At 40.7% G+C, this 144,179-nt stretch overlaps 2 protein-coding genes and 1 non-coding gene across 4 annotated transcripts; 1 reads left to right on the top strand and 2 right to left on the bottom strand.

Annotated features, from left to right (window-relative positions):
* Positions 1-31,018: 31,018 nt before the first annotated feature.
* Positions 31,019-127,769, bottom strand: TBC1D4 (TBC1 domain family member 4). 2 transcript variants are annotated; one of them, XM_056109836.1, is made up of 20 exons: positions 127,674-127,769; positions 121,068-121,613; positions 118,981-119,070; positions 115,181-115,285; positions 108,389-108,521; positions 100,721-100,812; positions 100,329-100,439; positions 97,545-97,664; positions 88,347-88,421; positions 86,075-86,301; positions 84,094-84,258; positions 69,893-70,053; positions 67,267-67,476; positions 63,313-63,471; positions 58,141-58,299; positions 48,519-48,763; positions 44,713-44,872; positions 41,863-42,032; positions 36,596-36,772; positions 31,019-33,481 (listed from the first exon to the last, which is right to left on the bottom strand). In XM_056109836.1, the coding sequence occupies exons 2-20, from the start codon at positions 121,566-121,568 to the stop codon at positions 33,248-33,250; spliced, it is 3,294 nt and encodes a 1,097-aa protein (XP_055965811.1). In that variant the 5' UTR covers positions 121,569-121,613; positions 127,674-127,769; the 3' UTR covers positions 31,019-33,247. The 2 variants fall into 2 exon arrangements, with proteins under 2 accessions (XP_055965811.1, XP_055965812.1); XM_056109837.1 differs by lacking the exons at positions 69,893-70,053; positions 84,094-84,258; positions 86,075-86,301; ... (7 more) ...; positions 121,068-121,613; positions 127,674-127,769 and adding an exon at positions 68,012-68,082.
* LOC130019219 (craniofacial development protein 2-like) lies at positions 54,244-54,813 on the bottom strand. The gene has a single exon (XM_056109838.1). It carries the CDS (start codon positions 54,811-54,813, stop codon positions 54,244-54,246), a length of 570 nt encoding a protein of 189 aa, XP_055965813.1.
* On the top strand, positions 113,107-113,211 carry LOC130019462 (U6 spliceosomal RNA). Its single transcript, XR_008791790.1, has one exon. It is a non-coding gene; the product is annotated as a U6 spliceosomal RNA (small nuclear RNA).
* Positions 127,770-144,179: the final 16,410 nt, after the last annotated feature.

The raw sequence follows: 144,179 nt of genomic DNA, 5'->3' as shown, positions 1-144,179 counted from the left end.
TTATTAACGCCTTTTCAAAGATGAGAATATTTTCTGTCTAGTTAGATGCTTTTTCATTGTGCTTGTTTCCCTGGATGTGCAAAGTGATTTTTAAAACAGTTTGCAAATAATTTGGGGAAGTAAGTTATTCTTTAATGGAATAGTTTCGAGAGAGAGAGAGAGAGAGAGAGAGTGCAAATAGCAATTTAAAAAATCCAGAAGTATGAGTTTGTCCTGTTTCAAGAACAGCAATGAATCCACTAATAAAAAAGAAAATGAGCAAGATCAGACAGGATAGACAGAGGTAGATGGGAACTAGGTTATATGAACATGGATATAACATATTAGGTGAGGCTTTTTGGACATTATTGTGATGACATGGGAATCTTTTAGAGGAACTCTGAAAAAAAAGTTTGGAATTCTCTGACTGCTGACTTGAAAATAGACTTTAAAAGTTACAAATAGAAACAAGAACACAACTTAGAGATGATTTTGCAAAACATCATGTGGAATTGGTATAAAAACAATGGAGTTGGTAAGTGAAAATAATATTTAGGAAACATTCCAAAGGCAGAGTCAATGGGATTTGCTGATGGATCAAATAAGGAGTTGAAGAGGGAAAGAGTGAAAAATAACTAGAATTTTTGGCTAGGAATTATCATCATTGAAGACTAATGGAAAAGTAGTTTGGCAGAAGAGTTAAGACTCTGCAAATTAGAAATTGGACATTTAAGAAAAGAATTTTGGAAGGAGGTTAAGCCTGAACATATTATCTGTGGAACTCTTCAGCATATGGTATTAAGTCCATTCTCCTTTATAAGTTATCCAAGAGTGCTTTTGTTTTGAAGTCTTCAAATTTATGAAGAAATGTCAATTTTCATACCAAAATTTAAACTCATAGTATAGATATTTTTGAATCTTTTACATCTGTCAAAGAAGAATCTCAGCAGATATGAAAAAATCATTTCTATCATGACAGATGGTTTTCTAGATAGGTTAGGTCAAAGTCTGTATTACACTTCTAAAACAAGAAGTTGACATTATTCTTCTTATTGCTTTTTTCTACTTTACAACAAATATTAAAAATATTTCACATTACATATAAGTAACAGTGATCTAACATTTTTCTAACATAAATCAGTATGCATACATACTGCTATATAAACTTTAAAAATTACAAGAAAAATGAAGAAATACTTTATCGATATTGGTAAATTTAAAACTTCCTTTCATTGAATCCCTCAGCCCCACCACTCCCTTTGAATTCAATGTTAACATTATTGCAGAGAGGGGCTGGAGCAATCAAATAGCAAGACATTGCACTCAGCAGACTCGGGTTTGATCCCCAACATCCTAAATGGTCCCCCAAGCACTACCAGAAGTAATTCCTGAGTGTAGAACCATGAGTAGCCCCTCCTGTGTACTCCTGTGTATTGCTGGATGTGATCCCCCCCCAAAAAAAAACAGTGAAACAATACTGTAGAGAATTAGAAGACAACATAAAATTATCTTGAACAGAGGTAGCCTCAAAAGCTCACATTTAGCTTCAAACTTAAATTCATGGATTCAGAGCTTCAATGTTGACTAATTTTATGAAACTCTAAACAAGCCACAAAGACACTTACAGAAACCTACAAGAACTGAAAGGATTCTCACTATAGCAAGATAAAGGCACTGTACAGTGCCATAATATACCACCATAATAGAAACAAACAAACAAAAAGAATAGAAACAAACAAACAAAAAAGAACAATTCCTCCCAAGAAATCCAGCTTGAGCAACTCTCTCTGTGAGTGTGTTACAGCTTGACCCAACGCCTTCCCAAAATAGAAGAAAACAAAACACATTACACTACAGGAGCAAGATTACCTGAAAGATGTATTTATCTATTGAATATTCTCAATAAACTTGAAAGAGAAATGGTCTGAGAATAGGTATTCATTTGAAGTTAGAGTGAATGAGTAGTACCTTGTATCTCTAGAAGTTCTTTTCTAATAATTGAAACCCAAGCACAAAAATTTATAAGTCTACAACTGTACCTCATGGTGTCTCACTAATAAAAATTTTTGAAAAAGTGAATATAGTATATGGAGTTTTCAGACAAAATATTCTGTTAGAATTCTGTAAGTTTTTATGAGTAACCACTCCCACCTCCAGAAGTCTTATCTGCCATCTTAGAGGGCAAATGGGGAGTGGTCTGGGAAAAAGGATTTGCACTCATCTGGGGAATAGAAAGTAACATAATGGGAGACGAACGCCCAAGAATAGTTGAGATAAGTACCAGGTCTGCTCCATGGCTTGGAAGTCAGCAACACATGCGGGGGAAAAGGCAGCTCAGATAGAGAAGAAAACACCAAGTAAAGGGTATTTGGAGGACTTGCTCGGGATGTGAGATGCATGCTGAAAGTAGACTAAAGACCGAACAGAACATGATGGCCATTCAATACCTCTATTGCAAACCACCACATCCTAAAGGAAAGAGTGAGCCAAAGGGAATGCCCTGCCACAGAGGTGGGGCGGGCTGGGGGGAGGATAGGGTGGAGGGGTGGGAGGGCTACTGGGATCATTGGTGGTGGAGAATGGGCATTGGTGGAGGGATGGGTACTTGATCATTGTATAACTGAAACCCAAGCATGAAAGTTTGTAAGTCTACAACTGTATCCTACTGGTGTTTCACAGAAAGAAAGAAAGAAGAAAGAAAGAAAGAAAGAAAGAAAAAAAGAAAGAAAGAAAGAAAGGAAGAAAGGAAGAAAGGAAGAAAGGAAGAAAGGAAGAAAGGAAGAAAGGAAGAAAGGAAGAAAGAAAGAAAGAAAGAAAGAAAGAAAGAAAGAAAGAAAGAAAGAAAGAAAGAAAGAAAGAAAGACTCCAAACTGACACCCCCACCCTGCTGGCCTTGTGCATCCAATCCCCCACCACAGTCTCCAACCAACAGAAACAACTCCCAAGTCTGTGATTCAATGATTCACGAAATAACCTAATGGATAAGGCATAATAATACAAACCATCTCTCGCCCACTGAATTCTGTGACATTTGAACCACAAACAGCCTCTAGCCAGGCTAATGAAGTTCCTGTGGTTGAACATTTCCCCTTCCAATACCCTCCCCTTCCCCCCCAAAAAATTCCTTAATATCTTCTCCTTAACTTATTTTAAACAGTTTCACACACAAACCATAGCCAAATTAGAAAATTAAACCTAGCATGCAGCAGTGTGCTAAACATTTGCGGAACAAGCACGTGGAAAGTACAAAATTCAGTTTGGTTCATGAAATTTGTCAAAGCAATTCTCTTCCATCAAAATGGACTAAAGACCTCAACATCAGACCAGAAACCATAAGGTACATTGAAGACAAAGTTGGCAAAACCCTCCATGACATTGAAGCTAATGATATCTTCAAAGATGCCACGTCACTGTCTGAGCAAGTGAAAACAGAGATAGATAAATGGGACTATCTTAAACTAAGAAGCTTCTGCACCTCCAAAGAAACAGTGACCAAAATACAAAGACAGTCTACAGAATGGGAAAGGATATTCGCCGAATACACATCTGACAAGGGGTTGATATCCAGGATATACAAAATACTGGTTAAACTCCACAAGAAGAAAACATCCAACCCCATCCAAAAATGGGGCAATGAAATGAACAGAAACTTTCTCAAAGAAGAAATCCGAATGGCAAAAAAGCACATGAGAAAATGCTCTACATCATTAATCATCAGGGAGATGCAGATCAAAACCACAATGAGATACCATCTCACACCTCAGAGACTGGCCCACATTCAAAAGAACAAAAGCAACCGATGCTGGCATGGATGTGGCGAGAAAGGGACACTCCTTCACTGTTGGTGGGAATGCCGACTAGTTCAGCCCTTCTGGAAAACAGTATGGACGATTCTCAAAAAATTAGAAATTGAGCTCCCATTTGACCCAGCAATACCACTCCTGGGAATATATCCCAGAGAGGCAAAAATGTGTAGTCGAAGTGACATCTGCACTTGTTTGTTCATTGCAGCACTCTTTACAATAGCCAGAAACTGGAAGAAACCTGAATGCCCAAGAACAGATGACTGGTTAAAGAAACTTTGGTACATCTACACAATGGAGTACTATGTAGCTGTTAGAAAAGATGAAGTCATGAAATTTACATACAAGTGGTACAACATGGAAAGTATCATGCTAAGCGAAATGAGTCAGAAAGAGAGGGATAGACATAGAAAGATTGCATTCATCTGGGGGATATAAAGTAACAAAATATGAGATTGATAGCCAAGAATAGCTGAGATCAGCACCAGGAGGATTACTCCATAGCTTAGTGGCCAGTCGGGCATTCTAGAGGAAAGGGCAGCTCAGATAGAGAAGGGAACACCAAATAAAGGGTGTTTGGAGGATCCTCCCAGGAGGGGAGATGCATGTCGGACTATGGACTGAACATGTTTGCCACTCAATGCCTCTTTTGCAGACCACAACACCCAAAAGGAGAGCGAGAACACAGGGGATTGCCCTGCCACAGAGGCAGGGGGGGATGGGGGGATGGGGGTGGGGGGAAATCCATGGTGGTGGAAAATGGGCACTGGTGGAGGGATGGGTATCTGATCATTGTATAATCAAACCCAAGCACAAAAAATTGTAAATCTACAACTGTACCTCATGGTGTTTCACTAATAAAAAAAATTTAAAAAAAAAAAAGCAACTCTCTTCCAATTGGACTCCTCTTCCTAATACAATCATTTTACTCGTGCAGGGAGTGTGCAGTTCTCCCTGTCCTTACTGTCTAAGCTTCAGCACACTGAAGTCTGGGGAGTCAGTGGGAGGCTCCCTTGCCATATTGTGCTTATAGTGGGGATCTCAGCACTGCGTTGAGCCGAGCATATTCTGCATATGTTGTCTGTCTCCAGTGTTTGGACAACCGTCAGCACAGATGACAGGGGAACTGACGGGTTACATTCAATCAATCAATAGTTGACGATGTTCTTCTCTTCTACTTTGCACTTAAAGAGCAAAGCGTAGATCTAGGGCTTGTTTTGGTTTTTCAGGCATTTTAAGATGAAATCAATGACTAAAAAATCGTGTTTTTAAATAACAACACGTGAAAGAGTTTACCTGAAAAGATGTTGTCAGCCTTTGTCGTAGATGCCAATAGATCTATCAACCCCCACCCCACCAAATTTTTAGATTGACAGTAAAATATGTAAACACACACCAACGCAATATTTTGTTCTCTTTCTGCAACATGATTGTGAACTTTTCTGTTTTGTGCTTTATAAAAAAAAATATGATAAAATCCAAATAGAGGGCAGAGTTGGAAACCATTTAAATTCAATATTCACGAATATCATAACAGCAACAAAATTGAGCAAATGACACGAAATTGTATGTGTTACTTGCTACTAGCTCCAGCATTTCAGAAAGTAAGTAGGTAGTGCAGGTGACAAAATATTTTTATAAATTCATCTGTAATTGAGTTTTAAGTGAAACAATGGCATGGTTTGCTTTCAAAGTCATTTCAGCACTGGCATAGGTGACATATCATTTTTATTCCAATGTTTTAAATTTGTTTTATATTTTTTAAATTTTACTAACAGTTAGTATATACAAATTATATTAAAAAATGGTATGAGACTATTATCCAAGGCCAGGGAAAACAGGGGCCAGGAGGACTGGTCAAACATTGGAAATTACCACAAGTGTGTGTGTGTGTGTGTGTGTGTGTGTGTGTGTGGTACTAGGTAATTAAGATAGAGATGGGTCCAGTATGACAAAAAATAGTTTGAAATGATCACTTTGGATAAGAACTGAGTGTTGAAAGTAGGTAAAGGGCTATACAAGATAACCTTTCAGCATCTGTATTGCAAACCATTTTGCCTAAAATGAGAAAGAAAAAGAGAGAGAAGAGAGGTGCCTGCCATAGAGGCAGGCTGGGGTGGGGGATTTTAGGGGGTGTGAGGGAAACTGGGGACATTAGTTCTTGTAAATCACACTGGATAGGTGCTGAAACATTACATGACTGAAACTCAATCATGAACAGCTTTGTAATACTCTATCTTGTGGTGATTCGATTTTTTTAAATGTAATTAATAAGACAAGTGTTTGCAGTATGTGTGTGCGTGTGCATGTGGAGAAAAAAATTGTATAAAGCATTTATTCCCAAATCTCCTGTATCTAAAGATAAACATACAAGGTATCTTAGAGTAAATTTTCACGTTTCAAAGGAGCCATCTGATTAATTCCACTTAATTAAACAAAGGTAAGGCTAATAGACATCTACTGCCTGAGGAAAAGGTATGACAGAACCTTCTGGAGTCTTGAGAACATATCATCCTCTGTATATCCCTTAATATCAGAGTCAAGATGTATATGAATTTAAGAACCTCCTGGGAGGGAAGAAAGATGAACTAATATTTTCCTGCTTTGAAATTCAAATTCTTAGGACCTGATGTAGCCTAATGGTAGGAAACTACCCAAGAGTTTCAAGTGCAGAGAGGTAGCCTTGGCTAATCCATTCTTGCAAAGAGAGAGTCTAATGGTCTGGGAAAGGCCTTGTCTAAGCACAGCATGAGGCTGATTCTAGAAGTTCCTGGCAGCCCAATCTGTTATATGAATCCAATTAAACAAGCACTGCACTGTCTGCACTGTCCTCTCATTGCTCATCGATTTTGCTCAAGTGGGCCCAGTAACGTCTCCATCATGAGACTTGTTGTTATTGTGCTTGGCATATGAATACACCACAGGGAGCTTGCCAGGCTTTGCCGTGCGGGCAGGATGCTCTTGGGAGCTTGCTGGGCTCTCCGAGAGGGCCGGAGGAATTGAACCCAGGTTGGCTGCATGCAAGGCAAAAGCACTACCTGCTATCGCTCCAGCCCAATTAAACAAGCACAGAGGAGATAACCCTGGTATTCTGAGCAAGGTGGCCTGGTCTGGTCTAAATCCCTGTGCCTGTCTACACAGATATCAACAGGTTACTACCCCATGGCAGCAGGGGACAGAGACACACTGGGGAGCACAGCTAGAAGTGAGGAGTTCAATAAAGAGGGGATGGAGAGGCAGGAAAGAAAACATGTGGATCCAATCATTCAAACAAACCAATGACTTCCTAGGACATGGGTTCACCATTGAGCCTATCAGATTAAGCCCCTGTCATTCCTGAACTTTGGGGTATGGAAAGTTCTCAAGAAAACTGTGGGAGTTCTCTTCTAAAATTAAATTGTGGTCTCCAAAAACATTTCAGAAGACAAGTTTGTTTCTATTTAAGCTGATGAAATGACCACAGCAATAACAAGTGTAAGTATACATGTATTTTAAAATAGAGTATCAGATAAAATATAGATTCCTACAAAGTCCTGGACACCACTTAGATTTTTTGTTTGGTTTTGTTTTGTTTTAATCTTTAGGGTCGCCTGGGCAGCCATCAGTCAACGGTCTCCCAGGCTGGCCATTTATGGATTGTTCTAACACCACAACCTTGCATTCCCAACAGGTGAGCAATTCTTGTCAGAGATATTAAGGACAGTTAGTAAATATGGCAGCATTCAAAGGGTACATCAAGAGCAGAGGCTGGGGTATTTTACAGAGTTACCAGAAGGCATTCTTTTTTAAAAAAAAAAAAAAAGAATCAGCAGGAAGGGTGTTTGTCTTGCACGCAGCCAACCTGGGTTCAATTCCTTCGCCCCTCTCAGAGAGCCCGGCTAGCTACTGAGAGCATCTCGCCCACATGGCAAAGCCTGGCAAGTTACCCGTGACGTATTCAATATGCCAAACAGAGTAACAAAAAGTCTCACAATGGAGACATTACTGTGCCTGCTCAACCAAATTGATGAACAACAGGATAGTGACTGTGAATGAATCACCTTGAGATATAGTTACAGACTTACAAACTTTGATGATTATATTTCAGTCATACAATGATCAAGTATCCATTTCTCCACCAGTGCTCATTTGTGGCATATAAAGTAACAGAATAGGAGACTAACACCTAAGAATAGTAGAGATAAGGGTCAGGAGAATTGCTCCATGACTTGGAAGCTGGTCTCATGTGCTAGGGGAAAAGGCAGCTGGGATAGAGAAGGGACTGCTAAGTCAATGATGGTCAGATGGCTCACTTGGGATGAGAGATGTGTACTGAAAGTAGATATGGACCAAAAATGATGGCCGCTTACTACCTGTATTGCAAGCCACAGCACCCCAAAGAAGGCACTCTTAAAATAGAAAGTCTTCCAAGTTTTCTGTTCTAGCCCTCCCTTCCCATTTCACCTCAGCCTTGGAACTTCCTTGAAACCTGCATCTCCGGGTCCAAGTTGGGATTGGCAGGGGGGCAGGAGAAGCTCAGACCAGTTTCCCCACCAGGACCAGTGCTGGGGTGGGCTTTAGGCAGAGCTTTGCAGACTCCATTCCCCTTCATGGGAAGTTCACACAAAGCTCTAAACACGGTTGCATTTCCTGACTGTTGGCTTCTGATGGGAAAGTTCTAAGTGCTTGGGCACCTACTTAGGTTAAGGGAAAAGAAGGCGCCCATGGGCTTGAGAATAAAGGGAGCCTTTCACCCAGAACCTTCATGGACGACCAGATGGTCCAGTATCCAGTGCCAGGATGAGCGAAACCCTTCTCGGCTGAACTGGAGCCAGTGCTGACTAGACCGCTTTGTGGGCCCACCGCCCACTGCCCACCCACCAATCTCTCCCTGCCTCTGTTCTTGTCCCAGTGAGAGTCACAGCCCTACCTCATGACACCTGAGCTATTTGTTGTTTTTTAAATGGTCTTTGCAGAGGATGGCAGGTTCTTCAGGTGTTCAGGTCTGACCCTGTCTGGGCCGGGTGCTGTTTGTTTCTTTACCAACGAAATGGCGTGTCGGATTTCGGAAGGGAGAACGTTGGGAACAACATCCATCCTGTGGAATTTGGTATGTCGGCAAGTGGACATGGCTATCGAAGAGATTTGAGTAGAAGTCCTGGATAATCTTCTCCATTGCCGTTCTGGAGGATGTGATGGATCCATCAGGACGTTGGAGGGCAGTCATCTTGGTCTTGTAGTTGGCGAAGGACAGGCGGGCGTTACGAATACTTTTCCCGGCTTCTGCCGCATCTACCAGTACTTCTGCTCTTCTCTCTTTGAGGTCTTGATCGCATCTCTGCACTGCTTTGCGAGCTCGGACGTTAGCTTGCGGTTGCCTGAGGCATGCGCCAAACCACGCTGGCGAATTAGCTCAAGAGTTTTCAAAAACAGGCGTTTTTTTTGTGGCTATCTCTCTCTTGGCGTTCCTCGCACATTCATGGAGGTGCTGAACCAGTCGATCGTATTCCTCATCAATACACTGGCTCAGCTCTTCACTCGCTACCTGTCTGAATGCAAGGTTCCGTCCCAATGGAAAACCAGCAGGACTGTACTACTGTTCAAGAAGGGAGACATCCATGACATTGGCAACTATCTCCTTATCTGCCTATTGTCTGTCATCTACAAGTTGTTCACTCGAGTCATCCTAAATAGGATTGGCAGAACATTAGATGAAGGACAACCATGCGAGCAAGCAGGGTTCCGCAAAGGATTCAGCACCATCGATCATATCCACACAATAACCAAACTCATTGAGGTTTCTCGGGAGTTCAAGATGCTGCTCTGTTTAACATTCATTGATTTAAAGAAGGCCTTTGATTCTGTTGAGACAGAAGCGGTCATTGAAGCCCTAGCCAATCAGGGCATTCAAGCCCAATACATCAAGATCCTCCGTGAGCTGTATTGCGGATTCACTACCAGGATCTCACCATTCTACAAAGAAGTGATCGTTGATGTTGAGAGGGGTGCAGCAGGGTGATACCATTTCACCGAAACTCTTCAGTGCCACCCTAGAGAACATCATGCGATGACTGGAATGGGAAGGAATGGGAGTGAAGATAGATGGTCAGCAACTACACCACCTCCGCTTTGCTGACGACATTGTTTTAATAACACCAAACATCAGCCAAGCGGCACAAATGCTGGCCGACTTTGACCGTGAGTGTGGAAAGGTAGGACTACAGCTGAATCTTAGGAAGACAATGTTTATGAGAAACAGCCTCATTCTTGATGCCCCATTCACTCTCAACGGAACAACCATCTCCGAATGCAACAGCTATGTGTACCTAGGTCGAGAGGTCAACATGACAAATGACCTGGCACCCGAGCTGCACAGGAGGAAGAGAGCGGCTTGGAACACCTTCAAGAACGTCGAAGAAATAGCTAAGAGGACGAAGAACCTCCGGCTCTGGGCACATCTCTTTGATTCCACTGTTCTTCCTGCATTAACATATGCCTCAGAGACCTGGGCCCTACGCAAACAAGATGAGAACGCTATTCAGGTCTCCCAAAGAAGAATAGAAAGAGCTATGCTTGGAATATCACGTTTCACTCAAATGAGAGAAAAAATCCGGAGTTCCGACATCCGTTGATGATCAAGAATCAGGGATGCTGTCTCATTTGCCAAGGTGTCAAAAATAAGATGGGCTGGTCATGTAATGAGATTTAAAGACGACCGCTGGACTAGAGCTGTTACTGACTGGATTCCACGGGATGTCAAAAGACCGCGTGGCCGCCAACCTACCAGATGGTCAGACTTCTTCGTGAAGATCATGAATGATCGGTTTGAGGCTCTTCATGTTCCCAGAGCGAACAGATGCCATTGGGCTACACTAGCACGTGACAGGGACAAATGGAGACGTTACTGGTGCCCGCTCGAGCAAATCGATGACTAACGGGAAGTTAAGTGATTAAGTGATTAAGTGATTGCAGAAGAAGTGCCCTGAGAAAGGGTAAACTTGTAATAAATTGGAATTTCAAATAAATATTATGTACTTGTGTTTATTTTTTAAAAAAACACTTGGATGTATTATGCATTGATTCATTTATTCTATAAGCATTTCTCAAACACTTAAAATATGCCAGACACTGTATATACTATTAAGCAATGCAATGTGGAGGCTCCTTTGTTTAATAGAAAAAGTAGTAGGTTACAACAAATTTGGTACTTTCAGTAAATGAAATCATTTCTAGACAGCAAGGCCATATTTATATTATATAGAAGTGGCTCTGTTTCTTATTTCTCTGATCATTATTCAATCTCTTCTGATTTGCCCATAATCCTGAAAATCACAGAAAGAAAAAAAAAACTCAGAATGGTGAAAGTTAATGCTATGATTGGATTTGGTTCTTTGTCACTGGTGAATCAGTTAAAAGTCGCTTTGAAAAACTTCAACCTCTGCAACAACAATAATAGCCCTTAGATTTGGTGAGCATCATCCATATATGTAAGGCAAAAGCCTTCCAAACTTTTCTCTTTCGTCCAGTAGAAGAAAGGAGGTGGGAAGGCACTGAAAGTTTGGTGGTGTGCATGGCGAGAATTATACACATGTAAGGGTATGACATAGCCATGATATGGTGCAATACTGCAAATCAAAGATTAATTATAAAAACATTTTAAAGGTTCAAAACAATTATAATAAATAAATGAAACACTGTATTTTTTGTTTCTTGTATGTTAACATCCCACATCAAGGTGTCTATTGGTAGACTGTAATGAAAATATGGTTTTTTTTATGTCTTTTAGTTTTTGTTTTTAGTTTTTGGAGCATACCAGGCAACACATAGGGGCTACCCCCAGGTCTGTGCTCAGGAATCATCCCCACCATGCTTGGGGCCGTGTGGCCTAGCAACGAACTCGGCGCTCTAGTAAGCAAGGTATGCGCATACCCAATTGAGCTACCACCCCAGCCCAAATGGAAAAATGAACAAACAAAGCTTAATTTTTTAAGTAGTGAGTGTATATAAATAGTACTTCTAGTAATTCAATCTCTGGGTCTCCACCATCTTTCCACTTGGTTCTGAACTAAAGAAAATCCGGTTTGGGAAACATTCTTTGTTTCCCGGGACAAAAATAAAGACTGGCCTTGCCCCAGTCAAAGACTCTTCATCGCCCCCTTTCCTGTCGCCTCGGCCCCTTCCTCCCTGGTTTATGCTCTCATCATAGTGAAAAATACTATTTCTGGAGTTACAAAGGAATGCTTTCTTTTGATCTTTTTGTAACCTTCTTCTCAACCCCTCTTTCTCCTCAAACACACCATCAGAATCTCTCCTCTGCTTCCCAGATTCAAAATGGTGTTTGGGTCCAGAGGTTGAAGAAAAGAGAAGACGAATCCCAGCCTTCCAGTCTTACGTACGAAGAGTGATACCTGCCTCTCGGCTGCATTATTTTCTCTCTTTTCCAATGATGCATTATAGAAACATAAATAATAGAACTGAGCTCTAGAACGTCGAGTTTTATAAGCAAATAATTTTTTTAGGTCACTTGATGGATGCTCATGTAAATTTACCCGGCCCTAACAGCAGCTGCCCACTCAATTTCCCTTTAAAATTTCACAAATGTGTGTGGCAATAATTGTAGGTCCACTGGCAGATGATCTGTTTTTACAAAGTGCAGGAGCCACCATCTAAAACCTATAAACTGTCACAGTCTGTCATCATTGCAAAGATTCAGCCATTATTTAAATTAGTCTGTAAATGAGTTTTTTTTCCCTCTGTGATGGCTTTTCAGATGGTCATATGTCACAAGCAAGTCACAATAAACCAACGTTAATATTCTCAACCCATTAGTCCTGCCCATAATTTGGTGCTTTCAAGAAAGCATACTGATGATATCAAAAAGATTTTGTCTCTGTTTATGACTGCCATGAAAAAAAAAATCTAAGGAAACATTTTTGACATAATTACCTGAATGTGAGCTAGGCATAAAGATTTCTGCAAATAGAAAAAAAATAAACAAGGCTCACTTATGAGCTATGTTATATCCTCAGAGAGAAGTCACTCTTTGAATCAAGACAAAGATAATCTTTTATACTTGTTAGCATTCAAAAGACTGAAAAAGACAAAATTATACTGAACCTGTGCTCTGTGTTGGTATAGCACAAAGTTTCCTCCTGAATCCCATCTTACATATGGGAAAACTGAGGCTCTGGATGACTTGCTAAAGATGACAACAGACTTTGTAATTGATAGAAACAATCAAACCACAACTTATCTCAGGCCTTTAATCTTCAGCAGGCCTCCTGACTCAAGTCTGCTGTGAAATCTTTTCTCACTTGAACCCTTCTTTTGCATAATGAATTCATTTTCAAGTGTTTCCAAAAGGTGAGCAGTCAAGTGCCAGAGACAGAATTCTCCCACTTCTCAAGCCACACATTAAAATTACCTGGGGAGGGTTTAACATTCCTGATTACTGAGCTACCTGCCCACCCATCCAAATAAATCAAAATATCTGAAGGTAAGAACAGATGTTAGTTGGAAGCCTGCCTCATGAGCTGGGGTAGAAAGCAGCTGGAATAGAGAAGGGAGCACTAAGTCAATGATGGTTGGAGGGATCGTTCGGGATGGGAGATGTGTGCTGAAAGCAGATAAAGGACCAGATGTGTTTGCCTCTCAGTTTCTACATTGCAAACCATAATGCCCAAAAGTAGAGAGAGAATATGGGGGAAATTTTCTGCCATAGATGCAGGGGGAGGGGTGGATGGAGGCGGGGGATACTGGGGACATTGATGGTGGAAAATGTGCACTGGTGGAGGGATGGGTGTTCGATCATAGTACGACTGAAACTCAAACATAAAAGCTTTGTAACTGAATCTCACAGTGATTCTATAAAAAAATAAAAGAACAGATGTTAGTGCATGCATGCGTGAGTGTGCATTTGTGTGTGTGTGTATACACAATGTGTGTATGGAGAGAGAGAGAGAGACTTTAAAATTCCCAAGAGATGACAGATGACAACATGTAGCAAAGTATACTTTTCCCCCCAAATCGCTGGATGGAATATCCCATAAAGCTTGTCTAAGAATTGACCCTACCCTGGAAGATTATCTTCATTAGCTAGAGGTAGCTCTCAGGTACCCACTTTTCTTTATAAAGGCCCTCAATAATTCTGGTGCCTGCACCCATTGTGAATCATTGTCTTGGGAGTTAGGAAGCATGTATTTGAGTTAGGAGAACCTGTTATTGGCAAGTCAGCAACCTACCAAGTGTGACTCTTGACAAGTTGGTGGACCTCTCTAAGCTTCACTCTAAGAGGAGATCACAGCTAGCACCCAACCTGGCGCTTGAGTTATACTGATGGTTCTATGATACAAAGGCTGCAGTCATCAAAGTTTGCTTCCTGGACAAGTAGTTATGTGGCCTCACTTAGAATTTGGTCTGAAACACAGTTTTAATCTCACGCAGACCTGTTGAATCTGAAGGGATCTGCACTGGGGCTGGCCAGTCTCAGTTGATGTTTTGTATGTGAAGCTTAAATCCTGTTCCCGTGCTTACAAAGTGGCTAGTGTGAAGCAAGCGGGCAGAAGAACTCAACAAATGGTAAGTATAAATGGTACTGTGATTGAACATCTTTGTTGTCACCCACATTTGTGTAAAAAGCCTCCAGAACATAGTTTAACAACCTCCAAGATAACAGCTGGCAATGAAATTCATAAGCAGGCAGGAAGAGCAGACTCAATGTCAAGGTTACTGCTACAATTATCAACACAAATGGTCTTTGTCTTCATGAGCCATTCAACATTCCTGGTGAATTATGACCATCTGAGCACATCATTTTCTGCTTAAAAAAATCTATCCATAGTTCTAGTTTCCCAAGTACAGAGTCTAAAATCAGTCTTTTCTTTTCTCAGAAACTTGTGTATGTAGCTCTTTCCCACCCCATCTGTGCCCCTGACATGTTTGACTCACGGTTCCCTCCCAACCCAACCCTGACTTTTACATACTCTTGACTATATTGCTCACATATCTAGTAGTGGTCTTCATTGGGCTGTGTTGCTCAAGCTCATTCTGCATGCCATGCTCCCCAGAATCATGGTGGAACTCACACATGACTTATATGTGTGTGGTGGGGGGGGGGGTCATGAGTCATACTTCCTGTGTATGTGTGAAGTATGACTGCATACTTTATACTGAGGTGTACTCACTTCTATTTGAACTGCAGTGTTTGCTGGGGTGGCAACCTTTGAGTGGTGGTGCTTGCACACGCCTGCCTCAGTGAGGCTGGCAATAATTAGCTGCAGCAGGAATCTCAGACAGTTGAGCCCCAAGGATGCTCACACACACAGCAGCAGCACTGGGGATCAAATTCATGGTCTTCTAAGCCACAGAGTTTCCCCCTGAGCCTGCTTTTTCAGACTTTTCAGGTTCCACAGTTTACAAATACAGTTAAGAGTTAGCGTTGCCAAGGACAGTAGAGACAAGGGCCAAGAGGATCGCTCCACGGTGAGAAGTCCCTTGCAGGAGTCGGAGGGAGATGGCCACTGGGATAGAGAAGGGATCATTAAGGCAATGATGGTTGGAGGGATCACTCGGGATGGGAGATGAGTGCTGAAAGTAGACTAAGGACCAAACATGATCCTCAGTATCAATATTGTAAATCATGATGCCCAAAAGTAGAGAGAGAGTAAGAAGAAAGGTGCCTGCCACAGAGGCATGGGGTGGGATGCGGTGAGGGCAGCAGCAGGGATACTGGGGACATTGGTGGTGGGAAATACACAGTAGTGGATGGATGGGTATTGGATCATTGTGTGACTGAAACTCAATCATGAAAGCTTTGTAACTGTATCTCATGGTGATTCAATTTAAAAAAAATTTTAAAAAAGATGTAGAGCTGCAAAGCAATTCTTGGGAAAAAGAAAATGGGAGGAATCAACCTCCCTAACTTCAAACTCTACTACAAAGCAGTAATAATTAAAACAGTGTGGTACTGGAACAAAGGCAGAACTGCAGACCAATGGAACAGGGTTGAATACACTGACATCTCCCCTCAATCATATGATCATCTAATCTTTGATAAAGGTGCAAGAAATGTGAAGTGGAGTAAGGAAAGCCTCTTTAACAAATTGTGCTGGCATCACTGGACGGCTACATGCAAAAAAAATGGGCTCAGAACTCTGCCTAACACCATGTACAAAAGTAAGATCAAAATGGATTAAAGACCTCAACATCAGACTAGACACCATAAGGTACACTGAAGACAAAGTTGGCAAAACCCTCCATGACATTGAGGCTAATGGTACTTTCAAAGATGCCACGCCACTGGCCGAGCAAGTAAAAACAGAGATAGATAAATGGGACTATCTTAAACTAAGAAGCTTCTGCACCTCCAAAGAAACAGTGACCAAAATACAAAGACAGTCTACAGAATGGGAAAGGATATTCACCGAATACACATCTGACAAGGGGTTGATATCAAGGATATACAAAGTACTGGTTGAACTCCACAGGAAGAAAACATCCAACCCCATCCAAAAATGGGGCAATGAAATGAACAGAAACTTTCTCAAAGAAGAAATCCGAATGGCAAAAAAGCACATGAGAAAATGCTCTACATCATTAATCATCAGGGAGATACAGATCAAAACCACAATGAGATACCATCTCACACCTCAGAGACTGGCCCACATTCAAAAGAACAAAAGCAACCGATGCTGGCGCGGATGTGGCGAGAAAGGGACACTCCTTCACTGTTGGTGGGAATGCCGACTAGTTCAGCCCTTTTGGAAAACAGTATGGACGTTTCTCAAAAAATTAGAAATTGAGCTCCCATTTGACCCAGCGATACCACTCCTGGGAATATACCCCAAAGAGGCAAAAATGTGTAGTCGAAGTGACATCTGCACCTGTTTGTTCATTGCAGCACTCTTTACAATAGCCAGAAACTGGAAGAAACCTGAGTGCCCAAGAACAGATGACTGGTTAAAGAAATTTTGGTACATCTACACAATGGAGTACTATGTAGCTCTTAGAAAAGATGAAGTCATGAAATTTACATACAAGTGGTACAATATGGAAAGTATCATGCTAAGTGAAATGAGTCAGAAAGAGAGGGATAGACATAGAAAGATTGCATTTATCTGGGGGATATAAAGCAACAAAATATGAGGTTAATACCCAAGAATAGCTGAGATCAACACCAGGAGGATTACTCCATAGCTTAGAGGCCAGCCGGGTATTCTAAGGGCAAGGGCAGTTCAGATAGAGAAGGGAGCACCAAATAAAGGGTGTTTGGAGGATCCTCCCAGGAGGGGAGATGCATGTCGAAAGTAGACTATGGACTGAACATGTTTGCCACTCAATGCCTCTTTTGCAGACCACAACACCCAAAAGGAGAGAGAGAACAAAGAGGAATGCCCTGCCACAGAGGCGGGGTTGGAGGGGGGTGGGGGGGATATTATCCATGGTGGTGGAAAATGGGCACTGGTGGAGGGATCGGTATTTGATCATTGTATGACCGAAACCCAAGCACAAAGATTTGTAAATCTACAACTGTACCTCATGGTGCTTCACTAATAAAATAAAAAAAAAAAGATGTAGAGCTGCATGCATAACTTTCCAGCACCAGACCCTCCACCACTGTCTGCTTCCTTCCATCCTTCCCTTCTCTCCCTTCCCTATTTTCTCCACCCCTTTCCCCATGTTAAGTTTCCTACTGTTTCAGTGTCCTTTGGGCATTCCGCATTCCCCTACTCCATTTCTTTACAACCCATACATGAACGATGTCCTTCTGTGTCTTTTCCTCTACTTCTAACTGCACTCAGCATGATACCCTTATGATGCTCTCCAGATCCATCCAGAGAGCAGGAAATGGCATAATTCGTCTTCTCTTATAACGGAGTAGTATTCCATTGTTGTACATACCACAATTTCTTCACCCATCCTTGGGCACTTGGGTTGTTTCCAGAATTTGACTATTACAAATGGTACTGCAATGATCATGGGCCTTTTATTGTATGTTTTTAGTTAGCCATGTTCCAGCCCACCTGCAGACTTCTTAAAACTGCCTACGAAGATCCATTATTAATATCTGGAAAATAATAGGATGCAAAGTAAGTCAGAAATGAACCAAAATAGGCCTCCTGAGTCCTTCCCAGGTAACTACTGCATTCCCAGACAAGGGCTGAGGCTATGTGAGTAAAATTCAGAAATCTAAACTCAACAGACCTTATCCCTTAATAGCAGAGACCTTAACCTTTAGCTTAATAGAGTCTGCTAGGGAGAAAACAGACACTAAACAAATGTCTTCAATGATTAAATTGGGACCTGTGTAACATTCTACCAAGAGGAAGGACGCTTGCAGGGGAAGCCAGGGCTGGTGGGCTCAGGGGATGAACCCTGAGGACTTGATGTTGACTCTGGGATTAATGTGTGAATGAACTCTAGCAAGAAGAAACAGCCGCAGCAGGTACAGAGACCGACGCAAGATAGGAAAGAGCATGACACACCCCAAGATGTGGGGAACAGGACAGACCAAAGCTGGCAGACACCGATGCTTGTTGGTCTCTGTCACCATAACCAGATGAAGAGAGTGACTTAAACCAGTGTAAGCTTTACTCTGTTTGAGAATCCAGAAGCTGTTCTTAGGTCAGATCACCAAAGCTTTGTGAAACTAATGAATGAATCAGCCCTGAACACAGATTCAGAGATTCAGAGTCCTTGGAGTATTTTAGAGTCTATTTAGATTCCAGAACTCATCAAAAATCATCAGGAAAAAAAAAAAGAAAAAAAGCATAAATGGTAAACAAATTTGACAAAACTTAGAGTATATTATATTTCCTTAAGGAAAAAAAGAGGAAAAACAACTTTGTATCTGTCTTCTCTCAATGAAAGAGCACTGTAACACTGTCCTCCCATTGTTCATTGATTTGCTCAAGCGGGCACCAGTAACGTTTCACCACAAATTGTGAGATATGTTGGGCTGGAGCGATAGCACAGCAGGTAGGGAGTTTGCCTTGCACACTACGACACAGGTTTGATTTCTCCACCCCTCTCGGAGAGACCAGCAAGCTACCAAGAGTATCTCACCCGCACGGCAAAACCTGGCAAGCTCCCCGTGATGTATTCGATATGCCAAAAACAGTAATAATGAAAGAGAAATTTTATGTTTTAGGAGATGATTTTTCTTTCAACCCACTGAAAACAGAGGATGTGGGTGGGGGAGGGGGAAGTGTTGAAACCCCAGTGTTAAAAATAAAGGATTGGCCCCACCCCCGCCCAATTTTCAGGATGATCCCCAGCACCTCCAGCCCAAAGCATTAAACTACCAGGACTACTGCCTGAATTTCACACACACACACACAAAAAGATATAAAGTGATTTCTAACCAATAAAGAGAATTAAGTCTTAACGTATGTTATATAGAGAGAATTAAGTCATTTCCTTGAAGGCATTTCTAAAACTGCATTTTTCTACGCTGGAGATACCTGGGTGAAGAATAGTGAGCTACAATAGCCTGCAGGAAGCCTGCTGCCCTACGAAGTCCGTTCAAAGGAACAAAAAGAACAAGAAAAATAAATTGAAACAACAGTGCCATCTAGTGGAAAACTCAGTAACTGCACCTAGCATATCAATATCTGACTCAATGAATAAATCCCTCCACAGATGAATATTAAAACTAATTAATTTTTTTAAACTTTGATGTAAACCTGTATTAATATTCTATTTTTCCATTTCTGACACATTCACATACACTTTAGGGAAAAACAAGCCTCCAGCAGTCAGGCAACTGATGGGTAACTAAGCCCTCCAGAGGGACAGGCAGATTATAATGTAAGTACTCCAATAGTCATGGTTTAAAGGCTAAACCCAACAGAATTGAAATATTTTAATTAAATTCTTAACAGCTACCCTCCTAATTTACGTCTTGGGTTTTTCGTCTTGGAAGCCAGGTACATATTCTCTGATGCCGAGATAAAGGGAAAGTTGCCCTGGAGAAGTCATCAGAAAGAGAAAGATGACATGATTGGCAAACCTATATTGATGCACTCTTTTTAGTTATTTTCTTTGTATATGGGCCACACACAGTGATGCTCAGGGGCTACTCCTGGCTCTGCACCCCATAATTACTCCTGACAGTGCTCTGGGGACCAAATAGGATGCTGGGGATCAAACCTGGATCAGTCAAGGCAAGCCCTCTACCTGCTGTACTCTTATTCCAGCCCATCTGGATGCACCCCTACTGTTGCCTTCTAGCTAGTCTCTTCCCAAAAATATCAGAGGGGAAATACCCATTGTTGTCGGTCATCTTTCTTGCCATAAATCCAAAGCCCTAACCTCATTATTCAGAAAACCTTGGATTCACAAGGCTGAATGTTTGTGAAGACCTAAAATCCATGTGTTGAAACCTCATCTCCAGTGTGCCATCTTTGGCGGAAAGTCCTTTGGAAGTAATCAGGTTCTCAGGGGGAAAAAAGTGCTCAGAAATGGGCTAACACCTTAAAAAGGAGACCCTGCGTTAATTTTCCACTCTTGACATTTTAGGTCATCTCTGAATCTGGAAGTGAGTCTATAAGTCTATTACCCAGAAGTGAAGTTGAAACCAGCCTCCCCAGTGCAAAAATCCCACAGCGGACCAGCAGACTCCTATCTTAACTTTCCCCTTTGACCCCCAAAACTAATGATTAGGACTAGTTCCTCATTCTGTGCTTACTCTGTTTAAATCTAGATAAGATGAGGTGTACTCAGGGAACCAGCCCAGAGGGGGGAATTTACTGTTGATTCTGGCACTCAAGGTTTGCAAGCCCACTGCCTCTTCCCTCTTCTCTTTCTCTGAGCACTTCCCCCTTCTGATGATGCAGATGAGATGGGTGCTTAGTGGACAGGAGATGAGGACCCTCCAACCTGCTGTCACACTGCCTCTAACGCTCCTTCTCTCCATCGATCATCCCTTGTTTGGCCCTTGAGGAGAGTGGAGCCAAACTTCAGCTGCAAGTTCACCGACCTCTCACAGGACCCACACAGGTGCCCAACTTGCCACTGCCCATCAAGAAATAGAGCATTCCTAGGAACAGTTACCGTTAACAGAGGTGAATTGTTTTCTGGGGGGATGTGCATTCTCAGACCTCAAAACTCATTTACCCCATTAACCTCCTACCAAAATAACACATTAAACCTAATTATCACATTAACACATAGCAGAGGCCAAAAGCTCTGCTGTATCCTGTGGAATCCTCATATATCTCCTCCGTCCCTCTCGGAGAGCCCAGCAAGCTACTGAGAGTATCCCACCCTTATGGCAGAGCCTGGCAAGCTCCCCATGGAGTATTTGATATGCCAAACACAGTAACAATAACGGATCTCATTCTCCTGACCCTTAAAGAGCCTCCAATGCAGCACCATTGGGAAGGACAAGTAAGGAGAGGCTGCTAAAATCTCAGGGCTGGGGTGAATGGAGAAATTACTGGCTCCCACTCAAGCAAATCAATGAACAATGGGATGACAGTGATACAGTGGTCCTGTGGAAGGTCGTACCCTGGTAAGTTGATCGGTGTGCCATTTTTGCTGCTCTGGGTTCATTTTGTTGTGAAAGCAAAAACCCTCTTCCCATTTCTTTCCATGAGCAAAAATGAACTATAGGTTTTCCAAAAAGTGAACAGGTGAATGCAAATTTTCAAAAAGGAAGGAAAGTCCTTAGGACCAGTATCTTGGTTTTGGAACTCCCAGGCTCCAGAGCTATGAGAAACAAAAGCCTCACAACCTACCCAGTCAGTGGTATTTTGTTACACTTGCTCAAAAAAGATGGAGTTTGTGGGATCTATCAATGCATATAATAGGAGATCCCCCTTCTGAATGAAATAATTACTACAGAGAGAGGTACAGGATCTCCTGCAATTCATAGTCCCCTCAAGTAGACACAAGGGCCAGAAATATTGCTTCATAGTTGGAAGTCTGTCTCATGAGCTAGGGGAGAGGCAGATGGAATAGAGAAGGGATCACTAAGACAATGATGGTTGGAGCGATCGATCGGGATGGGAGATGTGTGCTGAAAGTAGATAAAGGAACAAACGTAATAGCTTCTCAGTACCTATATTACAAACCATAATGCCCCAAAGTAGAGAAAGAGCATGGGGGAAATTGTCTGCCACAGAGGCAGGTGGAGGATTGGAAAGGTAGGGGGGTGTAATACTGGGGACATTGGTGGTGAAGAATGTGCACTGGTGGAGGGATGGGTATTCGACCATTGTATGACTGAAACGCAAACATGAATTTTTTATAACCGTATCTCACAGTGATTCAATAAAAAAGAAATAAAATAAAATAAATAAAATAAAATGATTTGTAGTCTCCCGAAACACAGGTTTTATAGTAAATTCATCACTGACTAGCTATTGTTTTTCTAGAAGAAAGGTGAGGGGAAGGTTTATGTCTCATATTAGAAGAACTCCTTCCTCAACAGCAGTGTCAAGGTGGGGAAGGGGAGTGTTTGGAGAACCACAGAGGGAGAGTGTTTGGAGAACCAGCATATCAGGCAACGGAGAGTCAGCTGGTCTGTTCTTCCTCCTAACATAACCCCCACAGTCCATGGCCACTTGCCCACTTGTTGATCCTCTTCTTACTTTTCAGGCACAGTTAAAAGGTACTTCTGTTCTTTGCCTGCCCTCCTGGGCAGAGCTAATTGTTTCCTTATGTATGAACAAAGCTTACAACACCTCCTTATGATTTCACAAAATTGAGATTTAAATGCCTAGCCCTGCCTCTTTGTCCAAGTAGACCGCATATGTTAGCTATTCAGTAAATGTTTAAAAGTCAAACTGAATTAAACTATGTGAATTTGAGACATGCTTGAGATGAGTCAATGCCGTTAAAACTAAACTTTGTGGGTGATTGAATAGTTCTCCTATTTAAGGTTCTTACAGTGAAATTACTATTACAAAAGGAGCGAAAGGAGGTGCTGTTTCCCATTTTGAGTTCTCAAGATTTGAATACACCGAGCTTAATACATGTGCTACTCTAACAAAAATTCCCCTAAGTCAGAAGAGATGATGTAACACTGAGTTAACAAGAAACTGGTTATCAAAGGAAAAACTTTTCTCTACAAACTGTTTTTGAAATGACTTTCATGTAAATAATGTTAAAACCAAAGTTAAAGCTAGAATGGCTTATTTTCTTTTATTTTCCCATTAAAAAGAAAATGCATTTTCTACCAAATCTACTTGATTGTATTGAGGAAAAAAATGGCCAAACATTTTCTATTCAAACTGTCTAAATACACTGCCAAACAACAGAGCTCCAAATTTTGTGATTTCATCCACTTACTCAACTAGCCATCCATATAATCAGTGTCATGTGATATTACACTCTGGTCTCATCAGAGAAATCCCTGGCACTAACCTGGTCCTCCCAGGCTCCATCGTGTTTCTTAAAGCCAATCTTGATTTCTATCATAAAACCTATATTTCCCCAGAATTCCTAGAGTAAGACTGAGTCTAGCTATGCTATTCCTGTCACTCAAACCCAAACATCTGAAATCATGACAGATGAAACTGAATGATGACTCCAACTTGAATGTGAGTACACAGAACACTCCAGCAATTCTCATCTCAGCTGTAATTCTCCTAAGTCAGAAGTGACTCCTTCCTACAATGATCAGTAGTCAAAGCCAGAGTGGAATTAGAGGAAGAAATGAGGATCAGAGCTGAGGCACATCAAGACATGTCATCTTCTTTACTTACCCCAAACCAAACTGGACCAGGGCCAGAGAGATAATATAGGAGGTAGGGTGTTTGCTTTGCACGTGGCTGACCTGGATTTGATCCCCGGCATCCCATATGGTCCCCCAAGCACTGCCAGGAGTAATTCCGGAGTACAGAGCCAGGAGCAAACCCTGAGCATCGCTGGGTGTGACCCAAAAAGAAAAAGAAACTGGACCACCAGGCGGATTTTAGGGCACTTGGGGAAAAGGAGTCACCATTTCCCAATCTCACCATCATCGCTAAGGTTTAGAGACTGGAAATAAGGTCGAAGTTGGTAAGAGGAACAGACATTCAGGTTTTATGTAAGGCTCTCTTTATGTGGCTTTTGATGACTGTAGACCAGAAAAATGTTTTTCAGATCATAAATTCTTCACTCTCCCCTTCTTTAATTAGTCATCCCCCATACTTCCACCTCCCCAGGTTAAGACAGTTGAAAGAAACACTGCATTTGAATCCTCTTGTGATCAGCACAAATCTCTGACAACACGAGGTTTGATCACAGAAACACCATGGGAAAATCAACTGACAACGGGGGATGGCGATGGGGGGGTGGGGGCTGGGAATTGACCGAAGGGGTACAAAGAACTGTTATGGAGGGTACAAAAGTGGTGCTTTGGTAGTGGACGTGGTATGATGACACTGCACCATAAATATTTACACTCTTGTAAAACAATGTTGCCTCTAAATAATTTTTGTTTGCTTGGGGGCCACACCCAGTGATGCTCAGGGCTTACTCCCGGTTCTGTACTCAGGAATTACTCCTGGTAGTGCTTGAGGAGATATGAGATGCCGGGATCAAACCTGGGATGGCCACATGCAAGATAAGAGCTACAATATCTCTTCAGTCCCTCTGAATAATTTTGATACAAAAACAATTTCCAATAAAATATATGAAGCTATACATAAAACATAAGCAAACACATCCATTTTAAAAACTCTTTCAAAATTGTGCTTCTAAAAGGACACTGATACATTATAATGTGAGCAATATCAGATACAAAATTATTCTTGCCACTAGTTCTGTTATAATGTATGAAATTATGTCAAAGGGCATGTCAACATATTAATGATTCTTACAGGTAGTAAAAGTAAGCAAATTTTCAGTGTTGGATAGTACAGTACTTACCTTTCATGTAGCTGAGCTGGGTCCAATCCCTGGAACTCTATGCAGTATTTCAAGCCCCTCTAAGGTGTGATCACTGAGAACAGAACCAGAAATAAAGGCCCCGGCCAGGAGTAAGCCATGAACACCAGAGAATGCTATTCGATAGCACAGCGGTAGTGCGTTTGCCTTGCATGTAGCCAACATGGCCGACCCGAGTTCGATTCCTCCGCCCCTCTCGGAGAGCCCGGCAAGCTACCGAGAGTATCTCGCCCGCACGGCAGAGCCTGGCAAGCTCCCCGTGACGTATTCGATATGCCAAACACAGTAACAACAAAGTCTCCAATGGAGACGTTACTGGGCCCGCTCGAGCAAATCGATGGTCAACGGGAGGGCCTCTTAAATCTCTTTATATATATTTTTTTAAGTAATTCTTTCATTTTATTTTAGATTTAGAAAAAGAGGCATAAGGGCTCAGAGAGATAGTACAGCGGGCAGGGATCTTGGTTACATGTGACTAACACAATCTTTCTCACCTATATGGTACAGCCCTTCCAGGAGTGATGCCTGAATACAGAGCTAGAAGGAAGTCCTGAGTACTGCCAGCTGTGGTCCCAAAACTAAAAGAAAAAAAAATGTCATAAAATTAGATTTCTAAATGAGGAAAATGATAGTAAAATGCTATGTACTAAGGATATTGGTCGGTTCAGACCTGAATTTCTTTCAGTGTCATGAAGACAAAGATAAATGGCTATTTAAAGTTAATTAATTTATTTAAGATCCTTCCCTGACCCCACCGCGCTGGATTAGATTTCCCCTCTTTGTTTTCATAATACATCCTAATTACATCCAGCATATGCATCCTGCTGTATTAGATTGCCTCATCTTGTCTCTCTCTTTTCTCTGAGGCTGATCTCAACACTTAGCACATTGGCTGGAATTTAACAATCTCTGCAAGTGAATGAAAAACAAGCCCTCTTATTTAATCTTATCAGTACATGTGTATGCTGTTTACACCTTTCTTCATAAACAAATGCACGCATTTTCTCATGGAAGGGGACTGGGGGAGATACATGGGGCATAGCTCAATGACAAGTAAAAGAAAGTTGATTACCCCTGGTAATTTCTTTATTTGCCCACTTTTATTTATTCTAGAATCAACACTAACACTGCCTGTATGACTGAAGTACAGATCCCTGAGGGTAACACTTTAGAGGTTTTTGTGTATATATATATGTATTAATACATAATTATATATTAAATATATTCATATATATAAATATTCAGTATATTTATGGGCTGGAGCGATAGCACAGCGGGTAAGGCATTTGCCTTGCACGCAGCCAACATGGCCAACCTGAGTTCTATTCCTCTGCCCCTCTCAGAGTCTGGCAAGCTACCAAGAGTATCTCGCCCGCACAACAAAGCCTGGAAAGCTACCCGTGACGTATGTGATATGCCAAATACAGTAACAAGTCTCACAATGTTACTGGGCCCGCTCGAGCAAATCAATGAACAACGGGAGGACAGTGACAGTGACAGTATATTTATATGTTGAAATAATAGAAAACCTTTATCTTTTCAGACTGTGGTTTTTTTAAAAAAAAAATTATAATAAAGTGCCAGAGAGCTAGTACAGAGGGAAAGGCACTTGCTTTGCAAGTGGCCAACACTGGTTCAATCCCTAACACCACATATGGCTCCCTGGGCACTGTCAGGAGTGACCTCTGAGCACAGAGCCAAGAACAGGTTATAAGAATAGCGGGATATGGTCCAGAACCAAACAAACAAAAGAATTATAATACAATTTTTTACCGTTTAAATTAGAAGAAATAATTTATCATTCTTCAAATTTCACCATTCCAACAAAAGAAAGATAAAACTGCACAAAATAAAAACACGGGGCTAGAGGCAGAACATTTGTCTTTCATGTATGGAGTCCGAGGTTTTATCCCTGACACTGCAAAAAAACAAAAGGAGAAATGTCATCACTCTTACCAATAGCGAGAAAATACAAGGAAGAATATTCACCTGTTTTTAAAACAAGAGTAACCATACTGTTTTAACTTGAATTAAACTTCTCACTGGAAGAAAAAAATAGTGGCTCTTAAAAAAATTATTTTCTTGTCTCATTATAAATCAACCATGAAATAAAGACAGGTTTTTGTAGTTAGGATGAAAACTAAACCCATAATTTTTTATTATGATTATTTATTTTAGAAATATTTGGTACAACATTTGGTATAATATTGGAACTTTAATTAATTAATTAATTTTAACTTTTATTAGTGAAACACCATGAGGTACAGTTGTAGAATTACAAATTTTTGTGCTTGGGTTTCAATTATACAATGATCAAATACCCATCCCTCCACTAGTGCCCATTTTCCACCAACATGGGTCCCAGTATCCCTCCCACCCCCCATCCCCCCAACCCACCCTGCCTCTATGGCAGGGCATTCCCTTTTGTTCTCTCTCTCCTTTTGTAAACCCATAATTTTTTTTTAAAAAATTTCTTTTTTTTTTTAATTTGTCTGGAACTATGGAAAATCTATTATCACAATAATCATGCAGCTGCGTGGATTTCTAAGTTGAAGTTCATGTTCTCACAGATAAGAAAATGCAGCCTAAATGAGTATGGTGACTGGTCTTGGCCAACTGGTAGTAAACGGGGAGCTAGAACTCACCTTGGCCCACAGATTGCCTAGCTCTATACAGCTAGCCCTGGTAATAGGGCCTCTATCTTCTTGGCATGTTGAGTACCACGAAAAAGGTTAAAGCCTCTGAGAAGCCCTGCAGTGAAGAATTCTCGGAAATTTTGCTTAACTCCCAATTTTTTTGAGGAATCTCCCAAACTTACTCCGCCATGAAACGTGTTCACCTTTTAGAAACATCCCTAACCAGGGCAATCCAAGGGTCCCTGTTAGAGATGGATGGGAAGTAGATCTTAAAGCCCCTACCAACAGCTCATATGATTATCAGCAGCAAATGCAATAGGAGAAAGCACTTCTCCCTGTAATTTGCCATGTGCACAAACAAGCTTGGACTGGGCACAACTCGGACGAACAAAATGCCTATAAGAAGCACAAGAGTTCATGCATGCTGGGGCTGGAGCGATAGCACAGCGGGTAGGGAGTCTGCCTTGCAAACGGACAACCCGGGTTCGATTCCCAGCATCTCATATGGTCCTCTGAGCACCGCCAGGAATAATTCCAGAGTGCAGAGCCAGGAGTAACCCCTGTGCATCGCCAGGTGTGACCCAAACACCTAAAAAAAAAAAAAAGTTTATGCATGCTGCTATTGACTGCAGCCATCACAAGAAAAGCGAATTTGCAGAGTTAAACAGTGAACAGCAGACATACCTTTAGATAATCAGATTATGAAGAAACTTTCTCTCAGGGTCAAGTTTTGTTTGTAACAGATTCTTGACTCCTTAAGTCTACTTGCAATAATCTTTTTACCCACTTTTTACCCTGATTTCTTTAGAAATCAGGAAAAGCAGAAAATATAATTGTAAACGAGAATGTTCTCCAAATTTGCATGTGTCTAATGTTTTACAATTCTTTCAAAGAAGCCTAAGAAATACATCCTTCATAGATCTGGAATACTCTCAATTCTTTAATGTGCATTGATTCTTTGCATCGCTAGGATAGTTTATCCAAGGGCATACGTGGCAGATCATATATTTAGCTTTAGGAGAAATGGAAAGAAAATCAAGCATATTAACTCACTGGGATCACCCTTTCTTTCTTGCCCTGTGCCTGTAATTACAAGTACTATTGAAGTACTAACAAATACACTAATTATGTAACCCTTAGTAGATTATTAAACACTGAATGGTGGTTTCTTTTGTAAGTACCCAATTTAGTACACAAGGCTAAACTGGCAAACAGAGAAGACTCAGAGAGTAATCGCTGGCTAGACAAAATAGAATATAAAGAGAAAGAGAAAGCTGAATATGTACAAAGAATAAAAATCAGTCTAGAAAAATGTCCTCATTTTATTCTGTAAAGTCCCTTAAGTTCTCTTCAAGCATAGAGCATTATTTCTATTATCTAAGATGTTTCTCAGTAACACCATTTTCTTTTGAAAATAACATTTGAGAATTTTAAAATTATTTTTGAAGAGATAATTTTAACTGATAACTGATTAGATCAGGTAAGAACTTATCCAATCATTTATCAAAGGACATTCCAGTTGCTTCCATTTTGTTAATACTTTCAGATGACTGGAAGTGGGATTGTCAGGGTTTGCCATTTTAAAACACTTCATAGCTTTACCCAAAATGGCTGTACCAATTTATATTCCCACCCGCATGGCATGAGAGTTTCTCTTTCTCCCCACCTTCTTCCACAAAAGCTGCTGGTTTCGGTTCAGTTTTGGTTTGGTTTTGTGGGCCCATCCAGAGATGCTCCTGGCTGCACCACACCCAGAAGTGCTCCTACCAAATTGGATGGCGGTCAGCCACAGACAAGGCAAACTCTTTAATCTCTGTACTATCCTTCTGCGCTTGTTGCTACTTTTGATGCAAGTAATTCTCACAGACTGTGATCTTAATTTGCAGGAGATTGCTTTACCAAAAAAGACATTTACAGTGGTGGAGAATGGGCACTGGTGGAGGGATGGGTATTCAATCATTGTATAACTGAAACCCAAGCACAAAAATTTGTAAGTCTACAACTGTACCTTATGGTGTTTCACTAATAAAAATTTAAGAAAAAAAAGACATTTACTTGTACAAAGGAAGAATTCTATTGGTATAGGTGTTCACACTTGCATACCAGTAAACATAATATCTTTTCAGAAGCTATAATCCCCTGATTTCTTTTCCAGAGCTGTTAGCTGCATCTGTCCAGGCAGAGAGAAATTCTCTGGATTACTTTGCATACTTGCTATAGTATAAGCTTCTGCTCTACCTTTACTTAGTCCTTTGCCCAAAGGATCTTCTATTTTCCATCTCTCAATAGTTGGCATCTAGCTTGGCTCACTATGGCCACATGTTTATGAATAAGTAGAGCTGATGAAACCAGAGCTGAAACTTCCTATCTAAAAACTGTGCATTTCTCTGCAGATCCAACCTAGTGAAAAATGGCACATGAAAGTAGAGGTCTAAATACTGCAGATGACAGACTTCTATTTGTGATGGCAGCACATAGCAAAATAACATTGGTGAAACCAGGATAAAGTATGGATATTAAGTACTGTGTAAGCTTCATTGATACATTTACAAATACAGGGAGTGGACAATAGTTACAATGTAACCATAAAGCTAACAAGAAAATAATGTCCTAATTTTGGATTACAAACATATTTAAGAATATTCTGAAGACTGGAACTTTATGTAAATATACTCAGGTCATAGCTATCAGTAAATTCTATTAAGCCTTATTTATTTGGAATATGATCCAACTAAAACATTTTATTATCCTTTATCTTTCTTGCTATTGATAAAGGAATTCTAGAATATAAGAAGGGTAACTGGGCTAAAGAGATTGTACAGTGGTTATGACACCTGCCTTGCATGCAGCCAACCCTGGTTTAATACTTGGTACCACACAGGGCCCCCTGAGCACTACCAGCAGTGATCCCTGAGCAAGAGCAAGGCATAAGTCCTGAGCACAATCAAGTGTGATCCCCCCAAAAGTGATAGATAACAAATCTGTCAGTGCAGGTTCCTTTTGATTTTTACAGTCATCAACAAAACTTTCCTTTGAGAAAGAAGTTTAAATTGGCAACCAACAACGAAAATGTCATGAAAGTTTCTTAAAATTAAAGTGGTTGCTCTCTCTTATACTGTAGCACTGTAGCACTGTCCTCCCATTGTTCATCGATTTGCTCGAGCGGGCACCAGTAACGTCTCACAACAAATTGTGAGACTTGTTATTACTGTTTTTGGCATATTGAATATGTCACGGGGAGCTTGCCAGGCTTTGCCAGGAGGGCGAGATAATTACTAATGAATTGATTTTAGTTTTTTGTTTTGAGGTCATACAATCAATGCTCATGAGATGCTCCCAGATTGGGTTGCTTCCCAGTGGGGCTTGGGGGAACATGCAGTGCCGGAGATAAAACAGGGGCTGGAGCGATAGCACAGCAGGTAGGGTGTTTGCCTTGCACATGGCTGACCGGGGTTCGATTCCCAGCATCCCATATGGTACCCCAAGCACCGCCAGGAGTAATTCCTAAGTGCAAAGCCAGGAGTAACCTCTGTGCAATGCCGGGTGTGACCCAAAAAGAAAAGAAAAAAAAAGATCAAACCAGTTCCCCACCATGGAAAGCACGTGTCCCAGTCCATTCAGCCATCTCTTGGTCTCAGTCAATATACTTTAAGTAGCAATGGTCCAAATCATGTAGATTTTCTAAAGGACTCCAGCCAAAGGTTTCTTTTCCTGTTACAAATAAAACTCCAACCATGAAGACAAGGAAACTGTAGCGATGTTTTTATTGGAAATGAGCTAAACATTACATAAATCAGATGAGGATGCAACAACTTTCACAACATTTAAATATCAAATGAAACACTTTCTCCAAGTCACATAATCCCTTAACACCAAAACACAACCCTTAATGTTGACTCTGACTATCCAGATTAAACAGATTCTAACCCAAACAGCAAAAATGGCAAAGTTTCTTTCCCCAATTTGAAGAGTTCATGACAAACACACAAGTTAATTTTCGCACATGATAGTAACAAGATGACATTTGTCATATTACTGTAGAAAACTACTTCTCCAAATAGAGAAATCTTTAGGAATTCCAAGCAATAAGTTATCAATTGCTTGTCCTAGATGAATGGGGTATCTAGAATCCCAGCGTTTTTCTAGAATGTAAGAATTATACTAATTTTACTAATAAAACTTTATTTTATTGTAAGGAACTTCCTGGACAGCATGCTGATTTGTAACAGGTCATTTCATTTATATTGAGCAATGATACATAGCGGGTTACAGATCCTGTGGTCTACTCACTGAGGTTTCTTGAAATCTTTAGAGCTTTTCCTCTTTCTATGTTATGATAAATTTTAGTTTGTGTATAACATATACCCTTTGAAGAAAATTGTTCCAGGTTATCGAATTATTCCAGGTGATACTATTAATACTGCAAAAAAGCAGTAAAGATAAATATTGTATGAAAAGGCAAAAATGTGGCACCAACCTTCAGAGGCACAGTGATAGAACCATTTCTACAATAGAGAATTGCTGTGTACTTTGAATATTACTTTCCTTCCATATACTCAGCAGCTTATGTGAAGGTCCCATCTGTGAGCTAAGAACAGGAGTGTCAAAATGAAGAATTGGACAGGGGTAAGAGGATCTTGACCTTTCCTTCCCACGGATTGCAACAATTTGTTCTCAAATATTTCAGTTCTCCTAACTTTTCACTTCCAAGGAGACGATGCTTAAGAGCTTATTTATTAGATTCTCTCAGTGGAAGGAGAAGGAAATAGGAAGGAAGGGAGATAGAAAGAGAAAGGAAATAGGAAGGAAGGAAGAGAGAAAGAGAAAGAAAGAGAGAGAAAGGAAGGAAGGAAGGAAGGAAGGAAGGAAGGAAGGAAGGAAGGAAGGAAGGGAGAGAAAGAAAGAGAATATTCAACACTGCCTACCATCTTCAGAAAACCAATAATAATTTTTCTGCCCTAAATCATAATTTCCCTAGTCATGATGTCCTTATCCTTCATTTAAGGTAGAGCACTAAAGTAAGAACTCCTCATTTTGGAGGGAAAAACGGGAAGTGCTTCTCCCTAACTATGGCACCAAGTAAAGGGAAGTTCATTCACAATTGTGGGAGTAATTTAAATAGAAAGTGAGAGAGATGATCTGGACCATTTCAATCCTAAATTAAAAACTGGAGGCCTATAATTTTACTTTGAGTAACAGTATGAGACTAATTTGCAAGGAAATTAACAACATTCTCTTTCTCTTTGAGCAGGGTGGATAATTTGTCGTGACGTCTAACTTTTTCCTTACACATGTCTAAAATAATGTCTCACTAGACTCAAAACGCATGTAGATGCCACAGGCTGGTTGGCACAAAGCAGGTTGAGAAGGAAAGCCTCCGCTTTCCTGAAAATCTCAAAGGCGCATGACTGGCAATTAGTTGTTTCCGACTTTCAGACACATGCCCATCATGTTACCTCAGAGAACTCAGTTGAGTTCTCTCAGCCACCACTGAGTGAAACATGCTGTTCTTTGGAGAAAAAAAAATACATTCGTGTTCTTCAAGTATATTTCAATACATAAAGATGCTCTAGCCTTGTTTCAGTACGAAGACAAAATGACTTTACATGTGACCAAGAGGGAACTTCCCTTTTAACTCCCCTTGGATGTACGTCATGAAGTTTCACTTAACAAAAAAAAAGCTCTAAATATACATGTACTTTTATTATCTGAAAAGCACAAATTCTTTTCGTCCAAAGAATTTTATAAATATGTACATAGTCACTCACGGCCACCACCACAAAAACCAGTCTCGGTATATGCAATGGCTTAGGACTGGCCACTCCAATGACAGTAACGTCTGTGGCCTAGGACAGTGCTCAGCACCAGACATCAGTGGTTCCATGGCCTCTTGGGTCCAGTTCAAGCCAGCAGCCTGCAGACTCTTCCCTCAGCAGCCTTCTGAAGACCTTTTTTGCAGGAACGGCACTTATTGGTTTATGGCTTGTTTCCGCTTTTGGCTTTGTTGTTAGGGGGACAGTTGAGTTCTCTCAGCAGGGATTCGCAATGGGCCAAAGCATCTGCTGGCAGCAGCTTCCGAATTTGCTCCACTGTCTTCTGATAAATTATTTTCTCTTGCTCCAAGGTCCGGATTAAAGACTTCATTTTGGTCTCTCTAGTCAACAGATTTTCCAGGTTGGATTCCAGGGTCTGGATTTTAGCGTGTGCTATCTGTGTGGGGTGAGAAAAACAAATTCCTTCCAATCAAAAAGGTGAAGACTCTGGTTCTTTGTTCCAGATTTGATTAGACCTTCTGCATTTGAAGTGATCATAGCTAATGAATCAAGCAGTGCATGGAGCAAAAGGTCTGAAACCCTCCCTGATGTATTTTATTTCCTCATAAATTTATTTCCTAATAAATCCAACTGTGGTAACTAACAAAGAACATCTGATTTCATGAAATCTGGCTAAAATGCAGGTTTCGGTCATCATTCAATAAATAACAGTGGGTGTTAGATAATATTGGTTTGTCTTAGGCAATTTAGGTTTATTGAGTTACTCCCACCCCAGTGCTCCTGAAGCATACCCAATTCCATCAAGCACTAATAATCCTATATTGCTTTTCTCTTTCCTTTATGTCCTTCACATGGTTTAGCAATATCCTTTTTGTATAGTTACAGGAAGACATTTGATGCTATGCTTTTGTAACATGGGAGTTCACTGACTCCAAATAATATTTACTTTTGAGTATCCATCATATTTACCTGACTTAAGTAAGCCTCAGTTGCCCTTACTTCCTAACATCCCCAAAAGGAGGGTCCCAATGAGGGATCTGGATGGACCCAGGGCAAGCTGTAAGCTATCCTGGTATCAAAAAAGAACAAACTAAGTGCTGTAAGAAATATAGTAAGTTAAGAACATGAAGAATCATGGAACAAACTCTGCCATGACCTGAAAATAAGTAACTGATAGATCCTGCTGGGGTTAGGAAAGACTAACCTGGCCTAAGAACTGTAGTCTGGGATATATAGCGAGATATCTCCAGGAAGAGCCAACCTTTAAGCTCTTACTGAGATCATACAAAATGACTAGAAACATTAGTAAGAAGTAAACTTAATATGTTTGTTTAAATGGATTACTAGCTTAAGAAAGGAGAAAACAACACACCCTGAATGGAATCCCGCCCTTGAACAGATCTCCTAGTATTCTAGAGTGCTGAACTCTCAGATGAGATTTTGTCCTCAAGTTAACTTCCCCTGAAGGAGAGGGACTTTGTTTATTGTTATGATAATATTCAATACCACCTATGTGGTGTACCCCCACCCTTCACAATTTCTATATAACTATGTTGTAAGAGAGAAGAGGAGATGAACTAAACGGTCATTGAATACCAATCAGCCTGTGGCCCCATTCCTTTGTTGCTGCTGGCTTGCTGGGGGATGGTTCTCAGCTACCAAACACACTCACACTTTGGTCTCACAGTGGAGACTCCTCTATCCACAGACCAAAAGGGGAACAATAGATTCCTGACACTGCATTCAGTGACTACAGAGATGTTCTGCCTTCTGACTTTCTAGAAAGGCTGGGCTTTATAATATACACACCTGGAATCTTAACAGTTTTTTTTTAATGGATGTAAGAGATGCTCACATAATTTGGAAATCCAGTGGTGATTACTACATTGAACTGCTGCTGGGAAAGTATGCAACGATTCATAAAAATTGGCATAATACAAAGCAGGCACAAATCCACCTTCTCTGATAAAGAAGCGCTCAATTGATCATGGTCAATACCCAAGTAATAAAGAACAGTGAGCCAGCTACTTATTTTTCTTTATAAAAATAGAGAATGTTGACTTTTATTTTTTGAAAAAGAAAAAGAATACATTTTCTACAGGACAGAACAAGTGTTAAATGAAGTGAAATAAATTAGGGTTTCTATTCTTGGGGAACAATTATTCTTGAGATGCCCCATTCCTAAACTATTTCTCTCTTAGATGGTCTTTTTAGCACTTGTTAGACCAACTTTTCTGGGACATCACAAAGAAGCAGAACTTTATGGGTTGGAGAGATAATCAGCTGGGAGGGAGCTTGCTTGCACGTGGCCATCTGGGTTTGATCGCTGGCATCCCATATAGTCCCCTGAGCCCCAACTGAGCAGAGTCAGGAGTAAAACTTAAGAAGCATCAGGTACAGCAGAAAAACCAAACCAACCAACCGGGGTTTTAGTGATCTCTAATTTGGGACAGGTGCAGAGCTAGAGGATAGGGTTAATGAATATCAGCAAGCCAACACACTCTCCCAAAAGGTTTGCCACCTAATACTCTTCTACTTGTCACTTAATATTTGCCCCTCAAATCTGCATACATGAAACATATCATAGAAGTTCCCAGTGCAGAGTATTAGTCCATACTAAATTTTTATGGCATTTGTGTGCATTTATTAGTGAAGACAAGAGATGTTATATCCTCATGTAATTGTAAACTCCTTGATGGCTAAAATTATGTGTTACAGGTTTGTATTCAATTCTCTTAAAACAAGTCTCCTTTCCTTCGCATTTCTGTGACTTTTACTCTAGGCAAGCCTTATTGTTCCCAGTCAGATTTTTTTTTTTTAAGATTTTATTGTTGAGTCACTGTGAGATAGATCTTTTCATAGCTATTCATGATTAGGTTTCAGCCATACAGTGTTCCCGTAGTCATCCCTGATTCCTTTAAATGATTTCCAGCTGTTCTTCTTACCTGTTCTCCCCATTCTAATTGGTTCAAGTTTCCAGGTTTCTAGATTGGCCTTTCTATAGTGTGGCCTGCAAACTTTGAGAGATTTCCCTTTCAACAGGATTCAAGTCTGGCTCTTCTGCTTGACACTGAAACTTATTACAATCCTGCTTCCATCAGATTTATCTCGCCGTTTCCTAACATAAACCTTAAATGGATGCCCAGCTAACTCTGCTGCCCTGCCACCTCCTTATTTATACAAACCTTCCACCCCTCTCCCATTTCTTCTACCAACTGTCCATAATACAGTTCAAATCCCAAGTGCCCCAGTTTGTCAAAGTTCCATATTCAATCCCACCTCCCTGGAACTTAACCACGTATATGCAACACCCAATAAATACTGAATTATATTTTGCTTCTGATTGCCATCTGATGACCGTGGAAGTGTATAATTTTTCTCCTGGGTGATATTTTCACTGATGTTTGCATTTTGTTTACAGCACTCACAGCTTTTGGACATTGTGTGGTCACAGGCTCTAAGTCCGCTGTGGTCAATCTATGTTCCAGTATAGTTTTAGTGGGCAGCAGAATATGGGTATTTGGGAGCGGTCAAACCTTTCTCTCTTTACCTGTAATTTTTCTAGCAGGTCCATGTTTTGTCTTTTCAGATGATTATTGGCCCTCTCCAGTTTCTCCAAAGGCTCACTATCCTCGCAGGCATAGGAAGATTCCTGAAGTTCATCTTGCAGCACGTGATATTCTACCTCATAGGCATGTAACTGTTTAGAAATATCCATCTCAAAAACCTGCACAGGGAACAGCCTTGCGTTAGTCTGGCCTTTGGCTTATGTTAGACTGAGAGACAATTTTTCTCTACCTGGTGTATTTCCTATAAATTTCCAACTGCTTCTTAACAAGGAAAAGAAAAAAATAACAGGCGTGACTTGTCAACTGAAGAACAGATTGACTATGTCTCATCTACACAACTGAAACAGTCTGGTGATGAGACCAGGACATGACAATAAGTTCATGTTCAAAGGTATTTTTGCAACTAAATATAGCCATTCACTGATTGTTTCCCCAAATGTAGTAAACTAAATAAACATTGCTAAATAATATTATCTGGGCCAGAGAATCTTGGCTTATTAGCAAGCAAAAAAACTGCATGGGATATCTATAATTTGGAGACCAAAAGCATTTTGAATTATTTGTCACAGGGACAGAAAGTTTTATTAGATTCATTTATAAGTTGATCTATGTGAGCCTCTGAAGAGTCACTCATTCATTCTACCACTAAGAATCTTCAAAACTGCCTTCCTTGAACATTAAGATTCTACTGGGGCTGACCCAACTCTCCATGTTGTCATAAAATGGGAATAGGTAACCTCCAGTGCCTAAAGGAAAGGGAACCCAGGAGAAGAGACAGTACAGAGGGTAGTTGCCTGTCTTACGCAGTCGACCGGAGTTTGATCCAGAGCATTCAATACGGTCCCCAAGAACTTCCAGGAATGATTCCTGAGTTACAGAGCCAGAAATAATCCCTGAGCACCACTGGGTGTGGCCCAAAAACCTAAAAAGGTGTTTTGTTTCTTTTTTAAATAAGGGTGAGACAAGCAACTGCCCTTTAAGCTATGAACACGAATTCTGTGGGGAGGAAAGAAAAAAAAAAGTCTAATTGCTTTACCCTCTTGTTATACTCAACTGTCACAAACTAAATGAAAAAATCAGACAATCTGTTCATTCAATGAAGCAGCACTTCCTTCCTGTTCAATGGACATATATAGAACTGACTATTAAGCAACCATTACAAATTATGATATAGACCTATATTTATGGGCATGGGGAAATGACCACTATACAGCATCAGAAAAAAATCTGATACTGTGGCAGCATGTATAGTATGACTTCACTTATAGAAAACTGCATACATATGTAATTGTGTTTGTGAACAAGAAGATCTGTAGGAGGAAGCAGGAAGTTTAAATGTTTTAAGTGTCAAGGTAGTAACTTGTTTTCCAGTTACTTTTATTTTCTTCTATGTACTTCTTGTCATTGTTTGCTTTTTTGTTTCTCCTTTTTCTGATTTTAAGCCACACCCAGTGGTGTTCAGGAACTAATTCCAGCTTCATGCTTAGATCATGCTCTGAGAGTCACACAGTGCAGGGGACTGAACATGGGTTTCAGGCATCCCGGCATGCAAAACAAGTGCAGCAACCTAAAACCTATCTCCCTAGCCTATGTATGCATTTTTTGGCTATAGTTTTTGTTTGGAGGGAAAACCCCCAGCTGAACTCAGGGCTTATTCCTGACTCTGTGCTCAGGGATCACTCTTGGCAATGTTTAGGGAACCACATGCAGTAGGCTATATAGTTTTATATAGAAAATAATATATTTTCTGACCATTCTATTGCTAATTTTGAAAGTTTTGTTGGAATCAAAATCAAATCAAAATCAAAGGCCCTCCCGTTGATCATCGATTTGCTCGAGCAGGCCCAGGAACGTCTCCATTGGAGACTTTGTTGTTACTGTGTCTGGCATATCGAATACTCATGCTCAGGAATTACTCCTGGCGGTGCTTAGGAGACCATATAAGATGCTGGGGATTGAACCCGGTTCAGCCGCGTGCAAGGCAAACGCCCTACCCGCTGTACTATAGCTCCAGCCCCAAGGAAAAATCTATTTAAAGTAAACTTTTTATGTGCCAAGAGGGGCAGGTTGGGATTGGGAGAGAAACTGGAGATACTGGTTGGAGGGAAGGTCACACTAATGGTGTCAGAACACTAAATGCTTGAAACAACTGCATCAACAATTTTGTAAATCACATTGTTTTTAATAAAAGTTAGTCAAAAATAATAATATATAGTTCTTGTCAGAGTGCGAATTAACACTATGCAATTCTTCAGTCGAATCAGTTGCATTTGCTACCGAAAGTATTATATAAAAAGTGGAAGGATGATGAAGATGATAATGATGATGGTGATTATTCCTACTTTTCAGGGAAGGCTGTTGAAACTCAGCAAGATTACAACTTTCCCAGCACTAGTCATGCAGTTTTAGGAGGACAGAAAAGCAGAATAAGATCTCACTTTCATGGAGCTAAAGCCATAGTACAGAGGGTAGGGCATTTGCCTTGCACGCAGCCGACCCGGGTTCAATTCCCAGCATCCCATATGGTTCCTGAGCATGACCAGGAGTAATTCCTGAGTGCAGACCACGAGTAATCCCAGTGCATCGCCGGGTGTGACCCCTCCCCCCCAAAAAAGAAAGATCTCACATTACTGGAGCTGGACTGTCAGTAGAGCAGTGGGGTGTTTGCACTGTATTAGCCCCCTGCCCTGGATCTATGCTGCATAAGCCCCCCTCCCTCGTGCCCCGCCACCCCCCCCCCCCCGGATTGAATCCCTGGTACCTCACATGGTCCACTGAGCCTGTCAGGAATGATCCCTGAGCACTGCTGGGTGTAGCCCCCAAACAAAAACAAACAGAAAAAGATCTCAAATTCCTTTCTCTTGCCTTTTATCTGTTCTCCCCAGTGTCTCTAGGGTGTGGTAGTACTGTAGCACTGTCCTCCCCGTTGTTCTTCAATTTGCTCAAACGGGCATGAGTAATGTCTCCATTATGAGACTTTTTGTTACTGTTTTTGGTATATCAAATACGCCACGGGGAGCTTGCCAGGCTCTGCTGTGCGGATGGGATACTCTCGGTAGCTCACCAGACTCTCTGAGAGGGATGAAGGAATCGAACCTGGGTTGGAAACATGCAAGGCAAATGCCCTAACCAATGTGCTATCGCTCCAGTCCAAGACATTGAAAAATGTTATCAATATGCATCCAGCATGCCTTCTCTACAAATCTGGTCTTACTCAGAAGAACAACCTTTGACTATCTCTTAGATGCTGCCTTTGAAGAGTCTGGGAGGAGACCTGTGGCCTACAGATGGGAGTAGACCTGTGGCCTCCATGGGCTTCTGACCCACTCTCTGCTTTTTTCATCCTGTTGTAACTTGGAAGGCTGACTCTGTGGTCTGCATTCCATACTGTCTTCCTCTTTCTTGCTGGCGCCTGCATGGGGATGGCAAATGGGAGAGGGCTGGTATATCTCTCGCCTGCTCTCTTCCAGCCTGGCTTCACCAAGAACACAGCAGCCTCCACACACTCTCCAGGTCCGTTGCTCTGGCTCTTACCGGATCTGGCAACACTAGTTAGATACTGCTTTGACCACCCTGGCTCCAGAAGGATGAAGAATTTCCCCTCTACTAGTTCCTGGGTGCCTGTGTATCATGTTAGGCTTTACTATTTACTAGCTCTGCCGCCCTCTGATGAATCGGTACCTTCCTCTGCCTCCTGGAGGTGGACACCATTTCCTTCAAGAAACCCTGACTGGGGTATCATCTTCTCCTTTTAGCCTTACAAAAGCTCTTGCATCTGTACTGTCTCACTTTGGAGATAAAAAACAATGTGACACGGAAATACCATGGATGGTTCTCAGTAAATTCAGAACTGAGCTCCCCAATGACCCAGAAATTCCAATTTGGGGCATCTCTGCCCAGGACAGAAAAACATTCATTTAAAAGGATGTATGCACACCGTTATTCATTGCAGCACTAAGTATATAATAGCTAAGATTTGTAATCAACCTAGATGTCTAATGGCAGAAAAGTGAATCATGAAGCTGTTGTATAAATATACAACAGAATACTACACAGCTGTAAGGAACGCAATCTGTGACAACATGGATAGAGCTGGAAGATATTATGTTAAATGAAGACATAATGAGAATAAATAAGGATGAAACCACTTATTGTGGTATTTATGCTGACTGGATGAGGAAATGCAACAGTTTAAAGGGGGGATGACCGCATCACCCTTGAGTATAGGGAGCAGGAAAAAGGAAATAGAATGGAAGGGGCGGGGAGAAAGGACAGATGAAAAGGAACAGGAGATAGGGATCAAGGAGATTCAGGTACAACTAGTGATGTTAAGGAACAAGAGAGTTAAACAGCCAAACCAAAGAGTCAACAACAGTGAAATCAGGTATGGGAGGGAACCTGGGAACATTAGAGGAGGGAAGCTCACATTGGTGGTGGGGTCGGTGCTGGACGACTTTGTCTAAAACTCAGCTGTGAATGACTTTGTAAATCAGGGTAAGGTAAAGGTAAAGGCCCTCCCGTTGATCATTGATTTGCTCGAGCGGGCCCAGTAACATCTCCATTGGAGACTTTGTTGTTACTGTGTCTGGCATATCGAATACTCTCGGTAGCTTGCCGGGCTCTCCGAGAGGGGCGGAGGAATCGAACTCGGGTCGGCCATGTTGGCCGCTTGTAAGGCGAACGCCCTACCCGCTGTGCTATCGCTCCAGCCTTTCATAAAATTTTAGAATCTTTTTTAAAACAAATGTACACATATATAAACAGTGTTAGAGGTGCAAGGCAAACAACAAACAAAGGACGGAATATCAACACAACATTGACCCTAAAGATGCTGCTCTTTGCTCCACCTACTCTGTAAGTCTATTAGAGCAAAATTGATATTTATAAAAATGCAGAAATATTCATGTTATTCTCAGGTGCTCCGAATTCTGAATTCTGTCTTCCAGATTCTACTTGATCTACACAAAAAGAACTTCTGGCTCATTCTGTAGCACGGAATCACCTTTTCTATGCAAAGTCACAGACAGTGTTCTAAAGGAGACATTTCATGGTCCTTTTATTTCTGGATAAAATAAATCTGAGCAAACATGCTAAAATAATATAACTATTATAATTTATTGTGAAAAATATGAATTTTCATGATTTTTTAAAAAATCATGAAAAATAATTCTTGTGAAGCAAAACAAAACATATAATTAGCAGAGAAACTGGAGTATAGTCTGATATATTATTACCCTTTAAATCATACCTGGGTGATAATTTTTTCCATTTCTGATGTATTCATATCAGGTATCGTGTTCTTAAGGAACTCAACAATGTTTTCAAAGTTTTCACATTCCATTATCAGTGTTTCTTGGCTGCTCAATAGGCTGAGTGCCACCTTAAATATAACTTCTGTTCCCTGAAGAAAGATAATATCTAAAAGAAAAAAAGAGAGAGAGAATATGGTTGTCATGATCAAATTATGCATACACTATTGTAAAATATTTAAATTTTACTATAAAGAAATTTTTGTGAGGAGTTTTGCTTTTGATTTTATTCAGTGTAGTGAAACAGAATGTTTTGCAAAGATAACGTGTCCCAAATCTCTTAGATTAAAAAATTTAATGATAAAACATTAATTTGATTAATATCCTTATTTAGGACTATCATATAAAAGCAGTATTAAAAAATAAAAACAAGTCACAAATATGTTTGTCCACATATATTTTATAGTTTTTAGTAATAAATTTAAGAGACTGAGAAAGAAAACTGCAATGTCAATGAACTCATATTTAGATTCTTCTTTTTCCAACAGAAATGCAAAAACAAATCAGCATAACCAATTGGCACCATTTAAAATCATTACCTTAATGAAAAAAGTGAATGAGGCAACTAATGTCATTAAACCTATACTGGAGCAGGAAATTAAACAAAACCTTGAGCAATCCAAACAACATATAACTGAAATCAAAAGGAAAAGCAAGAGAGAGAAGTTACTCTTAACTCTGAACTCTGATGCCTAACAAATACAAGGAGACACTAAATTTTGAAAATTATCAAATCCTTTTGTGTAAAAGTCATATTCAATCTGTCAAAGGGGGGATGAGGAGGAGGAGGAAAAAGGAAGAGGAGGAGGATGAGGAGGTAGAAGAAGAGAAGGAGAAAGAGGAGGTAGAAGAGAATTAGGAGGAGGAAATGGAGGAGGAGGAAGTGATGGAGGAGGAGGAGGAGAAGATGAAGAAAAGAAGAAGAAGAACAACAACAACAACGACAACTACTACTACTACTACTACTACTATTACTACTACTACTACTACTACTTAAACATGGTCTTCTTTTTGCTCATGCATTTTTCCTTCAAATGAAAGTCTCTATTTACCAAATTCAAAGCAAAGCATCTTATCTTTAAAACTGAAAACTGGGGCCAGAGCAATAGGAAAGTGGGTAGGGAATCTGCCTTGCATGCAGCTGACCAGAGTTTGATACCTACCGTGGTGGTCCCCTGAGCACCACCAGGAGTAATTCCTGAGTGCACAGCCAGGAGTAACTCCTAAGCATTACTGGGTGTGACCCCGAACAAACAAATAAGCCATCCAAAATAAATAAAACTGAAATCTGTCCAAACATTGATAATAATCTCAGATTTCACAATGTTCTATCCCATGTTTTAAACTCTTGGTAATGACCCACAGTTGTCCTAATACTCATACCATATGACAAAAAGTTCTTGGTTTTTAGTTCCTAAAAGTAGAATCATTAGTACCAATGACTCTGGCTCTAACAGACATAAAAAATGGCCAGGACCTTTGTGACATACATTGAGGTCCCAATGGCATCATGGGAACGAACCTCTCATGGACAGTTTCTGTTTTATATTTTATATTATGGGATTATACAAACCCAACTAAAGCTTTGTGAACAGATGCAAACAAGTTCCACAAAGGGAACACAAACCATGTCATAGTCTTATTCCTAGTCCTCGATACTGGGAGGGAACAAGGACAGAAACTCAAACCCAGGCTTGAAGATGTTCTGATTCCCGGTGCTGAGTTCAGGGCTGCTCTCTAAGTCACCAGGCTCAGAGACCAGCACTGCCCCCCCAATTGCAGCAAAGGACAGTCACCAAAGCAACAAAGCAGCAATGAATGTGTCTCTGTGAATAATAAAGAGCCAGACTAAGAAATGACATTAGGAGTCACATTGATGTAGGTATTTCTACTGGCCTAGTGAGAGGACATGTTTAGAATCCAGAATGGATAGGACAATGGAAAATAAATAAAAGAGAAGTAGGGGAAAATCCAGGAAACGAGAGATGCACTGAACTTCATGTTTTGCAATCAGGAAATCCTTGTTTGAGATCCCCAGCACTGCACAGCTCCTCGCGAAAACCACTGGGAGCACAGAACCAGGAGTATTCCCCCAAAGCACTGCTAGGACTGGTTTCAAACTAAAAACACAACAACAAAAAAACCCTGGAAATTTTGTAGACAGAGTAAGTCCTTAGTTCAGATACAAAATTAAAAAAGGAGTGTCATATTGGAACACTGTATGCATGAAACCCTATCATTAACTGAAGTCACAGTGCCTAAAGTTTTTTTCAATTAATTAAAGTAAATGCTTTAAATACAGTACAAAAACCAAAAAAAGGATATTCTGATTTTTAGGCATCAATAAACACAAGGTTTCCACTGAAGTTAACTCAAAGGCAAGAACCCAATTCTTTCTCCTTTAAATTTTAATTTTATTTAAGACCAATGTATTTTAAGCTATTCTCAGAATGGAAGCAGGAACATTTATTAAATTCCCCTAGCAATTTGATGTTCCATGTCATTCACGATAGAACAATCAGAGCACCAATATGATTAGAACTAAATGTCTTAGAGGGGCTGGAGCAACAAAACAGCAGGCAGGGTACTTCTCCTGCACATCGCTGACCCAGGTTTAATTTTCCAGCATCCCATACGGCCCCCTGAGCACAGCCAGGAGTGATTCCCCAGCGCAAGGCCAGGAGTAAGCCCTGAGCACGGCTGGGTGTGGCCCAAAAAGGGAAAAAAAACAACAGGTATTATTTTTTAAATATATAACATTGTTCCATTTAATTACACACATCTCTTACCAAAAACTCTGGCCACAAATCCCAAGGAAAATTGAGAGGCAAACAATGTGAGGAACCAGGGAGCAGCATAAAGACTGGGGCTGATTTCATTGTTTTCAAGATGATTGTAGAGATCTCTGTGATAGTCATGCAGAAGTCTGGACAGCTGGTACATTTGAATCTAAAGTTCATTGGGAAAAGAAAAAGAAAGCATGTAAGATATGCTCATTTTCATCTTATTATGCTAATACACAACAATTTGCAAGTTTAGTCAAGAAAATAACATTATTTTATGATGATGATGTCAACGTGGATATAAAGTTCAAATTCACTTCATTGAGGTCACAAGGCAGGTTACCAAAAGTCCTAAAGAGCAAGTTTCTTGGTGGGTGTTTATAGAGATGGAAAAAGTGGTTTTTCTTGCATCAGAAGACACTGCATTAGCAAATTAATCGAAACTGTCTGGGCAAAGGAACCTTATTCTAATTTCAGAACAAATTCAGAAGAAACTTCTTTCTAGTAAACCTAAAATATTCTATTCAGAAACAAAATTTGTCTGTTTGCTGGGCCTGGTCTTTGTTGGACGAGAAAACAAAAAACTGTCCTCCCGTTGTTCATCGATTTGCTCGAGCGGGCCCAGTAACGTCTTCATTGTGAAACTTCTTGTTACTGTGTTTGTCATATTGAATACTCTTGGTAGCTTACGGGGCTCTCCTAGAGGGGTGGAAGAATCGAATCCGGCTCAGCCAGGCTGGCTGCGTGCAAGGCAAACACCCTACCACTGTGTTATTGCTCCCGACGAGGAAATTCAGTTTTAGACCTGCTAGATTTAAAGGGCTCTAGATCTGGGAGAGTTTGAGATGTGAATCATAGAGCCCAGCACCACCAGAGTTTCTAATTTGCTGGATCCCGGCAGCATAGCTTTTCTAAAGGAGATTAAGCAAAAAAAAAAAAAAAGTTCACTTTTTATGTTCTGGCACAAGAAGAAATTATTTCACTTGGCTACTGACTAGTATTTGTGAACAAGGATCAAAGACAGCGTGGGGATGGATGACGGGCACTGGTGGAGGGATGGGCACTTGATCATGGTATAACTGAAACCCAAGCACAAAATTTGTAAGCCTATAACTGTACCTCATGGTTTTTCACTAATAAAAAAAGAAAAAAAAAAAGACAGCAGATAGCAACTTCTAAACTCTTGTGTCTGTGATAATCAAAGTCAAGGAGTAAACAACAAATTTGTGAATTGTGTTTTCATTAAAATTTTTATTCCCACTGTGGGAGATTCAGTATTGAATCATTGATCAGTTATACCAGTTTGTTGTTTTGATGTGACATACATACAGTATTTCAATAAATCTAACAGAATCTTTTGTGTGTGTGCGTACTGGGGGCAGATGGGGGTGGCAAGTTAGTCAAAAAGTGCTAAGGAACTCTGGGCTCCCTTCTGGCAATTAATTCTCAGTCAACAGGGACAAAGATTCCATGCAAAGTCCTGGAGAGACCGTGCTGCCAGAATCTGTGGCACCAGGAACAGCCAGGCCACTCCAGCAATGCACAAGGGTCTCCAGGGCTTCACTTGAGAACCATGTGGTGTCAGGGATGGAACTGGAGTTCCATGCAAGGCAAGTGCCTTACCCTCTATACTCTCTCTCATCTCAGAATTTAATTTATTAAAAGGAATCATTAAGGGCTGGAGCGATGGCATAGCAGGTAGGGCGTTGGCCTTCCATGCGGCAAACCCGGGTTCGATTCCCAGCATCCCATATGGTCCCCCAAGCACTGCCAGGAGTGATTCTTGAGTGCAGAGCCAGGACTAACCCCTGAGCATAGCTGGGTGTGATCCAAAAAGCAAAAAAAAAAAAAAAAAAAAAAAAATCATTAATATCTAGCTCAGTCAGCTGTATAAATACATTTAAATAACCATTAGATTATAAATTCAACAACTGTTTTCAGAACACAATACAAATATCACATGACTTTTCAAGAAAAAAACTTCTAATATTAAATATAAACATGGTTAATTATTTTGGGGCTCTTATCTATATAACACTTAACTTTGGAAAATAATGCTCCACACAAACTATAAAAGGGAAACCTTTAAGAGCCCCACGGGAGGTCAGAGCTAGGAAATAAGAAATAGGACTGCAGTGAAACAGGAAACCTTTGGAAAAGAAACAAAACAAAAACAAAAAACAAGGTGTTTGCCTCATTGAGTCCTATAGAAAAAGACAAGTATTTCCCTCAGGTAATTCACAAATTCAAAAGGAAATAGTTGCTTCTCTTCTAATTTAAAGTAGTATTTTGGTAACACAGAAACCAAATAAGTCTCATTAGCAAAATCAAAAGAAAGCAGCTCATCAAAGGTATTTTGTATTCAGCAGGGATAGTAGTTCAGAAGTAACATGAAGATTCTCTAAAAAGTTTTTAAGAATTTTACTTTCTCCCAACATTTGAAACATTTCTTCCCTCAAGATATGTTTACCATCAATTTCTTTTTTGGAAAGGGAAAATAGAAATACAATTAGTCGATTTTCCTCCCAATGAAAGTGACAAAAGATCATTTGTTGAGAAGAAATCTTTCTTCATTTAATTTTATCTTATAGACAAAATGGCGGGCTGGAGTGATAGCACAGTGGGTAGGGTGTTTGCCTTGCACACAGCCCACCTGGATTCGATTTCTCCGCCCCCTCAGAGAGCCTGGCAAGCTACGGAGAGCATCCTGCCCTTACAGCAGAGCCTGGCAAGCTCCCGTGGAGTATTGGATATGCCAAAAACAGTAACAAGTCTCATAATGGAGATGTTACTAGTGCCCGCTCGAGCAAATCGGTGACCAACAGGAGGCCAGTGCTAAAGAGCTACAGACAAAAGATGTGCAAGTCAGAACCACTGTCTAGAAACCCATGGCAAAATAAGTGTATGAAAAATAAAGGACCTTTGGTCTATCTGACAGGGGTGAGGCGGTGGTGGAGGGAGAACAAAGTTTGAGAAGAACCACGGCATCTTCAAGCAAAATAGCTACGATTCTTTCTATCTGACAAGCTGAGGAAACATAAATAAAGATGTCCTGGTATCTTCTCTCAGGTAACACACAGACCTGAGGGAGAGAAACCAGGTCTCTTCCTGTAATCGCTTGCTTGTTCACTTCATGTACTGGATGGAACAATGATACTGTGCATACATATCAAACGCTTAGAAGTTTAGCAAAAACCAAGGGGAGAAAGACAAAGAGTGATCTCATTCACAGATGGCATATAAAGAAGCTAGGGACTGGACAATATAAAATGAAAACAAACCCTTAGACTCTAATAACAAGAATGAAGTCACCGAGAGTGACAAGTGTGGGAGGGAAATGACGTCTATGGACAGTGGTGGAAGTATCTGACACTTCACTGGCTGATATGATGTGGTAAACATCATACTCCAAAATTTGCGAAGATTTCCATTTTTATAGACCATTATTACTTCCCTTAAAAACATTTTGTAAAAGTCTGCACTGAAACAGTGAATTAAAACGCCCCTGTATTGGGGCTGGAGCGATAGCACAGCAGGTAGGGCGTTCACCTTGCACGCAGCAGGACCGGGTTCAATTTCCAGCATCCCATATGGTCCCCTAAGCACTGCCAGGAGTAATTCCTGAGTTCATGAGCCAGGAGCAACCCCTTTGCATCGCCAGGAGTGACCCACAAAGCAAAAAAAATAAAAAATAAAATAAAATAAAACATCGCTGCATTAATCCAAATTCCAAGATAAGGGGTCCAAACTTTCTTTAAGTTGAGGACTGCCATTAAGATTTCTGTTAAGCCTTTGGCTAGAACAAGGCTTACCTGGAGCGACATCATGTCAGGTCTGTACTGCTTGCGGAAGCCCAGGTCATACATGAGGAACTTGAGCATTTCGAAGGCTTGCTCCTCACTCATGTGCAGAAGCAGCACCCCCGCCACAAAGCTGATGCCCTGGCAGTAGCCCACTTCTTTGTCCAGCAAGGAGTACGCCTTTAAGAGGTTGAAGAGGGACAGCTGACCGGCTCCAAGCTGTGCCGAAAAGTAGGGGTGAGTCGGAAATGTCCTTCCTGCAGAGGAAATGAGAGCAGGGGTTCTGGAGATGCCCTGAGGTGTCCAACACCAGGGGGTAAAAAAGGCAATTCAGAGATTTTCTTCAGGGAAATTAAAATACCAAACCAGGGAGATTAAAAATACCAAACCAGGAAGACTTACTGCATGTACTCAAGGGACTTCAAGACCCCTTTCCAGTAAATCCTACATTCTACCTACTCAGACATCACCTCAACTCTACACATGTGATGACAGAACACAACCAGCACCACTTTCTGGGGGAAAAAAAAATTCATGAACAAAAGTGCATCCAGAAGAGATCTAGAAGAATAAAACATGAAAGGTATTCTGCCTAAAAATTAAGGCAAATTCTGAAACAAGCTTCTAACTGAAGTCAGAATTCTCTAAGAGGTATTATAGTATTTCAAAGGAAATCTTAGAGATGGTATCATGAGTAAGGTGCTTGCCTTGTAACATTGCAGATCCCTGGTTCAATTCCCAGAACTGCAAATGCTCCTCTGAGCACAGAACCCGGAGTGATCCCTGAGCACAGAGCCAGGAGTCAATCCTAAGAATAGTCAAGTTTGGTCCCAAAACAAAGCAAAGCAAGTCAAAAAAGAAAGGAAAAAGAAAAGTAAAAAATTTCTTAGTAGTTTATAGGCAGATTTATTTCTGTTCTTTTTTATAATATGACACATAATGTGTTGGGTAACATTGCTTTGTCCTTCCACAAGAAGCTTAGGTTTATCTGGTTACACCCATCAATCTGGTTACACCCATCACAGTGCTCCTGAAGCACTTGGACTTCCATTGTGTTTATCTGTAAACAGTCTTCCCTATGCTCTCCTTCCCACCCAGTTAATCAGCTTTCCCCTTAATCAGACTTTGTTAATTTGTAAGATCAGTTTCCCAGAAATCTATGATTTTATATATATGAGTGAAATATTGCCTTTCTCCTCTCCTTATGCCTTATCAACAGTTTACTTTAAAGTAATATCCTTTTTGTATAGATACAGGAAGACCGTTAACATTATGCTTTGTAACTTAGGATTTGATTGGCCTTGAATATTATTCACTCCTGGGCATCTGCTTTCTCGACTTAAGCCTCAATTGCCCTTAGTTCCTAACACCCCAAAGCAGGGTCCCGACGAGGGACTGAATGGACCCAGGGCAAGCGGTGAGCTACCCTGGCAGCGAAATGGGCCAGGCCAAAGTGCCATGATTCTTAACTATAAGAGTTTGATCATAGACAAATGCTGTCATGATCCAAAGGTAACGACAAGACTAGGATCCTGCTAGGGGTGGGAAAGACTATCTGGCCTGAGCACCGTAGTCTGAGATCGCGATGGCCCTAGGAGAGCAATTCTATAAGTTTAAGATATTTCTTACTGTATCCATACAAAATGATTTATATTATATTCTTATATGCTTGTCGGACAAGGAGAGGAGAGGCATACCCATGGGATTATGCTCTAGGATGGGTCCTTCTGCTGAGGAAGGATCTGACCTAGGAGTGGTCTTCCCTGAGGCTAAGATTTCTACCCCTATTGATTTCTACCCCTATTGATTGTGACCACACCTATGTGTAATTGTTTCCCCAATTCCTCTTGGAGAGAGATATAATGAGACTGTAGATTGGGCATGGGGGGGGGGGGGGCAGAGAGACAGAAGGAGAAGGGGGCAGAGACAGATGAAGAGAGAATCAGAATAAACTATGACTAATACCTACCAGCCTGGCCCTTGTTCCTTCCTCCACCTGACCATCGCCATCGACCTCTCCGGGGTGGGAGAAGGGTGAGACTACCGAACGCGGGTGGCGGGAGAGATAGAGCCACCGCCGCTGTGTGAGTGCCGTGCCCCCTATTTGTGTGAGTTTACACAATAATGGACTTTTGGGGGGATTGTTCTGATATATATATATATATATATATATATATATATATATATATATATATTTGCTCGAGCAGGCCCAGTAACGTCTCCATTGGAGACTTTGTTGTTACTGTGTCTGGCATATCGAATACTCTCGGTAGCTTGCCGGGCTCTCCGAGAGGGGCAGAGGAATTGAACTCGGGTCGGCCATGTTGGCTGCGTGCAAGGCAGACGCCCTACCCGCTATGCTATATATATATATATATAAAATCAGTCAGGAAATTTTGTTAAATGTTCTTTTTCTCCATTTTATAAACTACCTCAAAATCATGTTCAGCAAGGCTTCTTGTGCTTTTTTCTATTTGCAATCCCTCTAAGAATAAAAAATTCTTATGCAACCCCAAGTATTAAGGATATAAAATAACTATGCAAAATTAAGCACTTACTGATAACAAATCATAAAAAAATTATAACATTTTAAGCTTTTTCTCAATCCTCCCATTAGTTACTATTTAGGAAGCTAAATGCCCAAGAACAGATGACTGGTTAAAGAAACTTTGGTACATCTACACAATGGAGTACTATGTAGCTCTTAGAAAAGATGAAGTCATGAAATTTACATACAAAAAGTGGTACAACATGGAAAAAGTATCATGCTAAGCGAAATGAGTCAGAAAGAGAGGGATAGACATAGAAGGATTGCATTCATCTAGGGGATATAAAGTAACAAAATATGAGATTAATACCCAAGAAGAGCTGAGATCAGCACCAGGAGGATTACTCCATAGCTTAGAGGCCAACCGGGCATTCTAGGGGAAAGGGCAGCTCAGATAGAGGAGGGAGCACCAAATAAAGGGTGTTTGGAGGATCCTCCCAGAAGGGGAGATGCCTGGCGAAAGTAGACTATGGACTGAACATGTTTGCCACTCAATGCCTCTTTTGCAGACCACAACACCCAAAAGGAGAGAGACAACACAAGGGATTGCCCTGCCACAGAGGCAGGGGGGGATGGGGGGGATGGGGGTGGGAGGGATATTATCCATAGTGGTTGAAAATGGGCACTGGTGGAGGGATGGGTATTTGATCATTGTATAATCGAAACCCAAGCACAAAAAATTGTAAATCTACAACTGTACCTCATGGTGTTTCACTAATAAAAAAAAAAGGAAAAAAAAATTAAAAAAATAAATTAAAAAAAAAAGAACACTCAAGTGTATCCTAAAAGACTCAGTATGTCCTTAAAGGAGAAGCAAAAAAAAAAAAAAGGCAACTCTGGTCTCATATTCATTTGTGAAGTTCATCTGCAGGTTTAAAAATCCCCAGAGACACAGTTAGTACTGCTTAAGCACTTAATCACTTAACTTCCCGTTAATCGTCGATTTGCTCCAGCGGGCACCAGTAACGTCTCCATTTGTCCCTGTCACGTGCCAGTGTAGCCCAATGGCATCTGTTCGCTCCAGGAACATGAAGGGCCTCAAACGGATCGTTCATGATCTTGACGAAGAAGTCTGACCATCTGGTAGGTGGGCGGCCACACGGTCTTTTGACATCCCGTGGAATCCAGTCGGTAACAGCTCTAGTCCAGCGGTCGTCTTTAAATCTCATTACGTGACCAGCCCATCTGATTTTCGACACCTTGGCAAATGAGACAGCGTCCCTGATTCTTGATCATCAACGGATGTCAGAACTCCAGATTTTTTCTCTCATTTGAGTGAAACGTGATATTCCAAGCATAGCTCTTTCTATTCTTCTTTGGGAGACCTGAATAGCGTTCTCATCTTGTTTGCATAGGGCCCAGGTCTCTGAGGCATATGTTAATGCAGGAAGAACAGTGGAATCAAAGAGCTGTGTCCGGAGCCGGAGGTTCTTCGTCCTCTTAGCTATTTCCTCGACGTTCTTGAAGGCGTTCCAAGCCGCTCTCTTCCTCCTGTGCAGCTCGGGTGCCAGGTCATTTGTCATATTGACCTCTCGACCTAGGTACACATAGCTGTTGCATTCAGAGATGGTCATTCCATTGAGAGCGAATGGGGCGTCAGGAACGAGGCTGTTTCTCATAAACATTGTCTTCGTAAGATTCAGCTGTAGTCCTACCTTTCCACACTCACGGTCAAAGTCGGCCAGCATTTGTGCCGCTTGGCTGATGTTTGGTGTTATTAAAACAATGTCATCAGCAAAGCGGAGGTGGTGTAGTTGCCGACCATCTATCTTCACTCCCATTCCTTCCCATTCCAGTCGTCGCATGATGTTCTCGAGGGTGGCACTGAAGAGTTTCGGTGAAATGGTATCACCCTGCCGCACCCCTCTCTTGACATCAACGATCACTTCTTTGTAGAATGGTGAGATCCTGGTAGTGAATCTGCAATACAGCTCACGGAGGATCTTGATGTATTGGGCTTGAATGCCCTGATTGGCTAGGGCTTCAATGACCGCTTCCGTCTCAACAGAATCAAAGGCCTTCTTTAAATCAATGAACGTTAAACAGAGCGGCATCTTGAACTCCCGAAAAACCTCAATGAGCTTGGTTATCGTGTGGATATGGTCGATGGTGCTGAATCCTTTGCGGGACCTGGCTTGCTCGCATGGTTGTCCTTCATCTAGTGTTCTGCCAATCCTATTTAGAATGACTCGAGTGAACAACTTTTAGATGACAGACAATAGGCAGATCGGGCGATAGTTGCCAATGTCATGGATGTCTCCCTTCTTGAACAGTAGTATGGTCCTGCTGGTTTTCCATTGGGACGGAACCTTGCAGTCAGACAGGTAGCGAGTGAAGAGCGGAGCCAGTGTATTGATGAGTACTGATGGCAGGTTCTTCAGGTGTTCAGGTCTGACCTTGTCTGGGCCGGGTGCTGTTTGTTTCTTTACCAACAAAATGGTGTGTCGGATTTCGGAAGGGAGAACGTTGGGAACGACATATCCAGCCTGTGGAATTTGGTATGTCAGCAAGTGGACATGGCTATCGAAGAGATTTGAGTAGAAGTCATGGATAATCTTCTCCATTGCCGTTCTGGAGGATGTGATGGATCCATCAGGACGTCGGAGGGCAATCATCTTGGTCTTGTAGTTGGCGAAGGACAGGCGGGCGTTACGAATACTTTTCCCGGCTTCTGCCGCATCTACCAGTACTTCTGCTCTTCTCTCTTTGAGGTCTTCCTTGATCGCATGTCTGCACTGCTTTGCGAGCTCGGACGTTAGCTTGCGGTTGCCTGAGGCATACGCCAAACCACGCTGGCGAATTAGCTCAAGAGTTTTCGAAGATAGGCGATTTTTTTGTGGCTATCTCTCTCTTGGCGTTCCTCGCACATTCATGGAGGTGCTGAACCAGTTGATCGTATTCCTCGTCAATGTTGTCAACAATGGCATCTTCCCATGTTGCCGCAATAGTACCAAAGAGTTCCCAGTTGGTGGTCATTCTGGGAGTTCTCTTTTTGAACTTTGCAGCCCTTTCTCCCCGCTTTGTGAAGTAGAATTTTGAACGAAGGAGACGGTGGTCTGATCCCGTTCGAAATTTTGGGACAACAGCGACATCAGTCAGGCAAAACCGTTGATTGAATATTATGTGGTCTATTTCGTTGTGGAATCGTCCACCGGGAGACTCCCATGTCCATCGTTTAGATTCTGCCTTCTAGAACTGTGAGTTACCATGAATGGTCTTGGTCGACATGATGAACTCAGACAGTCTCTCACCCTGTTCGTTCCATTCTAGGCCATGGGTCCCGATGTGAAGTTCTTCAGCTGATCTTCTAGGTCCTATCTTGGCATTAAAATCACCCACAATGATCTTGTAGAAGGTGTGGTCTTCTTTATAGAACTTCTCTAGCTCCATGTAGAACTTCTCGATTTCTCTTTCATCATAATGAGATGTTGGTGTGTAGACAATGAAGATAGAAACTGCAGGCAGTGAGCCACATCTATTCAAATGTAAACGTCCGATTCGGGTTGTTAGGCATTCGAATGAATCAATGCTCTTAGCCAAGTTTGTGTTGACAAGGACACCGACGCCTCCAACACCTCTTTTATCGCATGTTCCGAGGAACAATTCTTCTCCAGTGTCGAAAACGGCATGGTGAGATTCATGCCTTCTTGTCTCGGTCAGACCAATGATGTCATACTTGATCATTCGCGCTTGTACCATCAGGTCCTCGATGGATGCATCTGATGCTAGCGTACGTGCATTGAAAGTACAGACGATCATTTTTGTCTTCCTTCATTGTGGCAGCTTAGGTCGGCCTTGAGATTTTGTCGGCCTCTCCTTTCTCATCCTTCTCAGTGCTGCCTTGTCGGTGAAGCCTTCAGGGTCAGGTGAATGAGACCAGTTGTAGTTACTGGTTTTGGCATATCGAATACACAACGGATAGCTTGCCAGGCTCTTCCGTGCGGGTGGAATACTCTCGGTAGCTTGCCAGTCTTTCCGAGAGGGATAGAGGCTTTTGGGGCGACCTCTAATCACCCTTGTAGGTGTTACCACATTAGTACTGCATCACAGAAAAACTGGTTCTACTGAAACAAAACCCATCCTTACCACCACAGCTGTATGGGTATGGGACTTTCCTGTGCCACAAAAATGAATGCACTATCAACTATCATGTCAGTCAGAATTTGCAGGAATATCAGATCTGCAATGTTTCCTACCATATATGCTCAAAAGTAATTTTCCCTTTCACCCCAGAACTGGTAAGATTTGTTCTGCAGAGGAAGTTAGAGAAAGATTTGAGAAAATAATAAGAACATACGAAGGAAATACAGATTACTGTTCATAGAGTCAAACACAGATTACTGTTCCTAAAGCAATTTTAAAATGATTGATTTTGTGCCTCGGTGTGCATTTGCTATAAACCCACCGTGTACCTAAAACATTAATTCTAGTTCCATATTTTTTCTCACCAGCCTTTCCATGGTCAGAAAGAAACCTTTCCCTTTTCATAAGGCCTTAGCAACTTCAGTTCATTAGGGCATACAGATAAACTCTTGAGGCAACAAACCAATTACTAGTCTTAGCATCTATTTCTAGCCATAAAACACAGATCTACGGAAATCTGTGTTTATTACCAAAGTCAATGCACCCATTTTAGAGAGAAGACTAAGGGGGATGAAGTGATACTACAGTGGGTAGGGGGTTTGCCTTGCAGGTGCCGACCCAGGTTAGATCCCCAGCATCCCATACGGTCCCTCAAGCACAGCCAGGAGTAATTCCTGAGTGCAGAGCCAGGAGTAATCCCTGAGCATCTCTGGGTGTGACCCAAAAAGCAAAAATAAATTAACTTTAAAAAAACAAACTTGAGACTGGAGAGATAGCACAGCAGGTAACTCGTTTGCCTTGCACGCGGCCGACCCGGGTTCGATTCCCAGCATCCCATATGGTCCCCTGAGCACCGCCAGGAGTAACCCCTGTGCATCGTCGGGTGTGACCCAAAAAGAAAAAAAAAAACTTTAAAAAAAAAAGAGAGAAGACTGAAACTCTAAACAGCAAAGTAATTTGCCTCAAATCTCAGTAAAAAGAACTAAAGTTTTTCATTTCTTTGTAAAATTATTTTAAATTAATCCTATTATGTTCCAAAAAAAATCACTCACTAAACTGGATATTTACCCAATAAAGCTATCATCTGAAACCTAGGTTTCAGCGAATGATTTTCACATGCTTGAATATAGCTGCATCTATAAAATAATCCCATGTTTTCCAAAATGGGTTCTAATAACAGGTATGGCCATCTTCAATATATCAACTTTTAGGGATATCGATGAAATAGTCAAATGGAAATGTCTAATCCTTAATTTACTCTTCCAATAAATTTTAAATAAAGCATGTTAGAGACTATGTATTTTTTGGTTTGGAAGTTCCTTCTGACTCTGAGCTTGGGGGAACACATAAAGCGAGGGATGGACCAGGGTCAGCCATCTACAAGGCAAGTGTAATGGTACCCTATACTATCTTTCTGGCTCTCTTTCACTTTTTATTTTTATAGGCGTCATACTCAGGGGGTCAGTGACACTCCTGGCAGAGCTCAGCCTAAACCTCACACCCAGCATCTAGACCAACAGTGCTGGCAGTCAACCAGCCTCACTCCCAGTGGTACTCAGAGAGTGACCAAGGCTACCTGGACAGCGTTGGGATGAGGACAGATGTGTGGTGCCACCCAGGACTGAAGTTGGACCTTTTACATGCTAGGAACATACTCTACCAGTTGGGCCACTTATATTGCTTTTAAAGGTGATAAAAAGATTATTTTTCAACAATATGTCCTTGTATACCATGTCTGTGAAAAATTAAATGTGGAATGAGAGTGATAGTACAGTGGGTAGAGCATTTGCCTTGTACACAACCAACCCTGGATTTGATCCTTGGCATCCATATAGTCTCCTGAGCATCACCAGGAGTAATTCCTGCATGCAAAACCAGGGGTTGGAGCGATAGCACAGAGGTAGGGCATTTGCCTTGTGCGCTCGATTCCTCTGCCCCTCTCAGAGGGCCTGGCAAACTACCAAGAGTATCTCGTCCACATGGCAGTGCCTGGCAAGCTACCCATGACGTATTCGATATGCCAAACACAGTAACAACAGAGTCTCCAATGGAGACGTTACTGGGCCTGCTTGTGCAAATCGATGAACAACGGGAGGACAGCACTACAGTGCTATAGTGCAAAACCAGGAGTAAGCCCTGAGCACTGCTGGGTGTGGCCCCCAAACAAACAAACAAAAAGAAAGGAAAAAAGAAAAATAAGAAAAAAGTCAAATTCTACAGCACCAACGTTAGGCTTTGTTTGAAATTTTGATACCCGTTTCTCATCTAGCCAGCCTATTTCACAACCAGTATGACTTAGGATAAGAATTATTTATCTCCGAAGGGTAGTTAAGATAGAGGAGGATCCATTATGACAATACTAGTTGGAAATGATCGTTCTGGACAAGAACTGAGTATTCAAAGCAGGAATATACATGATAACCTTTTAGCATCGATATCACAAACCAGAATGCCTAAAATGAGAGAGAGAGAGAGAGAGAGAGAGAGAGAGAGAGAGAGAGAGAGAGAGACCTGCCTGACATAGAGGCAGGCTGGAGTAGGGGGGTGGTTTGAAGGGGTGGGAGGAAAACTGGGGACACTGGTGCTGGATGGGTGTTAGAACATTGTATGACTGAAACGCAATCATGAACAATTTTGTAATGCTCCATCTCAGGGTTATTCCATAAAAAAATTAAAAATAAAAGAATAAAAAAATAAAATTATTTATCTCCAATAATAGTAAGCTGTTCCTAAAACAGGAACCTAGAGCAATGACCTTTATAATGATTCCTAAACAAGAGGACTCGCTTTACAAAGGGTAACTCTGGGGATGAAAGTTCCATTTGAAGCTGAGGCATCTGCACTCTCTTCAAGCAGAGATACTTGCCGTCCAGAAAAGGACCAAATTAGCAGCTCTGCAGAGAGCAACCGGCCTTGTTATCAACATCACAACCAGAAAGCTACCCAAAAACTCGGCAAAGGGGTTGACTGACTACTTTCACAAGGAGTAACTAATAAACATACCTAAGTCCACGAGAATAGCATGTTGCTGGGCTGTGAGCTGCTTTAAAAGTTCTTTATAGGACGTCTCCGGAGGTTGCTGTTTCGTGGGTAATCTGTGCCTCAGACGATACTGTAATGCTAGGAACTGCCATATTTCTCCTCGGCGACTTTTGGGAACTCCTATAATCAAAGAGGTCAATAAGTAAGGTCTGGGAAAGGTGTTTGATCATTGTATGACTGAGACATAAACCTGAAAGCTTAGTAACTTTTCCCACAGTGATTCAATAAATAAATATAAAAATAAAAAAATAAAAAAAATTAAGGTGGAGTTCATGCCCAATTTAATCAGCTAATCAGTGGCTGAAAAAATAGTAGTACTCCTACAAAAAATAAAAAATAAGTAAGGTCTAGACTGCTTGTTAGGCTAGAGTTGCTAAGAAATAGTTAATTAACTATGGTATGCTTGAAAGGAGACAGCAATAACATCTACTGTCCAGAACCCTAAAAGGTAAAGGCCCTCCCGTTGATCGTCGATTTGCTCGAGCGGGCCCAGTAACGTCTCCATTGGAGACTTTGTTGTTACTGTGTCTGGCATATCGAATACTCTCGGTAGCTTGCCGGGCTCTCCGAGAGGGGCGGAGGAATCGAACTCGGGTCAGCCATGTTGGCCGCGTGTAAGGCGAACGCCCTACCCGCTGTGCTATCGCTCCAGCCAGAACCCTAGGATGACACATTGAATCCTGACGCTACTAATGTCCTAAAAAGAAACCCCTCCAATAAATCAATGATGACAATGGCACTAACCTTAGTCAATATGATGGAGCACCTAAGAGGACATTTATGGTGGGTGCCTCCCTACTGAGCAATGAACACAAACTGCTCAGAAAAATAACCCAGTAAGAGAGTTGGCTGCTATTATCTCCACTTTACAGCTGGGGAAGTTGAGGCTGAAAGAGTGTAAGTAACTTGTCCAAGTCTGTTAGCTACAAAATGGCAATTTAGAGTTAGAACTTTGGGAGATTGATTTCAGAAACTACTAGAAGCCTGAAATGTACTAGTGCTGATTTTTACCTTTTACTTGGTTTGTGGCTAGTAACAAATGCTGATCAATATTTATGATCAGCAAGTATAAGAGTATTTTGTAAAAGAGTATTCTGGAACCAAACACTGTAAAATAGTATTCCTGAAAGAAAATGAAAGACTTAAATACTATAAAAGGCATCGCTATTAAACACCACTCAGCTTTGAGGAAAAAAAAAACAACAACATAGTTTATATAATGAAACACTACCTCTGTTGGGCATGAAAATCAAAGGATCATGAGCATTTTAAAGTTAGCCACAACTACTTCTTTTTCTTTCTTTCTTGTTTGTTTATTTGTTTTTTGGGTCACACCCAGCAATGACCAGGGGTTACTTCTGGCTCTGCACTCAGGAATTACTCCTGGCAGTGCTGGGGGGCCATATGGGATGCCAGGGGATTAAATCTTCATTGGCAGTATGCAAGGCAAACGCCCTACCCACTGCATTATCGCTCCGGCCCCTAAAACTACTTTTTTGTACGTGAACGTATATGACATCAGCAGTGGAGAGCAAGAACTCAGAGCACAGAATTTCATTCACTCTTTTCAGTACAGTCAAACTGGATCAGGAATAGCTTCATGAGCTCCAGCAAGCTAAAGGACGGTTTAATGGTATTCCGTCATTTTGGAATATGACTCAGTTTGCCTGAACTGAAAGTACTGACCCAACACTGTAATTCACTGTGGCTCACTGACATACATTGTAATCACATCACAATTCCAAACCACCTTTTTATTAAATTCATTGCCTCTGATTCCCTGCCAAATGCTAGCTCATGGGTATTTTCCCCTTTGCTTTAAAGATTCCCAAGGATTGCCCCTTGATTGTCTAAAGCATTTCTATTTCTCCTTTCTAAACAAACTTCGACTCAACAACTCCCAAGTGTCTCTAGGAGCAATTGATCCCTTTTCACATACTCAAATGGTGACTCTGTCATACTGGGTCATAGGTAGCTGCATACTATATTTGCTTTGTTCCCCCAGAGATGACAAATCCTTAAGAAGAGCAACCAAGGCGGGGCCAGAGTGATAGTACAGTGAGTAGGGCGTTTGCCTTGCACAAGGCCGACCTGGGTTCAATTGCCGGCATCCCATATGGTCTCTCAAGCACCACCAGGAGTAATTCCTGAATGCAGGGCCAGGAGTAATCCCTGAGCATTACTGGGTGTGACCCGAAAATTAAAAAAAAAAAAAAAAAAAGAAGAAGAAGAGCAACCACGGAGTCACTGTGCTTCTCACACAAAGTTGAATCAGCAAATGCATAGTTAGAACGCAATGCATTAATCCAGGGTGAGTTTACAGAAAGCTAATTCAAGCGAATTCACTTCAGTTAAATGAGCGCCCAATATGTAGCAGGGTATGGAGCATAACCCTGAAGATACCTTGTCCCTGAGAGAGAAATAAATTCATTCTCAGGAAACTGAGTGTGATTCACTCCTACATTCATCTACTCATTCACCCAATCAATGAGTAACTTGTACAGAATGCTCTGTGAAGTGTTAGGTCTGCTATGGTGGAACAAGGAAAATATGAAATAGACACATACAAATTATGGTAGCACTGTAGCACTGTCTTCCCGTTGTTCATCGATTTGCTCGAGCAGGCACCAGTAACGTCTCCGTTGTGAGACTTGTTGTTACTGTTTTAGGCATATCATATATGTCACGGGTAGCTTGCCAGGCTTTGCCATACAGGCGAGATACTCTCGGTAGCATGTTGGGCTCTCCGAGAGGGACAGAGGAATCGAACCCACGTCGACCACGTACAAGGCAAACACCCTACCCACTATGTTATCGCTCTGGCCCACAAATTATGGTAAAAACTATTAAACAATCATGAGGCAAAACCAGTGAATTCTGCTTAGCATTTGGAAATGCTATCAAAACTGAGAGTTGATGGGAAGCCAGTGCTGTTTCGTTGCAAAGACACACAGGTGAAAATTCTGAGGAGGATATAGGAAATGGGGAAGAAGGACAAAGTGAGAAGAGGAAATGGAAGGATGGAAGGAAAGGGAGATGATAAGCAGGGAGAAGGTAAAGAGATAAAAAAGGGAATCTAGAAAGGGCTTGAGCATATTTCATAGGACAAACTGAAAGCCAGAATAGTTTTGTCTCCTTGTGAACAGGTTATATAAAGGAAGAAGAGGCAAAAATTAGTGAGGACCAGAGCAATGGTATAGTGGATAAGGAGCTTGCCCTGCATGCTGCTGACCCCAGTTCAAATGCTGGGCACCACATATGTTCCCAAATCACTGCCAGGGGTGATCCTTGAGTGCAAAACCAAGATAACCTACCCCTGAGCATCACTGTATGGGGCAGTGCCACTGGTCCCCTCAAAACAACAGAGGAAGGGAGGGAGAGAGGGAAAAGAGGGAGGGACCTTTCTCCCTTATTGTTTTATTATTGAATACATAAAAGTTTACACTGTATCCTTTAAGAAATGACAAGGTGCATGCCCTCTCCTAAAATTTAAACCCAGGAATTGAGCCAGCAACTCCTCACACACTTTCTATTAACTACTACTTTGTCTCCCAAATAAGCACGCAACAAAAATCTGTAACATTTCATATTTTCCAAGGAAAATGAGCAACTTATGACTCCTGTAAAACAATTAAGTTAATTTAAACTGTGTAACAGTTTCATACTTTATCATAAGCTTTTAACATAAGAATCATTATCAGGTTACTTTGGATGTTCCAGTAATTACTGTATCTATTATTACTGGGGCCACCCTTGGTGATGCTCAGCCTGGAGACCTAAGTCCAACTGTTCAGTGCCCATCTGATGACATAGTCCTGCTCATGCCTGGCATTGCTGGGCTACCAAGGCCACTCTCAGTGCTCAGAAGACATGCAGCACCAGGGATCAAACATGGGTCCTTGAGCATGCTGAGTGCTGAGCAGATGTGTCTAATGTCTGCATTAACTCCCCAACCCCTGAGACTTCTTCATACCCAGCTTACACATACCAGAAAAATTCTCCATATATTTAAAATGGTCACAGAGGGACTGGAGCAATAGCACAGCGAGTAGGGTATTTGCCTTGCACACGGCCAACCCGGGTTCAATTCCCAGCATCCCATATGGTTCCCCAAGCACCGCCAGGTGTAATTCCTGAGTGCATGAACCAGGAATAACCCCTGTGCATCACCGGGTATGGCCCAGAAAGAAAATAAATAAATAAATAATAATAATAATAATAAATAAATAAATAAAATGGTCACAGAAATTACACCTAAAATTAAGTTTCATTTAATGTTTAACATGTCATATCAGCCATCTTATAGAGCTGAGCTTAGCAAGGTGAGAGCCTTGGGTTTAATCCCCAGTAGCTCCTGGTCTCCCAAGCGGCAGCAATAATTCTGACCACGGAGCCAAGGGTAGCACCTGGGCACTACCAGGCATGGCCCCCAGACCAAAAGAAAGAAAAGAAAAAGAAAAGAAACTCTTCCAAGATAAAGATTAATTTCCAATTAATAGAAGGAAAACTAGTAATTTGATTAAAATATGTTGATAACTTCATACATACAGTTGAATACAAGAGACATATAAATACACATATACACATCTAAATCATTTCTGAAAAAATAATCAAAATATATCAAAGGTGGGTCAGTACAGGGGTTTCATCCAGCCACCCCAGTTTGTTCCCTAGCACCAGTACAGGGGTTTCATCCAGCCACCCCAGTTTGTTCCCTAGCACCAAATAGAGTCCCTAAGCACCACCCGGAATGATACTTGAGCTCAGAGCCAGGAGGAAGCCCTGAGCACAGCGGGGTGTAGCCCAAAAATCAAAAAATGAAACAGAAAAAGAGGAAGAAATTACATCATTTCTGTAAATCTGAATTATTTTTAATGGACATGATCAAAGATTAGTTCCAATGTATATGTTCTTCCTAGGGTAAGCACAGAGCTAATAAGAACTGGTCACAATAGAAAGGTAGATCTGTAGAAAAGATACCTAGATTCCCATTATTAGTTACTACGTAGAAGCAGAAACAAATGAATTCCCTTTTTAACAAACAAGCACAAATACTGCAGATATGCATGAACAAGATAACTAAAATGGTCTCTGAAGTCTTTCAAAAGAGATTACTGAAAGAGTCTAGCATACCTTCTTTAAGACAAGTATGAATATCTTCCATGTCACATCTGATTTTAGCTCTATAGTTTAACAATTTCTTATCCCAGGTTATTAAGACCTCCTTCTGACATACTCCAACTTCTTCATAGTCCAATTTAATTTTTCTAGTATGCAATTCATCTCTGCTTGCTAAGGAATAAAAAGAGAATTAACATATGATCAACATCTTTTTAAAACAATATTTATAACGCATATTTGTAAGATTTCTATTCCTAATGACTTTCAAGAAATCCACGAATAAAAATTTTCTCCAAAACAAATAATTTGAGGCTATTTGAAAAGTTCTCATATTTCAAATCACTTAAGGTAAGAAATATCAGAAAAAGACGTTAAGGAGATTTTTATCTGTACGCCTTGTAGATGGCAACTCTGTTAGGCATAGAACCCAAACAGTGTTTACTATACCATACATTTCAATATTCTAGCAAATGTAACAGAAGCTATTGCGTTTATTGTTTCAACACCATTAAAATTAATATTTTATTTCTGACATACATGAGAAGATAAATGTCTCATGCTAGTCTTGATTCAAGAAATGCTTGACCGTGATAACCTAACACATTTTTGGTGTTTACAGATTTCATCACTAGTCTTAATAACACTAGGTTCCACATTACTGTTCATTTTAATAAAAAGAGGAAAACTCATTTTACTAATGTTAACATAATCCTAATTTTAAAATGTAGTATGAAATTATCATTCAATGGTCCAAGGCCTAGAATTCATCAAAAGGAAATGCCTACGAAAGCAACCATTATTAGAACTGGATTTTACCTTGAATAACTTATTCTAAGGGCAGCACGAAGAAAAACATACAAGTATATTTTTCTTTTTCTTTAGAACAGCTCTGAACATGACTGTGTCCAATAAACTGTTTTCATTCCAGACCAAGGAGCAGCAGCTACCTTACCTTCTGCAACACAAATCTTTGTAATGCATCCAAAGTCCTCGACAGCACAAAGACAATAGCAGAATGAGTATTACTCTCTACTTAGTGTGCCTGAAACCATTTCAAAAGACTTAAAATAGCTTGTACAGCAATTTAAGCAGGGCAATAAACATTTTGATTTAAAAGTCCAGACATGTTGAAAAGTTAAATTGCACTACAAAAATATTCCTTCTGAATACCACTAGATGGCTTTCTAACACAGCTTAAATTTGCTTAGCAATATTTGTTATTTGTTTTATTTTCTCTATGGGAATCAAATACTTTTTTTTTTACAAGAAATGGGTTTATTAAACCTAAGAATAAAAACAATCCCGCATGAAACTCTGATAATAATTTTTTTTGCAATGGCATATAAAAACATGAACTTTTATCAGGTTCTTTTTCTTCTATCTTCTCCAAAGCATTAATTATAAAATAAAGGGTCCTGAGGTTAAAATATTTAGTAAGAGCTCTTAAAGTCTGCTCTCACTCAGACAGTTCGGTAGCAAGTGTAAAGAGGCATCAAGAAATGCCCATTAGCTGGAGAGAATAACGCAGTTGGTAGAGCACTTGCCTTACCAAGGTCTAGGCCCAGGAACACATATGGTCCCCAGAGATCCAGAGTCCTGCTAAGGAGTGATCCCTGAGAGCAGAACCAGGAATAACCCCTGAGCACTGGTGGGAGCGAGCCCCTCTACCCCCATTACGCTAGTTTTATGTCATTTTTACTTTAATACAGAAATAGAGTGCTAAGAAACATTTCTGGTCAACTATTCTACATGTTATTTCTATTATTATTCTGTCAATTTACATATAATTATAACTGAACTCAGAGTACACTGATAATCCTTTGTATTAAAACATATTTATTTTCTTTTATTAAAACACAGAATGGAAAAATACTGTGATACAAAGGAAAAAGTTCAAGAATCATGGCGTGTAAATGGGAGTTTTCTACCACTTCACCACTGTTTGACCTTTGGCTAATACCTTGCATCCAAAATCACTAACTAAAACGCAGAAAGAAGAATCATGCTAGGCAATTTTTTAGAAAACTTTTTGATTTGGGGACCACACCCGACAATGCTCAGGGTTTTCTCCCAGCTCTGCACTCAGAAATTACCCCTGGTGGTATCTGGGGAACCATGAGATGCCAGGGATCAAACTCTGGTTGGCCAAATGCAAGCAAGGCAAGTGCCCTACTCACTGTACTATCGCTCCAGCCCAATGCTAAGGTCATTTCCAGTTCAAGTAGTCTACGATTCTAAAGCTATTCTTTGATATTTAACATAAAATTCTACTTGATATTTTTAATTCTATTTTTATGACATTTAACATAAAATCATATTTCAGTTGTTAATGGAATTATAATCTCATGCTTTAACTGTTTTAAAGAAATGATAACCAACACATTTTCAATTTCTCTATTTATGCATCAGTTCAAGATATAAATAACTGCTTAAAAAATAAAAATTCGTGGGAGCCGGCAAAATAATATAGCTAGTAGGGCACCTGCCTTGCACATAGTTGACCCAGGTTTGATTCATGGCATCCCAAATGATCCCCCAAGTACCTCCAGGAGTAATTCCTAAGTGCAGAGCCAGACATTACCCCAAGTATCAACAAATGTGACCCCAAAACAATAAATACAAAAATATGAATTCAATTCCTTTGCAAGTCTATGAAAGGACAAGTGGGTATATAATATATATCACCCAACATCTATTTTATTTTGGCTTGGGGAAGCAAAACCAACAGTGCTCAAGGATCGCTCCAGGCTCTGTGCTAAAGGATCTCACCAGACCCAATCACTCAATGGTTAAAAGCAATGCATAAAGCATTTATAATTATAAAGAAAAAAAATATTTTCTACCAATATTTGAAATCTTAGTAGTTTTCATTCTGCTAAAATAAATGAACAAATAATTATATCTGTGAACTATGCACGCTGTTCAATTTTAAATATTGAATCTTAAATATTAAAAATAGAAGAGGAATCTTAAGGTAGAGCTTGATGAATACAGAAATGTAAATACTGTATTTAAAAGGCTATTTAGAAGACAGAATAGTCAAAGCAAGTCAGACAAAAGCCTTGATTGCTCATTTTCTAAAAATCTTAAAAGTCAAAGGGCCCATTCAGGGTAAATCATTTATTTTATAAATGTGAAAAACAAGTTATTTTTAAGTTAAAAAAGTGGGTCAATATAATGGCATTAATACCTTTTTTTTTTTGGATTTCAGTACTATCTGCAAATCTTGTGAGTGATCCTACCATTACTGGGATAAGTAACAGTCATTCAAAGCTTTAAAAACAAATTGTAAAACATCAGGTATTCATAAACTTAGTACAATAAGTTTATGTGCAAAATAAAATACTAAAAATAGCACAGCAACTATTATGAATTATTCAATTAAGAATTTAGTGATTTTAATAGGATTATTCACATAGAAAACGTATAAAGTAATAACAAAAAAACAGAAACAGTGATTTGGTAATAAGCCCATAATTACTCATAATAGTCACACTCCATATATTTGTAAATAAACCATACAGCCCAATTTATTTGATATAGGTCTATTTCTCTTATAGGAGTAGAGTTAGCCTATGGACTTAAAGTCACATTTAAAAAAGGAGAGAATTTTACTATTACAGTTTAAAAGAAAAATCCATAATATTAAACTTTCAGTTATATTTTAAATAAACACTCACCCTATATTAACTTAATGTCTTATTATCCAAATACACTCAGTGGGTGCCTGCTGCTTTAAACATATGAAAGAAAAATGCAAATATCTTTCATTGACCTTTTCTGTGTGAGAGCAACAACGAACTAACAACCGAAAGTTGTATTAAGTAGACAATCTAGTAAAAGTGTGTCTACAACCTGAGATGGAGAGCGGGAGCCGGGGATGGGGTGTGGGGCTACGGTGTCCATCTGCACCCTAAAGAATAGCATTGTAGCATCAGATCATGTAGCCCTGTTTGAATGGCTAACCTTCAAGTTTCTGGTTTTCTTTTTCCATTCGAAGTAGTAAAATCTGTTGGTGTATAGCTTTTCTCCACAAACTCCTTAGCTCTTCTGATTTTTTCCTGGCTTCTACCTTTTCTGGGTCCTCTTCACCAGATACGAAAATAACCCGGGGTTCCTCTTCCATGGTTGGAGCAAGAGGAGACAGTGGCAGCAGCTCGTTCCTGTCCAGGCCATCTGCAAAGAAGAAAACAGTGAGAGGCATTCCTCAGCAGTAACCCAGACTACAGAAACGTTCTCTAGCTCTGACACTCCCTCCTCCTGTATTCCACCTTTAAAAGCTTTTCACAAAGCCACTTGCCCAGTAAGTTTGTTTCTGGAACTAATGATTAAAGCAAATTCACTCCACTGAATTCCCCTGCCAGAGTTCCCTCTCAAAGTGAAACAAACGCTTTGTGTCATTTCACCACTTCTTCTTTTCTCTTTGCACAGAAAGACCTGTGAGCTAGGTGCTCCAAAATGAAGTGGTCTTTCCCCAGAGCCCAACACTTCTGCAATTTATCCTGCGTAAGTAGCAGGAATCTCCTCAAATCTACCGCCACCATCAGACCCAGTAGTGATGGACGTATTTTAGTGAGGTAATTCACCCTTCTTTCAACACTCCTACCAATTCCTGGAGCATATTCTCTCCCTCCATTCCATCTTTCGCACTATTGCCAATTATTTTATTAATAAACATGCTGTTTCTTAAAATACTTGAATAGTCACTTACATCTCAAAGAGCTAAGGATGAACTAGTAGGTTCATGAAGATTCTCAGCCTCTTGCCACCACCTCCCATCTTTCAAGGCTGGGGTCCTTTCTGCTCATTCTCTGACCTGGAATGTTCTCTAAGAAGACCCAATTATGCTGTAATTCTCTCTTTGTGAAATACATTTCTCCCATAAAGGGGTTTAAATAAATTCTTATAAAGCTTTCTCAAACCAGCTAGAATTGGTTTTACTTTTAATAATGTTTGTTTTTTTATTTACATATAGATGTCCACCCTCTGGCTATTTGTTCCTTAATAAATAAGTAATTTTTTTTAATTATTCAGTGCACAGAGCTTACTCCTGGATGTAGGGGAAAATATGGGTTGTTGGGGGTCCAATCCAGGTCAGAGAAATGCAAAGCAAGTGCTCTGCTCACTTGACTATCACTCTGGCCCCAGTAAATAATATTTAAAAAAATATTGTATAGTTCTTTTACAGTTTTTTGGGTTGAAGTCTTAGTTAATTTTGTTGAGACCTTCTTGGTTTTTAGAACTGCCCTTTAAACACCACTGAATTTTGATATGTGGTCCCAATCATAGTTTCTTCCTTCTAGTTTCTGATACTTTCTTCCTTATAGCTTTCAGTTTCTAAACATGTGACATTTTTGTCATCCTTTACAGTACCTAGTACTGAAGCAAGCACAGAAGTTTTATCATTTTTTAATACAACCTTCTTTCTGCCTCCTGTCATTGCTACCCCAACACTTTTTACCCCTATTTCTGTCCCATGCCACCTTCTCACTGTGATCAGGAAATATAACATAATATCATACTAACACGGAAATTATTCAAAAAAATCTTTGCAGCCAAGTACATGATTTTTGTAACTGTTTCATGTATATTGAAAATAAGGAAGTTTCCTCAACAGGGGCCCCAAATTCTGTATAAATACTAGAGATTGCTTAAGATGTTTTTCTCAAATATTCTCTATTTTTTAATTTTTCTATATTTAAATTTCACAGTGGTATTTGTCAAAATCCCCCATCAAAGCTATTAATTTATTGTATTTCCAAATTCTACTCCCACTGTTAGCTCTAAGGCTGTGCAATTATGTGCTTTGTGCAGTTATGCACCCCCTGAGGTGCTCAGAACTTACTCATAACTCTGTGCTCAGAGAGGACACCTGTCGGAGTTGGGGAAGCTATACATAGTGCTGGGAATTAAACCCACGTCAGCATCTTGCAGGTAAGTGCCCTAATTGGCCCTGGGCTCTCCACAATTACAAGCTTTCATCATTGTCACATCTTCTTTATTCTTACATTTATGTTCTTATATTAACTTTTATTCTTATATTTATATTTTCATATTTGTTCCTTTTACTCATTTATTCTGGGGTACCCAAGCCATGTTCAGGGCGCCCAGAGACCACCCACAATGATCCTGCAAGGTACAATGCTAATGAGAGGAGAGGGAAGGGGGGCTGTTAAATCCCTTGTCCCCTACTTTGGCCCCTTTTAATTTTGTTGCTTCGATTTCTAATAAATCTAACGTTTATAAAGAGACATCATGGTTCTCTCTTGGCGGGTATGTGCCTACTCTGTCTGTGTCCTTTTTACTTATTATTCAACATTTCTCTGTCACTTTGCTTTATTGTGTGATGCTTTCCAAAAAAGCATGCTGTTTTACAAAGTAAGAACAAAAATACTTCCTTTCTAGCACTATCGTAGCTCCCATTGTATGGGACAGGCCCCCAGACAGGGTTTGCAACGCACTCGTCCATTCTTCCACTCAGCAAGCACTATCAACTACTATCCCCTCAAGCTCCTTGTCCACCAAAGACGCCTCCCGACCCCTGGTGTGAGACACCGGAAAGGAAGAATGCGTTGGTGAGACCCACACAGACCGTGCTCCTGCATTGCTGAGGGAGATTTGTTCAGGGGAGAGGCCACCCGGAGGAAAATGCGCTGCCGCCAGGAGATTCGGCGAGGAGTGACCGGGGTTCCGCCGATGCTTAGGGACTCATTGCTGCAAGTCGACGAGGTCCTCTTCCTCCCCTCTCCATCACTGCAGAAAGCAGAGGAACATGGGTTGGTCAGGAGAGATGCATCACACAGTTCCCAACGGCACAACCAAAGCGCAAGCCATTCACAAGCGCAAGGCACAGGCAACCGGAGCAACGGCAACCCCAGGTACCAGGGCAGGGAGCCCAGCCCACGCGACCCAGGCCACAGCCCAGCGGTGAGAAGCGGGCCTGTTCCTACTCATTCCACGGGAGCCAACTGTGCTCAGATCTAACCTGAAGACTCAAAGGACTTAACACCAGGGAGCAAAAATGGTTTGAGTAGGGGCCAGAGCGATAGTACAGCGGGTAGGGCTTTTGCCTTGCACCCAGCTGACCCGGTTTCAATTCCGGCACCCCGTATTGTCCACCAGGCGGTTCCGATTAAGGAGTGATCCTGAGCCCAGAGCCAGGAGTAAGGGCTGAGCACGGCTGGGTGTGGCCCCCAAACAAAACAAAACAAGCAGTTTCAGTCAGGGCCTCACACTTTGCTAAAAACGAAATCATCAAATTCAGTCTATCCTGAACAATGCAATAGGTGAAGACAGATTCTAAAGGCCTAGGATTGCTAAGTTCTCTCTCTCCCCCACCCCCACCCCCACCCCCACAGCCCAACCCACTCCATCCAAACCCGGTGGTGCTCAAAGGTATACTCTTGTCTCTGACCTCCCGGGACCTTATGGGATGCCAGGGATCAAACCTGGCAGGCTGCATGCAAGGCAAACACTCTACCCACTGTACTATCACTCTGGCCCCACTAAGCTCTCTTTTGGATGTGTTAGCTGCCAAGAGCAACAGCAGAACATAGCCTAAATAAAGGTTATTCATTTATTCAATAATACATTGAATAAATGATTTTTAAATTTCTATAAATTTTAAAATTCAAAAGAAATGGAAGGGGGCTGCTGTTAGGTGATACATTAAGGAAAACAAACTCTAGTGCTATCAGATGGGTGAGGTTAATTTTTAAAATAGTAAACAGTAGAACTTGACAACAGAACTTCTCCGGAACTAGCACACATTGGGATTCTCTATGAGGGTAAACAACATACAGAACTCCCTAAGGTAGTCAAATTATTTGATGCTAAAATCATCTGTATTTATGTATTTATTTTTGGTTGGGCAGTGTTTTTGGGGGGGGGGGGGGATCAGGGAATCACGAAACACACTGGCAGACCCTAAAAACTCTTTGATTTTTTTTGTAAAGGGATGATCAGCAGCAGTGTAGGTTCTGGGCGGGGGGTGGGGGTGGGGGGTCAGGTCTAGCACTGCATGCTAAGTGCAACAGGGCCAGGAGCCACCAGAACCACACTTGGTGGGCCCGATTGGTTAGGACTGAACTTTGGGCCAGAGCACATGCTAAGCAAGTGCTCTCCCGCCTGAGTATTTCCCAGGCTGCTCTCATGGTTTTATTTCCCTGAAAAGTTCATTCCTACTTAGGTTATCCTAGGCTGCAATAAAAGGATGAGTCAAAGGTACTTTTCTGAGCAATTCTGTTAGCAGCTAGAATGTCAGGCAACATGTATTGTCTTCAATGACAGGACTATTTCACTGCTTACTTTCTCTTTCCCAAAAGTATACGAAGATATCAACATTCACACATGTAGAAAACAAATGAAAATATGGGGTTTTTGATGGAGTCAAGAAGTACCAGTAACTTTCAGTCAGAACTGAAACTCAGCTAGAAAGGTCACAACACTCAGAAATCTAGTCCTGCGATGATCAATAATAGCAAATCAACATTTGCTAGCACTGTTCTACTTGCTTTCTTTAATCTATATGCACTGTTCGCAAGTAACTCTTTGCTTTTTAATCTCGGTCAATCTTCCTGAAAATGGAATCTCTAGCTCAATTAATGTTAAGAAAAAGACAAACCTTGGAACTGCCACAGACAGCAAATGTCATGATGTTTAATGATACTTCAGAAAGTAACTGATTCATACCTCTCAGTATAGTCCACCCACATTAACAGCTGGGAAAAAAGTAGAACCCTTGAATATGTCACATAAGAATGAATAAATAATGGGGCCAGAACAATAGTACAGCAGGTAGGGTATTTGCCTTCCATGCCCGGGTTCAATCCCCAGCATCCAATATGGTCCCCCAAGCACCACCAGGGGTATTTCCTGAATGCAAATCCAGGAGTAACCCCTGAGCATCACTGGGTGTGATCCAAAAAGAAAAAAAAAAGAAGAATGAATAAATAAGTTCACCTTTCCTTCCACTTTGGAGAGCATCAAATTCATATTATTCCCTTTCATAAATTACCATTCAAATGTGCTATTAGAATATTCATATTCCAGACAACACTTTGAAGTACCCTGTATCTTCATTTTAGTAATTTTCTTATTGCTCACTTGCACTTATTTTTGATAAATGCCTAGATCATGAGTGCATTATTAGCACCACTGGGTGAGGCTCAAAAACAAAATTTAAAAAAAATTTCCCTAAAAAGGGGGCAGTTGATCCAGTAGTTGTGGAACCTCTGTTCTATAGGATTGTTATTCTGTAGATCAGTGAGTACGAACATCTCACTATGCTTTTGGGACACCAGAGCCTTTTGCCAAAAAAAAAAAAAAAAGCTTCTAAAGTCATAATTATCAACAAAGAATCTTGAGAAGTTTGGCCCTTCATTTATTCCTGACATGTTAGTCTAGCCATTTAGCCATTTAACTTCTGAGTTTAAGCTTCCTATGATTCAGCAGTATTTATGCAATGGATATTTTTGAGTGTTTTTATTTAAACTGTTATTTGATAGCCAAGCTGATGGCTTAATGCAAAAGCCTGGGAGAAGGCAGATTTTGTTCTAGCCCTGCAGTTCCAGGGATCACCTAGGCCACTCCAGCTGCCCCAGTCACCCCCAGGGCTCAGGGGTCTCCAGGGGGGACTACACCCAAAGGAGACGGAATTGCCTGTGGCGCTGGGGAGCAAACTGCGGTTGGCTAAAGGCAGGACAAGTACCATAATCCCCGTAGTATCTCTGTGGTCCACTCTTCAAATATCAGATTTTTTCACCGTCACTGTCGCTATCCTCCCGTTGTTCATTGATTTGCTCGAGCAGGCCCAGTAACGTCTCCATCGTGAGACTTGTTGTTACTGTGTTTGGCATATCGAATACGTCACAGGTAGCTTGCCAGGCTTTGCTGCGCGGGCGAAATACTCTCAGTAGCTTGCCGGGCTCTCCAAGAGGGGCAGAGGAATTGAACTCGGGTTGGCCATGTTGACTGCATGCAAGGCAAATGCCCTGCCCGCTGTGCTATCGCTCCAGCCCATCAAAATTTTTAATCAAAATAAATGGCCAAGTAACTATTTTCCTTCTGTGACTGCAATATAATGACCAACCATAATCCAAGAATCAGCAGTCAAAATATAAGACTACAGTCAAAGGAAGTTACCTACGGATGATGACCCTTTATCGTACACTGAAAAACATTGAAAAAGTAGTTTGGTGGCTGCAGTAAAATAAAGCTGCTATCTGCTTCATTTAATAAGAGAAAATATGTATTAAGAAGCCAGGGTTCAGGTGAGAGGTTTGACAGTTTGTACATAAATACAACTTCAGGAGTTTGCATTATGACTTACATTTAGTCAGCAATCTGGACCTCTTAAGGTGGTTATTTCAAGTGTCCGAACCAGGGGCCAGAGAAATAGTACAGCAGATAGAACACTTGCCTTGCGCTCAGCTGACTGGGTTTCGTCCCCAAATCCCCACTGAGCTCTGCCCGGAATGATTCCTGAGCTCAGAGCTAGGAGTAAGTCCTGAAAAATGGCGAATATGGCCCCCCAAAATAAACAAATTTAAAAGATTCAGAACCATATGGGGGGAAAAAACATACAAAACACTTATATGCATTAAAGTCCTTACACTCTGCCTTGCAAGTTACACTAGATGAGAAGGAAAGGTTTTTTTTTTTTAAAAAAAATGCTATTTTATCTTTCAAGTTTCTTTTTATGGTAACATTAGCATTCACTTTGACATCTTCTTTAAACTCAGCAGGTATACAAGCACAAATACACTTTCTGAGTGGAAATAAAAACAAAATATCAAGTATTTACTATGGCAATAATAAGTCTAACACAAAAAAAATTGAAACATGATATTCACAAGGCAATGTCCTAAGCACTGTACATGGACGAAGCATTATTCCTTTACCCATATGGAGAGAGGAAAGTGAAGTTAAAAGGAAGCTCTGTAACTTGCTCTCAGTCACAAAGGTGGTGAAGGAGCCAGGATTCAATCCCAGACTGTCCCCAATCCAGACATCTTGGTACTCTAATTTATGTTGGTGCCCATATTGAAATTTTTTGATTAATTCAAACAAATGTCCACTAAATCTCAAAAAACAAAGCTTCCAGAACGCTCATGATGCGAGTGTGTGGTGAGAGGTGAAAAGAGTTTAACTAGCAAGAAAAGTTTTAATTAGTAGCCCCCCCTTGGCCTCTCCCCTCTCTCCCTTCCTCCACTATTCCTCCTTTCTTTCTCTCTCTCTGTCTCTCTCTTATACACACACACACACACACACACACATGCTCAAATACACACATACACACACACACACACACACAGCCCACCCTCTCCCTCCCAGCCTCATCCAGTGATACTGGGGGTTATTTCTATATCAGTACTGGGGTCTATACAGTGCTGGAGATCAAACCTGGGCCTGCAGCATGCCCCTGAACCCTCTCTTTGGTCCTCCTTTTCCATTTTGAATAGGGTAACATTTAAGAGAAATACTGAAGAATATCATTAGCATCTCTTGTATATTAATTTAAATGTCTTACTCCCACTACATCAATAAAGTACGTTCTTCTTAATATTTAAATCAAAGAATCGAACATAATAATGTAGCAAAACATACACATAAGTGCATTAATTGTCCTTACATTTGGAGGTGGGGATTGGGTCATACCTGGCAATGCTTAGGGACTTCTGTCTATTCTTGGGGTACTTTATGATGTCAAGGATCAAACTATGGTCAGGTGCATGCAAAGCAAACACCTTAACTCTTGTGCTATTTCTCAAATCCATATCTTCACAATTTTTAAAAGATAAAACAAATTACAATTCTTTTTTTTTCAAATAGTCACTTTGATCCTTCTTTTGCATTTTGGAATATCAAGTTTGCATTATAAAACTGCTAAGAGATATATTCAGGATAAGTTTTCAGTGCCAGAATTACCTCTGCAGGAAATTTATAACATGAAAAATGCATAACTAGAAAATAAAATCTAGAGGACTTTCATCATTTTTGTGTTGATATATTCTACATTGACTTCCGAGTGCATCACCAAATAAAAACCACAGTTGTGAGCACAAATGACAAGTTTATAAGGGAAGGAAATATGTAGTGTTATGGATATTACCATATTACCATATTATCGCCGGAGCGATAGCACAGCGGTAGGGCGTTCGCCTTACAAGCGGCCAACATGGCCGACCCGAGTTCGATTCCTCCGCCCCTCTCGGAGAGCCCGGCAAGCTACTGAGAGCATTCGATATGCCAAACACAGTAACAACAAAGTCTCCAATGGAGACGTTACTGGGCCCGCTCGAGCAAATCGACGATCAACGGGAGGGCCTTTACCTTTTTTTGGGCTGGAGCGATAGCACAGCGGGTAAGGCGTTTGCCTTGCACGCGGCCAACATGGCCGACCCGAGTTCGATTCCTCCGCCCCTCTCGGAGAGCCCGGCAAGCTACCGAGAGTATTCTATATGCCAGACACAGTAACAACAAAGTCTCCAATGGAGACGTTACTGGGCCCGCTCGAGCAAATCGACGAACAATGGGAGGACCTCATGGATATTACCATATAGATTGGGAGGTAATTTCCAAGTCCTCGGGACCCACACTGAACACAAGGTGTGGGCATAATATGAATGCCCACCTCACATACAAAGCTGCAAGATAACTTAATACACTCCGACTGACAGCCTTCAGCATATCAGCTATTACTGTTATTTTATACTAATGCAGGAATTGACTGGCTAATGCACAGATTGAAGGTTCTGGTGACTTCTCATAGAGACTCACACAGTCTTTAGTAAGGCTGCAGTCAGTTTATTTCCTACCAGGTCAACACAGATACACTTTGCACCAAGGCAAGCTCTGCTTACGTTTTTACAGCAGCATTGCTCTGCTGAGCAAATGCTTACACCCCCCTCGCATTATAAAGCTCAAATTCATGACTAAGCACTAAATCTGTACCTAAATAACATGCATTACCACTCAAGATAGATTTTAAACCTGATTAATGTGAAAGCGACTGTTTAAGAGAACTCAGAATAAGTTTTCTCTTTGTAAATGCCTCAAGAAAGGCTGCATAGAAAAACACAGCTATGACTTTAGTGCTTCTCCAAACCGCCCCCCCCCCCCGCGCCCACACACACACACTCACCCCCCAAAGGATTCACAGCAGAATTCAACTCATCACTGAAACAGGTTCAGCAACCAGTAAGTTTTGGCTTTCAATTGGGTATACATCTATCATCCTAGGGAAAACCTTAGTAATTAAACAAAACTGAGGTTGAACTATCCTAGTGGAAATCAGTATCTGAGTTATGAGTCAACAAGGGATTAAGCACTGGAGTTATCTATATTTAAGAAGGAGAAGCCAGGGCAATAGTACAGCAGGTAGAGTGCTAGAAAGAAAGAAAGAAAGAAAGGGAGGGAGGGAGGGAGGGAGGGAGTAAGGGAGGAAGGAAGGAAGGAAGGAAGGAAGGAAGGAAGGAAGGAAGGAAGGAAGGAAGGAAGGAAGGAAGAGAGAGAAATCACTTGCTCACTGATGGGAAGAAACTAGACTTTCTATGGTAATTAGAGTGGAAGGAGAATGAAATAAGCAATTCAGGTGAAGAAGATCAAATATATGGATAGCCAATGAAAACTAGGGGGAAATGGAAGTGGAGTTTTTGGGTCACACCCTTTCGTGCTCAGGGGATAACCAAGTGCTGTGCTCTGGGGCAATTTCTAGAAGTGCTCAGAGGACCATATGTGGAGTGAGGAATCAAATTGGGGTCAGTCGTATGTGAAGTAACATCTTAACCCCTATGCTATTTCTCTGGCCACTGAAAAATAGATGTTTGGTGGGGACTCAATACACATAATGTAGCACACACAGATATCACATTATAATGCTGTGTGCTTAAAGTCCGTATATAGTTGTAAACCACTGTTATTTCAATAAAGGAAATTAATCAAAATGGTATAGAGGGTCATAAAAATTTTCAATCACTGACCTGTGTTCTTAACTAATTCCCAAAACACTAATGCTTATATGAACATGAGTGAACTATAGAAACAATTCATGAGGAAGATACTCTCTATGTATCAATACTTAAACTTTCTTCCTTCAACAACTCATTGATTCATTTTTTTTATTATTTTATTGGTGCATTTCACCAATATGGCCATAGCTTTAATATTTCTACATTTAAGTCTTACCTTTAATTAAATTTTAAAAAGAATTTTGTATAAGCACCAAAGCCTGGCACCTGTAAAACCCCAGAACATCACGGCCACCGCAACCTCTACAGTAATCAAAGGAAGGGGAAAGGTAAACCAAGCTTAACCAAAAAAAGAACAAATATTTTATTTTCTAAAATTATGCTGAATGCAATTTGGTTTTTTGTTGTTTTAGGCCACATTCGGTGGTATTGGGGGTCACTCTGAGCTTTGTGTTTGGGTTGTTCCCAGGAGTGCTCAGGGGATCCTGCAGTGTTGAAGCTGAAACCCAGGTCTCTTGCATACGAAGTATGGGCTATATTGTTCCCCTCACTCACTGGCCCCAAGTGTGCATTTTTTTGTTTTGTTTTGTTTTGTTTTGTTTTAGCATTAAGTAAGTTCTAAATAGGGAGAGAGGCTTGTATGGTTTTCCATGAAGTTGAAATATGAGCAAACTGTCGGCCCAGGGGAAAGAAGCCAAGAACAAATGTTTTCAGTTAAACTGCTCAGCTGTGATCTGGGTGTTCAGCAAGAACCGCATGAGGGTCCAGAGGAAGAGACATTATCAGTGATGGAGCCAGATTTCACAATGAGGAAGTCGGTGCTTTCTGCATCCAGATCAGCTGGAATTCTGCACTACATCACTGGTTTTCAAAATAATCATTGTGACAGAAATTAAGATGAGCAAAAATACTCATGATCTCATCATCCTCTTCAGGTGAAAAGCAGGCTCGGCTTTATGAGTATTCTTCCTTCAGGACACTCCTTTCTGCACTTTCTTGGAACTTTTCAAATAAAAAAATTTCCTTTTAGGAATTTACGTACATATTCTTAAATGAGCAAATTAATGTGTTAACTCATAGCAAAAATTAGGCTTTAGTTGAAAGTCAGAGTCCAGCCCACAGGAAATGTCAGCATGGAATAGAGTAGAAACATGATACCTATCTATCATAATTTATTTTTCACTTTTTGTTTGGTTTGGGGGCAGTGCTGGGGACTCATACATGGGAAAGGGCCTCATACATGGGAAGCATATAGTCAACCACTGAGTTGCATCCCCACCCCGAAAGCCACATTTTTCTTTTGTTCTTGCTGGATTTTGACCACAACCAGTGGTGCTCAGGGCTTACTTACTCCTGGATCTGGGCATAGGGATAAGTCCTGGAAATGTTCTGGGAACCATACCCAGCACCAGGGATTGAACCAGAGTCTGCCACATGCAAAGCCAGTGTCTTACCCCTCAAATATCTCTCCAGCCCTTCTATCAATCAATATTTTATGTGATCAGTTGTGCTTTTAGGATTTTACCAGAGGTTATATTTTCCCTAGTATATACCCAGTCATAGCACAGAATAATGTCATGCATTCAGAAGACAGCCAAAAGTTTTAAACTAATAATGATATTCAATTGGGAGAATTTATGACTTTAAAATGTAAAGCTGTTAAGTCTCCAGTCACCTTGATTCTGAAGCAGTGTCCTGTCTAGTACAACAGGAAAAAACAAGGAATGTCATTAACACACAGAGAAAGGAATTCAAAACTAGAATTTAGAATAAAAAGGCATTTTCATGTCATTAATAAAACAGAAAGGGCTATTTCAATAATAACCCATAAAGAATGTTTAGGCAATATTTTATCAAAAATGAATAATTATGAGAGAACTATGGACCCCAAATTGTAGCAAAGGCACATTGTCTGCAATACCTTATTTTCTCACTAAAAATACTCATAATAAATGGAAGAAATAACAGTTAACCAATAAAGTTCAATATAAATAAACTTTTAGTTATAGGATTAAAAGCTGAGAAGCAATTATAAGGACCAAAAATGCTTGGTCATGAAATAGATATTTGATATATTATTTGATAAATAAATATTATGATAATATACCTTATCATCATAACTATACCTTTAATCACTAAATGATAAAATACAAATTTTAAGTACTTCAAAGTTAAAACAAATAGTTTTATTTTCTTTCCTTTATCATTTAAATGATGTACAGTTGAGCTAATCAATAAACCAAGATATTAAAAATATCTTGGTTCCTTTTTTCTAGTCTGCTTAAAAACAGTAAAGTGACATGTTTATAAAATTTCAGAATAATGGTCCTAGAGAAAGATGTCTATTTTGAATTTAAGATTATAAACCTTTTAAGAAGTAATATTTGTATTAGATATGCTAGTAGAAATAAATATGGATGTTAATATATACTAACCTTGGGCTGGAGCGATAGCACAGTGGGTAGGGCTGCTTGCCTTGTATGCAACCAACATGGCCAACCTGATTTCAATTCCTCTGCCCCTCTCGGAGAGCCCGGCAAGCTACCGAGAGTATCTCGCCCAGACGGCAAAGCCTGGCAAGCTACCCATGACGTATTCGATATGCCAGACACAGTAACAACAAGTCTCAAAATGGAGACATTACTGGGCCCGCTCGAGCAAATTGATGAACAATGGGAGGATAGTGACATATACTAACCTTACTTGGCAATGCATATTTAGAAATCTACATATATGTTAACATGTACATATATGAGAATAGATAAGGAGAATGATAAAGCAAATAAGCAAATGTGAAAAACTGATAAATCTGAGCTAGAGGTGCAACTCCATGAGCATATATATTCTATACACACATGCATGATGGATTCAAGCCCTAGCACAAAATATAAACATTTAGACAAAACTGATAAAAATTCATGTAAAGGGTTAGTAGGAATTCTCCATAATACTGTTGCATATTTCTTGTAAATATCATGTTATTTTGAAACATAAATTTTAAAATACCCTCCATAAGATTTTGAGGGTCACCTCCCAAGTAGTACTCAGGTGTCCCAGGGACCCAACTGGTAATTTGTCACTAACCAAGCCAGCAGCTCAATACTAGGATTTAAAGATGCAAAATTGCTAAGGCCTGCAGTGCCAGGCACCACCTAGGCCTCTCTCAGAATGTGGGGCCTGTAGAACTGTACTAGGTGTTGGTAAGGGAACCATAGGGTGCAGAATAATACATATGCATTATGAAATAAGCTTAGAGGTTCGTTATATGCCATGTAAAAATCTCAATTTGCCTTATCGCAGAGTACTAGTTAATAATATTACACTTCCAGTGAAACATATTTACAGTTTTAAATTGTACTTTAAAGTGAGCATCAGAAGGATTTCACTTTCCTTCCTGAAACAGCCCATACTTAATAAAAAACGATTAGAAATAGTCATGAAGAGACCTTATGGAGTGCAGCAGCAGTGGCCTTTGTTTGTTTGTTTGTTTGTTTGTTTTAAGACTAAGATTATAATAGAACCATAGGGTGCTGAAAAATCAAACCCACGTCCACTGCAGTATTTCCTTGCCCCAGTCCTCTCTAAGACTGGAACTAACGATCTTATCTAAGAGACCAAGTCATTGATACAATCCTATTGAGTGAATTTTTGTCTGATAGTTTTACTATTATATTGATCATCATCAAAAATGCATGTGTATATACAGTGAAAAAGAAGTATAATAATATCCATAGCAATACTTTTTCACAAAAAATTAAAACAAACTCACATGTCCAGTGGGTGAATTACAATGTATTTTGGTGGAATATTATACAGCCATAAAATGAATGAACTAAACCACACCCAAAAAAACAGAAATAAATTCTAAAGGCTTGTGGAATATTAGATCTGTGGGAAGCTAATGTTCAGTGAAAAGGCAATACTTCAAAGAATGCATCATTTCATTTCATTACATTCGAAACCAGGCAAAATGAAATGATGGCAATCAAGGTCACAAAGAGGGGTGAGGAACTGCAGGATGATGGCAGTATTCCATTTACTGACTGGGTGACCCGGATGGGCTGCCCACACTGGGCATGAACTGGGCCACATGTTTATGATGAGTATCCTTTTAAAAATAAATTTAATAATAAAAACCTTTCCGTGTCTTTTGGTCTATTCATTCTACACTGGAAACAACCCACAAGATGATTAAAAAATATGGTAAACTGTATGAAAAAGTAATCTTTTTCAACTTCTTAGAGCCAAAGAAACAGAAAATATGTTAATGATCTTACGAATGCATTTAATTATGTTTTGGTTTGTGGGCCACACCTGGCTGTGCCAGGACTTTATCCTGGCTCTGGACTCAGGGATCACTTCTGGTAGGCCCAGGAGAACATGTGGGATGCTGGGGATCAAACCTGGGCCAATGGTGTACAAGGGAAGCACCTCTCCTGCTATACTATGGTTCTGGCCCCGACTCCACAAATTTAAAAGTATTCCACATGTTTAAATACAGCACTTCAAAGAAGTATTTTTTCCCCCACCAAATAGTGAATATATATTCAAAAGCAAAACTAACATTTGCCTTCCGACTTCAATAAACTTCCAGGCAGTATAGAAGTATAGAAGGCCAAGGAAAGCTGTAAGAAAGAATGTAATACATATCTGAACAGAAACTACTGAAGATGAATACATAACCTTGAGCTCTATTATAATCTTAGTCTTAAAACAAACAAACAAACAAACAAAGGCCACCGCTGCTGCACTCCATAAGGTTTCTTCATGACTATTTCTAATCGTTTTTTATTAAGTATGGGCTGTTTCAGGAAGGAAAGTGAAATCCTTCTGATGCTCACTTTAAAGTACAATTTAAAACTGTAAATATGTTTCACTGGAAGTGTAATATTAATAACTAGTACTCTGCAATAAGGCAAATTGAGATTTTTACATGGCATATAACAAACCTCTAAGCTTATTTCATAATGCATATGTATTATTCTGTTTTTGTGGTCAACTTTCTTAATATCCCTTTCGACTTATAAAAAAATGACTCTAAATTCATCTTCTCCCTTCGAAAGAAACTCAATGTTTGAACATGACTTTGCACTAATTCAGAGGAAGGTTTAGATACGAATTTTATTAATCATTATTAATCATGTTTCTTGGAATGAAAAATACACTGGCACATGCTGATAAAAGACACTCAGAGATAATTCAACAATTAGAAGAATGTCACTTGATACTAAAGGTTACCTCATTACACACAAAGTTTTGGAATTTCTTAAGTCTGAAAGAAAGGAGACCAAAGAAAATCCAAGATGACTTTTTTACCAAACAAACTGGTTGATAGTTTGTACTCCTCTTGGTAAATAGTCCTTCTCCGGACTGCAAGAACTATTGATTACTATACATCCAGAAATAACCCAAATGTTGAGAGTGGACAAATTTGTGCATCTAAATGGAATACTATACAGCAATGGAGTGAATGAGCCAAGCCATACATAAGAAAGCAGAAATGCATCCCACAACCTTCAAAATCAACAACAATCCCTTTAGATGAATTCCCAACTTAGCCCTTCCATCTCCTAACATCCAGCCGCAATTGTGAATAATTAGTAAGAACTTTTAATTTCAAAAATTTTTCTTGGGTTTGGAGCCATACCTTGTGGTGCTCAGCACTTATTACTGGTTCTGTGCTAATTGCTTGGGGGCCCATATACAGTGCCAGTGATTGAACTGGGATTGGCTGTGTGCAAGGCAAGCACATTTACCTTTGTACTATCTCTCCAGCCCTACAATCCCGAATTTTTCAAAAGACAACTATCAAAAACATTACCACATTTCAGGGCTGGAGCGATAGCACAGCAGTAGGGCATTTGCCTTGCACGCAGCCAACATGGCCGACTCGAGTTCGATTCCTCCACCCCTCTCGGAGAGCCCGGCAAGCTACCGAGAGTATCGAGCCTGCACGACAGAGCCTGGCAAGCTCCCCGTGATGTATTCGATATGCCAAACACAGTAACAACAAAGTCTCCAATGGAGACATTACTGGGCCTGCTCGAGCAAATTGATGATCAACGGGAGGGCCTTTACTTTATTTTTACCACATTTCATTTTTTGGAGCTGAAAAAATAAAAAAAACCAACAAAACTTAATATACTATATATTTTAAATACTGGGGACAAAACCAAAACAAAATCAAATGCCTTCAAGACTCAAAAATATGCATCAGGCTATCTGAAACAGTTGCTAACAATATCCTGATGGCCTAACATGTGACTTACAATGTGATTAAAAATAGTCAATATGACTTTTAAAAATATCATATAAATGGCCACCAAGTACCCTATAAACTGAAAAAGAAAGATTATTTTAGGTGCTATCAATCACTTTACTACAGTTCCTTCATTTAGTGATTCTGGACTCCATAAGACACAGAGGAAGGCTGAAAACAAATAAGCAGACCCAAAAAGTAGGCCTGACGGAGGGAGACTTGTTAACTCTGTTAGCACCAGGCCTTCTTGCTCCAAACAAAACAAGGCTTAAATGTAGGGGCCCAAGGCAAAGAAAGACATGAATAGTACCCCTAAAAACATTTTTCAAAGTAAAATCACCACATCATCAAGAATCTAACGACAGAGTTTTGTAATGCTGATTTTTATAAGTGTTCTTAATTTTTATCAAATAGCACTGAAACCAGTCTGTTAGAAACAGGATTAGTACTGTAAGTATAATGGTGCAAACATGTCACTCCACAATAATTAGCCACTCTCCAGTAACATTTTCAGTATATCACTGCAGAAAGTTTTGCTTTGCAAACAGAGGACACTGATCTCACCTGATTTCATTTTCATATTGTGGGGACAGTCTACCTGAATTCTGGTAAAAGCTTTTCAGGAAAGAGGGGGCAGTGAAGGAGGGGGCAGAGAAGGAAGTATGAAGACTTGGAAGACTGGAGGAAGAATTAGTCTCCTTGTGCATGCGCCGACCTGATGGTAGGATGCTGAGTACAGAAAATACAGCAAATTTGTCTTAATTTATATTTTGGCAAAATTCATTCAGTATGTAAAAAAAAAGCATATAAACAGGTTCTTGCTATTAACCAAATCTTTCCTCTAAAAGATCAGGGCTCGATCTCAAACAGAAAGAAAAGAAGCATGCACTTTTCTACTTAGACGATTATGACCTAGTTTCAGTGTTTCATAAAATTGAGTTGCCCATATAAGCAGTATTTCTAACCCAAATGTGTTGCTCTCTATAAAATTCTTAACTATTTTAATACAGGGGGAAGTGTTTGTTTTTACATGCAAAACATATTTGAGAGAGAAAAAAAAAGTAGAAAAACACAAATAATTACAGAAAACAAATTCCAGAAGGAAAAACCACGTTTCAGGAGTTCAAAGACTTGAGTGTTTCAAAGAGACAAACCGTTCTGAAAATTTTATAACAGCATGTTTGGTAACTAAATGTCATTACAGGACCTCTTTGGTTCAAAAAACATGAATATACACATTCTTTCCTGCAGTCTGTGAAATTAGGCAGTTTTGGCTTTCTTTAAATCTCTTACCCATCTCTTTCTTAAAATGTTTAATTTATAACAAGCTTTCACAATGATAGAAATAGCATATTTTATATTGATAGAAATTATAGTAGCTTATACATCATAAAATGTGAAAAATTAAAGGAAGAAATATACCATCATTTATAGTCAGTAAGTAATGTTTCAAAACTTTGAAAATAATTATTTTGGAAAAATGTATTTAATGTCTGAGATAAATAAAAATAGATATATATGAATATTTCATCTTTTTCATAAAAGATTGAGTTAGAATGAACTTTTCTGAATTCTTTCATCTTCTATTTATCATTCTTTAATCGCAAGTTATTCAAAAACAATGAGGACGAAATTCCCTGGAAGAAATGGTAGTAAATTTGATAACTAATAAAAAATAATTAATCTTACTATTTGGGTTATTTTTTTTCCCAACAGGGATTTGATTTATCATACCCTGTTTCCAACTTCAAACTCATAGGAAATGAGCAGGAACAAAATTAGTTCCAGGATATAAATTCTCACTAGGGCTACACAATGGAAAGTATAATCATTTTACAGTTCTAGTTTTACCCTCTTTATTACTGCTTACAAACTTTTCACCAAATAACTTCACTAAATAATTTCTGAAACACCGAGTAAGAGAATTCCTAATAGATTCTTCCTGACAGCCACGATATGCACCCAGAGCAATTTAATCTAGATATTAACAGCTTTCCTACTTGGCTTCCATTTACAGTGAAATGAAAACTGTCAAATCTTATCTGCTGCCCGAAGCTCACTTGGGTGAGATTTTTCTGAGCGCTTGCATTTTACGGGCGGCTCGAAGGAAGTTTTCCTGCTACGTTATTTTCCTGTTTGCTGACTTCGTTCTCTTGTGCCATGAACAAGAAGACGCTGAGTAACAAGTCTTGTCAGCGGGTTTCTTTTTTTCCGACAAAAACAACAGTCTGATAGCTATGGGCTTCATTTTTCGTGGGGGGTAGGGTTGTGCTGGAGGGGGAGAAAGGCAACTTGTTTCCATCCTAAAACGCTCTCGCTCTCACTCTTTTATCCTTTGGGTGTGTCCCCCTTTCAACTTGCCTAATTTTTTAGAAACTTTTTTGGAACCATCAATCTTTGGTCTTTCTAAAAAAAAATTTAAACAAAGACACATGGGCCGCAGCATAAACGAACAAGGGGCCTGGAGTCTGTAGGGACCGAGCCCAGGATGGAGATGGGGTACCGTAGGTGAGCATGCCCCTGGCCTTGCAGAGCCCGGACTCACCTGCACTGCTCGCTGGAGCTCTGGCGCAGCAATGGGGAGCGCAGGCCGTGGGCCCGGCCCTCATGCAGGTGCAGCTTCCTCCGGGTGCTGGACGGTGGGTGGCTGAAGGTGTGCGCCCGTCTTCGGAACTGCGGCGAGTCCAGATCCTCCTCGGGGAACGTGTGCCACGCAGAGGACAGCGGGGAGGCGGGCGGGGTGCCGGGCGGAGAGTCTCCAGGAGAATAGTCCTGCAAGGCAAGAAGCAAGCGGTCAAGGGGTCGATCTCTCCTCCGGGACCCCCCTAGGGCCTGCCTGCTGCAGCCGGGAGCTCAGAAAGAGACAGCCAGGGTGCCTCTGCTTCCTCCTGGGTCTGGACCAAACCTACCTTTTTTTTTTTTCTTCTTCCCACTCAATCCAAGCTGAAGGCTAATCAGCATCACCACCACCACCACCCATTCCCCCACCACCACCCCCAGATAAGCCTCTAAGGACAGTAAGGATAGGCCAGCTAGTGAAAGGGAAGATAAGGGAAAGGTATTCTCTGCCCTCACACTCTGGGGTAAGCAAGAGGCAGCACTTTCCTCTCTGTGAGATCAGAGATGAAAAGAGATCCTGACCCACAGAGGGTGGAGCCTGTGTTTACATATCTACTGATTTCCGTGACTTATCGGCTGCATGTTTCCTGTACTGTCAAAACAATATCACAATGCTGAAGTGTCCAAATCTCATGGCGAAGCCTTCAGGAAAATAAAAGAAAGCCAACTAAAGATCGTCCTTCACTGTGGCTTTTTTTTTTTCTGATTGCACAGTCCCTGAGGTTAAATTGTGTAAAAGACATGAAAAACAGGAAATGAATGAACAGAGGACTAGGTTGGAATGTATCTCATAGCATGAGTGGTGGTCATAAATCTTGCCATTTGGACAGGTATGCTGTTTAAACTCTCCAAACAGGCACCACTGGACAAATGTCCGGCTTGATAAGCGTGAGCTACTGCTAACAGTCTCCACAACCGGCTAAATCCTCAAGTCTCTCTGCAACAAGTTCAGCAAGAACATTTAAATATTTTTCCATTAAAAAATAAGAGAAAGCTGACTGCCTAAATCTCAGGTAACAATGTTGCCTGATACAGGAAACAGGAAGTCATACCTAATTTTGAAAACTGCCTAGAGATTAAAAAAAGAATCAAATGTCACGGAAAGTTGAAAAATACTGGATGAGAAGGGAGGGAGAGTAACATGGGGAGAGAACAAAAGATAAAAGGATGACTGTACAACGTAGCAATTCAGTGTCTGGCTCTTCAAGCGTTTTGTTCCTAAAGTTGCTTAAGTACTAAATACTATTCTCCACACACTTCCTACCTCCAGACAGCAAAAAGTCTAGTAGAACACAGTCCGGACAGCCTGAAGCTACTGGTTCTGTTACAAACTTGCACTGAAAAAGGAACAGAACACATATACCTACAATCTTCTCATTAAGTATAAGAAGGTCTCACAATGATAGTTGGAAATGATCACTCTGGACAAGAACTAAGTGTTGAAAGTTGAAAAAAGAATATGCACGATAACCTTTCAGTATCTGTATTGCAGACCATTAAGCCCGGAAAGTGGAGTGGGGGGAGGGGAGGGGGAGCAGGGGAGTGGAAAGGGAGAGGGAGGGCAGAGAGAGAGAGAGAGAGAGAGAGAGAGAGAGAGAGAGAGAAGAAAAGTACCTGCCACAGAAGAGTGGGAAGTTGGTTGGTAGGATGGAAACTGGGGACATTGGTGGTGGTAAATGCACACTGGTGAAGGGTTGGGTATTAGAACACTGTATGACTGAAACCAAATCATGAACAACTTTGTAACTATCTCATGGTGATCCAATAACAATAAAAAATAAATAAAAGTCTTAAATATTTGTTTTCAAGAGTCTTAAAGGATTCGTAATAAAAATAACCATGCACATTACCATATCAGTGTTGGGTCGTTATTTTAATTTTGTTTCTTTGTTTGTTTGGGATCACAACCGAGGATGCTTAGGGGTTACTCCTGGCAGTTACTCCACATATGGGATGCTGGGGATAGAATCTGGGTCGGTGGCATGTAAGGCATGCGCCCTTCTTGCTGTACTATTTCTCAGGCACCTGGGTTTTCTTTTTTTAATTTTATTTTACAATAAAAAATTAAATTTTTAATTTATAATACTGATAATGGTGGGGTTTCATGGATCAAACAATCTAGCACCACACTCTGTGTGGGGTTTTGACAAGCCACAATGAAGAGTGAAAAAAAGGGCACTATACTTCTGTTCACATACCCTCTCAGAAGCAAGACTGTTGGACCTTTCAAAGTTCTCCATACTTCCAAGACGACCTCGCATCCTGTTCGCTCCCTGAGAAAAGAAAACAAAATTAAATTGTTCATGTGGGCTGAACTTCACCTCTAAGCTACAGAAGGCATTTGTAGATAAACTCTTCATGTTAGCATTAAACTGAGACTTTTGTAAGTCACTCAAATCCATTGGCAAAACAAATGGTCTTTCCAACAAGGTTCCCTATCTTTTCCATGATTTATAAATCGGATATGAGATAACTCCATACTCAGACTAAGTACTCGTTTGAAGTTATTCTGGTTACCAGTTAAACATTATTCTTCCATAAAATCAGTGGGAGACCCATTAACTTCATGTTTCATAAAGATAAAACACAAGTGTAGATGGACTAGCACAATAAATCACAATATGTATGAGGAAAATGACACAACATAGATTGCAAACATCATTAATTCACACTACATTATGCCATATATAATATTGCATACTGAAAACAGACAAATAACAAAAGAAAACTGCAACCTAAAATGTATGCACTGTATTTCATTAATTATTCCTTAGGGCTGGAGCGATAGCACAGCGGGTAGGGCGTTCGCCTTACAAGCGGCCAACATGGCCGACCCGAGTTCGATTCCTCCACCCCTCTCGGAGAGCCCGGCAAGCTACCGAGAGTATTCGATATGCCAGACACAGTAACAACAAAGTCTCCAATGGAGACGTTACTGGGCCCGCTCGAGCAAATCGACGATCAACGGGAGGGCCTTTACCTTTACCTTTACCTATTCCTTAATGGAAAACTGCCTCAGTATTTTCTCTAGAAGACTCGAACAGTCCATTTCAATTTTGATGAATTATTTCTTTTTTCACATAAGTACTTTGGTATAGATTCCATAATTGATATGAGAGACACCAAAGTGATGATCTTACCTAGTTCCTTTCATTGGTATAGGAAAAAACTGATACCAGCGATTGAAAGAAAAGAAAAGACAATACAGGTGTTGGGATAAAATACAGTCTAAGAAGTTCTCTACATAACTCTAAAACATACAGAAATTTTTATTAAGAATAACAGGAAATACAAGTCTAATCAGTGAGATTCTATGTATAAAAATGCTAGTATTGTACTTTATAGTATTAAGTTTGTCTCCATAAACATTTGAGTGTAATTGGTGGATGAATTAAATTTAATTTTAAAAACAATTTTGGGGACGAAGAGATAGAACCTTGCCTTGCACACAGCTGACCTGGGATAGATCCCCAGCCTCCCATATGGTCCCCCAAGCACCAAAGGAGTAATTTCTGAGAGCAGAGCCAGAAGTAATTCTTGAGCATCACTGGGTGTGAACCAAAAACCTAAATAAATAAATTAATTAAATTAATGAATATAATAAAACACATTTTTTGGATCCTCAGGAGGTCCTCCCAGTTCTCAGTCAAGGGTTCAAAAACGTGGTGCTGCTCCAGCCTCACAGTGCTGGAAATATTCGGCATCCCTGAAGGTGTTCAGGGGCCTGCAGGGCTATACCAACGATGAATTGGGGACCTCGGTGGTGCTGAGGCTAGAACCAGGGTCAGCTGTATGAGGCAAGTGTCTTCACCCCTAGAACAACTCTCTGGCATATTATTTAAATTTTAATTAAAATTAAAACTGCATCAATTTTCAAAGATCTATAATGAAGTCCCAAACCCCTTTTCATGGACTAAATCCTATTCCCATAAAAGCAAAAACTTGAAATTATTGTTGATGCTTTTGTTATCCCGTTTGCAGTTTTATTTCTTGACTGTCTTATTCTAGACATTATCTATTGAGACTTCCCACTCCAGATGGTGAGACTTTGAGTATTCTGAATTCAATTACCATCCTCATAATTCCCTCTTTCAGGATTCTTTCTTAAAATTATATATATATCACAAAATTATATATATATCACAATTATATATAAACACAAAATAAATCATTATTTTGTGTTTAGATTTTTATGATTTTGCAAATATTATGTCACAGGCACTATCATTAAAATTCACATCTTGTATAATTTTGTCCATGGAGTTAAGGGCTATCACTTTTTTTTTTTTTTTTACGAAAGTCTACAACAAAGCTCAGTGTCACCTATCTTTACAATACTTTTTTTTCTTCGAGGTTTGAGAGATAGTACAGTGGGTAGATTGCAAATTACATATGCCAGCCCCTAGCACCCCATATGGTTCCCCAAGCAGTAGTGATTACTGAGTGCAGAAGCAGGACTGAACCCTGAGTTTTGCCAGATGTGGCTCAAAACCTTAAGATAATAATAATTTTAAAATAATTTTTTTCTTTCTGAGTTACCACTATGGACACCCCAGTATTTCTGACACAGTCTGAGCTGATGGCAATTTGCTTGCTAAATAAATCTTTCCAGCATTTTCCATCACTATCAATCCAGAAATCTCTTTTCCTGTAACTCTGTGTTGGGATTTCTGTATCAATGATTCTGTCTTCCACTTTTTCAGATTACTTCCTTATTCTGGTGGAACATAAGCTCCAAGTACTTTCTGAGAAAAGGAGGCTGAGGAGAATTTAGTTTTTACTCACATGTCTATCAATTGCATTATTCTACACTTGAAGTGAAATTATCGTTTGGCCAAGCATATAATTTTGATCAAAAACTTACCTTCAAAATATATTAGCGTTACTCAAGTGTCTTCAGGCACAAAGTCTAATGACATTGCGATTCTGAGTCTGTGTGTGTATGTGTGGCCTATTTATTTCTCCCTGGAACAGATTTTAACTCTACCCTGGAGCATTCTGAAATTTCACAATGGTGTGTTCCGGCATGGCTTTATTCAGTCCTTGTTATTGTATGTTTTCTAGAAGAGCCTATTAAATCTGGAAACACGAGTGCATTAGCTCTGAGAAATTTCTAAAATGATTTCTTGGAATATTTCTGTATGCATTTCCTTCTTCCTGAAACCAAACAAGAGCGAGGTGGCATTTGGATCTCCAGATGGATCCTTTAGTTTTTTTTACCACGTTCTCTTGTTTCTCATTTCTGGGTCATTTGCTTTACTTTCTGGAAGAATCTTTCAACTCCAGCTTTCTGTAAATTAAAAATTTCATTTTATGTCTACTATCAGAAAGTTTTAAGAATTTATACTTGTTCTCAAATTGACTTCATACTTTTGGTATTTCGTTTGTAGGAGAAACATTTATTCCTATCTATGTATACTAATTATGGCTTACATTCCTGGTGGCTCCCTAAAGAACTGCTAAATGAATTATAAAATTATTTTTTAAGGGGGAGGCAGAAGAGGTAATACAGAAATTAAAATGTTTCACTTGTATGCAACCACCCCCAGTTTGAGCTCTGGTGCCACATATGATCTCCCAAGCTCTGCCAGGAGTAATCCCTAGCACAGAGTCATGAGTAAGACCTGAACACTGCTGGTTGTGCCTAAAATCACATATGTACATATAAACCAAATATTTACACATATGTTATAAGCTATTTGTGTATATATACACTGTATTACTGCCATCCCGTTGTTCATGGATTTACTTGAGGAGGCACCAGTAATGTCTCCATTTATCCCAGCCCTGAGATTTTAGCAGCCTCTCCTTACTTGTCTTTCCCAATGCTGCCATATTGGAGGCTCTTTCAGGGTCAGGGGAATGAGACCCGTTATTGTTACTGCTTATGGCATATCAAATATGCCACGGGTAGCTTGCCAGGCTCTCCAAGATCACGATCACGATCACAACCATCCTGTTATTCATTGATTGCCTCGAGCAGGCTCCAGTAATGTCTCCTTCGTCCTAGCCCTGAGATTTTTTAAAAAGTGCCATATTCAAGGCTCTTTCAGAGTTAGGAGAATGAGACCCATCATTGTTACTGGTATTTGGCCTATTGGGTATGCCATGGGGAGTTTGCCAGACTCTGCCGTGTGGGCAGGTTATATTCGGTAGCCTGCCAGTTTGTCCAAAGTAGGAATGAGATAATAAGATGTCCAAGATGTCCAAGATATATCTTGGACATCTTATTATCTATCTATATATAATATTATATATATATATGTCCCTCTATGGGCTGGAGTGATAGCACAGTGGGTAGGGCATTTGCCTTGCACGCAGCCAACATGGTCAACCCAAGTTCGAATCTTCCGCCCCTCTCAGAGAGCCTGGCAAGCTACGGAGAGTATCTTGCCCGCAAGGCAAAGCCGGGCAAGCTACCAGTGACGTCTTCAATGTGCCAAACACAGTAACAACAAGTCTCAAAGTGGAGATGTTACTGGGTCCACTGGAGCAAATCGATGTACAATGGGAGGACAGTGACAGTGATGTCCCTCTATGATTTGTTGCCTACTGTCTGAACCCCACCAAATACGGTGTGGTAATTATGGAAAATGGGTAGGGAGTGTTTTATGATGTGTCCAGAAATATGTTCATCCATATGTACACATACACACACACACACACACACACACACACACACACACAAACAGCTGATACAATATTGCTGAATACATAATCATGAGCCTTTACAGTATGCTAGGCATTCTATACTGGATAATCTCATTTAATTCGCATGAAGTAGACTTAATTAGCTCAACTTTGCAGATAAGGGAAGTAAAGTTCTGATTATGTTGGCAAAGCTTACACACATTAGAGCAATTTTAACTCAGGAAGTGTAACTAAAAAGTGAAGGTCCTGAGCGCTTCTCCAGCGCTCGCTCCTGCAGATGAAGCTTTGCAGAAAAGCAGAATTGTCAGAAAAAAAACGTAGTTGTCTGTTTAAGTGTAATTCTGCAGATCTAAATCCTGATCAAATTTCTTTCTTCTTTAGTTCTCTTTGTTGCTGTGATGTGACAAGGCAAACATACAGTAAAGTCTAGGTTGCTTTCTGTTATATAGGGGGCAGTGAGTTGTTTGTGGGGTGGGTGAATGGGAGGGAGGACTCACAGTTAGTGGGTGCTGGGAATCAAACTAAGAACATCTCCGGAGCAAGGTAAGACAAGTGCTATTTCCTTAAACTATTTCCCCAGTTCTTGGCTATCATTTAAACTTCAACTCAAATACCCATCTGCTTGATTATCTTTTGTTTTTAGGCCACACCCCATAGTACTCAGGGCTTACTCCTGGCTCTGTCGTCAGGGGGCTCAGGGGTGCCCGGGATCAAACTCAGATCAGATTCAGGTCACCAGCATACAATGCAAACACCCTACCCACTATACCATCACTCTGACCCTGCCTGGTTATCTTAACATGGCAATTTGGTCACCCTAGGGAAAACAGACAGGAATCAAGTCATTCTCATGCTAGGAAACAATAGTGCTGTTTTATCCAAGTGCTTGACTGGTTGGGTGTTTTTGTTTTTGTTTTTGTTTTCCCTCATGCAGAAAGAACAAAAACTTACTTTAAAACTCTATGTTACAGGATGGGAAATTAAACATAGAAGAGTAACCAAACAAAAATTAATAGAAGGGCACCAGCCACTTCCTCGCCACAACATTCTCATTACATCCTTAAACTATTCTGTCTAACAGGATTCCCAGAATGTTTATTAAGCTGTTGCCTCAAAATCTAGGATATCAGTAGTTAGCTCTCATAGGACCTTGGGGTCCAGCCTTTCACAGTGGTTACTCTCCATCTAAAGACACGTGATTCGAAGTGACCACTTCAGGCCCTGCACACACTCAACCAATACAAATAACTGCTCAGAGACAGGATCCCAGCTGATGGCTGATGGCCCATTTAGGCTGAGGGGATTGGGTGACACTTCAACATCTATGTCCACAAGTCTGGAGTCGACTGAAGTATAACTTCAGCGCCTATGTTAGGTTGCACAATTTTCTGTGAAATGACTTCAAACACTTAATGCTGCACTTGAAGTCATCCTTCCCTTTATACAAGACCTAGTCTGACTCTGTCACCATTTCTGCTGTCTTCTTCCCTTTCCAGAGGACCCTTTCCATTGCAAACATTCCTAAAGCCTTTAGTTTCAACATAACTTTATTAAGATGAAATACTTTTTTGGGGATCTAGGGGGAAAAGACTAAACCTTAGGACATCAATATCACACACATATCAATAAGGGACGACAATGACTCTGGTTCAAAAGCAGAAGATGAGGGCTGCTCTTCAGTGACTCACACTTAATAGTACACAATTCTCTTTAAGAAATACACATGTTGTTAAATAAATGCGTGTTTCTTTTAGAAAACTTCAACAAGGCATCAAAATATGAACTTCTGTTCTTTCACCTTTGAACAAAGAATTTTTCAGTTTTACTATATTACAATTTGGTAATACAGTAGAGATTGAACTTTTTTCCTTGTACCTAGTACTGAAGAGCTAATTAGTTGAGCTCCTAAGCGTTTTTAAAATGTAGCCGGTTTCATAAACAACCAGAGTTATTAAAGAAAATATTTTGCATTTAAAAATGGCAGTCAGGGGCTGGAGTGATAGCACAGCGGGTAGGGTGTTTGCCTTGTACGCGGCCAACCCAGGTTTGATTCCCAGCACCCCATGTCCCCCGAGCACTGCCAGGAGTAATTCCTGAGTGCATGAGCCAGGAGTTACCCCTGTGCATTGCCGGGTGTGACCCAAAAAGCCCAAAAATAAAATTAAAATAAATAAATAAATAAATAAAAATGGCAGTCAAAACATAATGCCCAAAAGTAGAGAGAGAGTATGGGGGAAATTGTCCGCCATGGAGGCAGGGAAAGGGTTTGAAAGGGGGGGCGGGGGAATACTGGGGACATTGGTGGTGAAGAATGTGCACTGGTGGAGGAATGGGTGTTTGATCATTGTATAATTGAAACTAAAACAGGAAAGCTTGCAACTGTATCTTACGGTGATTCAATTAAAAAATAATAATAATAAAAAATTAAATATTAAAATGGCAGTGATGGGGCTGGAGAGAGTTCAATGGGTAGGGTGCTTGTGTAGCATAAGCCCGACCCAGATTCCATCTCTGGCACTGCATATGATCCCCAGAGCCTGCCAGGAGTGATCCCTTTAGCGCAGAGTCCAGAGTCAGCACTGAGTATTGCCAGGTGTGGCCCCCAAACCAATAAACAAATGAAGAGAAATGGTAGTCACGATGAGCCAACCTTTCTGCTCCTGTGTCTGTTTTACTATAAAACTGGATGACACATTCTCTCAAGTGAGAGAAAGCTGACTGCCAACGTTGAGAAGTACACAGGCGCCTTTTCTCAGTAACCTTTACTCTGACATGGGTAGCTGCCAACTTAACCAAGTCTGCTCGGCTGCACATGGTGCACGCCAGTCCTTGTGAGCTCACATAATTTATGAGGCTTGGCAGCACTTTGGAAGACAAAAGTGATGGATTCCACCTTGACCAAAATAGGCTGGTGGTGTCCTTGCTTCGTGTCCTTCCAGCTCAGGGCTGCGTAAGAGGCACTTCAAAGGCAGGAGGGCAAGCCCTGAGCAGAATGCCAAGGTCCTTCATGGCGATAAGGTGAGGAAGGCTCGAAATATCTCTCGTTGCTTCATCACGAGAGAGGTTTCCGAGCTCAGTATGCTAGGGACTGCCTCTTCCCTACTGTGGGATTCTTTCCTCATTTACTGACTTTCCGTCTTCGTGACTATGTGAGCTAAGCAAGTCTGAGCATGCCTATTTCACAAAGGGAGAAGCTGGCAGAGAAAAAAAAGAAGATAATTTGCTCAAATATCATAAACATAAAATCTTCTAGGGCTAAGGTTCCCCAACCACCTACTTAAATAGGCGCTCTGTTAAAATCCTCACCCAGCAGGGCCCAGGAGGTTGCTCAAAGGGAGTGCATGCTTCGAAAATAAGCAGCCCTTGAGGTAGATCCCTGGCACCATCTGTTCCCCACCACAGGCAATGTCAGGGTCACCCAGGGGGCCCACGGCCCTGTCACACCAGCTTTAGTGATGAGAAAACAACTGCTGAGGCCAGAGAAATCTCAATGGACTGGAGCACAATCTTTGTAAGCTAGAGACCCAAGTTCAAGTCCAAGCACTGCATGGTCTCCTGAGTAAAGACGTGAGGGGCGACTTCACGTGGACCCCGCTTGCCCCCCAAAAAACAAGAATTGCTTTTTCCTACCCTCTAGCTCCAAGACATCTCCCCTAAAAATTGACGTGCTCTAGCATTAGGGAGAATCATCTCAGGAAGGGAAAATGGACAGGGGGAGTCATCTTGCTCATTTCAAAACAGCCTATCGAAGACTGGAGACTAGTTCCAGGGTGGGAGCACACGCTCTGTATGCAAGAGGACCAGGTTTGATCTCCAGTATCACATGGTCCATCCTCAAGCACCAGTAGAAGCAGCCCATGGGCACAGAGCTGAGAGAAACCCTGAGTAATACCAGGTATGGCCCAAAAACCATTCACCCAAAAACCTGAAAATGAAACATACAAATTTATGAAATAGGATCTAAATAATTCTTGTGGGGGGAAGGGTAATTGGGCCTCTGGAGATTCTCAGGGGCTACTCTGCACTCAGAAATGACCCCTGCAATGATCAAGGGACCATATGTGATACCAAGGATCTTCCCAAATCAGCAGCTTTGCAAAGCAAATATACTATGTCTCTGTCCCCTGGAATACAAATTTTTCAAGTATTTCATACTTATTTTCAGAAGTTGCTATCAGCTCCTAAAAATGAGTGAAAGAAGGACTTCTTTATAATTTTATGAGGCAAAAGATCAAATTTTTTAGGCATCAAAACGCAAACAAACACTGTCCTCCCGTTGTTCACTGATTTGCTCAAGTGGGCCCAGTAACGTCTCCATTTTGAGACTTCTTGTTACTGTGTTTGATATATTGAATATGTCACGGGTAGCTTGCCAGGCTTTGCCGCGCAGGCGAGATACTCTCGGTAGTTTCCTCGGCTGTCTGAGAGGGGCGGAGGAATCGAACCCAGCTCTGCCGGTCTGGCTGTGCGCAAGGCAAACGCCCTATCATTATGCCTTTTCTATATAGTTCTATCTTTATACATAACCCTATTACTCAAGATCAGTTATTAGACACTCCAAAATAAATTTGAGTATGAAACTTAATTTGCAATATTAATTTAAATAAGTGCTAACTAAATAAGTTACCTCACTTTTTTGGGTATGGAGGGAGAAGAAAGAAACTTCTGTGAACCATCTGAAGAGGTAACAAGGCAGTTACAAAGCACAAACATTATTATCAAAAACAGCCTCATTTTAATCTTACCCTTGAGAAAATATTTTCCAAGGAGCTAGTTAAGGATCTCTTAGCTTTATTTTTCAGGATGTCAAGTTTGAATCTTCCACTGCTTGTTGAATTTTCTGGAATTGTGATGTTTGAAATGGTCTGTAGAAAGAATAACCAGATAAACTTGATTTAGGAACTGGTCAGGGATAAATCAAGTTTTAAAGACAGGGTTATAACAAAGCCACTAAAAAGCACAAGAATTATTCAATAGCTCTAATAAAAATAATCCAGGTTTCATATTATAGACAGGCATGTTAAAAAGACAAGTGATAATATTATAAGTAATTAATAAAATAAGATCTTTCCTCTATGACTTTACTTTCCACTAATAATTCTGCTGCTTTTCACAAATATTAAATTTGAACTCTCAGTTTTTCTTTGCTTTTATAATGATTAACAGCTTTAACAGTTCCAACTTGTATATTTTGTAGTCAAGTTATTGAGAAAAACACAGGAAACAAATTTCAAAGAAAAAAAGAGTTTTCCAGTAAAGCTAAATTCTGCTAATGCCACTGTCGTAATTCAATTTTCATTTGTGACTGGATCACTTAGTTTTACACTGAAAAGTGGTTTCTGGCAGTTCTGAGATACATGAAATTCCATACTGTGTCCACTATACTACATTCTCTCTATATGATTTTATCCTATGGAACTGACACTATGACAGTACAGGAGCCAAACACATTCCAGAAGACAGAGTCTGCCACTGGCTTGGGGAAGAATACATCCATATTAAGCATTAAATAAAAAGCAACATGGAGGACCAAATCTGGAAGCATGAGTCTTGGTAGTAGGTATCAATGATTAAGGCAAAAAGGACAGACCAGATTTAGAGAGGCAGAAAAAGGGGGACAAAGACTGGGGTGAAGATTTTTCAACACTGGGATGGTATCAGAAAATAATAAAACCTGGAGGATGGGGGCAGGGCATGAGAAATAATAAAGATTCAGGGAACAGGGCACAGGAAAGTAATTTGTTCTGAATGTCTTAGATATATAGCCTCATGTGTGCTATTAAGAGGTAAATACACCGGGACTGCTTTATAGGGTTGATGTACCCCTCAAAAAGCACTAAAACAATGAGGGTGGGGGTGGGGGGTCATGCTAGCAGGGTACAAGTGGGAGGTTAATGTTGGTTTACTTACTGACACTAAATGAGTTTTATTCTGAAAAGGAGAGGTAGACCAAATACGTTTGGGAATCTCTAATCTCAATATATCTGGGAATACATTCTAAGTCAGAAGCTCAAAAATTCCATCCCTTCATCTGTAGCTAGGGGTTCTGAAGAGCTGGTGGGATGCCATTATTGCTTCTTCAAGTGTTCGCTTTTACGTATGATTAAAAGCAGGTTGCCTGTGCTTTTAAAGAAGAAACAATTAAAAATATGTATCACTCAAAGTTGTGAATTTTTGTTGATACTATTTTTGTATCCAAATCACAAATGCTTCTGTATTTCTCTGTTTGTACTACATCCTGCTGTGCTCAGGGGTTACTTCTGGATCTGCACTCAGGGATCACTTCTAGTGGGTCTTGGCGTACCATAAGGGCACCAGGGGTCAAGTCCAGGTCAGCCATGTGCAAGGCAAATGCCCTACCCACTATACTATCTCTCTAGTTCCACTTCTACATTTGGGTGGGAGGGGGTTATTTCTGGCTCTGCAACCAGGAATTGCTCCTGGCAGTACTTGGAGGACCATATGAGATTTTGAAGATCTAACTCCAGTTGGCTGCGTGCAAAGCAAATGCCCTACCCGCTGTGCTGTCACTCTGGTCCCTACATTTCAAAACCAACTTGGGGATTACTCTGTGGCTAAAAGCGTTGATAAGCACACGTGAGGCCTTGAGTTTGCTTTCCAATGCCACCCACATATGATAAGCATGATCCAGATTGCTCTTTCATCTGGGATCTCTGGCTCAATGACCAAGTGTGCAATTTCTGGCACACAGTCATATGTGAGCACAGCCACAAAGGTCTGCAGCCTCAGTAAGTACCACAACCAAAGATGTGCCAGTCAGCAGTGCGACACACAGCAAGCACATGTGTGACCGACACAGGGACCCCTGTGAGCATTAACATCAGAATGTGTGAAAACACCACAACTATGTGGACTTCCCCTACCTCCAAGCTTATAATTAAGCTGTGTGACCTCTGATTATTGAAATAACAGCAACAAACAGAAGGAACTGGGAGAGGATAAAATGATTAATTTATCTCCATGTGCCTTGCTAAAGTTTTCTTTAAATTTAGTAGTATAGGGGTAGGGCGAGAAAAATAGTACAGTGAGTAGGGCATTTGCCTTGCACACAGCTAACCTGGGTTCAATCTCTGCCTTCTCATATGGTCTCATGAACCCCACCAGGAGTGATCTCTGAGTGCAGAGCCAGGAGTAAACCCTGAGACTGCTGGTTATGGACCCCAAACTAAATATAAACCAAAAAATAGCACAAATTCAGTAGTACAGGGGGTAATACACCAGCCTTTCACACAGCCCACTGAGTTCGAGACCCATCACCACCTATGATCCCTTGAGCTCAGCCAGGAGTGGTCCCTTAGCACAGCTAGGCATGACTCCCAAAAGCTAAAAAAATATAAGTAAATAAACATTCAAACTCATAATATGCAGGGTGGGGCTTGGTATCTTTTAGAACCATAGTTAGAAAAAAGATGAGAGAGGAAAGCAAAGAAAATTCCTTTATATTTCCTGTGACATCTCAACTTAGTATGTAAACCAAACAACAGCAGGTTCAGGAGAAAACGTCTCACCGACGGGCCTTCTCCAATATGAACATGTGTCTTCTGCTTTGCTTCACACAGCTGCCTCAGATGTAAGATCACAAGTTCATTCTCCTCCTGGTCACTGACTGGCTTCAGTTTCTGTGGAAAAGACAAAGCCAGTGTTCACCACAGCACGGCAGCTGCTTTGACTCTCACTTGCCTCCTTGTATCATGACTGACAGTCTGGCTGACAAACACAAATAAAGCGCGAGTCTGGCTGTTCTCAGAAGCTTGAGTGTCATAGTGACATTCTAGCTACTGTGGAATTAATTGTACGGCAAGATCTAAGTCTTGCACTTCAGACCTAGCAGTGTGGAAGGAACTGATGAGAAGACTCAGCCTCTTTATGTCTTTTCTGTGAGGACCATCAATATTCTCACCTGGACTCGCTCGAAGATGTCAGCTTGCTCATTATCTGTCAGAGTCGAGAGATGTCTCTGTATTACCAGCTTGGCTCTTGGCGGATAGAGACCTGAGGTAAATAATGAGGATAAGTAATAAAGTGTATGCGGTAGAAAGTAAAATGGACAGAGGGCTCTGCAGCTCATCCCTCTGCTGGACGGTCGGAAACAGTTTCCTCAAGATGTGTTCTCAGAGACTGGCACAATCAAAAAGCAAAAGAACAACCAGTGCTGGGAATCTCATTCATCGTTGTTGGAAATGCCGACTGGTCCAGCCTTTTTTAGGAAAACAATATGGGCATTCCTCAAAAAACTAGAAATTTAACTTCCATACAACCCAGCAATACCACTTCTGGGAATATATCCAAGGGACCTAAAAACACTGCAGAAAAGCATTCCTGTGTTCATTGTGACACTATTAACAATAACCACAATCTGGAAACAACCCAAATGTCCAAGAACAGACGACTGGATAAAGAATCTATGGCACATCTACACAATGGAATACTACACAGTCACCAAGGGGGAAAAAAGTCATGAAATTTGTTTATAAATGGATAGACATGGAGAGTATCATGCTGGATGAAATGAGTCAGAGAGAGGGGGACAGACATAGAATGATTACACGTGTTTGTGAGATTAAAAAAAAACATAGTGTATGAGTGATACCTAAGGACAATAGAAATAAGGGTCAGGAGGACTGGTCCATAGCTGGAAGCTTGCCACTAGTGGGGGTGAGGAGGCACAGAAAAGGGTTCACTATGACAATGACAGTTGGAAATGATCACTCTGGACAAGAACTGCATGCTGAAAGGAGGTAAAGGAATATACATGCCAACTGGTCAAGCCCTGTTGGAAAACAATATGGACATTCCTCAAAAAACTGGAAGTTGAGCTTCCGTCCATATCCAATCAGCAATACGACTTCTGGGAATATACCCTATAGGTCCAAAAACACACTGCAGAAAAGCCATCTGCACTTCTATGTTCAGTACAGCACTATTCACAATAGCCAGAATCTGAAAATAACTGGAGTGCCCAAGAACAGATGATTGGATACCCTTCAGTATCTGTATTTCAGTACCTGTATTGCAAATTATAATGGCAAAAAATAAATAAATAAAGTGAAAGAATACCGCATGCACACAAGAGAGAAAAAAGCAGGGATGTTGGAACATTGTATGACTAAAATCCAATCATGAACAACTTTGTAACTGTGTATCTCATGGTGATTCAATTAAAAAAGAGAAGGGGGGGCTGGAGCTATAGCACAGCATGTAGGGCGTTTGCCTTGCACGTGGCCAAACCAGGTTTGATCCCAAGCATCCCATACGGTCCCCGAGTATGACCCAAAAAGCAAAAAAAATTAAAATTAAAAATAAAATAAAATAAAATAAATAGAGAAAGAGATGTGTTCCACCTGTCGAAAACCTAGAAGAACGTTTCTCAACCTTTTTCTGACCATGGTCCCTTTCTGACCATGTTTCCTTCTTCTGCCCACTTCCACACCCCATCCCACTAATGAGGACCATAATCTCAGGCAGTAACTCTGCCCCACTTACAAGATTGTGTGGTTCCCTAGGAAAAACCTGTGGTCCAGCAAAGAGCCACATGGCGCCTGGATGAGAAACACTGAGAACAGAACGTTAGTCAAATGAATAAAGCAAAACAGAGGGGTCTAGAGGGACAGATGAGCACCAACCAGCAAAGCCTGCTCTAAGAGTGGAAGGTTGAGAGGTCACCCTCTGCACCACATGTGCTGAGGGAGATCCCAGCAGTCCCACGGGATCACCACAAGCAATTTCTGGCTATACTGCAGCCAGATAGGATAGGTGCAAGGAACACAGCGCGGGCGCGTGGCTCCAGTGAGCACCACATTAAAAGATGTGCACGTACCGCAGCCAGAAAGTGCAACTGGCCTCTGATGGGTACATATGTGAGCACCATATGCTGACCTGAGTGCCCCAAATAAAAACTGTGACACCCCCCACCCGACAAGCATGTATCAGCACCACAATTAAAGAAGCACAGACCTCAATGAGCACCACGGGCAATGTTATCACCAGGAAGCACCTCAACTAGATGTGTTGCAAGTGTGTGTGTGTGTGTGTGTGTGTGTGTGTGTGTGTGAGCAAGAACCCCAGTCATACAATATTGACAACAATGAAGGGATGGGAAAGGGGAAATAAAAAATTTAAATAACACAAAATAAACAACACAGTAAGGGGGGGCAGAGTGATAGTACAGTGGGTCAGCACTTGCCTTGCATTCAGTAGACCAGATTAGGTCCCCAGCCCTCAGATGGTCCCCCAAGCCCACCAGGAGTGATCCCTGAGAGAGAGTCAGGAGTAAACCCTGAGCACTGCACAATGTGACCCAAACCCACTGACCTCACACCCCACGCATCAAGGTAAAGGTAAAGGTAAAGGTAAAGGCCCTCCCGTTTGCTCGAGCGGGCCCAGTAACGTCTCCATTGGAGACTTTTGTTGTTACTGTGTCTGGCATATCGAATACTCTCGGTAGCTTGCCGGGCTCTCTGAGAGGGGCGGAGGAATCGAACTCGGGTCGGCCATGTTGGCCGCTTGTAAGGCGAACGCCCTACCCGCTGTGCTATCGCTCCAGCCCATCAAAAAGAAAAAAAAAAGTACAGAGTAAATTCTGTTTGTTCTTATGGGAGGGGCAAAATACCACTTCACCAAAATCAACAGCTCTCTATCAGTAATCTTTAACTCAGAATTCTTAGCAAAATATTTCTAAAGGGTACTAAATCAAAAGCGGAACAATGTCACATCACGCTTAGCATGCTAATAAATTGGCCACTGTGGAAATTCAGAGGTGAACTAAGAAACCTATTTCTGGACACAGAAATTAAAAAAAAATATGGTTCCCCAAAATCTCTAAACCTACATAGTCTGACATTATATATTATATGTATTATACATATATATATTATATAGCACTGCATTGTAGCACTGTCCTCCCATTGTTCATAGCTTTGCTCGAGCAGGTCCAGTAACGTCTCCATTGTGAGACTTGTTACTGTGTTTGGCATATCAAATACATCACAGGTAACTTGTCAGGCTTTGCCATACATATATTTTATATATATATATAAAAGAAAAAATATGAAGAGGTGTGACAGTACAGGGATTAAGGCAAGTGCCTCGCATGCGGGCAACCCAGATGACTCCCTGCACCACATGGTCCTCCAGGCACGGGTAGATGTGGCCCTGGAGGTCCCCAAGGACTGCCAGGTGGCTCAGGAAATCTCCAGCATGACAGTACCTTCTGCATTCATACTGACTCACCAGCCCAGTTTACCAAGAATCCTGGAAGCCCCCATAAAACAATGACTAATGAATAAGAACTAGGAAGACATCATACAGCAAGCAGTGAGTTTGCCTTACACACAGCCTACCCAGTTCAATCCCTGGTATCCCATATGGTCCCCTGAGTATCACCAGGTATGATCTCTGAGCACAGAGTCAGGAGTAAGCCCTTAGCACCAATGAGTGTGGCCTAAAAACAAACAAATAAGAAACATAGAATATGAAATTAATAATTACACACTAGGCAGAGTTATAGCTTAGACAGTAAATCTCCCGTGAAGATTTTTTTCTATGCTCATAAAAGTTCAAAGGCAACATCAGTATTTTATGGCATTTTTAGTAGAGTTGTTTCTCAAGGAATTGTTTATACCTCTTTATATCATGTAATTTGTACTTCTATCATAGAATTGCACATAGTTTCTATTAAGTCCTTGGGCAAAGCTTATTTTCATAGAAAAGTTTTGTTTTCATAGTTTTTTTCAAAAAAAGAAAGTTTCACTCATATTTAAACTGATTCAACTGACCGTCCATATTCAAGGAACGAATTTCCTCTTAGGAAAGTGATATGACTACAGTTAGGTAGGGAATATCTAGTTCTATAGTTCTGTAAGTGTCCCAGGCAGACCAACACTTTGAGATCACTGGAATCATTTAAAAATATGCACTGCTTTAAAAGAACTCAAATTCATTCTATAGTTGTCAAAACATGACAGGCTACCAGAATGTAGCTATTTCGAATCATTGCACGGGATCTACAGGAATCCAAAAAGGAGAAAAAAAATTTTTTTTAAACATTTCAGTACAACCTTCTTTCCGCAATGACAAAGCCAAACTCTGTGTCATCCTCCAGGACAGCACAGAAACATTAGAATTCATTTTGGGGATGTGATTTCCGCTCACTTCCACAGCTTCTTACTTGTTTGCTAACAAAGTCTCTCTCCTTCAGAGGCTCCTTAGCAATAAACTAAGACGTGATTCACATGATTCTTTCTGCTTTATGTTATTTACTCTTTCTGTCTTGTTTACACGCTTCAGAGGAGAAAAGATTAAAAGGAGGGAAAATAAAGAGACCACTCACTTGAAATATGAAACTAAGGCCGTAAGCCCATTACTTTTCTTCAGCCTTCAGTTCAACAGTGGCACTGAGGACAGCTGTAGTTTATTTATTTTCTAATTAGACATGGTCACTCCACCACCATGGATCCAATTGGACTTCCTTTTTCCTGCCTATTTGGAATCTCTGACGAGTGACTTGTTCTTGCCAACAGGCACTACCTTTCATGCATGTTAGTGTAGGAAAACAAGAGCGGATATAAAGGCTCTGTTTCCATGCTGCTCATCATCACTTTTGCTTCACATTCTGAGGTTGGGATTAAGTTCCCCTCCTGACAGCACCTCTACAATTCTCGCGGCCCACAGACAGACACGCTGGTTCATTTCTTCCATTCTAAATAGTGAAATTCATTTCACAATGGCCGTGAAGTGCCCATTGGCATACTTGAATATCCTTCTCTCTCTCTTTTCTGTTTTCTTAGAAAGTAGAAAAGTGGGGCTTGGAGCAATAGCACAGTGGGTAGGGAGTTTGCCTTGCACACAGCTGACCCGGGTTCAATTCCCAACATCCCATATGGTCCCCTGAGCACCTCCAGGAGGCATTCCTGAGTGCAGGAGCCAGGAGTAACCCCTGTGCATTGCTGGGTGTGACCCAAGAAGCAAAAAAAAAAAAAAAAAGAGAAAAGAAAAGAAAGTAGAAAAGTTTACTGGAAAGTAGAAAAGAGAGGAAAAGCACGTGGGGAAGAACTTAATATAAGAGGCTAAGTTAATATAAAAGACTAAGTTCTCTCGGGCTGGAGCGATAGCACAGAGGGTAGGGCATTTGCCTTGCATGCAGCCAACATGGCCGACCCAAGTTCGATTCCTCCGCCCCTCTCGGAGAGCCTGGCAAGCTACTGAGAGTATCTCGCCCGCACGGCAGAGCCTGGCAAGCTCCCGGTGATGTATTCGATATGCCAAACACAGTAACAACAAAGTCTCCAATGGAGACGTTACTGGGCCCGCTCCAGCAAATCGATGATCAACGGGAGGGCCTTTACCTTTACCTTTAAGTTCTCTCATTGAAATAATAAAAATAGAATTTCTTATTAATAGAGCCATATTGGCAGCAATACTGTAATACTAGAGTGACATGAATCACTAGCATCTAGATATCTTTAAATATCTTTCTCACTGTCTACAGCTATCAATTTGATTTTAATTGGACTATGGTCCTTGAAGTATCACACTTTGTACCAAAGCATCGAGCAACGTTTAGAACTCACACAGTTAACGTGCTTCGATGAAAATAACTCTGAGGTAGAAGCACAAATGCTGAGGCTTTAAAGTAATTTGACTCCGAAAAACTCTTGTCTCCTGATACTCTCTCTGAGAACTGGCATTATGTTGCTTTGCAAGTGGATGGCACAATTTCAAAGACTGGTTCTTAGCCTTCTTAGCCATGAGGCAGCATCGTTAAGGGGAACATCTTCAGTGTTCAGGCTCAACATAGACCATATCCCAGAACGCCTCAATATCCTCTCTCGATAGCTTCCCTCTTTCTGTGTGTCAAGAATGATTTCCTTGTTCAAGGACCTGAAGAACACTGTTGCTTTCTTTCATGGTTTTAATATTTAATTTGTTTACACTGAGGACTTAGACCCACCCAGAACACATTCTGGGGAGGAAAAAAGGAAAGAGAAATTTGAGGCCCTTTAGAGAAAATTGAGGTTGCACCATTTCCTGCATGATTCAATCTTTCCTCCTCAGATTTATAGTATTCCCTTTACCAAATAATGTTTAGAGTTGTTCTGTTTTTTCTTCTTTTTCTTTCTCTTTTTTTTTTGCAAATGTTTTACAGATATTTGAAAATGTGCTCACCATAAAAATATAAGTATTTAGATCTAACTATCATTATTTAAATAGTACTCTTTTTTTAGGCTTTTTTGGCTTTTTGGGTCACACTGAGTGGTTACTCCAAGAGGTGCTCAGGGGACCATATGGGATGTCAGGGATTGACAGTTTCTCCATCTACTTTATTTTTTATTTTATTTTGGGAATTTTTTGGGGGGGCGTTGGGTCACACCCAACAATGCCCAGGGGTTACTCCCAACTCTGTACTCAGGAATTCCTCCTGGCAGTGCTCAGGGGACCATATGGGATGCCAGGGATTGAACCCAGGTCGGCTGTGTGCAAGGTTAGCACTCTTCCCATTGTGCGATCACTCCAGCCCACCTCCTATTTTAATCTGTGGTGCTGAATTTCCTTTATTTGCTCATGTCTCTATCTTTCACTCTACACTTGAGATCTTTGAGATCATAATCTATATTTCAATCATTTCTGTATCCCAATGCCTAGCACTGTGCCCAGTGCCAACTAAATACAAGCATTTGTTAAACTGGATTTTATCTCTCGCATGATAGTTTTCAGACTTGTATGCAAGAACAGAGTCACATCCTACTCATTCTCTCTCCAGATTCTGTGCTTAGGGATCACTCCTGGAAGTTTGGGGGGGCCATATGGGGTGCTGGGGATAAAACCTGGGTTGATGGACCTCAAGGGAGGCATCCTACTCTCTGTACCTTCCTTCAGACTTCTTTTAGTGGCCAACTCCATCTCCCTGGCCACATTTTAAAAACATCTACTTTCTGTTATCGCAACTATTAACCATTTTCAAAAGTCCCAGAGAGGGGCTGGAAAGATCGTACAGTTGGTGAGTGTTCGCCTTGCATGCTGCTAGCTCAGATTCAATCACCAGTTACCCCTGAGCACAGAGCATCACCGGCTGTACCCCTTCCGTCACTTCTCACCATCACCACCCTCAAAAAATCAAAGGTCCCTGCAAAAACATGCACATTTCTCTACAGTTCTTAAATTTTAGGGAATAGAAGCACACCATCAAGTAAGAGGAAACTGCCTCCCCCCGAAAAAAAAAATAGCTTAAAGAAACAGTTGACATTCTGGGATGCTTTTGCCTTCCATTCATTTAACAAATATTTGATCAGTAACACTGTGCAGGCAGAGTACTAAGAACTGTGAGAAACACAAGTCCCTTCAAGTCTGCCTTCAGAAGAAAAAGGAAAGAAAACTAAATAAGAGAGCAAGAGTGTAGGGAAAGCAGAGCCCCTAGGAGAAACTGGCAGTACACATTTGGCTGAACAAGAGCAATGGCGGTGGGACTCTTGCTTTGCTGAGGAACAGAGAACCATTCAATGACAGCTGTGACTTTCTCACATCCCAAACGCCAAAGCAAATTCCTTTCTTGCCAAGGCTAATTTGACTGTACCTTCAATCCGTTCACAGAGCTTATGCAAAGAGTGCATAGGGCAGGCCTCACACAGTTTAATCTGGGTCTTGGCACTCTGCAGGGCTGCTGCTGTACTGAATGCCTGCTTCAGAGTCAACATTACTTCATCGACCTGCAAGAAGAAACAAAACTCAGGTCTATAAAAATTAAAATCCCAAAAGCCAAGTGAGCCTTTATGGATGCTGATTAAATAACAGTGGAATTTTGATGACTACAGTCTGGAGAAAATATTGTCTTGAAGTTAGACCTCCTATTATACACATAATTAAAAGCGAGTGAAATAAGACCACAGACATGTGTGTAATAGAATACGGATTTGTTACTCAGATGCTTTTTCTGAATCCTGCAAAGTGCTGTGCTATCACAGTTTAACTGATAGTCCATCAGGTCTCTGTTTAATTAAGTAGTTTATCAGATAAATATCTAAGTTTAATTAAGTAGTTTATCAGATAAAAATCTAAATTTGTGAGCAATACAGAGGAAAGAACAAAAGGGGTTTTGTTTTAATAGTATTCCATTTCCTTTATCTTTCTGAATATTTTTAAGTGTTTAAAAAAAATTTTTGCTTTTTGGGTCACACCCAGCAATGCACAGGGGTTACTGCTGGCTCTGCACTCAGGAGTTACTCCTGGCGGTGCTCAGGGGACCATATGGGATGCTGGGAATCGAACCCGGGTTGGCTGCGTGCAAGGCAAACGCCCTAGCCGCTGTGCTATCTCTCCAGGAGCGATAGCACAGCGGGTAGGGCGTTGGCCTTACAAGCGGCCAACATGGCCGACCCGAGTTCGATTCCTTAGCCCCTCTCGGAGAGCCCGGCAAGCTACCGAGAGTATTCGATATGCCAGACACAGTAACAACAAAGTCTCCAATGGAGACGTTACTGGGCCCGCTCGAGCAAATCGACGATCAACGGGAGGGCCTTTACCTTTACCTTACCTTAAAAAAAAATACAAAGAATGCGCTCTATGCAAAGTTCTGGGAGAAAATTAGTTGAGCTTAAATTAGAGGAAGTCTGTGAAATTTGCTAGTCCTATCTCTATGGTCTCTCATCTACTATCATATCACTTCTGATTTGTGATAGTGGGGGAAGTTCTAACATTGGTCTCAACACTAAGCCAGCGACTTGAAAACTGACAGTTCCTCTCTTGTTCTTCCAAAGACTCGATCAAGCAGACAGAATCTAGCCTTTCAGATTCCTGATTGCTTTCTTGAGATCAATTAATAACTCACTCTAATCCTTTGCCCATGAGTTCAGCTCATATCTCCTTCACTGTGACATAATGAATGTGGGTGTGGTTTTCACATCCACTAGGGGCTGGGATCAAAATCTGAACTCTGCATGGGGAAGTATGCAATGCTGAGATTAGTATTTGGATCAGCTTTGATATTCAAAACCAATTACCATGCTTGTAAATGATATTTTTTTCAAGACTCTTTCCCCTTCCCCTATGAGCTAATATAAAAGGAAGTTTTCAGGGGACCAAATGATAGTACAGTGGGTAGGGCAATTGCCTTACATGTGGTTGACCCAGGTTTGATCCCTGGCATCCCATATGGTCGCCCCGTGCACATCCAGTAGTAATTCCTGATTGCAAAGCCAGGAATAATACCTGAACATCATTGGATGTGACCCCACGAAAAACAAATACAGAGTTTTCAGGGCTTGGGAGGGAGCTCAAAAGGCTAGAACACAAGTCTGGCATATGGAGGCCCTGAATTCAATTGTAATACTCCATGGCCCCCTGATCAATGTTTTGAGATACTCCCCTCCCTGCAAAGAAAGCCTTGTCTTTACTCACATGATTTAATATGCTTCTGCATCTGTGAGTCTTGAAGACTTGGAAATAAATGGAAAATTTTTTTTCCAAAACTACTGAAAGAGCTCAGATACTATGCAGTCAGTTGTCACTCGGTTGAACTTTACCATATCACAAATTTAAGTACTTCTAATTTTTGAATATATAACGGTTTTGCATTTTTACTTCATTTGTCTTAGTATTTTAAAAGTCACTTCAATTACTTAGGCAGGTATCTATTTCCATTTTATTTCTCAATTTCTCATTCATTTAAAGTACTGAAAAAGTTGGTCATCTATTTAGCTTTTAAGCAAGTATATTTGTTATTTGTCATGCAAATTATCTTCAATATATACTGAACTTACATGCTTCCTTTTCCATTTCTAAATAAAACAAAGATTTTAATGCTATCTAAAATGCAGTTAATAATTTCTCAGTCACAAATGCTACTAAAGGTTCTATTTAACTTTTTTTTTTTTTTTGCTTTTTGGGTCACACCCAGCGATGCACAGGGGTTACTCCTGGTTCTGCACTCAGGAGTTACCGCTGGTAGTGCTCAGGGAACCATATGGAATGCTGGGAATCAAACCTGGGTTGGCCACATGCAAGGCAAGTCCTACCCGCTGTACTATTGGTCCAGCCCCTCTATTTAACTTCTGAAATTTTCAGTTTTATTTTTTTAAGCTCTACTATTCTTTTTAGCTGCTCTATGAATTTTTATCATAGAACAGAGCAACTAATTCTATAAATTAACATATAATGTTCAATTTGTTTTAGTTTATAAGCACCAACAAAAACTAGTAGTTTATATAAATGATTAAAAGTAGAGAAATAGTCAAAAATAAATTAATCATAAACAAAAAGGAAGTCTACTTATCATTATATCAGGTAAAATTAAATTCCTGGCAGAAAAATATGAGATAAGACAGTGAGCCAATTTATGGTTGAAGGATAAAACTCCATAGTAAAAATAATGCTAATCAACATTTAGTTCCCAGAGTAATTTATGTCATTTTACAATAAGTCTAAAAATCACAGTATGTATGAGGATTTCAAGTCATCACATGTCTTAAAGCTCTGGGAAAATGTAAAATTTCAAACTATGCAATAAAGAATGCCAACTATCTGACTCTAAATAATTGTCAAATGGCCAATTATAGTAGTTTATCGGCACATGATGAAGTTTTCTCCATAGCAGATCTTTAAGTTCACTTATCCACGCTGGGTATAAATTCTCACACGGTCTTTCACATGTTTGGAATCCTGTTCCTAAATCCTGTTCCTGGAATTCTGAGCTAAATGATATCAGAAACTTCAGTGCTCCTTCAGATGAAAAACGTTCTTGATAAGCAATCGTTGAAGCATCTGAAACTCTTTCATCACTTAAAATGTAGGTTTAAACAAGCAAATAACTTGGAAAAGAAGAACATTAACTGGAGGTGATACAGGGATATGGGTAAGAAGTCTTGGGTACTTTGGTGGGAGTGAGGTCAGGTAACTGTACATCAAGACCATAATGTAAACGCCACTATAATCACATTAGTTTAATTATAATAAATATATTTTTTCGATTTTGGATCTTACCCAGCTACGCTTAGGGCTTATTCCTAGTTCTGTGCTCAGGAATCACTCCTAGCAGTGCTTAGGGATCATAACTAATACTAGGGGTTAAACCTGGGTCAGTTGTGTGCAAGGTAAGCACCTGAATTTCTGTACTATCTCTCCAACTCCACATTATAATATATTCAAAAAATCAAAAATCAAAATTACTTTTAAAAAAGCAATAAATAAATCCTGTAATTAAAAAAAAAGAAAATGCAGATCCCACAAGTGAATCTATCTCTTCGCTCCCATTTATCCTCCCCAGTTTACTCGATACTTAATTGTTCGAGATCTATTTTAGAGTAAAAACAGAAGACATAGATAACTTTCTAAACTTTGTATCTCCCTCTATCAACATGTTCTAGAATCATGCAAATTTCATAAACTACTGACCCTATCCAAATACAGTATTTATCTTTCCTTTTGGTTATACTTTCCCTGGATACTATTGCCAACATCCCTGGAGTTTATTTTTTCTTTGTCTTTATGTGGTGGCAGTAACTTCCTTTATTTCCTGGTCCTTTTTAAATCAATTTTGAAGGAAGCGGAAATATTTTTTACAGACCTCGTGGTTTGTTTGACGAGATTATGCCATCTTCTGTCTACTACTCTTTTACAAAAGAAGGAAGAAGTACTGAGCATCTGAACCCTCCAGTGCTCACCACAACACTATCCTATTTGTTAATTCACAGCATTTGCCACAAAGAAGCAAAATAAAATGCTTGTTGTGTATTCTTTGTACTTGGAGAAGTCAGCACTGGTGGCTTTGCAATGCTTTGCCCTACACAGCTGTCAAGCCACATTAATCCTAACACTGCTTAGCTCTATAATATTTGACTGTTTTGTTTTATCAAAGTCACAGGTCCGTCCACTGTTAGGCAGGAAATTTACATTAATTTTTCTTCTAGCCTACAGTTCTGATGTCTCACCACTCCATGAAGAGCTTACTAATAAAATGAGAGTAAATAGCGTTTCAGAGATTCTAGCAGGAGCCTGTTCTTTAGCATAATGATACCACAACTGAGATTCTGATACAGCATCAATGTTACGGGACATTCTCAGCCAGTCTGGTCTGTTGCCTTAGTCACAGATCTTCTGAAGGTAGGGAAAAAAATGCAGCATGTTCCCAGACTTTTTATACTAACTCCCCATTCCCAAAACTCATTCTATATCCATGAGGGTGACATCAAAATACTAAAACCTCCAAACAAAACCTCTAAGAGATGTGGGAAATAAGGTTTTTCCATTCAGGGCAAGTTATCCAATAATTAGACTGCACCTAGAAAATGACTGCATGATGCACGCTTTGGCAGGGCATATACTAAAATCGAAATGATACAGAGAAGATTAGCCTGGCCCCTGCACAAGGATGACATGCAAATTCATGAAGCATTCCGTATTTTTAAAAAAGAAAGAAAGAAAATGATTACCTGAAATTAAGAATAACCACAATCACACACTCAAGATACACTTCAACTATACCAGTTCTCCTGGAAATACTCAGGGACGTAGTCAGAGAAGGGGGATGCAAAGGGCAAAGGCATCAAGTTGATGGTTAGGAATGGAAACCAGATTTTGGGGAGGGATCATGATGGAGAGCACAAAAATCTCGAATTATGACATGCCATGTTTGAAGTAAATATAAACCATGTCATAAACTAATGCTATTTCAGTCAGCATCTACTGAAAACTTACAAAACGATGAAAGATTTATGGGACTCCCAGTCCAGTGAAAAAATATATGTAAACAGGAGCTGGAGAGAAAGTACAGTGAATAAAGTGTTTGCCTTGCAGCAGCCCACCTGGATTTGATTACTGGCACCCTAGATGGTCCCCTGAATCTGCCAGGAGTGATCCCTGGCATAGGCAGGTGTGGCCAAAAAACCAAAAGCAAATAAAATAAAATGATTAGGAGCGATAGTGGAGCTAGTTTAGAAATCCAGGAAAAATACATGAACCTGTTTAGTCACTTAGATTTTATTTCTAAGTTTGCCATATGTATTTCTTCTCAAACTCTGCATACCCTTGCCCCTCCAACAAAAGGGGTGGGGAGAAGTGTTAGAGAGAATAATTGACTTGCAAATTCCAAAATAAAGAGTAGACAGTTTCAATTTGACAAGTGGCACAAGAATTCTGGTGATTCAAATTTTGGTAGTGAGTACAGTAGAGAGATATACACACATTCTGAGATGTGAGACTGTACTCCTGAAATTCATATAAGCCAAAGGTAAACCAATGCAAGTTTACTAAAAAGAAAAATTCTAAATAACAAATAACTCCACTGTGAATTGAGATGAAAGCTTGCCTCATTTGCTACATCCCAGCTGGAGCCAGAAGGCATCATGCTAGGTAAAATAAGACAGAAGAAAAAGGATAAATATCCTTCTCACCCAAATAATACACTCATGTACCTACTGGACAAATATATACTCACTCATGTGGTGCAGAAAGAAGCACAGCCAGAAGAGATGATGATGTTCAGTGAAAACAAGCGACTAGATACTCTCTGACCACAGAACCGAAGTTACCAAGGGGCAGGGGGACAGTGAGTTAAGAGAGTATTATGGACTGTGGTGGAGGGAAAGTGTCACCTTGGAGGTGAACAACACCATGGCCCTAACATCAAATATATATTTTTTTAAATGTATCCTCTGGTAAACCAATGTTGATCACGGTCACGGTCCTCCCGTTGTTCATCGATTTGCTCGAGCGGGCCCAGTGACATCTCCATCATGAGACTTGTTGTTACTGTGTTTGGCATATCGAGTACATCACGGGTAGCTTGCCAGGCTCTGCCGTGCGGGCGAGATACTCTCGGTAGCTTGCCAGGCTCTCCGAGAGGGGCGGAGGAATCGAACTCAGGTCAGCCATGTTAGTTGCATGCAAGGCAAACGCCCTACCGCTGTGCTATTGCTCTAGCCCTAACCAACGTTAGCACAATAAAAAAATACATCTGAAGAAAAAACAAATTATCATAAAAATGACAAGACATAAAAAAGATAAAAAATAGTATCAAGGAAAAATCACACACACACACACACACACACACATAAAACGTTGCAAGCATTCTCTGTTGTGAGATGTAATAGCAACGAAGGGAGGAAAGGTCTTCCTAATCTTCTGACATGCGCAATGGAAAAACTAGCAGTTCTATTATTAGTCTTCTCCCTGACCTCTTAAAAATATTCCTGATGGCACACACAATTTAAATGTTCAATTCAAGAAAGTCTCTTGGCTTAAAAATCCCCCAAGACATTCTGTTTTTGTTTTTCTACAGTGATTTGAAGATTTGAAGGGCCAAAAAACCCGTTTCCAGATGTCCTCTTTCTCCCCTGTGTCAGCAGGCCCTGAGACAGGCTCGCACACCACTCACCAGAGCTTCGTTGGCACACTGGAACACGTAGCAAATATACTGACTCAGGCCAGGCTCTGGTGACTCCCGACAGATAAAGCCGAAGTGGTCTACGTGCTTGATGCCCTAGAGGGGAAGAGAAGTGTAGTGTCAAGGAAACACGTCCTCTGAACCATCCACATGGAAATATCTTTCTGTTTTTTCACAGTTCCAAGTGCTTCACAGCCCTGCAAGAAGGGATTCCACATCCAACCAAACTTACTGGGCTCTTCTGATACATAAAAGAGGCTGATTTGGACAGTAATTGTTTCTTTGACAAACACCTTTGTCAAAGGTGACTTGGGGTCACAGCAGAGAAAAACAGAAGGGTCAATCCCACTGCTGTTTGTAATAAATCTGCTACTCGTTATTTCCAAGTAATGAAGTTTTCAATTTATTAGTCCCTTTAGACTAGGCAGTTTGATGATTCATCAGAAACCCTGTTCTTGTCTATATGAGGATAAGAAGATAAAAATGACAGCAGTTTTCTATTTCAATGGTCGTGCAATTTCTCCCAAAGGAAGACTTTGAAAAAATTATGATGTTTGTTTGCTGATAGACACTCAGTGGGCCAAACTATTAGAAGATCCCTGATTAGAGAAATAATCCAAGTTCACAAATCATTGCTAAATACCTAGAAATCCAACTAAATATCTAGAGCTATACTCACTAAAATATTCCAAATCTTCTGTGAATTCTGGTCACCCAAAATATAAGTATCCCAAGTCCAAATATCTCAAGGATACAGGACCATGTTACTTTAATAGTAAGCATAGTCTTTTAAAAACGCAAGTAAACAAACAAATAAATAAACTGTCCTGCAATTACCCAAATTCCAAGGAAAAGAATGCAGTCTCTGGTATCAAGTAGATTTATGCTTCAATCTTGCTCAAACCAACCTACCAGATAAGAGATATTGTTGTGGGGTGCTAATAATTAGCTCCACGGCACCATTTCTCATTATAAAACAGAAATAGTGGTGCATATTGTCAGAAGTGTTTGAGATTTAGAACCAAGAAATATTGATTCTAGTACCCGGTATGTTTGATAAATGGCAACCATTACTTTTGTAATAATAAGCACAATTTATCCCATGGGTAGGAAAAATAAAATTAACTCTTATAAAAGAGTCCAATAAAAAGGAGTGAGGTTATAATTCGTGATATGAATGTCAGTTTTTCATCTAATAAAATTTATTACGGATTAGAGAATATCATTTGGGGTAGGGGAGTTGGTGTTTGCACCACACTTGATGGTAGTCAAGGGCTATTTCTGGCTCTGTGCTCAGGAATGACCCCTAGCAGTGCTCAGGGGGTCATAGTAAGGCTGAGATTTTTAATGGGGTTGGCTATATGCAAAGCAAACACTTTACCTTCTGTATAAACACTCTGGACCCTATAGAATATCTTACACCAGAGTAATTAAATAGGACGTTCATAAGACTCATTAGTTTGGTGAGTCTTTATGCTTTGACAATAACTCCCTTATTCCACTTATTATTTCAAAAACTCCCTTATTCCGAAAACCTTTAAGGACACAGCTGTACGAATTTCAAAGCAAGTAATGGTTGTTATGTATGAAAGAAAGAAAGAAAGAAAGAAAGAAAGAAAGAAAGAAAGAAAGAACTATGCCCCTATATGCAGCTATATTATAACAGTTCAGTTCTTGAGAAAAATTGTAAGACCAGGGCTACTTTATAAGGAGCATAGTTTAACCTGACAATTATTCTAGTCAAAGGCCTTTTACAAATTTTCTCACATTCATTTTCTTTTTCTTTTTTTTTTCTTTTTAATCAGAATGTTAGAACACAAGCCTTGCTTAAAGAAACATAAAGGAGCAAAAGTGAAAATCACATTTAAGTTACCACTATTAAACATCTGTTTTGGTTTTCTTTCTTTCCTCCATTTTCATTTAGATATTCCATGAGCACTACTAGTTCTCTTCCAGACAGACCAAAAGAAAAAAAAAATCAGAAGTATGGGGATGACCGATGTAGCTTTTTAGGGTAGCTTCTTTTCTTTCTGGTTTTCCCAAGCAGTGCTCAGGGGGTGGGGGGCTACTTCTGCCAGTTCTCAACCACCTGGACCAGTGGTTCAATGCAAGGGTCCAAGGATGCAGCCCTCCCCCAGTGACAGAATTACCTGGGCCACTCTTAGTGTCACACCTGGTGGAGCTGGGAGGGAGGGAGGGCTCATGTAATGCTGAGGAACAAATCTGGGTCAGCTACCTTGTCAGGCATGTGTCTTAACCCCCATACTATCTTCCAACCTTAGGACAGGCAACTCTTGGGTTGCAAAGGTAGGAAGTGTTTCAGCTTATACTATTCTCTACCCATTGGGTGGAGCAACACCCAACATGCAGAAATGTTCATCCAACATTTATTGAATATCTGAAGAATTAAGCTCTGTCTTAAGACCTTACTCAAATGCCTCACAGAATAAGACACCACAGAATTAGATACATGGCCTCATGGGACTTATCTTGCAGGAATCCCCAGTAAACAGGTTACAGGAATTTTTAATAAACAGGTTTTTAGTTAATATAAATAATCTTTCTCCAAAACCTCTACATTCAAATCCTTTACCGGGGAGCTGGAGCAATAGTACAGTGGGTGGGGTGCTTGCCTTGCACATGACCAGCCCAGTTTCAATCCGTGGCACCACACATAGTCACTGGAAACAAACAATATGCATATAAATTCATTTTTAAAGAGAAGAATGTCTGCATGCCATGCCTACGCTGATGACAACTCTATTTCTTTTTTGAATTCTAAACAGTCTTGGTTTTTCAATACTAAAATATAGGAAGGAGAGTCCTGAGAGATAGTACCAGAGTAAAGGCACTTGGCGGGCATATGCTGACCCAGTTGGATCCCTGGCACCATACATGGTCCTCTGATCACTACCAGGAGTGACCCCTAAGCACAGAGCCCGGAGTAAGACCTCAGCATAGCTAGGCTTTGCCTCAAACCCCTTACCTAAATAAATAAATACAATTAAAAGAAATCTTGGTAATATCCAGGTCACTCAACATTTTGCTAAGAACAAGTTCTCTATTTCAGGGCCCTCTTCAAAGACATTCTTATATTTTTAACTTCCCCATATAGCTACTTACATACTCCTCTACCCAACATCTTTGGGTTATTTTCCTGTTCTTAAAATATACGTAGCTCTGATTTAGGGATAAATATTCTAAATTATTTCTGTGGTACTTTCACAGTAGTTTGTACGTATTCTAACCTGGGATACAACCAGGTAGATAATTCAAAACTTTGAAAATACTGTGTGATTTTTAAAATGAAGGACAAAAATATAGCAGCCCCTTCTTTTCAAAATTTAGCATTTATATGAAAGTAGAAAGAATTGGTTCTCCTTTTGCTATCTACTACATCACCCAAAATGTCAAAATGACTCAGAGGTATCCACAAGTCCCACTATCCAAGAGTCTGAGAAACACTAACTACAAAGGTATTTTTTTTCCCCAAAAACCCACCACCACAAAAATCCCATCAGTGAACACAATTTGATAATGTGACGTGAAGAGGAGAGGAAAAAAAGGACCTATGGTGGCAAGAAGGAGAACCAGTGACGACACTGAGAGACCAAGGCACAGTTCTGTTACTGCCATAAACAAAAACATAAGAACATGCTTCTTTAATGACAAATTCACTTTAAAAAATGTGATACTATAATTTGGGTTTAAACCCAATTATTTTATAGTTAATTTAGAAACTAGATAATGATTGGTTTCTTCAAATGCTAAGATGTCCTTTCAATACATACCTGAGAACAAGAAGAAATTTCTTTGAAATTCTTTTCAAGCACAACTGATTTTGTGTCTGGACTGATAAGGTTAATCTCAAATCGCCCAACCTTGAAAAAGAAAAGCATTCCATTTTATTTCAATTCAAAAGGCTCTAATGACTTACTTTACAGTGAAATATTCAGCCAATAAAATAGATGCAGTGCTATATACCTAACATATGCATCAACATCAATCTAACCAATATTTTTTTTTCAGAGGGAAGGAAAGGTCATACCCAGCAGTGCTAGGGTTTATTGCTTGTATCACGTGTGATGCCAGGGATAGAACGAGAGTGGGTTTGAAGCAAAGCAAGAATGATTACCCCAGTACCATCTCTCCAGCCAATTCAGTTAATATTTGAACCCCTTCAGTCAATACCAGTTGTCCCAAAACATTTGTTTCTTTGTCTAAAAGACCAGGAGGATTGTTTTAGTATAAACTGATGAAATATAGTAGCCTTTTATTTCAGGTAAGAAATATTTATCTTTTGAAATCTATAAAACATTGCCTTGTGGTTTCCAAAAATACTATTTATAATTTATAAGCATACATTTTCCAAAATGGTCAATAATAAAAATTAAAATTTAGAACTGGGTGAGTCCTGTCTTTCACTGTCCTCCCGCTGTTGACTGATTTGCTTGAGCGGGCCCAGTAACATCTCCATTGTGAGACTTGTTGTTACTGTGTTTGGCAAATCGAATATATCACGGGGAGCTTGCCAGGCTTTGCCGTGCAGGTGAGATACTATCAGTAGCATGCCAGGCTCCCCAAGAGGGGCGGAGGAATCAAACTTGGGTTGGCCATTTCGGCCGCGTGCAAGGCAAACGCCCTACCACTAAATTTTTTAAATAAATGAGAAAAGTTAATAGCAAGGACTATAGCTGGTAAGAATAAACAAATCTAACAGCCCAAGGCCGAGAGAAGTCTGCTTAACATACCACCAAAAAAAAATAAAAAGAGGCAGGGAGCTAATAACAAATTACATGTCTGAAATTATCAAAAACAAAACACGTGTGCTCATGTACACACACACACATACACACACACACACACACACACAAATGTCCGATAAAGCAAGTATCAGACACTGAGACTGAGACTGTTTACCACAGCATGCTGTGGTATTTCCTTCTCAGGGATTCTTTAACACACAGGATAAAAGGACAGAAAATTTTTCAAGAAAGCTCAAACATTACAAGCAGAACATTAAAGAACCTCTACAAGGGCATTATCCCATATGAAATTCTTTTTTAAGTGGAACTTCACATTTTCGATACCCTGTATAACTTCAGAAATTACTGTTTAGTATAAAGAATTATCCTTTCCCTCTATTTTACAGCTTATATCCAATTACATGAATGAGAAATCCACTACATGATCAACCAACCTCTCTCTCTCTTTCTCTCTCTCTCTCTTTCTCTCTCTCTCTTTCTCTCTCTCTCTTTCTTTCTCTCTCTCTCTCTCCTTTCTCCCTCCCCCTCCCGTGGCACTCAAGGGTTAAATCTGGCTCTGCACTTAGAAGTTACTCCAGGCATTGCTTGGGAATCCCATATGGCACGCCCAGGATTGAACCTGGGTCAGCCCCATGCAAGGCAAACTCCCCTCAGTACTGTCTTTCTGGTCCCCAACCATCTTTCTTGTCCTCCGGGTGGCAGGAGGACACTGTATTCTCTGAAAAGGTAACTTTTTCTCTCTAAAAAATTCCCTCTTTCTCTTTCTGGTCTACCTAGTTACATTCTCTGGTTTTCACATCTTTAAATCCTCTATTTGCAGCAGGTACTTAAACAGCATTTTATTTAAGACTGAGCTGAAGGCAGATGATGCTAATACCGAGAGTAACATTCTTTTCAAGATGCCCAATTAACCACTTCCTCCTTGCTACCTTCCCTTGCCTGCTCCCTCATTCTTAGAATCCACATTCCACTTATGCCTCTAAATCCTTCTCTGCTTTTCATCCTTCCCTCCTGGACTATCACCCTGTGGGGTGGAGACAAGGAAGGTCCAGCCCCTGGCTTGCCGGGTAGAGCTAAGATGATGAAACTTCCCATCTCCCCGGTCAGGGCACCTGAAACAGCATTGTTCTGTTCTTCTCCGAATCCGATGGCTGGACGTGACTAGGGGCGCTGGCGTGTCTCCTTCGAGGCTGTGGCTTTTGGTTGCTCTCATGAACTTTCCTTTGCAGGACTCCAGTGACACTGCTGCATCGAGACCGGAACTCCTGCTGTTCATCAAAACCGGAATCCTCCAAAATCCTTTCTGGGAAGCCCCCTCGCTGGCTGGCAACGGCGGGAAAGGCCGGGAGGGTGCTGGGCTCTACGTCGTCTTCCTCTAGCAGAACATCGGCAGAGGGACAGGGCACCTCTGCCTCCAAGACCCCCGGCTCCCCACTCTGGATCTTCAGGCGCTGCTGTTCATGCAGGCTGAACTTCTCAATGCAGTCGTCGATGAGGCTGGAGGGGGCCTTCTTATAGGTCACGGTCACCTTTCCACAGTACAAGACCTCGAACTTCTGAGAGTTGTAAAAGGCATCCTCGTTGTCTTTGCTGGGTCTGGAATCCTCTTTCATGACAGCTTTAGATAACTGCCTTATGCTGCTGATGACATCCGGGACCTGGAAGAAAAAAGGAACACCTTCATTTCATTTGAATCTTTGGAGATCTTTACCATACCCAGACCTGTTGTTACCGCACAAACTCATTCTCAATAAAATATAGAAATCAGGTCTAGAAATCAGGTCTGACTTAAGATGAAACATTAGACCAGACAGGTAGTACAGGGGATAAGAAGAATCCCTTGGAGATGGTAGATCCCAGTTAAAGCCCCGACACCACAGGGTCCCCTGAGTAGGACTGGGTGTGGCCTGCAAGGCTAAAAGCTCTGCAGCCTCAGGCCCTTACATCAAACCAGGTTGGCTGAGAATCCCCAGAAGGGGTCCCCAGACCTCTTGAGCACCACTTAAGAGAAAGATTAAACACAAATTACACCCTTACCCAGAAAGATTAAATATAAATTACACTACTGGGAATCAATGATGTGGCTCAATGATGAAGCCCCTGCCTTGCAGACAGGCTGAGTTCAATTCCGGGCACCACTTCACCAGATCAGCATCACTGACATTTGGGGGTCCCTGGAGTCACAAGAATGAAACCTGTAGGCTATAAGTGTGTGGGAGTACCACAACAAAAGTGTGCCTTGGTGAGGGCCACGATGCCTTGAAGATACAAATATCCAGTTAAAAGTATGAAAGATGTAATTTACAGAGGGCCACTAGTTCACCTATACATCACTGTATCACTGTCATCCCCTTGTTCATCGATTTACTCGAACGGGCACCAGTAACATCTCCATTCATCCCAGCCCTGAGATTTTAGCAGCCTCTCCTTACTCATCTTCCCAACATTGCCATGTTGGAGGCTTTGTTGGAGGTCAGGGGAATTGTTACTATTTTTGGCATATCGAATATGCCACGGGTACCTTGCCAGGCTCTTCCATGCCACACACACACACACACACACACACACACACACACACACAAAGGTTGCTGAAAAAGTCTTACAGCTTTTATCACAAGAAAAGCAAATTAACTGAACTTATTGTAGTGTTCATTTTATGAAAGAACCAGCATCTATATGCATCTTGAATTAAAAATCCTTCAGTGGCAGTTATATCTGAATAAAGCAGGAGTGAGAGTGAATGGTCCAATAAAATCTAGCGTATTCTTCTCTTGGAATACTGACATTTTCTCAAGTGGTTTACTGCAATAAAATTTTAACTGGTTTCCTTGCCCCTTCAGTCTACACTCATAAAAATAAGAAAACTATCATTTAAAAAGTTAAGTCCTATAGCACTGTAGCACTGTCCTCCCATTGTTCATCGATTTGTTCGAGTAGGTCTAGTAACGTCTCCATTGTGAGACTTGTTATTGTGTTGGCATATTGAATATGTCATGGGTAGCTTGCCAGGCTTTGCCATGTGGGCGAGATACTCTCGGCAGATTGCCGGGCTCCCCGAGAGGGGCGGAGGAATCGAACTCGGGTGGACTGTAACTCATCAAATTTTTAAATGATAGTTTAAAAAGCTACTCCCACAGACTTATGAGGGTTTTTTTTAATTTGTTTTGTTTTGTTTTGTTTTATTTTGGGGTCTTTGAACTTCACCCGACAGTCTCTGTGCTTTCTCCTAGTTCTATGCTCAGGAATAACTTCTGGTGATGCTCAGGAACCATATATGGTGCTGGGGATGGAACGCGGGCTGGCCTTGCACAAGGCAAGCACCTTTCACACTGTACTATCTCTCTGGCTCAAGATAAGATCTCTAAAATGCCAAAAAGATGAATAGAGAACACTGCATATATTTAAAAAAGCACTGTGTGGCTATACATCTTCCCTATGGCCATGAGATAATCCAAACTGGATTTTCTTCTTACTGTCTCTCCATTTGACCTTGTTCTTACTGAACTCACACTCACTCTGCTCCAGGCTTCCCAGCTCCCCTTTAACATTAAGTGTCAGGCTTCCTCTTCAGGTCTCCAAACTCTAGGATCCTCACCCAAGCAAGAACAAAGTTCACCCCCTCACACCTCTTACACATCTAAGCTCTGATGTCATTTTCTTTGACAGCACCCCTTCTCCTTCCCTCCCTCTGTCTCCTCCCCTTATACACCCACACCCACACCCACACACATACACATACACACACACACACACACACACACACACAGAATCAGATCCACTCCTAAACTCTTTCCTACCTATATTTCTCCTAATGCACTTAGAACCTTTGAAATGCCATGCAATTGATTTGCTAGAAAGGAAACTCACTAGGAGGGTGAGATTTCTTTCTTTCCCCTTATTGCCTAGCATAATTCCTGCAAAACAATAGATTCTTTGTATGTGTACTGTAAAACAAAACAAAATTTTTCCCTTTGGTGACTTTTATCTTGGGGGAGGGGTGAAATCATATATGCAGGCCTTCTTGGGAAATCCTTAACCCTTCTAGTACCAATTCTAAATCTAGAGTTTCTTCTAATTTACATAGTTATTTGGAATAAAGTATCAGAGCACTTGCAGTTTAAATACCATGAAACTTTAATTTGTTGCTAGTAAAATTACTTTCCATAAATAAAAATGTCCAAATGCTATCATTTCAATGACTCATCCAGAACATTAGGCCTATCTCAGGGAAGAAGTCAGATGTTTTGTATAAATTCATGACTAGTAACTTTAGTCTTGTCATTTTCTTCTTGTCTTAGTACCTTACCAGGACCAATGCTGAGAAATGAACTAGACATTAAATTTAGAAAAAAGAAAAGGAAGAAAGAAGGAAACTATTGCAGTGGATTGAGCAACCCTGAGAATAGTAGGACCTTCCTCATTAAACAGATTAAGTATATTTTTCATCAAATTCTGCAATTCAATTTTCCTAAATTTCCAAAGTCTCTAAATAAGAAAAAATACCTATAGGATTTATTTTGAACCTGCAAATTTTACATCTTGTTACAAATATTTACACAATTATGAGTTATATACTACCACTGGGCTGGAGCGATAGCACAGTGGTAGGGCGTTTACCTTGCGCACGAGCTGGGTTCAATTCCTCCACTCCTCTCGGAGAGCCCAGCAAGCTACTGAGAGTGTCTCACCTGCACGGCAAAGCCTGGCAAGGTACCCGTAACATATTCAATATGCCAAACACAGTAACAACAAATCTCACTATGGAGACATTACTGGGCCCGCTCGAGCAAATTGATGAACAACAGGAGGACCGTGACTGTGATACTATCACTAAGACTACAAATAAAGTCAACTTTCCTATATGATACATTCCACTTTTTCTCTACCATTGCACTGACAGGCTTCAGGTAAAGAATGGATTCCCGAATGATTTTCTTTGGTTTTCCAAAGCATTTCCCATTGACCAAAGCTGAAGGGTAGATTCCTAAGTAGTATGTATCATCCTCACTAAATCATGTCAGAAATTTCATTTCCCAATGATCTGAGGCATTCATTAAATCCTAAAATACAAATTCTGGTTTCCTCTATTACTTTTCCCCTCAGTCACAAAGACCTCAAATTACTGCTGAGGGGTACTGCAGAGATGCTGTGAAACTGGTCCTATAATAGTTGGCTCTAGGTTTGCATCTCTTTATGTGAAAGACACATATGGAAGTTAACATTACAGGGGGAGAAGCAATAGTACAGGGGATAGGATGCTTGCCTTGCATGCGGCACCATATTTGGTCCTAAGCCCCACCACAGGTGATCCCTGGCACAGAGTCCAGAGCAGGGCCTGAGAACTGCTGGGTGTGACCCAAAATCCCAAAACAAAAAGTTAACATTACATGGCCTATAGGCTCAGGGCCCACAATGAAAGGGCATGCAGGGGCTGGAGCGATAGCACAGTGGGTAGGGCATTTGCCTAGCACGTAGCCGACCTGGGTTTGATTCCCAGGATCCCATATGGTCCCCCAATCACCACCAGGAGTAATTTCTTAGTGCAGAGCCAGGAGTAATCCCTGTGCATCGCCTGGTGTGACCCAAAAAGAAAAAAAGAAAAGGGCATGCAAAGAAAAAAAGACTAAAATCCACAGTGGAGAAGTGAGTTATTAGAGAACTATAAAAACCTTCCATAAAGCATTAATTTAAGGGACCAAATGCAGGAAGCACACAGAAATAAAATTTCTGCACATAACTGGGACACAGTTGGAGAAAACAGTATTCTCTTATAGCATTGTGTTAACTAAAATATATTTATATACATGTTTGTGTGTTTCTGAATGAACAGGACTTCTCATTGAATATTCTGCATCTTCCGGCATCTCTTTCTCTTCTACATTAAAATATATGCTCTTAAGTGAAAGCATGAGTTGGGGTGACTCTGGGTTTTACTGCAGTTCATCCCTCTAAGCCCTGAGAAAGTATTCTGTGTTCCAGAGAAACAAATTGATTACTGGCAGCAGACAACTAACCAGCAACACAGGGAAAAGTCCTGAAAAGTCCTTATTTCAGAAGTGAAATAAGTTTTTGCAAGTTCCTGTTGATAATTCACAGAACTGAACCATCCTTCTTCTCCCCAAACTGGAATTAACTGACCCCTCTAAAACAAAAAATTACTTTTCATTCTGCTCAGTGCTTTCCTCAAGGGGAAGTGCATGGGACCACAAGCTATCTCTAGGACAGTGGTTATTGCTTTTGAGGGGAGGGGAGGGGGTAAAGGGGGTGGTAATTTGGATTTTGTTTAATCACCATGAGATACACCATTACAAAGCTGTTCATAACTGGATTTTAGTCATACAATGTCCCAACATCTGCCCCTTCACCAGTGTACATTTCCCACCACCAATGTCCCAATTTCCCTCCTGTCCCCCCAGCCTACCTCTATGGCAGGCTCTCTCTCTCTCTCTCTGTCTCTCTCTCTCTGTATCTCTGTGTCTCTGTCTCTGTACCTCTCTGTCTCACTCTGTCTCTCTATCTCTCTCTGTCTCTGTCTCTCTCTGTCTCATCTCTGTCTCTCTGTCTCTGTCTCTCTCTCTTTCTCTCTCTCTCTTTCTTTCTCTCTCTCCTTTCAGGCACTGTGGTTTGCAAAACTGTTACTGAAAGGTTGTCATATATATCACTTTACTTCTTTCAGCACTCAGTTCTTGTCCAGAGTGATCATTTAAAATCCTTAATATGTGTCCACGAGTCCACAATTCCAAGGGTCACAGAAAGAAACGCTGGTGCCCAACATCTGCCTCTGACCCATCCAACCCACAGGGTCTGAGAAGGGGTTCGTGCCCACTGGAGCAGGGTTCTGGTCTCACTTTGCGTTGACAAATATTCTATAAGACAAAACAACAATGATACGAAAGAGTCTTCCAAAGCAGGGATGGACACATTCCAATTCCAGCCCTGGCTCCCCAGGAATTCCTGCTACTCAGCTTCCTCCAGTTTCCGCAGTAAATGGGGGGGGAGGGGAGAGGGGCTCAAAAGATGGCCTACAAGAGCTCATCTAATCCACATTTCTGTTGGTTTTTTCTTTTCATCCTTTCCAAGACTGGAGCGAGACAAGGTATATCAGAAGGAGACAGAATCATCTAATTGATTAAATTATATAAAGTATTAAGTAAAAATATCATCACTTATAATATTAAATATATTAGTATACAGCCAATTATAAAACTGCCCAAGAAAAAAATGTTACTGCTTCAAAATTAGGGTAAGGCATTCTTCACTTGTGTTAATAAGCAATCATCAGTTCAAAGAAGAATGCAATGAATGGCTTTTTAGTGGATGTGTCCCCCGCCTCCCCCCAATGCCTCATGATGTTCAGAAAAGGAAAAACAAAGCCCTTCCACCTTTAGCTAGTATCTCGGAGCTATACCTTCAGTGATCTCACCGAAAGAATGTAGATTCAAGTATCAAAACTCAAGTATTAAGCTACTCATCACTGGTAAGTTTAAGGAAGGGAGAAGATGGCCACTAGATTTTCTATTTGTGATACTATTTAATCTCTCATTAAGCAAAGATCATGTTTGCTTTAAGCAAATCTCATTAAGCAAACCCCCAAAAGTCCAGTGGTACTGACAACAATTTACACTTTGCCTCTCTTCAAAAGAAAACAAATCCTACAACCACTCATACTAAATAAAGGCAGAAGAAACTAGACAATAAGCAGCATGAAGGAAAGATACCTTTGGCCAAGAAGTCAGCTGAAAACTGGAGTCATTCTCTTGAGCACTAAACACGTCAAGCTGAAATTGTTCTCAATATTAGCCCCTGCCACGCTTCCATTCTCTTTCTAAATAAGCCAGCCAGTTTCCCTGAATTTGTGAAAGTCTGTGCTATCACTCTGCAGCCAATTATAAAACTGCCCAAGAAAAAAATGTTACTGCTTCAAAAGTTAAGTATTTCCTGACTCAGCAACCAGGAAATGCACAGATTGTTCAGGACTCACAGGCAGAAGCGATAGCTTTCTTTTAAAAAGAATGCGTTAAATCGGAGAACCACTGTCTTTGTTAAGATTTATTAACTATAAGGAGAAAAATTGAACCTAGAGCTCAACGTTTTTTCCCTTTTTTGTTGATAACTAGATAAATCTCTGTGGACATTCAAAATATGGGTCACAAATAAGTATATGAACATATAAATGTGTACAACTAAATATGTGAAGTGTTTCAAGTACATACATAAAGCAAAACAAATTAGCTGGGTAACTTCCTTTACAGTTGAAATGAGCTTGACTGCCTGATTCATTATTCATCTTTTTATAATAATCGTAGCAAATGCAAATACAAAAAAGAAGAAAAGGGAATGAAAAACAGGTGGGGGAAAACATTTCAAGTACACAGGAAAAAATAAAACTGCCTATTGGGAAGGACTAACAAATTAAATGAGCCTTAAGCAAATAAAAGTGATAAAGAAAAGAAACATATTTGCCTTAGAAACAATGCATTCTTTTGGGGAGAGAGCGGATTTTCTTTCTAATTAAGTTCTTACTTTACCAAAACTTCTAAGATCAGCTCAGCATTTTGAGAAAAGACTTACTGAGTCCCTTAATGTTGACATTTCTATCAGATCCTTTTCTTCTTGCTTCTAGGCTATACCAAGTCGTGCTTTGGAGAACTTACGTCCTGCCAGTGACAAGCCAGAGTTGTGTTGACTGCAACACCTTAGCCTCTATACTATCTCCTCAACCTATCTTACTTTTACAGTCTCCTGAGTCAATGGAAAGTGACTGAACGGCTTACATGTGCCACAAAATTGTTGGCATTAAAAAAATACTGCCACCTAAAAACACAGGAGGTTTTTCCAGCCCCAGTTCCTTTGCAAGCACACTCTGTCATAGACATACCTTTTATTTATTCATGTGTTTATTTATTTACATGACACTGCACTCAGGAATTTTACTCGGTGGGACCATTTAGGGTGCTGGGGACCAAACATGGGTCGGCCACATGCAAGACCACGCCTGATTGTGCTCAGAACTTAGTCCTGTTTACGATGAGTGGTGCTGAGGAATCAAACCTGCTACAGCAGTGTGCAAGGAAAACGCCCTACCTCCCTTTGTCCACACTATTATCTCTCCAGCCCCAGGAGATGTCCTTCTTAAGGTGGGGCTATCTGACAATCTCTGTGAGAAATAAAGCTGATTTTTTTTTTTGCTTTAAAGCCATTTTAGGGGTTATTCTAAGGTAGTTCAGCAAATCTATTATACTTGGTTAATCATATAGATTATTCTTTCAAGGTAAATATTTTACTAAAAAGGATCTGGCTTTCGCCCTAGATTTAAAATTGTGCAGTTCCTTTTATATTATTGGAAGGTCACTCCCAGCTGTGCTTAGGGTTTACACCTGGCTCCATGCTTGGGGATCACTCTTGATGGTGCTCAGGGAAACATAAGCAGTGCCAGGGATTGGACTGGGGTTAGCAGTGTGTGAGGCAATTGATCCCTGTACTAACTCTCTGACCTCAGTGCGCAGTGCCCTTACAGAATCCCTGATCCCACCATCATCTTGTTTTAGAGACGTGGGAACAGATAGTTGATATCAGAAGGCAGACCAGCAAAGGAGAAAACAAGGAGACAACAGGAAACTCCACTATCCAAGAAACAGAGTTTCTCTGGGTCTTAGACCAGCATTTCCCAATCATCTTGCCACTGAGGCCCCTATGATCTTGTTTCCTTCCTATGGTTCTCCCACCCCATCCGTTGGCCCCCTGGTCTCATGCTGCAGCCCTCCCAACCCCACACACCCCACCCTCACTTACCCAGGGGGCCCCTTGGCCTTCCTTGAATAAAGCAGCAACTGTCCTCCAAGTTACTTAGTTTTTGAGTCTTGGGCTTGAGCCAAGGCAGTTTCCTCTCACACAGGCTTTAGTTCTTCTCTTTTCTCAGCTTCTCTGAGTCCTTTGGACTCTGCTCTTCTCTTTCTGCTAATCCCTTGGTTTGACCTCTGAGTTAACTCCAGAATCAAAGAGGGAAATTCCTAAAACCTATCTGCCAAGTTCTCCCTCAAACCCGTCTTACCGCTCCGATCACTGAATTACTTCTCTGGAAAATAAAGGACATACACCCTCATGATCATTCCAAAATTGCAGAAGCAATTGGTCAGATATAAGAGATATATGTGGAAGTATATAATTTACATAGAGGACAAGTTCAGGGAATCATGTGATTTGATTTGGAGAATGCAATGTCCTCGGAGACAGCTGACTTTCTGAGCTAGAAGGAAATATGAACTTAAGGAAACAGAGTAATAGTGAAGCCAGGGCAACTCTTTGCAAATTACCTTTCAAGTGCAAAATATCCTTTTAAAAGTGGATCCTTCCAGGTGCTGGGGAGATAGTACAGAGGTTAAGGCACTTGCCTTACATGAAGCTGTAACTTTAATTCCCCAGGACCACATACAGTTCCCTGAGCACGTTCAGGAGTGATACCTGAGTACTGCCAGGTGTGGCCCAAAAACAATAAAAAGTAAATTATTGTATAGGATAGCCTATTATTAAAAATGCAATTAAAAATCTGATTTTAAAAGCCACATACCAGTATCTACTACTGCCTGTAGAAAGACATTGTATTATTCTCAGTCTCTGAGTTTTTCAGTTGCAAAAGGGGAGCTACAATGTTTACTTCAGAGGTAAGGAGGGGAAATTTGAAATTAAATATTCACATGTACCTAGCACAGTGCTGGGAGAGTGAAAGCATTCAAGAATATTTAATTAGAGCCAGAGCAGTAATACTGCAGGCAGGGTAATTGTCTCGCATACAGCCAAATCAGGATAGATTCCGGCATCCCATATGGCCCCTTGAGCACCATCAGGAGCAATTTCTGAGTGCAGAGTCAGGAGTAACCCCTGAGCATCACTGGGTATGCAGCAACCCCCACAAATGAAAATTACTAAATCTACAACATAATGGATTTGTATAGTGTAAGAGTTGAAATGAGAAATGAGAAGCTGTTGGTAAATGAAAGAGCACCACTTTCAAAGACATTTAAATTCTAGCATGAGGGAGGAATATTACAAATAAATAAAATATAATGGATTTTAATTCTAAAAAATTTCTAAGGAGAAAAACAGGAGGTGAAGACATGAAAAACTGAAAAAGCCCCCATGCCACTGAAAGTGTCGTGGAGGAGGGAGATAGGCTATATAATCGCTGTATCACTGTCATCCCATTGTTCATCAATTTACTCGAGTCGGCACCAGTAATGTCTCCATTCATCACAGCCCTGAAATTTTAGCTGCCTCTCCTTACTCGTCTTTCCCAATGCTGCCGTATTGGAGGCTCTTCAGGGTCAGGGGAATGAGACCCATTATTGTTACTGTTTTTGGCATATTGAATATGCCACGAGGAGCTTGCCAGGCTCTGCTGTGCGGGCGGGAGACTCTTGGTAGCTTGCCGGGCTCTCCTTGGCTCTATGCTTAGGGATCACTCTTGGTGGGTTTTGAGGTACCATATGAGGTGCCAAGGATCAAACCCAGGTCGACTCTTTATTATTTAAACCTTGAGATGTTTATGTGGGGATACATAGGGGGGGAAAGGTCAAGTTCAATAAATCATTATACACCTCCAGTTTGGCTTATAACCACTTTTCCCAAAGACCTAGAGGGAATTTTAACAAAAAATTTTTGAAAGACACTTCAAACAGGAGCCTGAGTGGTAGGTAGTACAGTGGGTAGGGTGCTCACCTACCATGCAGACAATCAGGTTCAATCCCTGAATAGTCGGGAGTAAGCCCTGAGCACTGCCAGGTGTAGTACCAAAAGGGCTACATAATAAATAAGTAAAATATAAAGGATTCCAGACTATGAAAACTGCCGAGGGGGGTGAAATGCAGAGCAGGGGATAAGAAATTTGGAGGGAGAAACAGAAAAGCTGCATTTTAGGGAAGGGACATATGAAATAAGTGAGCAGAAAGGAGACGAGCTGGACAGATACCTGAGGGGCAGAGAGGGCGCCAATCATGAAGGTCCAGAACAGAAACATGCCTGGTGTGTGCAGGCAACAGTGGAAGCAACTGTGGAAGCGCTGTGGATGGATACAGGAGCGAGCAGAAGAGTGAGGGAATGAGCATCACAGGGCAACAAGGTCTTAAGGATAACCGGGTCCTCAAAGGACTATAGCGCTGCCTCTGGGTGAGACATTAAAAGCCACTATCAGGGATGAGGAATGTATTGACATGATTCTCTCACTGGCTGTGTGGAGAGCAGATGTGCTGTGACACACCTAGAGGAACCGCCAAGACCTGTCACACAGGACCAATAAGCAAGGAGAGTGGCAAGAAACAAAAGCTTCTTGGGATATAATTTTTTCTTTGTATGTTTTGTTTTGTTGGTTGGATGGCTGGTTTTATTTTGGGGTGACCCAACAGTGCTCAGGGCTTATTCCTTGCTCTGTGTTCAAAGATTATTCCCGGCAGTTCTTGGGGGACCATATGGGACACTGGGGACTGAACCTGGGTTGGCCATGTGCCAGACAAGCACCTTGCCTGATGTACTATCACTCCGGCCCTTGGAATATACCTTTAAAGTACCACCAAGATGATTTGTGGTGGCTCTAAGGTGTAAGAGGAGGAAGTCAAGAAAAACTCTAGGTTTGGGCCAAAGGAACTAGAAAAAATGATGTTTCAGCAAAATAGAATGACAGAGTAGCTTAAGAGAGCTGGAGCTTAGTGACATTATTTTGAAAGGATTTCCGGAAGGGAGCTTTTCATAGGCAGATAAATACCTAGAGTCCAGGACAGGACAGGGCCAAAAAAGAAAAGATGGAAGAGGTTAGGGTGTAGATGGCACTTGAAGTCATGACCTTAGATAGGGTCGTCAAATGAGTACAGGTGACAGGAAGCAAGAGAGCCAAGCAGGGAGACAGATGTCTACAAGGTGAGTCCTTAAGCCCACAATGCACATCAGTTTGGGAAATGGAGAGATATGAGCAAAGAAAGACTGAGCTGTAAAGCCAGGGGAGAAAGGGATCTGGAAGCTGAAAGTGTCTCAGCAGATGGGAGTAATAACAGGAGCTCTCAGCTGACTTAGATAAGAAAAGTGCATGACACATAGAGAAATCTAATGGGTTAGATTAACAGGGAAAGAGAATCCAGAGCAGCTTAGATCATACCAGCCATCATTACTGAACTGAACTATCAGGAGAAAGGTCAAAACAAAAGAAATAACCACCCAACCATCCAAAGAGGTGCTATCTGAAGATGACATGCAATGTGCATCTAAAATTCTAAATTTAAAAAAAAAGTGTATGCGTGGTATGTGTGTATAAATATATATATATACACATACATGTATATATAAGAATCAATGGAGAATATGGTAAATTTAGCTTGTTACAAAGTCAATATGACCATCCCATTTACAACTGTATCCAAAAGAATAAAGAACCTAGGTGCCAACTTAACAGAGCATGAAAAAGATTTGTACCAAGAAAAGTATAAGTTTAATGTCAGAGACAGAGACACGGAAAGAAACAGAAGAAAGAATACAAAGAAATGAAGATATTTCATGCTCATTGACTAGAGGGGGTGACATTATTAAAATGTGTCCTGCCTAGAGCATTATGAAGATTCAATGCGATTACTATTAAAATTTCAGTAGCATTGTTCAAAGAAACAAACCTTGCCTAACAGCCAAAGTAATCCTGAGAGGGAGAGAAAGAGAAGAAGGAATGATGGCAGGAATTGTATGATGTTTCCCTACTTTGAACTATACCATGAGCTGGAGTGATAGCACAGTGGATGGGTGTTTGCCTTGCACGCAGTCAACATGGTCAACCAGAGTTTGATTCCTCTGCCCCTCTTGGAGAGCCCAGCAAGCTACCGAGAGTATCTCGCCTGCATGGCAGAACCCAGCAAGCTACCCGTGATGTACTGGATATGCCAAACACAGTAACAACAAGTCTCACGATAGAGAAGTTACTGGGCCCGCTCGAGAAAATCAATGAACAACGGGAGGATAGTGACAGTGACAGTGAACTATACCATAAAACTATAGTAATCAAAGAGAGTACTGCTGGGGTAAAAGAAGACACTCAGGTCAATGAAATAAAACTAAAAGACAAAAAATTAACCATTAGATATATAGACAGTTCATTTATGATAAAGATCCAAAAACATAAAAATGGAGAGAGCAAAGTCAACAGTGTTGAGATATTTGGATTGGAATATTAAAAGGAATAAATTGTACCACTATTTCACATCATGCTAAAAAAGTTAACTCAGAATAAATTAAAGGTTTACATGTTAGACCTAAACCCATAAGATTCATCAGAGAAAACCTGGCAAAACCTATTATGATGCTGGCTTCAGTGGTGTCTTTTGTAATTTAAATCCATTGGCAAGGAAAACAAAAGCAAAATAAGTTGTTTGAGGGATCACATCAAGCCAAAAAGCTCTACTTTTTGTAGAAATTAACACTAAATTTGAAAGAAATTAACACTAAAACAAAAAGACATTCTACCATCTAGAGAAAATATTTGTATATCACTCATCTGACAAGGGAATAATTTCCAATATGCATAAAGAACTCACAAAACTTAACAACAACAATAAACAGGCAACCCATTTTTTTAAAAAAAAAAGTGAGAGAGCTAAGTAGACACTTTATCAAACAACACACCAAGTGAACAATAACAGAAAAGAATGATCATAATCACTTATTATCAGTGAATATGAGTCAAAACAACAGTGAAGTACCACCGCACACCAGTGGCGATGGCTTATTACAAAGGGCAGGAAACAGCAAATGAGGGCAAGGATGTAGAGGACAAGAAACCCTCATTCATTGACAGTAAATTAGCTTAACCTCTTTGAAAAACAGTGACAGTTTACTTAAAAATTAAATATAAAGTAACAAAATAGGAGACTAACACCCAAGAATGGCTGAGGTTAAAACCAGGAATTTTACTCCATGGCTTGCAGGCCAGCCACACATGCTAAGGGAAAAGGCAGCTCAGATAGAGAAGGTAGCACCAAATAAAGGGTGTTGGGAGGATCCTCCCAGGATGGGAGATACGTGCTGAGAGTAGACTACAGACTGAACATGATTGCCACTCAATGCCTCTTTTGCAAACCATAACACCCAAAAGGAGAGAGAGAACAAAAGGGAATGCCCTGCCACAGAGGCAGGGTGGGATGGAGGGGATGGAGGGTGAGAGGGATACTAGGATCCGTGGTGGTGGGAAATGGGCACTGGTGGAGGGATGGGTATTTGATCATTGTATAATTGAAACCCAAGCACAAAAATTTGTAAGTCTAAAACTGTACCTCATGATGTCTCACTAATAAAAATTAAAAAATAAATAAAGTATCCAAAAAATAAAAACATAGAACTACCATAGAAGCCAGTAATTCCACTCCCAGGTCTCTAAAGAACACAAAAGCACTAATTCAAAAATACACATGCATACCTCCGTTCACAGTGTCCGTATTTATAATAGCCAATGTTATAGCAGGCACAGGGGGTCAGGGTCATCTCCTCAAGCAGTCAAAATCGAAGCAAAGGAGATGGCAGCAATCAGGAAAAAGAGTTATTGGAGAAACAGAAACGAAGAGAAAAGAAGGCAGGAAAATACCTGGATTATGGGACCCGGTCTCCTCTCCCTTTAAGCAGAATTCCAGAGTACAGAAACCTTTCTCATTTTGTATACTTTTAACAAAGGGGGATGGGTGAGCACTTTTCACTGAGGATAAAGCAGGCAAGCAGGTAAAATAGGGGGCAGGATGTTGATATGATTATCTCAGTTCCTCCTGCCTTTGACCCAGGTTATCTGGTATATCCTAGGTCCACCTCTCCGACATATACCAGTAAATCCTTTCTTTAAGGTCATTCCTCTTTTAATCTGACCCTGCCTCAATTCTGTATCCCTATATCACCAAGATCTAGAAACAACCCAAGTGCCTAAGGACAGATGAGGGGATAAAGAAGTTATGGTATATTACACAACAGGACTGAGCTATAAAAAAAGATGAAACCTTGCCTTCTCTACAACAAAGATGGAACGGGAGACTTTAAGTGCAATATATCAGGAGAAAGATACTGTTCTCACTGGTAAGTGGGATATAAAGAAAGAAAACAAGGGAATAGATTATCTCCAGTGAAAACTAACCACAGAACTGAAGACAGTGGTTCGGGAAATGGAGCATGGGCAGTTAGGAGCCAGATAAAAAGACTGTGATTATGGTATATTGCCACATTGTATTCCTAGCCATGGACACACCTATACATCAACAGAACTGTAATAAAAAGTGAAGTTTAAATATCCAGATGCAGAGCCAGGGATAAAGTTCAGGCTGCAAGCTCATGCCTCATATGAAAGCGGCCACGAGTTCAATAGCTCTGACATCACTTGTCCCCTTTCCAGTACCACGATGTATAGCCCTAGAGGCTCCCAAGCACAAACGGGTACGACCTTGGTGGCATCTAACAACGCTGTGCCTCTCCAGTGTTGTGTTATAAGGCCCAAACATTGAACCATCCAACCTGTTTGGCCAAGTTTCACTTTGAAAGGTCCCCAGTCCACAGAGCATGGTTTGGGGAGCCCAAAGAAATTCAAATGCAGATGTTGAATATGAAGACCACATGAGAGAAGTTTGGTGATCATGGAAAGCGTAACACGTCAATCTCAGAAAGGAATGCATATCAGAAACTAAAGATAAAATCACAACAATGAACAAAATAAGAGAAAGAAACAAGATATGCAAATTGAAGAAAGACTACAAAAATATCAAACTCCATTAGAAAAATTAATGTCAGCATTATTGGAGTGGAAGAAGGTAAAGGAAGAGAGAAGAAAGAGGAGACCAAAATCAAAAGAGTAATAACTGAAATGCCCCCAAATCTAAGGAAAGAAGTAACTATAGATGTCTTAGAAACTGAGAGAAGACCCCAGCCTTTTTTGTTTGGGGGACACATCCAACAGTAACTTGTCTCCCAGATTAGTGCTCAGGGGCCCAAGCACTGCTGTTAATCAACCCCAGAGGTATCACTTGCAAAGCATGCCTTCCATCCTTGCACTCATCTTCCCAGTACCCAAATTTTTAAACCCTAATTAACCTAAACCAAGACAAATCATTAGTAAATTTTCAAAAATCAGGGATAAATAAAAACCATTAAAGAATATTCCATCTGACTTCCCAGAAGTAAACCTACAGGCAAGAAGAAAGGAGAATTGGCATATTCACACTTTTAAAAGTCAAAAACTACCAGCCAGAAAAATTATCATTCAAAGTTATGAAAATATGAGTGCAAAAATCCACAACAAAATTTGGACAAATCAAATATAACAAACATCAAAAAAATCATTCATCAAGATTGAGTGAGATTTGTCCCAGGGATACAAAAGTGGATCAACGTATGCAAATCAATTAATCTAATAAACACATTCAAAATATATAAAAATCATGTGATTGTAACCAACAGATGTTGAAAAGTATTTGACAAGATTCAACAACCAGTTACATTAAAAACATGAACGAACTGGAAATTGAAGGAACATAGAGCAACATAATAAAAGCCATATATGAGAACCCATACCTAACATTATACCATATGATGAAAGGCAAACATTTTTTCCCTTAAGATATGAATTATAAAAGAAGAATAAAAATCACTATTGTTTGGGATTGACATGATTACATACATAGATGCCCTCAAAAAGCCCTACTAGAAATAGTTAAGTTCAGCAAAATAATGGCTTACATAAAGGTAAAGGTAAAGGCCCTCCCGTTGATCGTCGATTTGCTCGAGCAGGCCCAGTAACGTCTCCATTGGAGACTTTGTTGTTACTGTGTCTGGCATATCGAATACTCTCGGTAGCTCGCCGGGCTCTCCGAGAGGGGCGGAGGAATCGAACTCGGGTCGGCCATGTTGGCCGCGTGTAAGGCGAACGCCCTACCCGCTGTGCTATCGCTCATAAATCAACGTATAAACATATTTCATAAATACATATATTTCTATAAGATGGAAGAAGGGAAAATTAAAAAAGTATTCTCCTTTACAATTGCATAAAAAATACACGGAAGTAAACTCAACAAAGGAAATGAAAGAGCTACATACTGAAAACTGTAAAATATTGTTAAATGAAATAAAAGACACAAAGGAAAAAAGAAATCCATGAAGTAGAAGAATAAAATTAATTGATTATAATTTTATAAAAGAATTATTAAAATGTCCATCTTACCTAAAACAATATACAGGTTCAGCTCTATCCTTACTTTTCAAGTGAAAAGAGCAAATAACTTTAAAATTCGTAAGAAGCCACAATAGACCATAAATAGCTGAAGCAATTCTGAGAGGAAGGAAGAGAAATGAGGCATTATTCTTCCTGACTTAAACATTATACAAAGCAATAGTAATAAACAAGTGTGATCACACAGATAAAAGGAATTAAGAGGCAGAAATAAACTCCAGGTATATGAATATCTAATCTATTATAAAGAAGCCAACTCCATAAAGGGAGAAAAAAACACCTTTCTAACAAATAGGAAAAAGTGGACCATCACTGCAAAAAAGATAAAAACTGATCACTATTTAATACCACCCACAAAAATTAATTCAAAATAAATTAAAGACTAAGATATCTGAAAAGATAAAATAGATAGATGAAAGCCAGAGAGATAGTACAGGAGTTAAGCACTTGCTTCGCATGCAGCTGACCTTGGTTCGATCTCTAGCAGTATGCCTTGAGCATGGTGCCAAGAGCAGCCTCTGAGAATCCGTGGGTCATATGGTATCATAATAATGGATATAAGTCTATCCAAAACCATAGAATACATAACGAAGAGCAAACTCTACAACAGGGCCTTTGGCATGAGATGTCCTTGTAGGTAGGGTCATCTTGGTAAGAAAAGCAAAATTCTGATGAGTGGTAATGGAAACAGAGGAAGCTATGCATGGTAGAGAAGGCAGTGCCTTTCTCTCCACATTGCTATGAATCTTAAAATTGCTCTAAGAAAATATCTGCAGATAAATAAGATTTGTATTTTCTCCAATACACACTAGAGGGAGCTTTCCCACAGAAAGACACTTAAGCAAAAGAATAAATTAGAATAAGACTTCTTTTGCATGTTATAGTTTATATGGTAATAAAAATATATTTTTTGAGAGGGAGGGGAGTTAGAGGCTGCAAGAGAGGAGGTTAGTATACTGGTGGTGGATGTGGAGTCAGAATTACGTGCATGAAAAACCACTACCAAGAACATTGTAAACCACAGAATCTCAATAAAATTTTAAAATTCATATATGATTGATAATATTAAAATATGTTCCCCTCATTTTAGATTCATTAAATGAACTAATGATATGCACTACCTGAAATTTTAACTGATGAGACAAGTTTGACAGCAAAATTAGATTAGTAAAGCTAAGACTAAAAAATAGCACAGTGGTAGGGCATTTGCCTTGCGCACAGCCAGCCCGGCTGAGCCGGGTTCGATTCCTCCGCACCTCTCAGAGAGCCTGACAAGCTACCGAGAGTATTCAATATGCCAAACACAGTAAATAGAAGTCTCACAATGGAGACGTTACTGGGCCCGCTCGAGCATATCGATGAACAATGGGAGGACAGTGTTTGTTTGTTTTCAAAATCAGCTCTTGAAATAGATGACTGGATAAAGAAACTATGATACGCATATGCAATGGAATACTAATCAGCCATAAGAAAAGATAGTCATGAAATCTGCTGCTAGGTGGAGGGACCTAGAGAGTACCATGCTGAGTGAAGTTAGTTAGAGAGTGAGACAGAATGGTCTCTCTCGTGTGTGGGATATAAAGAAACGTAATAGTGGAATAACAAGTACCCAAAGGCAATGGAAACAAAGAACATGAGAACTGATACTCAGTAAGGAACATGCCACTTGAAGGGGCTGGGGAACAGGAGGGTGGCAACATCTATAGTCAAGGGAAGCGTCCAACCAGGAGGAGCAGGGGGTGCTGAAAGATGGTTATGTGTTATGCATGAAATACCAGCAATAGTACTGTAGACCACAGTGCAAAACCTTATATACAGCACTGTAGCACTGTCCTCCCATTGTTCATTGATTTGCTCGAGCGGGCACCAGTAACGTCTCAAAAAATTGTGAGACTTGTTGTTACTGTTTTGCATATCGAATAAATCACGGGTAGCTTGCCAGGCTTTGCTTTATGGGCAAGATACTCTCAGTAGCTTGCTGGGCTCTCCGAGAGGGGTGGAGGAATTGAACCCGGGTCGGCTGTGTGCAAGGCAAACGCCCTACCCGCTGTGCTATCACTCCAGCCCATGTTTAAATAAAAGGGAAAAAAATTAAAAGACAACCTGGGATCAGCACAGGAGAAGCAGAACTCAAAAATCTTGGTGACTATAATCTTCCATTTCCTCAATACCTTTACACTGGCTACAATATGCCTTTGGGAAAGGGGGGTTTGGAGCCATACCCAGCAATGGCTCAGGGTTTATTAATGGGGCTTATTCTGTGCTCATGTGCTCCTCCCCTGAGAGTGCTGGGGGCCGGTGGGGGAGGAGGCAGGTGTATTGCTTTGGAAATGGAACCAAAAAAAAAAAAAAGAAAAGAAAAAGAGCCCCTTGCAAAAGCAGAGAGGTAGGAGGGAGGAAAATGGGTTAGGTGGAGCAAAAACAATCAACTCTTGAAATAGTTTATCCTTAGATATTTTCAAATGGGGCATATACAATATAGTGGGGAAAAAAAGCCATGTCATTATTGTGACATATGAAAGTACAAAATCATTTAAACAGAATGCTAAACTGGACACTTAAAAAAAGTGGCCGGGCTTCTCTGTCCAGACTCAAAAGGATAGCCTGTGAAGCTGAGCTGTGGAAATGGGCCGGTCCCTATGAGAAAACGGAGGAAAGGCTGGTCTCGAGGGACGGGCCGCCCCAGCTCCCACTGAGACCAGCAGATAATATTATCAGGAATGAATTTGAAGGGGAAAAAGAAAAAAAACAAAACCTGGATTTCTCAGAGACCTATTTTTGTCCCAGCCTATCCTTTAGATGTTTATACCACTACAACAGATTTTTCACCCTGCAAATGGAAAGAATACAACATGCCTGAACTTTCCCTCAGCGGCATCAGCTACTTAGAAACGTCATGGGTCACGAAACGTGTGCAAGTCTTACTCCTCCAGAGAAATGTCCTAACTGCCTGCCTCTCAAGGATCAAAGGGAAAACATACATTCGCCTCACTCTAAAACTAGGCAAGAGGGAAGAGCGGGTGGCCAGGACTTTAATCTCTGGCCAGGACTTGGCCTGGACTGTTGTCCCGAGGCTGGAGGAAGAGCCCCGGTCACACAGCAACACCCCACTCTGCACACCTCCAACCCTACCAATGCACTGACAACCCCTGACTCAACGGAAGCCAGAGCGAAGCGTGCCCATGAAATCATGCCACAGTACTTCCCTCTCTTGGGAAATGCAAGGAAACAGAGTGGGAGATGAGTTAGTTCCCAGTGGAAACACCCCTGAGATACTGTCAATGGAAATATGATCTCAGGGTCTGGGAATGGTGACAAGGGAGAGAATCTTAGGACAATGGTGTGGGGGAGATCCAGGCATTCTGCTGGTGGGCAGGGTATAGTAGCACTGCACATACAAAAACAGTAGTACTGTGTTGTCAAAATTAAAAAATAGTGGGCAGAGAAGACAATACAGGCAGTAAAGAAATTGATTCCAGTTCAATCCCCAGCACTGGCCATGGTCCCCTGACAACCTGAAGAGAACCCTGAGCACCACCAAGGGGGTTTCAAATCCCACCCCCCACCCCCAGTAAATGTGTAAATAGAGAAAGAAAGGAATTTTTTAAATTACCTTTCAGGCCCTCTTTCCTTTTTTTCTGCTAGGACCAAATGACATTACCCAACAAAAATTCTAATCCTAGGGGCTCAAACAATAACACAGCGGGTAGGGCATTTGTTTGCCTTGCCTTGCTTGTATTTGTTTGCTGATCTGGGTTCCATCCCAGGCATCCCATATGTCCCCCAATCACCACCAGGAGTAATTTATGAGTGCAGAGCCAGGAGTAACCCCTGTGCATAGCCAGGTGTGAACCAAAAAGCAGAAACAAAAAATTCTGATCCTAAAGAGATTATTGAGACAAAACAGAAAAGTGCCTGCCATAGAGGCAGGCTGAAGGGGAGGTGGGGGGAGGGGGAGGGAGACAGGAGGGACATGGGGAATTTTGGTGGTGGGAAATATACACTGGTGGAGGGATGGGTGTTGGAACACTGGATGACTGAAACCCGATCACAAAAGCTTTGTGACTGTGTCTTTTGTGACTATATCTTATGATGACTCAATAAGAAAAGTAAATTTAAATAATTTTAACTTAAAGCAAAAAAAAAAAAAACTATTTCAGAGCTAACACCAGCTGCTTAAAAATGGCATCGTTGTTGGTGATTAAAGGGTAGTAAGCCCTTCCTCCACGTCTCCCCTGTGATCTTATAACCTTTACTATAGAAAAGCAAGTCAAGATTCAGGGGACACAGTCTCATTTTTCTGTCTTTTATTGTAGAAAACAATGAAAAACCCTGACCCTTTCAAAGTCACGGAGACAGAAACACACTCCTTCTATCTTGAAACCAGGATGGCACATATATATATATATATATATATACACATATATATATATTACTTCCAGAGTAATAAATCTGTACCTTGGAAGTCTGAAATGTCATCTCTTGAAAATCCCCAGAAAGATCACCCTGAAGTAGGCAGCAGCCAAGCCCTGGCCCCACACCCACGTGCCCTGAACGGAGCTCGTTCCCCCCCCTCCACAGAAGGCAACCAATGGCCATTACTTTTCAAGTAGTTAATCTCTAGTTTTCTATTATGATTTTTTTTCTTTTTCTGTCACACATGGCAATGCACAGGGGTTATTCCTGGCTCTGCACTCAAGAGTTACTCCTGGTGGTGCTTAGGGGACCATATGGATTGCTGGGAACCGAACCTGGGTCAGCCTCGTGCAAGGCAAACGCCCTACCCGCTGTGCTAGCTCATGATTTTAAATAAATGTTGCTAATTCAGTACATCAAGCCTCTCTCCCTAAAATGTATGCTTATTTGTCAAAAAAAGAAAACATTTGGAGGTGGGACACACCTCACTCAGGACTGACTCCTAGCTCCGCATTCAAGGATCACTCCCAGAAGGGCTCGGAGGACCATAGTGGGTGCCAGGGATGGAACCCAGATCAGCTGAATGCAAGGCAAGCATCCCATCCGCTGTACTATCACTCCATCTATTTCTTATCGCATTTTAAGTACATCAAACATTGACTTACCAAATTTTAAAATTCCCCAAAGAAAACTCTATGTCTTTAAAATTTTAAATAGAATGTGTAGCATTGTGATAGTTTTCTTGATGCAGTAACTTTTATTTTCCAATATCCCAAAGGCTGCTGCATAACTAAAAGGATGAATGACCATGTGGATGCTTTAATGCTGACATTATAATCAATATAACTGAACATAAAAGAAGTGAAGAAATATGTTCAGTGGCTACTGCATCTTGCCAATATTTACAACTTACAAGCCAGGGAACAAATTCAAAGCAAATTAATGACCTTCACAATTTTTGTATATGAACTGAATTCCAAAACAAGTAAGGTGATTCACAAATATTTGTGAATGACTTGTCAGATAAAATAGGCATTGTTTTACCTAAATAGCACCTACCTAAATTTAGAACTAATGATTCTAATGCACACTGCCAATCCCTAGACTGTCTCCTCTGGCTCAATCTTCTGACCCCCTAAAAAAGTGAAAATAACAAACATATAATCTAAGTTATACCAGTGAGAGACACAGCGATGGGCACACCAACCATGCCAGATCAATCTGAGCTTCTCCCTAATACCATTCAGACCTAGGATATTATTCAGTGGCAAAGTGCATTTTGTGCAGGAGAGACGGCAAGGTTCAATCCCAGGCACCACACATAGTAGCACTGCACTATAGCACTGTCCTCCTGTAGTTCATCGATTTGCTTGAGAGGGCACCAGTAACAGTCTGCACTGTGAGACTTGTTTTTACTGCTTTTTGGCATATCGAATACATCATAGCTAGCTTGCCAGGCTTTATCGGGCGGGCAGAATACTCTTGGTAGCTTGCTGAGCTCTCCAAGAGGGGCGAAGGAATCAAACCTGGGTTGGCCACGCATAATAAACATTTTTTTTTCCCAAACAGAAGATGAGAGATAATGGTT

This window comes from Sorex fumeus, unplaced genomic scaffold (assembly GCF_029834395.1).
Source record: "Sorex fumeus unplaced genomic scaffold, SorFum_2.1 ptg000008l, whole genome shotgun sequence".
Taxonomy (NCBI): domain Eukaryota; kingdom Metazoa; phylum Chordata; class Mammalia; order Eulipotyphla; family Soricidae; genus Sorex; species Sorex fumeus.
The sequence above is the reverse complement of the archived record's forward strand: the minus strand, read 5'-3'. Positions and strand labels throughout refer to the sequence as shown.

Excerpts from the sequence above, each read along its gene's own strand:
- LOC130019219 (XM_056109838.1), bottom strand. The coding sequence starts at position 54,813 with ATGATCGTCTGTACTTTCAATGCACGTACGCTAGCATCAGATGCATCC.
- TBC1D4 (XM_056109836.1), bottom strand. The coding sequence starts at position 121,568 with ATGAAAGAGGATTCCAGACCCAGCAAAGACAACGAGGATGCCTTTTAC. Across the intron at positions 119,071-121,067 it reads ACAGAACAATGCTGTTTCAG|GTTGGGCGATTTGAGATTAA; the intron begins GTGCCCTGACCG and ends TTCTTTTTCAAG. Across the intron at positions 86,302-88,346 it reads ACAGTCTTGCTTCTGAGAGG|GACTATTCTCCTGGAGACTC; the intron begins GTATGTGAACAG and ends CTTGCCTTGCAG.